General features: G+C 50.8%; 1 protein-coding gene and 1 long non-coding RNA gene across 5 annotated transcripts; both read right to left on the bottom strand.

The window, feature by feature from the left end:
* Positions 1–24,642: 24,642 nt before the first annotated feature.
* On the bottom strand, positions 24,643–124,786 carry PDE9A (phosphodiesterase 9A). 4 transcript variants are annotated; one of them, XM_082459160.1, is made up of 19 exons: positions 124,297–124,786; positions 91,203–91,273; positions 89,833–89,910; positions 83,393–83,436; positions 57,040–57,094; positions 56,072–56,142; positions 48,316–48,400; positions 42,079–42,160; positions 40,462–40,536; positions 37,783–37,869; positions 36,432–36,536; positions 36,158–36,240; positions 34,839–34,995; positions 31,761–31,874; positions 30,686–30,790; positions 30,100–30,228; positions 28,568–28,663; positions 27,033–27,102; positions 24,643–26,298 (listed from the first exon to the last, which is right to left on the bottom strand). In XM_082459160.1, the coding sequence occupies exons 1-19, from the start codon at positions 124,363–124,365 to the stop codon at positions 26,288–26,290; spliced, it is 1,587 nt and encodes a 528-aa protein (XP_082315286.1). In that variant the 5' UTR covers positions 124,366–124,786; the 3' UTR covers positions 24,643–26,287. The 4 variants fall into 4 exon arrangements, with proteins under 4 accessions (XP_082315286.1, XP_082315285.1, XP_082315287.1 ...); XM_082459159.1 differs by having other exon boundaries at positions 24,644–26,298; positions 27,033–27,105; positions 124,297–124,780; XM_082459161.1 differs by lacking the exons at positions 83,393–83,436; positions 89,833–89,910; positions 91,203–91,273; positions 124,297–124,786 and adding an exon at positions 57,209–57,279 and having other exon boundaries at positions 24,644–26,298; positions 27,033–27,105.
* On the bottom strand, positions 97,242–102,346 carry LOC309659436. The gene is made up of 2 exons (XR_014262807.1): positions 102,221–102,346; positions 97,242–97,335 (listed from the first exon to the last, which is right to left on the bottom strand). It is a non-coding gene; the product is annotated as an uncharacterized lncRNA (long non-coding RNA).
* Positions 124,787–135,160: the final 10,374 nt, after the last annotated feature.

Here is a 135,160-nt window from a genome sequence, read left to right as displayed (position 1 = left end):
AGTTTTCAACAAAAAATTACAAGGCATTCAAAGAAACAGGGACACAGGGTCCATTCAAAGGAAAAAAAAAATCAACAGGAACTGTCTCTGAGAGACCTGAGGGCAGATCTACTAAACAAAGACTTTAAAGCAACTGCCTTAAAGACGGCTCAGAGGACTAGAGGAAGATGTGGAGAGAGTCAAGAAAATGATATGCAAACAAAATGGAAATATCAATAAATAGACCTAAATAGAGACCAAGAAAGAAAACCTAAAAAGAAGCCAAAAATAAATTCTGGAGCTTACAACTGAAATGAAAAGTTGGAGCTTACAAAGCTTCAAATGGAGCTTACAGCTCCAAATGAAAAGATGAATTCAAAGGCAGATTTGAGCAGAAGAAAGAATCAGTGTTATTGTAGATAAGACAGTTGAAATTATCAAGTCTGAGGAACAGGAAAAAAAAAAAAAAGATTGAAGAAAAGTGAACAGAGCCTGAGGGCCCCGTGAGACACAATGTATAAAGATGTAATTTTGTGAAATTGACAAGGAAAAGGAGTGGGGATGGAGCTGTAAGGGAGCAGAATTTTTGTATGTTATTGAAGTTAAGCTGCTACAAATTCAAATTAGAGTGTTATAATTTTAGGATGCTAAGTGTAATCCTCATGGTAATCACAAAGAAAATAGCTATAGGATATACACCAAAGGAGATGAGAAAGGAATTTAAACATTTCATGACAAGAAATCAACTAAACACGAAAGACAACAGTAATGCAGGAAAGCAGGGACAAAAAAGCTATAGGGCATATAGAAAACAAATAGCAAAATGACAGAAGTAAGTCCCTCCTTATCAATAATTGCTTTTAATGTAGATGGATTAACTCTGCAGTCAAAAGACAGAGTTTAGCAGAATAGATGAAAATACACAATCCAGCTATATGCTGTCTACAGGAGACTCACTTTAGATCCAAAGATACAAATAGATTGAAAGTAAAAGGGTGGAAGAAGATATTCCATGCAAATAGTAACCAAAAGGCAGCAGGGTGGCTGTACTAATATCAGAAAAAATAAACTTTAAATAAAAAAGATCACAAGAGGTAAAGAAGGACATTATGTATTAGCAAAATGTTCAATACAGCAAGGAGCTATAACTGTTGTAAACATTTGTATACCTAATAACAGACCAGCAGATGAAGCAAAAACTGACAGAGCTGAAGGGCGAAATAGACAGTTCTACAGTAATAGACTTCAAACCCCCACTCTCAATAGTGTATGGAAAAACTAGATAGAAGATAAGTAAGGAAACAGAGGACTTAACACAATAACCAACTAGATCTAACAGACCTATACAGAACCCTCCACCCAACAACAGAATGCACATTTTTCTCAAGTGCACATGGGACATTCTCCAGGACAGACCACATGTTAGGCCACAAATTAAGTCTCAATAGATATGAAAAGATAGGCACTTCCCTGGTGGCACAGTGGTTAAGAATCCGCCTGCCAATGCAGGGGACACGGGTTCGAGCCATGGTCTGGGAAGATCCCACATGCTGCGGAGCAACTAAGCCCATGCGCCACAACTACTGAGCCTGTGCTCTAGAGCCCGTGAACTGCAACTACTGAAGCCCACGTGCCACAACTACTGAAGCCCACGTGCCACAACTACTGAAGCCCATGCGCCTAGAGCCCATGCTCTGCAATGAGAAGCCACCACAATGAGAAGCCCACGCACTGCAACAAAGACCCAATGCAGCCAAAAATAAATAAATAAATAAATTTATTAAAAAATAAATATGAAAAAATAAATATCGTACAAAGACTCTTCTCTGACTACAATGGGATGATGTTAGAAATTAATAACAGAAGAAAAACTGTTAAACAACACAAAATTGTGGAAATTAAACAACACACTCTTAATCAATGGATCAAAGAAGAAGTCACAAGGGAAATTAGTGTATAACTAGAGATGAATGAAAACAAAACCACAACATACTAAAACTTACGGGACACGGCGAAAGCTAAGGGAGAAATTTATAGCTATAAATGCTTACATTAAACAGCAAGAAAGATCTCAAGCCAACAACCTAACTTTCTAACTTAAGGCACTAGAAAAAGAACAAACTAAACCCAAAGCTGCCAGAAGGAAGAAACTAGTAAAGCTTAGAGCAGGGATAAACAAAATAGAGAATAGAAAAACAGTAGAAAATTCATTATACCAAGAGTTGGTTCTTCAAAAAGATCAACAAAATTGACAAACCTTTAGCTTGATAGACCAAGAAAAATAGAGAGACGACTCAAATTACTAAAATCAGAAACGCAAGTGTGGACCTAACTACCAATTCTGCAGAAATAAAAAAGATTGTAAGAGAGTACTGTGAATAACTGTATGCCAACAAATTGGATAACTTAGATGAAATAGACAAATTCCTAGAAACACAAAACCTACCAAGACTAAATCACACCAAAAAGTAGAAAATCTGAATAGAACTGTCACTAGTAAGGAGATTGAATCAGTAATCAAAACTCTCCCAACAGTGGAAAAACCTGGACCTGATGGCTTAACTGGTGAGTTCTACTAAACATTCAAAGAAATAATGTCAGTCCTTCTCAAGCTTTCCCCCAAAAAACTGAAGAGGAAGGAACACTTCCTAACTCATTCTATGAGGCCAGCATTACCCTGATGGCAAAGCCAGAAAAGGAAACTATAAACAAAGAAAACCACAGACCAATATCCTTTTGGAACATTGATGCAAAAATCCTCCACAAACTGCTAGCATACTGAATCCAGCAGGATATTAAAAGAATTATACACCATGACCAAGTGGGATTTATTCCTGGAATGCAAGATTGTTCAACATATGAAAATTGATCAATGTAATACACTACATTAACAGAATGAAGGACACCCTCCCCAATGACCTCAATGCAGAAAAAACATTTGATAAAATTAAACAGCCTTTTATGATAAAACACTCAACAAACTAGGTATGGAGGGAAACTACCTCAACGTAATAAAAGCCATATATGAAAAACCCATGGTGAACATCGTACTCAATGGTGAAAGACTAAAAGCTTTTCCTCTAAGATCAGACACAGGCAAGGGTGCCCGCTTTTGTCACTGTTATTGGACTAGTGCTGGAAGTTCTAAACAGAGCAATTAGACAAGAAAAAGAAATAAAAGGTATTCAAATTGGAAAGGAAGAAGTAAAATTGTCTCTATTTGCAGATATATGGTACTGCATTATATGTAGAAAACCGTAAAGATTCCACAAAAAACCCCCAAACCACACAACAACTGTTGGAACTAATAAATGAATTCAGCAAAGTAGTAGGGTACAAAGTCAACACACAAAAATCAGCTGCATTTCTATACACTAACAATGAACAACCTGAAAAGGAAATTACAAAAACAATTCCATTTACAATAGCATCAGAAAGAATAAAATACTTAGGAATTAACATAACCCAGAAGGTGAGAGCCTTGTACAGTGAAAACTACAACACATTTTTGAAAGAAATTAAAGAAGACATAAATAAATGGAAACACATTCCATGTTCATGGATTGGAACCATGAATATTGTTAAGAGGTCAGTAACTACCTAAAGTGATAGATTCAATAACTATTGAAATCCCAAGGGCATTTTTTTTGCAGAAATAGAAAAACTCATTGTAAAGTTCACATGGAATCTCAGGGGACGCTGATTAGCTGAAACAATCTCAAAGAACAGAGCCAAAGGACTCACACTCTCTTATTACAAAGCTACAGGAATCAAAAGATTATGGTAGAGGCATAAAGACGGACATATGGACTAATGGAACAGAATAACCCAGAAATAAATACTTGCATATATGGTCAATGATTTTGATAAGGGTGCCAAGACCATTTAATGGGGAAAGGACAGTTTTTTCAGCAAGTGGATTCGGGAAAACTAGATATCCGCATGCAAAAGAACGAAGTTGGACCCTCTCCTAAACCGTACATAAAAATTAACCCAAGTTGAATCAAAGATCTAGATGTAAGACCTAAAATAATTAAACTCTTAGAAGGAATAGGGGTAGAGTTTCATGACTTTAGATTTGGCAATGATCTCGTGAATATGACACCAGCAATAAGAGAAAAGGCACAGGCAACAAAAGAAAATAGACAAACTTGACTTCATGAAAATTTTAAAAATTTGTGCATCAAAAGACACAAAGTAAAAAGAGTAAAAAGGCAATTACAGAATGGGAGAAAATATTTGCAAATCATATATCTGATCAGGGATAACTATAAAGCAAACAACGTGATTCAAAAATAGGTGAAGGACCTGAATAGACAGTTCTCTAAAGATACGTAATGGTTAACAGCACATGAAAACATGTTCAACATCGCTAATCGTTAAGGAAATGCACATCAAAACTGCAGTAAGATACCACCACACACCCAGCAGGATGGCTATTAAACAAAACAAAATGAACAAACAGAACAAGTGTTGGTGAAGATGTGGAGAAATTTAAATTGTCCCTGATTTGGCAAAAGAGAGAGGCTTCGACCTGGCTCCTGTGTCTTTTTTTTTTTGGTCACATCCCATCATTCTTTGAGTACTCTCTTCCTTCCTGATACAAAAAGATTTCAGGCTTATCTTGTGCCTTCCCTCCCCAGCCCTAGCATCAGCCATTTCTCCAAGGAGCCCTGGTTTCATTTATTGGAGAATGGCAATTAGAAACCAAGATCTGGGCACTGGGTGTGCTCACTGCTATAGCGGCCTAGGCCCCCTCAGGAGACAGAGAGAGGAAGTAGGTGCATGAATACACACGCTTCTACATGGAGGTATCTCTACATCCATCTGTACATATTGCAGACCACGAGCTCACACGGATTCCTCCAGTCCAGTGCCACAGAGTTCACTCTCCTTTCTTCCCTTTCCACGTTTGCGACTCCCTTTTCCAACAGGAAGAAATCTGGCTCCCATTATGCTACGTATATTAACTATTGGATCAGTCCCCTGTCCCTACCGGATCTCCCATGGATGGCACCACCCCCGGTGTGGACGCCCTGCTCATCCCACTCCGGCCCTGACACCCCGTGGGCCACCACCATTGCTGTCTCCACCACCGTAAGTAAACCCTCCTCACTCCTGTCAGGGTCTGGAACTCTGCACCAGGCTCCTGCAGGGGCTAGACCCCGTGGCTGCCTCCTTATCTTGCTTGGGCTCCCAAACCCTGTGCCATGTTGCTGACACCATGGGCTCACCAGCACAGACCCCTCCTCTCCCTGGCTGGTTCCCGGGCACCCTCCTGCCATCCTGTGCCCCTCCTGCAGACTCCCTTACACACTGGGTTCCACCACTGCCTTGCCCAGTCGAATGGCTTTCAGACTTAATTATTAAGGGAGGGAGGGAAAGTAGCTGAGGATTTTTTTTTTTTTTTGATGTGGACCATTTTTAAAGTCCTTACTGAATTTGTTACAATATTGCTTCTGTTTTACGTTTTGCGGTTTTGGCAGCAAGGCATGTGGGATCTCAGCTCCCTGACCAGGGATTGAACCTGCACCCCTTGCATTGGAAGGTGAAGTCTTAACCACTGCACTGCCAGGGAAGTCCCTGAGGATTTATTAATTTTGTCCTATATTTTGGCTTTTTATACTTTGAAAACATTTACTTAGTGGCTCACAGGATCAAGGCTTGTTTGTCTTTCCTAAGGAATTGTTCTTTTTACTACCAACCAAGGACCTTCATTACGCCTAGTAATGCTCTCTGCCACAAAGGCATTTTTACTTGGTATCAACATTACAGCATCAGCTTTCTTTTGGTGAATCCTTTCTTGGTATATTTCCCTCAACCCTTTCCTTAATCCTTTTGCTTCATTATATTTTAGGTAAATCTCGTAAATAGCAGATGGCTGTATGTTTTTCCTAATCTAAGAAGTCTGTCCTGTAACTGACAAGCCTAATATATTCGTAAGAAATGTAATTACTGGTACCTCTGCACTAAGGTTATCCATCTTGCTTGGTGTTTTCCACTTACTGCATCCTTTTTCATTGCTGCCTCCCTTCACTCTCTTTCCTTTAGGTTGATTGGCTTTTTTACCCATCTCCCCCAACCCTGGACACACACGCTTTTGCCCACTCCACTCTTTTGCAAGTTATACATTCTATTTCTCTTCTTTCAGTGCAACAATGTGATAAAACAAAGGATATTTGTTACAGAAGGAAAACTGTGGTGGAATAACTACCTCTTCCTGGCAATGAGTCATCACTCACTCAAAGATGAGGTAGACAGGTGTGGCAGGGCTCAGCATCGACCAGCCTCTCCCTCCAGGTGTGCCCCCTCCACATGGGCGGGGGCTGGGGAAGTGTTTCTTCTGCTTCCCCTAAAGTCAGCCCTGGAAACTGAGCTGCCGCAGGTGAGATGGGCTTGTCTGGGGAGGCTGAGACAGTGTGTGGGATGTGGACGAACATACAGTACTTGATGATTGTTTCTCTGGCATCATCTCCCTGGGGGAGAAGGAACAAATGGCTCAGGTGGCAAGATCCTGATAAAATGAAGATGGGAATTTGTCATTAAAGAAAAATGGCATTATTTAGTGAGATGAATGCCCAGCAGCATGTAGTAAAATGAATGTTTCTCCTCGGTGATGGAATCCTGATTTAGCTGGGCACGTTGCTGCCTAGTCAGAGGACTGCATTTCCCAAAAGTGAGAGGAAATGTTGTGTCCTATCCTCCCTCCTCCTGGCATGCAGTCATGATGGCTGGTGCTTCAGCAGCTATTCTGGCCCATGAGGCACTGCACCAAGGATGGCAGAGCAGGAAGATGCTTATTTAATAAACACATATAAAAATTATATGTTAGGGACTTCCCTGGTGGTCCAGTGGTTAAGACTCTGCACTCCCAATGCAGGGGGCCCTGGTTCGATCCCCGGTCAGGGAGCTAGATCCCACATGCCGCAACTAAAAAAGATCCTGCATGCCAAACAAAGATCTGGCACAGCCAAATAAATAAATAAATAAATTTAAAAATTTGGTTCTTATAAAAAAATTGTATGTCAAGCCTTGCTCTAATGTTTTACAAATATTAGCTCGTTTTGTCCTCATAGCAACCACACAAGGTCTGCTGTATTCAGGTCCACTTGCCCCAGCCCCAAAGTAGCTCAGCAAGCCACTGACAAGAGGAATGTGAAAGGCAGAAGCAATGAAAAATTCACCCCACACCAGCTCTCCACTCATCATGCTGTCTCTTCCCATACCACCTTGTCTTTTTTTTTCTGCTCCAGCCCATCTTCAGATGTGAAATTTCAGTTCATTTACACTTGTGTTCATCTTAAACGTCTCTTGCCTGATCTCTGCCTCACTCCTCTGTGGCTTTCCCACTTCGCCCATGTACTAATCTTAAAGCACGTCGAGAGAAAAGCTAAATAACCTGGGTGGTGATGATGGACTAACAGCGGACATCGCAACAGCAACGTGTATGGCGAGAACGTAGCAGAACAAAGTGCTGAGAAAAGGAAATAACTGCCAACCTAGGACTGTACACTGGGCTAAATTATCCTTCACAAACTTGCAGGAAATAAGACATTTTCAAACAAGAGAAAACAAAGGGAGTTTACCATGAAAGGAGCTAGACAGCCAGATACAGAAGTGAGCAGAGGATTTGGTAAATATACACAAGTATTGACTTTGAAAAATAACGATAATGGTCAATGTCTACTTTGGGCTGTTAAAATACCCAGGTAGACCCCAAAACACTGGGCAAAAATGACACACAAACGAAAGGGGGCAATCGGAGTGAAAGATCCTGAGATGTTTGCATTTTGCAGCAGGGTAGAGTTAGTCACTTTAGATTTCGTTAATCTGAGTATACAGTTAAAAACATAATGGCGCCACTGAAAGACTAGACATAGAGTAAGTACGTAACTCTCAAAGAGTAGAGAGAAAAAAATGGAATAAAAAAAAATCTTAATCCAGAAAATGAGGAACAACACATATCTGCAAGCAGGTGTTGGGAAGGGGGTGAGTCAGGGTGAGGGGGTTATTGCCTGGGAAGCTCTGTGGGCACCTCAGAATGTTCTGTTCTAGGTTAATCTTAGGACCAAGTGATGGGGGAGGTCGGGTCAAGAGGAGGGACGGAGGTTGCAGCTGAGAATGGGCTGGAATTGGTGTTCTTCTCCCTTGCTTCCTGCAGTGACAAACTGTGATGAATCTATGTTTTTTCTTCTCAACTAGATTGAGTCTTGAGAGCAGAGACCACGACTCATTAAAAATATATCTATTCATTAACCATTTGAAAGGGTAGAATTCGGTGACATTTAGTGCGTTCACAGTGCTGAGCAATCACCACCTCCTCTAGTTCCAAGTATTTCATCACCCAAAAGGGACCCTCACACCCCCTAAGCAGTCACTCTGCGTCCCCAAACCCCCAGCGCCTGGCAACCACCAGGCTGCTTTCAGTCTCTACGTAAAAGGAAACTTCTGTTTTCAACTCACCACTCTTCACTCTGACACCGAATGTGTGGGTTTATTCCCCACTCCAACCGGTTCTCCAACTCTGGCACCAGCTGTCCTGTAATTCAACTCAGTCCCGAAGCTGAGTATGCAGAATTAGTGCAGACCTCACAGGCTGAGGGCTCAGCCCCACGAGACGGCCCCCCCTGTGGATGCCGACCCCGAGGAGTGGGTCCCCAGGTTCCCACACTGTGTCTGGCTTGGCTACAAATCAGGGCGTCCCGCAACCCCCTTCTCGGTTTGATACTTTGCAAGGACAGTTCACAGAACTCAGGGAAACACTTTACTTACATTTGCCAGTTTATCGTAAGGGGTGCAGATGAACAGCCAGATGAAGAGGTAGCCAGGGCAAGGTCCAGAGGGGTCCTGAGCACAGGAGCTTCTGTGCCCATGAGCTTCTGTGCCCATGGAGCTGAGGCACGTCACCTTCTGGTGTGTGGGGATGGGTTCAACCCGGAACTCTTTGAACTCCTTCAGTGGGGTTTTATGAACTCTTATTTAATCCTCACGACCAGATGGATGTCATTCTGACCCCTCCTTTAAAAGCAGGGCAGCTGAGGCCCCAGAGGTTAGCAATAATTGATCCTGAATTTGGACCTGGCTGCCTGGCTTCCGAGGCAAAGCCCATGGTCCCTGCTGGTCTAGCGGAAATTGCCACCCCATGGCCGCCTGGGCATCGGAAAGCCTGTGGCTGGTGCCATGGGAGCCCATCTTCGCCACCTTCCACGCAAGCACCCTCCTTATCACCACCCCCGAGGCCCCTCCTCACGCGAGCCAGCGGTTTCCCAGTGAAGTCCCCGCGGGGCACTCGAAGAAACGTGCTTTCTGGCCCTTTCCAGGTTGCACAATGATGGGATCTCTTCCTCCCAAATCCCCCTCTTGTTGAGTGCAGTCAGGTGTGATCAGAGGACTAATTCCCGCTGAATTGTCGATGATGCATCAACCCATCAACTTTTTTTTTTTTTTTTTTACCCTTAAAAGGCTTCCAATCCATTAATTTCCTATTTTGCCTTCTAAATATTCTTGCTTCCAACCCTTCAATCAAAGCAGGACCAGACAAGACTTTCCTTTTCCCCCTGAGGTTTTCCATTTTCCCTGTTTTCCCAGGATCATAAAGCACTTTAGATTTTTCTCTTTGTAGATTGGAAGTTACCACTCGAAACGTCTTCCTGCTTCCCATTTTGCATTTTAATGATGGACACTTCCTTAATGGAAAAAAATACATTTCTGATGGAGGAATTGAAAAATTTTTTTTCTGTGGGAGACTTGGTGGCAGGAGGACCCTGCGTGTTCCCCGAGTCAGGTGGGAGACTGCACCTCACCTGGGAGGGACAGGCTGTACAGATGGCGCTGCAGCCGAGGAAAGTGCCGGGCAAATCACACTGAGCGGAAATGGGAAGCACCTCCTAATCCACTCCTAGCAGCTGAGAAAATTGAAAACCCCAGGGAAGGACAGGCAAGCGCGGCGTACATGTGCGTGTGTGCGGGCACATGTACACCTGTGGGCGGGTGCACGCGTGTGTGTGTATGTGTACGCGGGTATTTGCAGCATCTGGACCCTTCGCAGGGGAGAGAAAGGCACGTAAGGGTCGCTCTCGTGTCCTGAGAACTTTGGTTGCGTTGGCTGGAAAGCTGCCTTCCCCGGGGAGCCGCAGGGGAGGCTGTGACGCCCCCTGTTTTGGCCCATTTCCTCCTGTGACAGTGTTCTCCCCAGCGAGGCTTGTCCTGCTTCCCTGGCTGTCAAGGGGCCCCGTCTTAAAAGTACACTCGGTCTCAAATGTGCAAAGGACTCATTTCCTTGCATTTCTTCAGAATTTGATCTCTCTCCTGAACTCAGATTTTTCAGCTTGAATTTCATTTCCTTGTTTCCAGAGGACATAAATTACCCACTTCAGAGGGAGTGATCACCGTGCAGTGGAGTCAACTTCCCAGCCCTTGGGACCTCCCCTGAGCATGGGGAAGACCCTCCAAGCTGCAGGAAAGCCCCTGGGAGCCTTTGACAGACAACCCCCCCCCACCCCACCCATCATGATCTGCTCTTCTGCTTGAACTCGCACTTCACTCTCCGGCAATTGCCAAAAGCCAATTCTCTTAAGAGCCAATTTGCCGAATGACCAATTCCCTGAATTTATGGTTTCTTTGAACTAATCCATTGTAGTTGAGCAGTTTTCAATTTGTGTTCATATCAGCATATTCAGACTGTTCTTCTGTCTCTGCCTCAGTGCCCTGGGGATGGAGGGGTGTAGAAAGGGGCCTTTTGAGAAGGCAACGGGGGGTATGTTTTAAGCCTGTGACCTTGACTATGAAGAGTTCTGATCAACCAGCTCTTTAGTAACATGAAATAATTGTCATAAAACAAATATTTCATATTGAAGAATACATTCAAGACTATGCTCAGTGATGTATTTTTCATAAATATGTTTTTTAGATGGATTTATTCTTCCATCTGAAGGTATAAGAGAGGTTGCCGGTCGCCTGTTCTGTATCCGTTCTCCGTTTTTCTTCCTTTAGCACAAGGTCTCCTTTTGGGGGAGCATCCTTATGCCCAGTAAACAATCACATTTCCCTGCCTCCCTGAATGTAGGCAGGACTGGAAAAATCTAAGCAAATGTATTTGGGAGGAACCTCATAACAAAAAGCCTTGCAAAGGGACTCACCTGGGAGGCATACTCTTTGCCCTTCTGCTTACCTTCTTTCTGCCTGGAATGTAGTCACAATGGCTGGATCTACTGTGGCCATATTGGGACTGTGAGGTGACCTTGATGATGAATGCTGAGAGACTAAATGTGTAAGTGGACAATGGCCAGATCATATATAAAAAAAAGAATGCTGACCCACAAACTGTAGGGACCTGTAGAGGAAACCAACCCTTTATCTTACAGCCAGACTGCTGTAAGTCAGACATGTATGAATTCAGACTGCTATCTCTAGTAAATGGTTCAGGAAGCCAAATAATAACCCTTGCAACAATTGGCCCAAAATGTCCAGGACTTGATTAATAACTGACAGCTTCCCTAAATTTTGTTCCTGCTTGCAACCTGGGACCAACCAGAGAAAGCCAAATATGCACCCCTAAAGAATCACATAGGACCCCCACTTCTAGTGAGCCTGCCTACAGCTTCCCACACCAACAGCCTCCATCAGGGCACATCTGGAGCCTTCCTTTTTCTCCACTGTGAAGCTTTCCCCCACCTCTATCTGCCTGGGAGTTCTGACCCCCTTGCTACAGCCAGCTCTGAATAAATAGCCTTTGCTTTCTCATTTGAGCGGGTTTCATTTATTTCCATGATGCCACATATTAAGGATGGTGAAGAAGAAGCACAAAAGGACCTGGAGCTCTGATCAGAGGAGCAGCTGCTCTACTAGCTCAGGACTATGCTGGGGAAATAGAATGAAAGACAAAATCTCCTCCCAATCCAGAAACCATCTCCATAAAGGTAGGACAAAAAGAAAGTGATTTTATTATTGAACAAGCATTTAGCTACAATGTGATGTGCATCCCAGATAATCTGTTACAGAGACTGCAAAGACAGGAATCTTTCTCTTGTATGTAGCTAAGTAACTATAACCCATTATATTCACATTTCTAAGATGAAACTGCTCAATTTCTTCTACCTTTATGACTGGAGGTAGGGTTTGTGTCATGGAGTTGGGTGCCAACTGAAGTGGGGCCATCTCTCCTCCTAGGAAACTGGGAGATGGGGTATTAACCTCCTCGGTGATTGCATTTCAAAGAGACACTCCCGGGTCCTTGAGGAGTTGTGGGGCTGGCAAGAGGCTTATTTCACATTTGACCCACAACTGCTGATCTCCAGACTTCTTAACATGACAGAAAACAGGCCTCTATCGTCTTTAAACCACTCTTATTTATAACTAGCTTGAAATGCAATATCCCACAAAAGCACAGTTTTGTACATTTTTTTCAAGTCTGGAAAATTCTCTTATCTTTGAATATTGCCTCTTCCATGCCTTCTATTCTGTCCTTCTTAGAAAATATCTATTACAGTGTCTCATTCTATCGTCCTTGTCTAAAGATTTCTTTAATATTTTTCAGCCTTTATCTGCTTGTGTTACAGGTCAAGCTTCCAGTTCATTAATTCTCTCTTCAGCTGTATCTGGTCTACTGTATAATCATTGTGTTAATTTTTTATTTCAATGAATCATAACAAATAGATCTAAAATTTTTGTTTGCTTTTTAAAAAATTCTGCTTCTTTAAAAAAATATTGTTTCATGTGTTATGAGTGCTATTCTCTATATGCTGTCTAGAAGAAGCCATTTTAAGTATAAAGACAGATTAAAAGGATGGAAAAAGATATACTGTGCAGACACAGATGGAAAAAAAAAAGCTGGCGTGTTGATATTAATATCGACAAGTCGATTTTCAGTACAAGACAAAGTCGATTTCAGTACAAGAATTGTTACTAGGGATAAAGAAGGACATTACATAAAGATGAAGGGGTCAGACTATCAGGAAAACATCACAGTCCTAACTGTGTATGTCCTAATAACAGAGCTTCAAAATACATGAAGAAAAACCTGAAAGAACTGAAATAAACTAACCACAATTACACCTGGAGATTTCTGCGCTGCTTTCTCAGTAATCAGTAGAACAAGTAGACCGAACTTCCTGGGCCAGGAAATCAGTGTAGCACTGAGATAACCATGGCAACAACAAACCCAAACCAGCCAGGCTCCTGACCAGATGGTCCAATGCCCCACACCAAGGCCTGCAGGAGGTGAGCTACAAAGTAAAGATGTCAGTTCTACCCAAACTGAAAAACATGTGTAATGCAATTCCTATCAAAATCTGAGCAATATTTTATAGATACAGAAAAGATTATTCTAAAATTTATATGGTAAGGTAAAAAATCTCCTAAATATTTTTAAAGAAATATAAAATGAGAGGAATCAGTCTATCTGATTTTAAGACTTACTATATTGAGACTGTGGTATTGGTGGAGGGATAGACACAGAGATCAGTGGAACAGAGCAGAGAACCCAGAAATAGACCCACACAAATATGCCCAACTGATTTTTGACAATAGTGCAAAAGCAATTCCATGGAGGAGGACAGCCTTGTCAACAAAGGGAGCTGGGCATCCACAGGGGAAAAAAGTGAACCTCAACCTAGGCCTCACACTTCATATAAAAGTTAACTCAAAATGGACCATGGATTAAAATGTAAAACTATAAGACTCTTAGAGAAAAAAGAGAAGAAAACCTTCAGGATTTAGGGCTAGGCAGAGAGTTCCTAGAATTGATGTCAAAAGCGAGATTGGCAGAAGGAAATGTTGATAAATTGGACTTCATCAAAATTAAAAATGTTTGCTCTGTGAAAGATGCTGTTAGGACGAAAAGACAAGCAGCAGACTGGGAGAGAATGTTTGTAAACCGCATATCTGCCAGAAGACTAGTATCTAGAATATACAAAGAACTTCCAAAACTCAACACTAAAAACAATCAAACAGGCACAGGGAATGCCACTCAATACTCTGTAATGGCCTATATAGGAAAAGAATCTAAAAAAAAAAAAAAGAGTGGATATATGTATCAATATTTGTATAACTGATTCACTTTGCTGTACACCTGAAACTAACACAACATTGTAAATCAACTAGACTCCAATAAAAAAATAAAACAATGAAACAACAACAATCCCCAAACAGATTTGAAAGTGAGCCAAAGACATGGGCACACATTTTACCAATGAGCATCTATAGAGCACATCTTTTCAGGTGTTCAACACCTTAGCCATCATGGACATGCAAATTAGAGCTACAATGGGCTCTCACTAAAGTAAAATAAAACAGTGACAATACCAAATACTAAAGAAAGAGTGGGGAAACTGGATCACTTGGACATTGCTAGTGGGAAAGTATAGGTATAGCCATTCTGGAAAACGGTTTGACTGTTTCTCATAAAAGCAAGCAAACCCTGGCATGTGACCTAATAAATAACACTCCTGGGCGTTCATCCCAGAGAGGTGAAACATCATACTCATGCAAAACCTGTTGAATGTATGCAGCAGCTTTATTCGTAATAGCCAAAAAGTGGAATCAGCCCAGATGCCCTACAAGAGGTGAACAGGTAAACAAACTGTGATCCACCCAACCGTGGAGCATTACTCAGCCATAAAAAGGAACAAATTCCTGATGTGCACGAGGACCTGGATGACCCCCCTGGAGAACGGTGCTGAATTAAATAAGTCGACCCCAAAGGTCACATACTGTGTGATTCCATTTATAGAACATTCCTGAAATGGCACACTTTTAGAGATGGGGGACAGACTAGTGATTGTCAGGGGTTAAGGAGGGGGTGGGGTGGAAGGAAAGAGGGGGAGGCTATGAAAGGGCAGCAGAGGGCTCCTTGTGGGAATGGAATATTCTGTGTCCGGACTGCATTAGTCAACAGCTCAGTGGTGATTCGGTACAGAGTTCTGTAAGGTGTTACCATGGTGGGGGGGAATCTGGGTAAGTCCACATGGGATCCCTCTGTGTTCTTTCTTACAACAGCAGGGGAACCTACAATTATCTCAAAATAAAAAGTTTAATTTAAAAAATGATCATTTTGGGAATTCCCTGGTGGTCCAGAGATTAGGACTCGGCGCTTTCACTGCCGAGGGCCCGGGTTCTGTCTCTGGTTGGGGAACTAAGGTTCCACAAGCTGTGTGGCATGGCCAAAAAAAAAGATCATTTTTCTTGGTTATAACATCAAAGGGAAGGTAATTTCACGGAGTCCACGTGGTTCCTGAACATCCCAGTGCTGGGAGAAGTCTCTCTGTGAGGCAGACCTCTTCTGGATCCCTTTGGCCTCTCCAGACACCTGCTGACCCAGTCGGGCCCTCAGCAAATCAGGCCGGATCAGCCTGAAGCCAGACAAGTCTCCCCGCAGAGAAAACAGTTCACTTGTTGGCTTCGAATGATGCCTCCCGAGATGTGGGAATGAGGGGGGCAGGCTGTGGGCTTGGAGGGTGTCCCAGGGTGGGTGCAGGCCCTGAGCTGGAAAGTGTCCTGGGGGTTTGGATGCAGCCTGTGGATTGGTTGGTCGCTGAGTGGCCCACACCCTGCCCCGCCCCGGCTGTGACGACGAGGGTCTCCTTGTGGGGAATTTAAAGGAACCACAGAAGATCCTGCTGGAGGGGCTGGGAGGGGCCCACGCCGTGGAGGCCCCGAGAGCTACGGTGCTGTGTGCACAGCCTCACCTGGACCCAGGAAGGATCAGACCCAGGTGCCTCGCCTTGAGTTGGGAGCTCCCTTCTGCTCCCCAGGAAGCAGCGCTTGTTGGACGTGACCAACTGCACTGGCAGCACGGAGTATTGCCCACCCGCCTTGTGGGCACGGCAGGTGATAAACGGCGACTCACAGGCCAGGCTGCGGTCAGCGAGGACGACACGGCTCATAAATGAAGAATCGCAGACCTCGTGGGTTAGCGTTCTCTCGCCCCTCTCCCCGGGGGCTGCTTGACCTCGCGGCCCCTCACTCATCAGCAGGCGGGTAACGGCTGTACAAGGGTGGTGGCCTAACTGCCTACAGTGGCCAAGCTGCTTTTGCAGCTTTATAACAGGAGAAAAATACCCTTTACAACAGGAGAAAAAAATACCCTTCATAACAGGAGAAAAATCTCCCTTTATAAACAGGAGAAAAATACCCTTTTTGGTCTTTCTGCAATCCCATGTGCCTTCTTTATGCCCCTTCATTTCTGAACAAAAGCAGATGTATTTTTCCTAAAGACAAACACTTGGAGAATCTATTTAGCTGAAGTGGTGGAGCGGCTCGTCACAGAGGATGGAGAAAATACCGCCAAGCTTTTTCCCAGGGGCTTTTGTGAGATCCTGTCAGAAATGAGTGGTCTGACCTGTGGGGAGACCCGTGCATTTCCCTTCTCGTTCACTCTTCCAAGCTTCCTTGAAGTCAGTTTGAATGCAATGTTAGTAACCCTTTCAGCTGAAAACTTGAGCAGTAGACCCAATGATTCCACTAGGTTAGCGGCATAAACCACATTCCAAGTACTTGCCTTTTAACTGTTCTTCCTTCACTCACTCACTCATATGTTCACCAAGCATCCTTGAGCACCTTGCTCGCCTAGGCTGGGTACCATCAAGAAGGCAGAGAACTTGCCTCCCTTGCATTGCTGGGCGCCCATCCTCACCCCCCACAGTGTGCTCAGGTGTTTTCTTCAGATACCAGTGAGGGCAGCTCACTTGTCAGAGATTAGCTTAGCTTATTCATGTGGTGAATGAGAGAGAATGAGAACGAGATTTTAAAAAAAGGTTCCTAATGCTTATGGGAATTTTTTGCAATTCTAATGAATGTGCTGACGTGACCTGACCTAGAGGTCCTTGGTGGAATGCGGGGTCTGACACATTTGCTCGTATCAGGCAGGTGCCCTGGAGGCTCACAAGGTTATGGGCAAGGTTAGATTTCCAATGTGCCCATGAGAATGAAAACATAAGGCAGTTAGTTCATAAACAAACTCAACCACCATGCTTATTTCCACAAACTCCACACTTACCTCACTCAGTTCAAGTTGCATGATTGACTCTGGGTAATTAAACACCTAATTATGCACCAGCAATTCCCAATTGAATTTAGCCCTGAACACCCACTCCCTAATCATCGTCTCATTCAGGGAGCCCTGAGGGAGCCCCCATGTCTGCAGTCCCAGTGGGGAGCATTAGGACTCCAGAGCCCCCGGGGTCTCCATGGCGGGGCTACCGATGACCCAAGAGTATGGCTGCTTTTACCTTTATGGGGGTAGGGTTTCTCTGACAGTAAATATAAAGAAAACCATTATCACCTGTTTGGAGGCTTAGAGATGTGTTTGTCAGACCAGCTAGGGCTCTGTGTACAGGGGCTGTGGTCCAATATTCCCAACTTCTCATCTGCCACCCCTCCAGCCTCTGAGCCTCGGTTATTGGTGTCGCTTTTTTGGCCAAGCTACCTCGTCAAAATATAATACCGTTCATGGCTATCTGCTGATGAAAAAGTGATACCCATTCATTATAGGAATTGAGGAAAATGTGCTGGAAAAACATCACTTGTAATTTCACCCAGGAATAACCTGTGAAATACCTGTTAACATTTTTCTTCAACAAAATCAGGATCGTAAAGAACAAACCATTTGTATCCGCCTCACCCAATCTAACATTATTTAAGGAACACTTTCCAATAAAGTTAAATGCCCCGGAAACACACGGTTGTTGTGGCTGCAGCGTGTCAAATGCTATGGATGTTTCCTGGTTTACGTGAAGTTTCTCCCACTCGTAAGACACTGTTATCCTCCTGCCTTACAGTTGCCTGAAAACACCAAATCTTTGAACTTCTCAGAAAATGGAATGACCCTGCCCTCCAGCCATCTGAAAGGCCAAATATGACAGTTTCTGTGAGCACTTAGGGGCTCAGAATAAAACCTTGCACTCATTTTTAAGAATCCCTTAATTACATGCTTCTGCTGCAAGGATAATGTCTAAAATTCTTTACACTTTAATTAGATGCCTCCGATGGCTAGGTACGGTAAATAACCATGTATAAAATCTGGTGAGGCGAAATAATACCAGATGTAGGAAAGTCTTCTTTTGCCTGCTCGCAAGGCTTGGCCAGCTGGGTGTGATTCTTACCTGATTCCCGTGGTTGAGACAAGCAGACCCATCAGTACTGGGGGTGCGGGTGCTGATAACAGAGCCCACAGTGGGCCTGCGGCAGTTGCTCCAAGGACCTCGGGGAAGCTTTCAAGAGCTTTATAGGTTGAAGCCCTTCAATGGGCGTTCTAGGATCACAGCACCGGGACGTGAAGATAACTTCTCAGCTGCTCTTCGTAGGGTTGGCCTTGTGCCTTCACATCTGAAATCAAGTAACTCTTGGGCGGGTTAGAAAAACTAATGGGGTGGGGGGCTTGGAGGTCAGGGAGGAAACGGGCATTGAGAGGAGACTGGAGAACGATGCCAGCTGTGTTTTACACCACGGTCATACCCACTCTAGTAGACGGCAAATGGCCGTACATTCTTTGCAGCTCTGTCTGACATGATGCAGGACCTATTTTCCACCCCTTAAATCTAGGCTTGGCCAAGGGACTTGCTGTGGCCGATGGGACACAGTGACTGTGGTACTAGATCAGACTTGAAAAGTGCCTGGGCCCCGGGGGCTTATGCTTTCTTGCTGCTGGGACCGTTTATTCACCACAATAAAATGTGAATAAACCACATTTTATTAACCTGCCACATGGTGACAGACACACGTGTGGCTGCAACTCCAGCTGACACCAGACACTGCCAGATGTGTGGGCGAGGCCATGCAGACCAACCAGCTCCAGCTGAACTGGGCCAGACCAACCATCCTGCCCAGTCAGCCCACGAAGCCCTGAGAAATAATACACGTTGTTGTTTCAAGTCACTGAGTTTTAGGGTGTTTGTTACACAGCAAGAGCTGACTGACACACTCCCCATTCGTACCCAGATGGTTGAAGGCGACATTTCAGGTTTGAGTTTGGCCAAGCAGAGGGTCCATCATTTGTTTTCCTGGATTCTTACATCCAGACCATCCTTTTCCCTCTGTCCCATTTCTACCAGTTCTCCCTTTTGAGTCACTCTGTGCTCAGTGCCCAGTCCTCTCAAAGAGACCCTGCTGGCCCATTTCTGCCTCTGCATCTGACCTGAGCCTGCTATTCTCCTTTCCTCCAGGTACCTGCCTTTTGCTTTCTTCAGAACCTGGCTCCTTTGAGGAAGACTGACCAAGAGAAGACGTCCCCAAACAACAGAGCTACCTCCCTGCCTAGGGGATGTACATCACTGATGGCCTCCTGCAATGATGCCTTAGCTCACAGAGAGATGCAGGCAGGCTCCTGAGGGTACCTGATGTTGATGGAGAGCTGGGTGCCAGACACTGTGCTGAATACTCGGCACACACTAGCAAGTTAATCCTCACAACAAGCTAGGGAGGTGGAAATTGACAGATGGGGAAGCTAAGACTGCGAGGGTGTAGGGGGTGGAATTGTGTCCCACCCCCCCAAAGATTGTAACCACTTGCGCCTGTGAGTGTGACCTTATTTGGAAATGGGCTCTTTGCAGATGTCATAAGTCAAGGTGAGGTCACTGGATTGGGCTGGGCTGTTGTCCAGTGGCTGGTGTGCTCATAAGAAGAAGGAAATTTAGGCACAGAGACGAGGGGAGAAGGCCACGTGATGTCCCCAAGAGCCAGGGACCACCAGGGATGGCTAGCAGCCGCCAGAGCTGGGAGGAGGTGAGGAAGGATTCTCCCCTAGAGTCTACAGAGGGAGCTCGGCCCTGACAACACCTTGATTTTGGACTTCTGGCCTCCTGAACCGTGAGAGAATAAATTTCTCTTGTTTTAAGCCACCAAGCTTGGGGTACTTTGTCACAGCAGCCCCAGGACACGAGTACAGGAGGTGGGCAGTCCACACCATCAGTGAGAAGAGGATTCCAGAAGGGCTGAAACCCAAGCCTGCCAGATTCTTTGCAGAACAGGCAGCCTCTAGACAATGCCCTGTCTTGATGGCAGAAGCTGGACCAGCTCAGGAGGGAAGGAACAGCCCGGCCTGGATGTCAGAGGCGAGGCTGCTGCTGGAGGAGCCGGCTTGGGCTTCTGGAAGTCTCCCAGAGTTTCCATTCAGGATGGATGGGCTTGTCCGAGGGGAGAGGGTGATACATAAGCAGATGAACATTTCTGCCAAGTTCCTTCCCAACCAGTACACTGTGGTCGGCACGGTGCATATACCAGACTGGCAGGTATCCTCGGCCCATGCAGTCAGCAGGCATTTCCATGGAGGTGGGAGCTGCGTGCCACGCTGCCCGCTGCAGCCCTGGGGTCGATTAGCATCTGTGGGACACACATGGGCTATGTAAGGGCAGGTGCCTCTGGACATCACAGCAGCAGTGAGAACAGGCAGATCGGTCAGTGGCCGCAGTCAGCGAATATCTCCTGTTGCATTCTAATTGGCACGTCCAACACATTCTGAATTTCTTGTAGAGTTAATTTTAAGGAAAACGGCAGAAATTAGTCCAGAGTTCTCATGGCCGCGAGTCATCGTGGGATGCTGCAGGTTCAACACGCGTCTCGCTGCCCCGTGAGGGACCGTGTCCGCCTCTGCCGCCTCTCCTCACGCCTGTCCCTTTGTTCCTTAACGAAGCCCAAATGTTCTTATTTTTACCCCGTTCACTGCCAAGTCTGAAAACCGTGCCAAGGGTGGATGCCTGCTGTCTTTTGAGCGTCCTCCTGTCAGCTGGGAGTGAGGTGCACATACGCTCACAGATGCGCACACACACACACACACAGATGCACACACACACACACACACATTGTGCAGGATGATTTTTCCCTTAGTGATTCTCTAGGTTAGTGACCACAAACGCAAATTCATTCCTTCGATGGGTAAATGTCGGAGCCCCTAGTGGGTGGTGGTCACCAGCGTCACCCCCAGGGTGTATGGGGTCCAGGGAACTCATTTTTCGCAGGGCTCCTATCCTTTATAAACAATGCGAGTCACCCCAGATCACCAGGAGCAGCAGGGGCCATGGGGCAGGCTTGCAGCCGGGAGGGTTGATGCTTAGCCGGGCCCAGTGAGCCTCAAGTCCACTCGGTGGTGTTCGCAGCTGGACACCCGACCCCTTCTTACAACGGACCGCCGGTCCAGCTGGACTTAGGCCTAAATGGTCCCTCAGACCCCAGCTCCATCTCTCCCTGGACGATGCGGCCCTAGCTTGCACCCCTGGCAGAGCCCGGTCCTTCCCCACAAGCCCCAGGGCACCTGCGGCCCAGGCCCCTGCCTCACCCGGACACGTGGCGGTCCTCTCCCCGCACACCCTGGGCTTCCAAGCCCATGGGCTCCTCCCTGCCTTGGGGCCTCTGTCGTGCTGTCCCCTCGTGTGGAAGCTGCTTCCTCGGATCTTTGCCTGGTTCACTGCGTTTATCAGTCAGCAGGACTCAGGGCTCTTTGCTCCAGAAAGCACACAGCAAAGGCTGCAACTCCCAGCCCACCGGGCCGTCCTCTTGGAAGGCTCTCCCTCCTCCCTCTCCCGCCCACTGGCCTTTCAGGAGGTGACCCTTGCCTCCTTCTGAAGGTTCTGGGCACCCTGCACGCACCACAAGCAGTGCCCAGGACCCGTGGCTTCCCGACGATCCTCTTTGGTTTTCCCGCTGGCCCGGAGCTCTGAGGGGGTGGACACCCAGAGAGGCACCAACGCACATGCTTCGGGAAAGGGACTAGCTCGGCCAGGAGGGCATCATGTTTTTTCAAAAGAAAGCCGGCACGTCATCCGGGAAAGGGTATTTTCCTCCTTATGAATGTGAAAGTTGAGGAACTGCGGTTTGGGTCCCCAGACCCTGGGCACGTCTGTGACCGCGATGATGGGCCCGTATTTGGAATCAGGCTCATTGAGAGTCACGGGGCCGCGAGGCCCTGGGCGTGTGTGCGGGGATTTGGGGCTGGTAAAACCCGTCTGCCCCCGACACCTTTCACCTCGGGCGCCAACATTTCCCCCCCAAGAGGGTCATGCCTTTTCCGTGTCCCATTTTAAAAATAAAATAACATTTATTTATTTATTCTACTTAGAAAAGTAAAACCAGTCACTGCAGAAAATTTGGAAACTACAGGAAAAATCGGAAGGTTCCCCCACCCCACTGCCTGCCTGTTTCAGCCGGAAGGCTGACTCCGCCTCTGCAGCCGAGGAACTGAGGCGGGGCTTTGGTTTGGGTCCTTTGGCTTCGGCCGACTCAGCATCCTTGGGTGAGAAGGCCCGGCCCGTGGACGTGGCCTTGACGTCTGGGCGCCTCCGAAGGGCCTCCTCCTCTCAGCACGCCCACTCGCGTCTCAGGCGATGGGCCCGACGCTCCTCAGGCCTCTCTCCCAGCTCACAGGGCCCCTGAGCACCGGGGGAACCCGGTGGGGTGTTCCCGTCGGGTGTGTGCTCGGGGCCATGCCTGTGAGGAGGCCCTGGGTGCTGGAAAGGCCTCTCCGCCGGGGCAAGCAGTGTCCCAGAGGGAGGAGGGGCAGCTGCGGGGCTGCAGGTCGTGGTGTCGCGCGGGGCACCTGGCTTCACTCCGGAGCACCCCGTGGCGCTGGCCCCGTGCTGGCCATCCCTGGACACAGGGATGAAGCTGTGTGAGGTCCTGGGGCGGCCGTAGCAAAGCACCGCCGACATGTATTCTCGGGCAGTCTGAAGGCTGGAAGTCCGAGAGCAAGGGGTCGCAGTGCTGGTCCCTCCCGAGGCCTCTCTCCTGGGCGTGAGGACGGCCGTCCCCTCCTGTGTCCTCACGTGTGTCCCTCTGTGTGCATCTGTGTCCTGATCTCCTCTTCTTATATGGACACAGCCCTCTGGATTAGGACCCACCCCAATGACCTTATTTTAACGTAATCACCTCTTTAGAGATCCGACCTCCAAACACAGTCACATCCTGAGGTGCTGGGGGTGAGGACTTCCGCGTACACATTTTGGGGGACATAATTCAGTCCATGACAAGGGAACTCACCCCCCAGGACCTGGCTCCTACCTGAGGCACCCACCCCCAAGCTCCCGAGACTGCGGTACCCGCTGCCCCTCCGTCTCCGCTGGTACGGGCTGGAAGCCCAGCCTGAAGCTGGGAAAAGCTGCCTGAAGACACTTCGAATCCCCAACACCCTCACCGGGTCCTCTCGGCTACCAGCGGACAACAGTCCCCTCCAAATCCGCAGCGACAATTTTATCTGTCCTTCAGACAGATCACAGTTAAATTCTTTGGACTTAAATTTTAAAAACTCCCCTCACGGTAACCCTGGGGGAACGGTAGGAGCGAAAGAAGCCTCTTGTCTGGGGCCCATTCCTGTGTGGGAGGGAACCCGCGTCAGCGCTGCCCTTGGGGTCGGGATGGAGGTGGCATTTCCTGCGGCCACCCCGACCCGGTGGGGCAGCTCTGTGGCGCCTGGCTCTTCGCTGCCGGAAGTGACCTGCAAGCTGACTGTTCCCACCGATGCCTGCTTATCCAGGGTTAAGTACTTAGTGTGTGTGGTGTTTGTTCAACCCTCACACTGAACTGACTTTCCCGCGTGATTTGGTTAAAGATGTCACGCTGGCCTCAGAAATCATGGATGGAGGAGTCCATGGGAGGTGCCCGCGGTCTGAGACACGGCAGGCAGCATGAGACAGTGGGGTAGGGGCATTTGGCCATGGGGACACCATCTAGACAGATGAAGCTCTCCTTTCTTCCTTCTTAGCTGTGAGGTCAGAGCTGAAATGACAAGCGGCTGCACGGCCTTTCTGACGGCGGTGGAGAAGCGGGCGGCCGCAGCTGTGTTCCCAGGGCAGCGCGCCCTCAGAGCTGAGCTCCCAGGATGACGTTAGGAGGGGGATTTGTCGGGGTTTATGAGATCCAGTCTTTGTCTGACACGTGCGTCATTCCTTGACGGCTCAGAGAAGTTCCTGGGGGAGAAAAGCCACAGAAAAGAGCGCTGTCTTTTCCCCTTGTATGAACACAAGGTGATGGAGGCGAGGCCGGGTTGCAGGATGGGGCCAATGTCCCACTGTAAAACGCCACGCGCAGGTCTCGGCCCTGAGCCTTTATCCTTCACTCTGACTTTACACTGAGTGGCCGCCTCCTCCTCCCCACCCTCCGTTTCCTACGCGGTCACTCAGCCAGCCTGTGTGGTGCCCCAGGCAGGAGGCCTTCCAGGTGCTGGTGTGCAGGCTGACCCGGGTGGATGGGCCCCTGTCCACGGGCTCTGGGGCTGGTCTGTGCAGCAGGGAGGCGGCTGGTGGTTTTTCTGCCGCTCACGGGGAGGGACGTCCCGTGTGAGAGGCGACTCGGGATGGGGCCTCATGATCCCCGGGCCCAGCTGATGCAGGAGGAACTACCTGCAGTGTGGAAACGCTTTTGAAGCAGAAGGTTCAGGGCAGCTTTCAGTGGGACCCTGATGCTCTATGGGATCCCGTTAAAGGGACCAGGCTGGCTTCACAGGGACCCGGACTGTCACAGGTGCTGCCAGGATGGTCTCTTCTCTTGTTTGTTGATCCCATTGTCCCAGGACTTGGTATAACCTAACCCAGTAATGCAGATGAAGTGTGTGTGTGTGTGTGTGTGTGTGTGTATGTGTACACACACGTGTACATGCGATTGCCTATATAAGTGTATATGTGCATGCATGTGTATACATGCATGTACACGTGATTGTGTATGCGGACACACATGCATGTGATTGTGTGAGTACACATGTGCCTATGTATCATCACATGCTCATGTATGTGTATGCATGTGTATTATGATCATGTATACAGTGCACAGAAGCATTGTGTGGACACCTGTGCACATGTGTGATTGCACATGTGTAAGTATGTGTGCGTGTGTCAACATGTGTATTACATATGGGTGGTTGTGTGTATATGTAAGCATGTGTGTACGCATGTGTGGATACATGTGTATGTGTATGCCTGTGTGGACATGTGTGTGGACTGTGACTGTGTATATGTGCATGTGTGTTTGTGCATGTGTGTGCATGAGTGTTAAATTCAGTAATCATTGTATGAAGTTTGATCAGGGGCAGAGTTTGGTGAGGTAGGCATTCAGCATAACCCAGCAGACAGAAGGCACCATTCAGCGTGTTCCCTCACTGATTAGGAGGGCGGGTGATAAAGTGTCTGTATAGGATGACGTGCAGGTTGAAGGCATCAATATCTAAACACCTACTAAGTTTGGGCTGTATTTTAGCCAAAGCTGCGGTATGTACTGGCTTTAGCAGGATGAAAATGAAAAACAAAATTAAGAAGAGAGGCGGAACCCAAGCCCCCTCTCCATATTGAACTGAATTCAAGAAGAGATGGAACGTTTCACAGCTCAGAAATGAATTATTCAAAGATGGGAAGTAATATTCTGGAATTCACCAAGAGGGAATAGATGCTCCGAGGACACTGAACCAACATGCAGATGAAATGTCCCCAGAGCTCAGATTACGCTGACAGCCTGTAAAGTCAGTTTTTAGAGCAGATGCTTTTCGGGGGACAGAGATGGCGCTCACAGCCCCGGGAAGCACACGGGGAGGGGGTGCTGGGCGAGAGCTCAGGCGTGCGCAACCTGCGAAGCCCGACTGTGAACTAGCCTGGGGCTGGGTCTCCCCTTGTGGGCGCAGGGCCACCCACGACGTCCCCAGTGCTTGTCCCTAAAACAAAGGCAGGAAGAGAAGGACAGCTTCATCCCCTGAAACGGGGGCCCTGAAATGTGCTGAGTAAATGCGGCTCCTTTGCCTATCTGCCCACTGAAACGTGGAATTCCCATGCTGAAAACGGGCTCCAGCGTGTGGTAGTTGGTACCCCGCGTGGATTTCTTGGGCTCACGCCGCCTGCAGCCTGACCGAGCTGCCTCCGGCCTCACGTCCCTGGACACAGCCCCCAACATCCCCCTCGCAGCTCACAAACAGGACACGCACAGCCCCGCGCTCCGGGCACCGGTGTGACATTTAATGCTGAATTACACGGAGGCACGCAGCTCATCACTCAGGCCATCACTCTGAGACACACGGGTGAGGAAAGCACAGTGTCCTTTGTCTCCCCGTGGGAAGCGGGGGAGATTCCTGTGGTTTATCAGAAGCAGCCCGGGATACACAACACTACCAAAGAAAAAGGACAGTACCCATTTCTGTATAAGAATATATTATTTAAAAGACAGTTTAAAAATAAAAATTCTGTACAGCATCGTGAAGTCCTTTTTTGTTGTATCAGTGAACAAAATGGTTCTTAGAAAACATGATCTCATGGTGGCAGACGCTCAGGACTACTTCTCCCTGCAGGGACGATCCCGCAAAGCCCAGCCGGCCGGGTCCAGAACAGCAGCCCACAGCACTCTGCTTTCTTCAGGCATGATCTGCTTGGAAAAGGAAAAAGACGGCTGGTTTGTGATTGTGGGATCGGAAACGTGCGGGCAATGCCACAAATGTCACAGGCTCACACACGAACAATGGGCACTTCTTCTGCCCCAGCACTCTGCTCGTTTAATCACTAAAACAAGAGGAATGGGATTATTGCCTCTAGTTTAGAGACTGGGGCTCTGCGGCTCAGAGAGGTTGAGATGCTTGTGCGAGTCACTCAGCTTGTAATTAGCAAAGCCCGGACTCAGAACAAGGACTGCTGGATGCCAGGGCCTGGCACCGCTCCTCTATGAAACCAGCGCAGTTCTCATGCCCTGCACCCTGACTGCTCTATAAGCGAGGATCTCCCAAGTGACCCTCATACACGTGTGTGGTGTGACCTTACCACGCGGAGGCCGAACGGGCTGGTTTGCCTTCTACCTGGACTAAATGCAAGCGCGCAGGAAGTGCTTGCAGCGACATAAGCAAAGACTTTATTTTTGAAAAGCGCTTTTCCTTGTAAGTAGTACCTATGCTAATCATTGATCATTTTCTAAGGCATGGCCCCTTCTTTCAGAGCCTAATTGTAAAGATTATATGCAAGGAAGAAACGTTTCATTTAAAAACATTCATACATTCAGATTCTCTCCCTTCCTTCCCTCCGTCCCTCCTTCCTTCCCAGATTTCCACGCCGTCCCCATTTCAGTCTGAACTACCGTATACACTGAGACATCATGCAGAACGGCATTACCTTCGCTTTTTCCCCCATCTCTGCTTTCCTCTCGTGACACGATGCTCTCAGGTGTCAGACTCTCAGCCTTCTGCTGTAACCAGGACAGAGTGTACGGAAGGCAAAAATCAGGCTCCAGGAAGCAGTGAGTGAGTGACTGCTTGTCTGCTCAAGACCTTCCCGGGGCTGCAGACGCTAAGACGTGGGAGGAGACTGGGGTCTACAGCCTGGGGGAGCTTCCCGGACAACAGCTCTGCACGGGCCACCTTCCCTGCGGTCAGAGGCCTCACTACACGCGGCCACTGTCCTCCCACTCGTGCTGGCCGCAGATGCAGCACCAGCGCACTGGTGGATGCGGGTGCGGAGTCCGAGGCCCTTTCACCTCTTTTGTGGGTCTGTTCTTTCTGGGAACAGGAAGGGGCCCTGGAGGGTCCTAGCGGCCCTTCTGGGCAGCTGGCCTGGGACCTGGAGACTGAGGCCTTCGCAGCGATGGCTCTCAGTTGGCCCTGGGGAGTCAGGCCCCTTTAGCCCTCCTGTCAGGGGGCTTGGCAGGGGGACACCGCCTCTTCCATCTGTTCTCTGCATCATTCGCTCTTAGGCTCTTGGAGCTTCAGGACCCGCCTGTGACTTCTTGGGAGAAGAATCCAGCTAGAGGAATCGGCTGCCGGCCTGGATTGCCCATCGACCCATAAGCATTTACCGAGAACCACAACGCGTGCGGCATTGTAGACGAAGGAGGTCGAGAGCTGCACCGAGGCTCCGTGGGGCACAGTGGGAGTTCCTGGCTGCAGAGACGGGGTGGGGCCCTGCCCGCAGTGAGGACAAATGGCACAGAAGGGGGCCCTTGGGTGGGTGCGGGGGGACACCGGCCAAGGCCAGAGGGGGACCGAGCCCGGGGCAGCAGGGACGGGCCCTGGAGAGAGGGGGTGGGAGGGTGGACGGAAGGGAGGCCACACCCAAGTGGCTGGACGTCACGGGGGGAGGTCCCAGGGGTCCCAAGCGGCAGGGGGACCTGAAGCAGATCTGCACACACTGGGGTCCTGCCTTGGCCAGACCAGCATCTGGGGCTTTTCTGAAAACCTCTACCCCAGCTCTGAGCCTATGAACTGGACCTCCCTGAAACACGGGATCAACCCCAACAGCAGCCTAGAGCCAGACCCAGACCCTCCTCAAGGTGCCACGCTGCCACGTGGTAGCCCTGTGGCCGGGTCGTGGTGGTGGCTTTTCCCGTGCCAGGGGGAGCGTCTCTTCCGCCGCCCTCCCTCCGCACAAGGTCAGCCCCGGGAGGAGGTGAGGGGCCTGCATGAGGCCAGGGCGCCGCTCTGAGGGGACGCAGGCAGCCGAGGCGCTGTGATGCTCTGCATTTCCCGTGGGCAATCACGACCACGGGGCACCGACTCCGCCCGAGGCTCTGTGTGCTCCACGCCGTGCGTTCCCCGAGGACTGGCCCCTCTCCTCCGCGGGACGCATGAGCTCGCGTCTGGAGGGCCCCCCGGGTTGTGTGGCCGGGCCGTGCGGGCCCCGTGGACCCCCGCGCCTGCAGCAGGCCGGCTCACCTCCTTCGCGGCATCGTCCATTTGCTTCAGCTCCTCGTAGCGGTCTCTGGATTCCCACAGGGGCTGCAGCATGAGCCCCTCCACCGCAGGGAAGAGCTGCGAGGGAACAAACGGGCCCTCTCAACAGCTGGTCATCCTCGCGGAAAACGTTCCAGCAAAACCGTGCCAGGTCCCGTGCGTCCCGGGACAAAAGCCGCACAGGAAATGTGCTTCTGTCCAAGGGGCGCTTTTGGACCTCTTGGGTCTCGGCTGTGGCGGAATCCAAGGTGCCCGAGGTGTGGGGCCGTCTGGTCAATGACTCCCGGGAGCCCCTGGGGAGGGGGAGCCCCCGCTCGCTGCCCACCCACCCCTTCCAGGTCCCTGCTTCCCGCTCTCACACTGTCCTCGCGGACCTGGCAGAAGCCACCCCCTGCCCTCTGCTTGAAGGAACCCCCGACCGTCCACCCTGCAGACTCTCATCTTCCGAACGCCAACCTCGCCCACTACAGCCCTGGCAGCCCCGGGGCGGGAGGGGTGAGGCTATTTCCCCCCCGCCCCGCCACCGCGTGGCCCAGGACCCCTCCGCTCACTCCGCGCGCAGGCCTGGCCCTGCGGCTCCCGCCGCCCCGGGTCCACCTGCTGAGCATCTTTACCTTCGAGACTCAGCTCCGAGGGGCTCGCCTCCCACTCCGAGACCCTGGCAAGCCCCAGGAGCCCTGTGCACACAGCCCTCAGCCCCTCGTGCTTCCTGTGCTTCCCCAGCCCTGCTCCTGCCACCCGGGGGAGCCACCATCGCCCTGCTGTGCCCTGGCACTCAGTGCCCACGGGGAAGACCCCGCAGCCTGAGGAAGGAAGCTGCAGGCAGGGAGACACATTCTAGGAGGAACGGAGCCACGGGGCTTGAGGAAGGGTGTGCTGAGGCAGTTCTGGAAGGCTGCTGAGCAGGGCGTGGGGCGCCCAGGCCAAGGAGGGTGGGCTCAGATGTGGAGGCTTGAAGAAAGGCAGGAACAGGAGCTGAGGGCCGTCCTGCAAGACAGGAGTGCCTGGGAGGGCGGGGGGCTGTGTGCCCTGTGCTGGGGGCAGCGGGGAGCCATGGAAGGTTCGGGAGAGAGGCAGAGGCCGTCTCCTTGCTGAGGATTAACCTGGTGTCAGCTGTGTGCTGGGCGGGGTGGGGGGCAGGTTAGAGGGGCTTCTGTAGGCGGAGTTGAAAGGCTGACAGGGCCTTGGCGGGTGCCCTGCGAAGCGGGGGCCTGGGGGGGCCCCAGAGACACCATGGAGGAGGGTGGCTGAAGAAGGGGCGGCCGAGAGGCTCTGCGGCTTTGCTGCTGGGTCACTGCCCGGGGGGCAGGGCAGGAGGCCAGGAGGCGGGGGGGTCTGTTTCGAACACGCGGGTGTTAAGATGGATGGGGGGCTTCGGGTGGGCGTCGGGCAGGCGGCCACTGCACACGTGTGTGTCCGCGTGAGCGTGTGAGAGTGTGCGTGCACATGTGCATGTGTGTGCACACATGTATTTATCACTGCTGGGTCACCAGCTCGTGGTGATGGTCACTCACCTTGGTCACCGTTTCGAACATCGGGATCAGGACGAACTTGATGAACCCAATTTGGGCCGTGGCCTTGGTCACTTTGTCCCGGTCCATGAAAGGGGCCACGGGAAGGCCCTCCGACTTCTCGCGGTCGCTCTACGGGGAAGGCAGAGGACACAACGTTAAAGAAAGAAACACCCGTGGAATCTGGGAGCTTCCAGGATCATCGTCTGAGAGGAAGAGAGAAACAGCTAATACGCCAATGGAACCGCCCGCATCATGCACATTAGTGACCACGTGGGAAGATGGGGACGCCGCAAGTGCGAACTAGGTGCCCGCTGGGCCTGCAGGGTCATGTGGAGGGGGGGCCCGGGGAGGGGGTTTAACTAGTGGTAACAGGGGCACTAATGTGGTAACAGTTTGACATTAGCTTTTCCTATTGGTCCCTGTCTTTCACGTCTCAAATTACACGTGCACCTGCTGGGAAGGCTTCCGGAGGCGGTGACGCGGGCGGCCACCTTGGTCCGTCCATCACGCTTCTAATAGGAACCCAGTTAAGGGGCTAACGAGCCCAGGAGGCGTGACGCTGCGTGACGCTGCGTGATGCTCCTACCTGCATGAAATACTCCTCTAATAAACAGTCCACCCAGGGTTCCGCCACCTCCACCGGACGGACCTCGTTAGAGATGTCACAGCATTTTATCAGGATCATCTTCAGCTGAAAGAAGAGATCTGGAATCAGCTGTGCAACACGGGACATATCCCACAGCGCTGTGCGTCTGGACTCACCGTCACCGGCCGGCGGGGAAGGAGGGCGGGGGGTGAGGCTGGCGGAGGGGAACCCGGCATTGTTGCCCCCTGCCCCCCGCAAGGGCATACTTCCCGCTGCAGGGGGAGAACGGGGCTTCCCCGCACCCCCGAGGATCAGAATCTTTCCTGGAGGGGCCTGAGTAGTAGGAAAGCCCCTTTAACACGTGGATGTTTTGTCATACAAACTATACACTGCAAAGCTCCGAAGTATTTTCTTGATGTTGAGAATATGTAAAAAATGTAGACAGACGGCATTGTCTGGAGGCAGAGGTTTAAAAGATAACGAAAAAAAACCCCACCGAGTGGAGAGTGCTGGGACCCCGGAGTACTGAAGAGGTGTGTTAGAGACACAGGGTGAAGGGGACCCTCATGTAACAGCAGGGAGGGAGCCCACCGGCCTCAGCCCCCCACCGCCTGAACACCGGGGAGGGATGCAGGGGTGGGAACCACAGTCCTGCCGGCTGGTCCGAGGGGCATCCAGGGCAGAACTCCACCTCTGCCACCCCCAGCCCGGGGGGAGCAGTCACACAAATGTCAAGGCGGCCCTGGCTTCTGCCCTCTGCGCTCTGCTCCCAAGCCTGGCACTCCCCTGCGTTGGCCGGGCCTCTGTATGCAGGCTTACCTTCACCTACTTATAACCTTCAAATCCGAATGAGATGGGGGAATGGGAAAGGGATGGCTTTAACTAGGAGAGGGGGTCCCGCTGGGGTGATAGGGGCGCTTTCCCTGTCAAGTGCTGTGACTTTGAAAACCGGCTTTACCGACGCCTCGCTCCAAGGCGCGGTTACACATTTTCCTTCGGTGTTTTGGTTTGCAGTCTGAGCTGGAGGGTGGCGCTCACTCACCAGCCCCCAGAGAGGGAAGACAAGCCCACTCACCAGGGTCATGTGCTCCTCATTGCTGTAGTCAAAATTCTCCATTTTTTCTTTGAAAGAATCCATGATTTCCGCGTGCCTTGCCATGTCAGTGGCCAAGATTAACGTGATCATCCCCTGAGAAGCGAAAGCAAAGTGTTAACGCGGGGCACGATCCCAACAGTTACTCAGTGGGCGCCCGCTGTATGCGGACCCCTCTGTTCACATCACTTCATCTAGGCCTCATGCCAGCGCCATGGGCGTGTCTAAGTACCATTGTCCTCGTTTTTATAAAGAAACCGAGAGCCAGAGAGGCCGGGGAGCCTGCCCAGGCCTCAGCTGGCGAGTGGAAGGCCGGGGGCTGAGCCCAGGGGTGCCGGACACAGGCTGTGTCCCTGGAGAAGGCAGCGCATCGGGCCCGCCAAGACCATTCACCTGCAGAGGGCAGGCTCAGCATGTGTCTCCTTGCGAAGTCCAGCCGCTTTCAGCCAAGGACAAATGCTTCCCGCTGATTTAGTAATTTAGATATATGGTTTGTTCCTTCCAGAGCTTGTTGTTGGAGGTCAGTGACCTATTTTCCAAGAGTATTTTTTTTTCCTGTTATCTAATCTGTATGTGATTATATGTGCTTATCTTGCTTGGGAGTGATCAAAGTCTGATCATATAATAGCATTCTTCTATTAACGAATTGTAGAGAAGGATGAAATAAAAGTTGTTTTGTTTTGTTTTTTTTGGCCGCACCATGTAGCATGCGAGACCTTAGTTCCCCGACCAGGGATCGAAGCCGCACCCCCTGCATTGGAAGTGCAGAGTCTTAACCACTGGACCGCTAGGGAAGTCCCCAAATAAGTTTTTTAATACAAATATTTTGACCTTGTTAACCCAGTATTGGTTTAGTAGAAATAACATAATTTGAAACCATGATCATCCATCAACCCACTCATCCACCCATCAATTTATCTGTCTACCCATCCATCCACTTGTCCACTCACCCATCCATCCATCCATCCATCCATCCATCCATCCATCATCCAACCATCCATCCATCCATCCATCCATCCATCCATCCATCCATCCATCCATTCACTTGTTCACTCATCCATCCATCCATTCACTTGTTCACTTCTCCATCCATCCATCCACCCACCCACTTGTCATCCATCCATCCTACAAACATTTACAGAACACACCTCTGTGCTGAGTATGGTGTTCTACTTTTCCAAGAAAACACCACCACAAACATCAAATACAGAACTCAAATCAGTCAAGACAGATAAAAAATGGGGGGGCATCACTGGCCTTTTGAATTGTGTAATTTCTCAGTAAAGATTTAATTGTATTATTAGTGAAGGATCTATTCCTATGATGAGTTACCCCTCAAAATGTTCAAGGACGAAATATTATTAACAATTGGGACAACGGATTTTGCCCTTAGAAAGTGTTAATGTCAGTAAGGGGTCTGGGGCAAGATCACCCTGCGTCCCCGCGGCGGGCAGCACGACGAAGGCCCCGTCCGCTGGGGTGCGGCTCCCCCAGCAGGAGCGGGGGGCTGCTCTGACGACTCCACCCACAAAGGGGCTCAGCTGCGTGAATTCTCTGGGCCGAGTCCCCGGCAGGTCCCTCACCCGGCAGCCATCAGGGGTGGCACAAAGGCAGGGTCCTTTCTTCAGGATTTGCCCCTTTACCTGCTTCACAGAGAGACTCACTACAGCTAATGGAACAACACGTAGCACGTGCCTGCTGGGTGGTTCCATAAACGTGGAAGGGAGGCCAGAAAGCCAGCAGATAAAGGGGAGATAACTGTATCAGGAATCGGTGATTCAACAAGGGCGGTAATTCAGCCCTGATTGAGCTCTGACTTCCTGGAAGCTGGAAGGATGGGGAACGAGGCTGCTGTTGTCTGATAAGGTGAAGCTTTCAGGTCTCCTGGAGGGAGGGGAGTGTGTCCCGGGCCTGGGCTCTAGTGCATCTCGGAGCAAGGCCACCGAGACGCCGCCGAATAGAGGCAGCGTGGGGCTCCTCCTACGTGGTGGGCACGGCTCCCGTCTGGGTCCCAGGGCTGCCGTGCTAAGTGCCACATGCTGGGGGACACAACAGCAGGAAGGTATCCTCTCGCAGTTCTGAGGCCGCAAGTCTTGAGACCAAGGTGTCCCCTCTGAAGGCTCCGGGATGGCCCATTCCCTACGTCTTCCTGTTTCTGGTGGCCCCAGCGCTCCTTGGCTGGTGTCCACATCACTCCTGCCTCTGCCCCTGCTGTCACATGGCCTCTCTGTATCTCTCCTCTGTGTGTCTCTTATGAGGACACTTGTCATTGGATTTCACATCCGCATGGATAATCCGAGCTAACCTTGTCTAAAGCTCCTAATTTAATTATGTCTGTAAAGACTCGTTCACAGGTCCTGGGGAGTCAGGAAGAGAACATACCTTTTTTTTTTTTTTTTGGTTGGGGCGTGGCTATCATTCAACCCACCTCACTCCTCCAAGATCTCTCTGACACCGCCCCTCCCCTGAACACGCCAGAGGATGGGGCACAGGGCTGTGCTCAGTGGGACCTCCTGTGTGTGTAGGGGGTGTCACTTTTGGTGAGTTGGAAGCATCTGACTCCAGACAGCTGGCCTCCCTCATCCTCTTCCCAATGTGCCCCGAGCAGCAGAAAGGTCTCTTCTGAAATGGGCGGTGGGGCTGCAGGGGACAAGAGCAGGGCCTAGGGGACAGTGGTCGGGGTTCTGCTGGGCTGGATGCCGCAGACATGTCTGTCCAGGGCCTGCTCCCTTGAGCGAGTGACCTCGCCTGTGTCAGCCTCACTTTCCTGGGCTGTGAGATGAGAACGGACCGATCTCAAAGGGTTCAGTTAAATGGTGGCCGTGATCTGCAGGTCCATGGAACACTGTGCGTGTGTGCCAAACACACGCCTCTTCCCGGGGCGCCACTTGGCCTTGGAGGAGGTGGGGGAGGAGGGCCGGTCGCCCAGGATCCCTGGCGGGGGACTGGGAGGTCTTGGGAGCCTCAGGCACGGGGAGAGAGGGCGTCTGCTCTCTGGTCGGGCTCACTCTCCCCCCGGTAGCTCCCGCTCTGCGGTGCGCGTGCCCTCACCCTGCCCACCTGTCTGATCTGCTTGAAGCCCTCGGCCGGCACGCTGGAGAAGATGTTGCACTCGGGCTGGCTGAGGATCTGGAAGGCCACGGCACAGTGGTGGTTCTCCAGGGGCGAGATGTCATTGTAGCGGATGGCCAGCTCCGTGCGGGCGTTGATCTGGTACCTGGGGTTGGAGGAGAGAGCAAGAGGGCCCTCGGGCACCCGCACTCAGAGGCACCTTCGAGTCAGGGCAGCAGCGCTGGCGGGGGGTGGGGGGTGTATGGAGGCCGGAAGGGGTGGAGGGGACCGCACTCTGCTCGTGCCGGGGACCCGCTTCTCCCGGCTCTCCCGGCTCTCCGCTGCCCCTCCATCTTGATACCTCCAAGCTGTTCCAGCCCTAACAGTGGACATCCCCAAGAGGCCTCAGCTCCCCCCGTCACGGGCCCTCAGAATGGTCAGGCACCCCGCAAACGTTTTCAGTATGTGGAGGAGGACCAGCTGCCGTGGGCACGGCCCTCGGCTGGCCTGTGCTCGGGCACGTCATCCGAGTGTGAATTGAGGGGATGGGTGCCCACGGGGACGCCTCCTCTGAGGGGCACAAATGTCCACACCTCGGAATCCGCTCTGGTCCTGACAAACGATGGCACGCTTCTCGGGCAGACCTGGCGTCATCACCCACCCAGTAATATTCGATACGCAAATACACGAATCCGATAGAGCCACCAATGTGTCACTAGGAACACAAACCAGCGCCACCCGGCCTGGACCCTGGCAGGTGCGTGGGGTGGCACTCTGGAGCCTTCGCCCCGGAGGCGGGAGTGGGCCAACGTTCCAGCAAAGCCCGGCCCGTCCTCCTGGCTCCACGGCCTGCCCTGGACCCTCCCACCTCCCGCTCGCCCACACCCCTGCTCTTGCTGTCACAGCCCCTGCCTCTGCCTTGTTCCTGTTGGAAACGGGCTGGGGAGGCTGCCCACGGGGGAGTGAGATCCAGAGACCGGGTGGGAGGGCTGCCCCGCCCCGTCCACGTGTGCGGGCGTCCCTGCCTGCTTCGGGGGAGGGAGGTCCTGCTGCCGTCGGGGCTCTGCCGGTGCAGACGCAGAGGGCTACGGCAGCCCCTCTGGGTTTGGTAACCTCCAAGGGTCCTGCCCCGGGAGGCCCAGGCCCCGGACAAAGTCCCAAGCGGCGAGCCACGTCCTAACAGGTGGGGTGGAGCTGGGGGCTTAGGAGGCCTTGGCCAACAGCTCCAGCTTGGAACTGGCAGAGGGTTGAGCTGAAAAGTTCACCTCTGATACCCAGAGGGCCCTTTACAAGGGAAAAAGAGACAGAGAAAAAGACCGCGTACGCACGTGTTGTTGTAGCCTGGATGATCCAGATCGTGGCAGACGGCCGCTGTCATTAAGATCAAGATGTCCATTTGGGAAAATTTCTCCTGGACCAGAGAGAGAGTGGGACGCGGTGAGGAGGGGGCTGGAGTGGGGTGGGAAGCAGGTGATACAGGTGGATGAAGCCCCTCCGGCCGCTGGCCTGGTGGGGGAGGACCTGCCTCTCCCTGGGGCGGGGAGGGGGTGGGCACCCATTTGCTCACTGACATAGCTGGGCAGGGGGCTCCCCCAGACCCACCTGCAGCCCGCAGAGCCAGATCATGCTGTACATCATCTGGGTGACGCAGAAGCAGTGACGGAAGTTGTGGAAAGGGTTGTTACGGTAGTTGTCGTGCACGCAGAGCTGCGGAGACGAGAGGGTCCGCACTGTGTCCAGCTGCCCACCCCTCCCCCCAGCTCCTGGCACCTTCTTCCCGGTGCCAACTGCCTGCTGCCCGCCTGGTCCTCATCCAACTGCCCTCTCGTTTCCTGAGGGTGAGCACCAGGGGGCCCAGGGGCCTGAGGATGTCCGGGGACCATGCCATGGTCCCCACGATCCCACCCTGGGGAAGATGTCCCCAGGGGAGCCATGATGGGCCATGAAGCTTGGGGGGAGAGCTGGGGGGCTACATGCGGGGCGCTGGGTCCCCAGCCACCATCAAACCTTCCACAGGCTTTTAACATCTGTTTGTGAACAGTATTTTATTAAAAAGAAAGATCTGGGGCTTCCCTGGTGGCACAGTGGTTAAGAATCCGCCTGCCAATGCAGGGGACACGGGTTCAAGCCCTGGTCCAGGAAGATCCCACATGCCGTGAAGCAACTAAGCCCGTGCGCCACAACTACTGAGCCTGCGCTCTAGAGCCTGCGAGCCACAACTACTGAGCCCACGTGCCTAGAGCCCGTGCTCTGCAACAAGAGAAGCCGCCACAATGAGAAGCCCGTGCACCGCAACGAAGAGTAGCCCCCACTCGCTGCAACTAGAGAAAGCCCGCACGCAGCAATGAAGACCCAATGCAGCCAAAAATAAAATAAATAAAATAAAATAAATTAATTAAAAAAAAAGAAAGATCTGCTGCTAAATACACACTCTCACACACACACCCTGGGAATCACACAAATGCAGTCACATGCATACACTTACACATGTTCACATGCACACATACATGCACACGCCCCAGAAGCATGCAGGCACCGGCACTCACACACAATCACATGCACACATACATGCACACTCCCCAGAAGCATGCAGGCACCGGCACTCACACACAATCACATGCACACACACACAAATACAAATGTACACTCACCTGCACACCCCCCACACATGTACACACCTGCACAACACGCTCACTCACATACATGTGCTACTTAGAACACACTGCTTCACTTGACCCTCCCCGGTTCTTACTATTTTCTCGCTCACCAGAGCCGGGGCCTAAGAGCAGAGAGTGTCTTGGGGGAGGGGGACGGGCAGAGACTGGCTGGCCGTCCCCGCAGGACTCTCATGGAAGCGTGGCTTCCGTCTGAAGGAAGCCCGGGGCCATCAGGAAGGCGCCCACAGTCCATTCCCATGAAACTGTGTCGGGGGGATGGGAGGCCTGACACTCACCAGCCACCTCTTGAGGGTGATGGGGTTGATGCCAAAATCTCTGACCAGGCCGAGGTCGTGGTACATGTGCTCTAAGCAGCTCAGCATCTGCGGGCACAGGAGGAGGATGGTCAACAGCAAGAGCGGCCAGGAGGTGCACTCAGGGCAGCCCGGGTGGCTTCTCCAGCCTCACAAAGAATCCACTGGGGAAACCGGAAACCACCCCACCCCGTCCCAGAACTGGGATGATGTCCCAGATGGAAAGCCCTTGATGGCCACCACACACGGCTCTTCCTCCTGGGCACAGCACAGGTGCAGACCGGGTGCCAGAGTTTGGAAACGGGGGCCTTGAAGGAGCCCCCGGTAGAGCGCTGGGGCTGCAGGGTCCCGGGTGAGAGCGGGAAGGCTGGAGCCCAGGCTGCTGGCCGGCTGCTGCCCGGACCCCCCAGCTTTGCCAGCAGCGCGAGCGCCCAGCCAGGGTTTTGCCGTGTGGAGGGGCTGTGGCTCCGACAGCCCCGCCCCCCGCCCCACCAGCCTGTTCGCAGCTGCGGGCAACCCCAAGGAGCTGAAATATTTGCTGTGAAATCAGAGTCAAGAGGCGGAGGTGATCGGCAGACAAAACCATCTGGTGCCACTTATGTGGCAGCTTCGGAGCAGGAGTGACGTGTCTGTGCATCTGCTAGCGCGCTGACACTGCGGCGGGCCCTGGGCTGGGCAGCTGGGTGATGCGGAGTGTGGAGGACGCGTGAGGTGACCGAGCGGCCCCGCAGCCTTCAAGCCCGCGCTCGGCAGACGCAGCGTCGGGGGGGCACTCAGAGGTCAGCCCGTGAGAGCGGAGCAGTGGGAAGTCACCTCCCCGCCTGGTTTGCGATCGGAGAACGCTGGGCCCCTGGGTGACGCTGGGTACGTCACCCCCCCTTGAAGGGAGAGAGGTGAACCACCACCACCCGGGAGCCCTGACGTTCTCGGGGTGCGAGCTGCTTCTTGGGTGGCCAGATGCAGTTTGGGGGCCCAGGCGGGCTGCTGAAGCTTTCAGGTGTGTCCCTGCAGCTGTTCATCTTTGCTGTCCGTGCTCCAAAGTTCACGGCATCCCCAGAGGCCAGGGCTCCCGTCTTTGAGCACCTCTGGTTTGCCACTGTGGGCAGCTAGGTGCTTTTTGGAAGCACCGGGACCCCTCCCAGGCTGCCCGGGGTCACGGAGGTGGGCTGGCGAGGGCCTGGGCCGGCAGACGGCCACACAGGCCGAGCCCACTGGCAGGGGGCTGGTCCCTCCTTTCATCCCCGCCCTGACGGCGGCTGCACATACACCCCGAGTGTGGGGGGACCGCCTTCGCATCCCGGACGCGTGGATCCTTCCGCCTCGCGACGTGAGGGTGGCGTTCCCTCTCTGGCCACAAGCAGCCTGTGCTCCAAGGAGGCAGGAACGGCGGGGGTTCCGCCATCAGGGCCCCAGCTTTGCTCTTCCTCCCTGTGGGCTGCTGAGGTCAGAATGACTTTGGGGAGCGTGAGACGTGCTCGGTAGTGGTGCTCGCCCGCCTGCTGGAAGCAGGGATGCGTGTTCTGAGCTCCTGTGCGTCCATGTGCCCGTGGACAGGCCAGCGGGGTCCCCTGTTCAGCGGAAGCCTTTGGGACAAGAGGTCCTAATGCTTCTCCTGGAAGACCTGACTCTTCTCCTCCTGCCACGGTCCCCTCCACCACGCCCATTTCTGATCACGCATCGATCTGGCAGGTGACAGCTGCACACTTAGAATGCCTCCCCCACCCCTGAACTTGCAGCTCCGGCCCTGCATGCTGACTGGTTGGACGGTTTGGAGCACACGTGTCATCTAGTTCCTTTTCTCAGGCGCCGGCCAGCACGCGGCTCTTCTCAGGGTGGACCAGGCGGGGTGCAGGTGGGATCTGAACTTTCCTGGCCCCTCTTGCTGGGGCTTTTCTCATCCTGGGAGACCAGCCAGGGAAGGCGGTTCACACAGGAGAGTCCAGGCCCAGGCAGGGACGACCTAGATGGTGAACGCTCAGCGTGCACCGTTCCTCTCCTGGAGCGCAGGGAAGTCTCTCTGCTTATCTCGTCCAAGTGGGTGAGCCCCTCTGGGCAGCCTTTCTGGGTTTCCGTGTTACCAAAAAGCTGGCAAGAGTCTGTCGGTTCTGGTGGCCTCATGTGCACGTGGAGGGACTTTTTGTTTTCTCCGGGTTCAGAGAGAGGAAGGTATAACTGATATTATAGACTAAACAACAAAACGATCTCCGTGTTTGTGTTTTCTCAGCACAAGGGGAATTTTAAAGAAGTGTGTTGCTGTAAAAAGTCACTCTGGGTCCCCGAGTCCTCACAGCTGCCCGGGTCGCCTACTCTCAGCAGCACCTCCAGTGGAAGCTCCTCCCTGAAATACTCCCCACGCCCGGGAGGCCTGCACCCTGCAGGCTCGGCAGCGGCCCCCGGGGATCAGGACGCAGCCCGGGGGGGACTGCTGGGCGGAGGGGGTGCGCTGAGCAGCCAGAGCCCGGGTTCGAGGCCCCGCTGCTCACCCGCTCCTCGGCTCTGACGCCCCTTCCCGAGCCCACCAAGGGGCAGTTTGGTTGCAAACCTGGAGAATCAAGTTGAAAGACAAAGAAGACAGAGGAGAAGCCGAGGAGAAGAGTGAAGGGGCCGCTCCCGTCTGGTCCCCGAAGGCCGGTCCCGGTCCCAGGCGGCTCCTGCACTCACCTCGTTGGGCTCCCAGAGCCAGACGTCGAAGGTGGGCTTCCGCAGGGCGTCTACGGTCTCGGGGGACAGCAGGTACTGGAGGGGACAGGAAAGCACTGTGAGCGGCCACGGGGGCCTCTGGGTTGAGACAAAGGCCGGCCGTGCCTTCTCTCCTCGCCTCTTGCCCCCCTCTCAGGGCACCTGGGTACCTTCTCAAAGGCTACACCCACGAGAATTCTGGAGGGCTCAAAACTACGGGGACAGACATCCCACCAGCAGTGCTCAGGGGCAGAGCGCCAGGAACGACCGCACAGGGGACGAGGGGGCGCTTGGGGGAGACAGAACGTTCACCCCGTGACCGTGGCGGAGGGTACGTGACCACGTAAGCCTGTCACACTTGATAGCGCTCCGCACTGCAGAAGCTGAACTTGACTGCATGCTAATGACATCCCGAGAAACCTGACTTTAAAAAATACAATGAAGTGAAATCAAGGGAAAAAATTTGTACTTGGCATAAATTCAAATAGTGGCTAAGAAGCTATTTTGAGGTTTGCTTTTGGACGCTGTCACTGGTTTAGTCGTGGGCTATAACAGCCCGGCTTGCTGGGGGGCAGGCGCTGGTTCTACGGAACACTGGAGTTTAGGTTACGTTGTCAGAGGAAACGGAAGATTTTAGACCCAAGACAGTCACGGTGTTTTGGAATTAGATATAGTCGTCTCCTAGGTCTTTCTGTCTGTTTTTTTTAAAAGGAACCACTGTGGAGGACTGGCACCTTTTGTTCCGGACCTAAGCTGGGCCTCGTGGCTCCCTGGGGCAGGATCCTGAGGTGTGGGTCACGTATTCCTATGGAGCAGGGCACTCGTGTCCACGTGAAAACCTTGGACAGTATTTAGCTTGTCTTTTGTATCTGAGTTGGGGAACCCCCTGGCAGGGAGGCTCTGGGAGGTTCTTTGCTGCTGTGGGAACAGTGGGGGGTGGCCTTGGGCACGGCCAGGCGCCCTGTGTGCAGGATTCCGGCCACTGCGAAGCCCAAATCTTAGTGGGAGAGAATGCAAAGAACAGTGGAGCCAGGGTCCTGCTCAGTCACCAGCTGCAGGCGTTGTGAGATGGGGGACCACCATCACCGGACCCCTCTTCTGCAGCTGTCTGAAGAACCCTACCCCCGCTCCCAGGGCACTGCTGCTCTAACAAGGGCCGAGGTTCTCTCGTAACTGAGAAATCCTTTGTGACCGAAAAGCGAAACTTCTCACAACAACTACATGTTGTTCAGGGACAGGAGATGCAGCGAAGCAGATTTTAAATAATTTAGTTAAAAATGAAAGTTCTTTCAAGTAACATTTGCACGTAAGAACCGTTTGTTCACTGAGTCGGCGATGGGGGCTGGCTGGACACCGGGGAGGAGCTCCGATCTCTCGGCACAGTAAGCTTGGTCTGGGACCACTGTGGCTAAACAAACGTCAAAGAGAAAATATATCCTGCCTAAGAAAAACGGGAGCGTTCCACAGCCCAGGGCCTGGGCGGAAGCTGGTTTTGCAGATGTGCAGACGGCAGGGGCCGGGTTGGGAGGCCAGGGGGGCCGAGGGTGGGAGGCTGTGGACATTGGCTGTGGTTTCTTCAGAGGCAGGATGTCACCTTACCTTGGGATAAGCGGGGACATCGCGTCGAGATGTCAACTTCTTGCTGTTATCCAAAAAACTGTACTTACAGGGGCAGCTGGTCCTGAAGGGAAAAGCAAAGATTGTTTCTGGCACTGCCGCCTTGGTCTTGGTGTCACTTGGGCGGTGGATTGCGGGGACCTCATCAGAGCAAAACCGAGAAACGCAAAACCCAACCCAATCCGCATCCCACAAACCCCTTTGGTCTTATTTGTTACAGAAGAATAAGTCATAAAGCCAGTGACGCCTCGTTGCTAAACCCCGAAGACCCTGCCTGGACCTCCTGAGATAATACTGAGCTCTCAGCAAACATGGCGTCTTCATTTTAGAGACGCTCCTGAAAATTTCTCTTAAATGATGAGAGTAAAATACGTTTATTCTAAAAAATTCAAAAAACACAGAAGCAAAGTAAAAAAAATAAGTCCCCTTTCACCCACTTCTTTCCTCTAAATCTCACACCTGGCAATGCCTTCTGTTAAGTTTGGGGTACCTTTCCAGAACGTTCCTAGGTATGGACATACACGGACAGCCCCTGGTCCTTTTAAATAAGGATGGAATTGTACCAAGCTTGCTCTCTGGTAACTTGCTTTTTCCACTACCATGCCACAAACGCACTGCTGCTGCTTCAAAGAGCTCGACCTCATCAAAAAGCAAGTCCTCCTTGGGACCTCGGGCGTGGTGGACCTCGTAAGGTCATCAATCCCGCCTCCTGTGATAGACTTTCAGGATGTCCCCAACTGTTCCCCTTACACACACGTTGAGAGGCGAGTTTGATCTCTGACTCTGGTTTTCTTTCCTTAACATCAATGCATCAAGAACAGAACAGGCACTTCCCTGGCGGTCCAGTGGTTAAGACTTGTGCTTCCGATGCAGGGGGCCCAGGTTCTATCCCTGGTTGGGGAACTAAGATCCCACATGCCTCGCGTTGCAGCAACAAAAACAAAACAAAGCAAAAGAACAGAACAAAAGGAGCCTGGTGGTTTTGGAGGGAAGTCCCCTTCCGACATCAGGGGCGAGTGTGCTGGCCTGAGGGGGTCACAGCCAGTGACTGCAGGTCGGGGCTGCTCCAGGAGAGCTGGCAGTGCCTGGGCCCCCAGCCCACATGGGCACCTTAACTCCTCTGGAAGGAACTTGAAGTCCTCCCACCTCAAATAGGGAGCACAGCGGGGGTGGGGCGTGGGTCTAACACCCTGCTCCCCGCCCTGCCCCTGCCTTGTGTGAGATTCCTAGGCTGGGGATGGGGCCAGCACAGAAGCTCATGCAGTTTGTAAATAAAGTTCCATCTTCCAGGCGAGCAATTTATACTGTATTGTAAGAGCCGTAAAGAAATTCACATCCTTTAAGCTGCAAGTCTCCTCTGGAGAATTTATCATAAGGAAAGAATTAGACGTAAGCAAACAGCTTGAAGGTATTCATCACAGTGTTATCTGTTGCTGCAAAAACACAAAACCAAACTAGAAGCTACCGGAACGTCCCCCAATGGGAAATAATTTAAACCATTGTGGTACTTCAACAGGGAAGACTATTACGTCACCTTTAATTATGAGTATTATGTGAAGTGAGGGAATGTTGGGTGAAAAGGGAAAAAGAAACGTTGCCTACAGTATGTCCTGAAAGGTACTGCAAAACAATTGACCACAGAATGAGGAGAAAAGAACTCATTGGGTGGGTGAAAATGAGTGCTGGACCGCGGCCTTCTGGAAAAATGTCTGAGGCTGCATTTTCATCTACTGATTGTTTACAATGGTGTAAATGAAAAAAAATTACAACAGTATTTCGTAGCTCTTTTTCGAAACTGGCTGTCTGTGCGTAGAAGAACATCTGGGAAGCTCAGGGCTGGGTTTCGACTAGGAGCGTCGTGGTCCTGTTATTATTACTGACTTGCCCCCTCATCAGTATAGTCTGGAGGTTTGACAAGGTGGCTATGCCACTTGCAAACTCAGAATAATACACCCGCTTCCTTTTTGGAAAAAGAGCCTCAGTATTACTTTCTTGGCGTGCTGCTATTCCTTCCCTCCACCCGATGCTTGCGAAAATCATCCGAGCTGCTGAAGACAGCTTCGTGTATGGAGCGGGATTTTAAGACAGATTGAGCAAAAGGGTAACAAAATGAACCAAGAAAGCGCGCCAACCAAATGCTTTCCGTGGTCGCCCTTGTAAGCGAGAACTCCCATTTACACACACACGTCTGAGCAGTGAGAACTTGGTCTGTGACTTCAGAGCGTAGGTAGCCATCGTCATGATTTCTTTCCTGCTTTTAACCTCTTTTGTACAAACATCCACACACGTGCCGGGCAGGTCAGTCCCGTGCCTTTCCCAGGAGGGCTGTGTAAGCTTCCACCACCGAAGATGATTTGACTGCTGGAATCCACTGCTTCCTTGAAAACCCCAGCGTTGGGAGGTCCTGCCGCGGCCTGCCCACCTCGGCCAGGCAGCCCTGCCTGCCCCCTCTGCGCCCCGTCGCCACGGGAACCAGCATCCTCCAGCTGACAGAGCAGCTGGCATGGTGCCTTTTCTTTTCTTTCTCTTTGGGGCTGGTTTTTGCTTTCATTTTCTGTGCTCCCAGCCTCCCCCCTCCTGGGGCTCAGTCCAGTGGTCAAGGTCATTTGTTTGGGATGAAAGCGGAGATGACAGACCCCAGAGCCCTCAGATGCCGCCCCGTGTTCCTGCAGCCCCCCTACTGGGGTGAGCCAGCAAGTTCCACTCTGCGGACACGTGCTCGGCGAGGCCGGGCCCTTCCCTGAATGTGGGCCGCCAATTCTCCCTCTTTCCTCTTGGGGAACAAGCCAAGAGAAACCCAAGGCCTGTGTCTCAGGGGAGTGCAGCCTGTTCCGAGGGTGTCTGTGGGCCTGCGCCTCATCTGACCCAACTGCCATCCCTATTCCCTAGGGAAGGGCGGTTCTGGCCCATGCAGACCCCCGGCTCCGAGGCCACGCTGGGGTGTGCTTGCGGGTGGGTGAAGGTGGCCATCACTTCAGGCTCACTGGCCACCCGAGCAGGTACAGACCTGAGCTCAGCCGGGCTGGTGCCTTTGTTCCCCTCTCCGCCCCCCAGAGGCAGGATCACCGCCCGGCTGGGTTGACATCCTCAGAAAGAGCTGCTCAGCTGTGCGACCTCCCCCCCAGGTAACGAGCCTGGTCCCAGGACGCTGAATGACTGCACGGCCCCCTTGCGTGATTAAGATGGAACCCAGCCGTCAACAGAGACGAGGGGTAGCGCAAGCGGCTCACCCTCCATCTGAGTTAATTTCTCCATAAAGAAAAGGGCAGGGCTGTTTGTGTGGGGCACAAAGGGGTGCTAGGCTCCCGGGCCAGGGTCCCAGGGGGGTGATGGTGTGGATTAGCCCTGAGCCCAGGAGTCTGCATTTCTTTTTTCGCAGTGTGTCAGCACTGTTTGAGACTTTACCCCATTCTGTTTTCGACTGAAGAGTCACAATCACCCGTCTCTCACCTACGTGGGCTGCTGTGAAAACTGCCTGCTGAGAAGACATGGCTCTGGAAGCGGCTGGGGCACAGGGAAGGCTCCTCTTTGGATCACAGCACTGTGAGTTCCAAAAATGTACTGATACTTCTTGTGGGGGCGCGGGGGGCAGGCGTGGAAGAGGCTTCATTACTTGGATGAGCCCCGGCTCTGCCCACTTTGCCCCCGACGGGTGCCTGCAGGTGACATCTTGCTTCCCTTGTGCTCTGAAATCGGGCAGGTCTTCTCCACATGGTCTATTGTGTCCCCCAAGAATCATATGTTGATGTTCTAACCCCCAGTACCTGTGACTGTGACCTCATTTGGAAATAGGGCTGTAACAGATGTAATGAGTTAAGACTGGTCACACCAAGTAGGGTGGCCCCTCATCCAATATGCCTGGTGTCTTTTTAAAAATGGGCCATTTGGACACAGAGACAGACACATACAAAAAAAAAGCCACGTGGAGACAGAGGCAGAGACTGGAGTGGTGCTCTACAAGCCAAGGAGCCCCAAGAATTGCTGACAACCCCTAGAAGCTGGGAGAGAGGCCTGGAACAGATTCTCCCCGAGAGCCTTCAGAGGGAGCCTGGCCTTCCTGACACCTTCATTTCAGACTTCTAGCCCTCAGAACTGTGGGAAAATAAATTCCTATTGTTTTCAGCCCTGCAGTTTGTGGTGCTTTGTTACAGCAGCCACAGGAAACTAATACCACTTGAACGAAATTCTGTTTTTCCTCTTGCAACCTGACCCGCAGGGCAGTGCACGCCAGAAAGCACAGCAGGGGCATCACGTTGCCCCCGCCCCAGCCTGGCTCTTCCAGAAGGGGCGGCGGAGGGCGCCTGCCACACGGCCGGTGGGGCAGGACCAGCAGGCGGGGGCTCCTGACTCAGCCTGGCTGCTCTGGGCAGGTGGCAGGATTGAATCATCTGAGAAGGGATGAGAGGCCTCATTGTAACACACCTTCTGCTTTTGAATCACTATGTCATGCCCCTGAAATTAACCTAACACTGTAAATCAACTACACCTCAAAACAAAACCAAAACCAAAACCCCGCCTCCTGCAAGGGCTCTGTGGGCTGTGTGCCTGCAGCGTGTTTATGGGTGAGGGGACCCTACAGAGGGAACGTGGGGGACGGGGCCCAGGGGCACCACCCGCTCGCCACAGCAGACACGGCACTCGGCCATGGGCCGCCAGTCTGAGGCTGGTCGCAGAGCGGCCGAGACAGGGCCTGGCTAATTAGCTTTTCTCCCCTGGGCGTTAGGACTGGCCACAGGACGGAGGTCCAGCACGTGGCAGCCAGAGGGCAAGCTGAGCCGTCCATATCCGGAGCCCGAGGACGACCCCGTGACCAGGGGCCTCCTTCCAGCTGCTGAGCCGGGGCCCAGCCGCGCGTCTGCATGGGCAGCTCCAGGGCTCTCACTGGGTCACGTGAGGGCTCTGTCTCCTGACCCCATAGAGCCTTCCGCTTCAGGGACGGTGAGGACGAATTATTCACTCACAATTTCCTGTCGTCACGAACTCCTTTGCCCGACTTCCCCCAAATCCAATGGGATGAGACATCCCGAAGTCCAAAATACTTGACAAGTGAGCGGGCCACGAACGTGGCGTGGTCCCCGGAAGACACGCACCAACAGGCTCGGAGCCCGTCAGGCTAGTCCCCGAGCCCGCCCTGAGGCCGCCAGCCCCGCCCCTCCCCTGCGACCACCAGTTTCCCCTTCCCCTGCTGCACCGAAGGCCCTTGCATGCAGCCCCACTCTGCAGGAAGCAGGTTGCCCTCAATTTTGAAAAGTTAGGAAATGATCTTCAAGATGTTGGGTGGCCTCGTAAGACAATTTGGTGCGCTTACACAGGGCCGTTTCCTAGGTTCATCAGTCCCGTTAAATCCCGCTGAGCCCCAGCTGTCACCTCAGCCTCCTTAGTGGCGTGGCGTTCCGGGGGTGACGGGCCACACCGTCACCATGCGGTCTCTGGACGGGTGACCACGGGCGTGAAGCAACGCAGGAGAGCAGACAGGTGCAAGCTGGTCCCGCCAGCAGAGCACTCGGTACAGCCCCGCACACAGCAAGCGCTCCATGCGTGCAACATCCAGCATCGTCGTGGCTGACGTGGTGCATCTCTGCCCTTGACCTGAGCATCTGCTTTAACCACGGTTTCGGCAAAGGGTCTGGCTGTAGCCCAAGCCCCACTTTCCAAAAAATGCCTGGGGCATGTTTTTCATGGATTTCGGCAGCCTGGGCCACCTCACCCTGGCTCTCCAGGGGCATCTGTGGAGGGACCCTTATTCCGTGGGACAAGTGATTTCTGTGTCCAGAACGTGGCATCGCTCCCCTGACGGACCGCTCTGTGCTATGGGGACGTCCGCACGGGATTGGGGCCTCCGGGACATCAGGACACTCGTCCCCTGGAAGCCAAAGGCCTTACTCCTTTTATCGTTCCCCTTTTCAAAAAATCGATGCCAACTTTGCTCAAGTTGGGGCCGTGAATCCTAACACTTTGATCTGCAAGAAGATCACTCTCCTTTTCTGTGAAGTCATCCTCCCAGCCTCCCTCTGCCATAAACTCTCTTTTAGGATAAGAAAGCTGTGTAATTGAAAAGCAAATCCCAGACGGTGCCCACCCCAGCCAGAGCTGAACCCCAGATTCTCCAGCTTTGCTTCTGGGGAAAAAAAAACCCCAGGGCCCCCCCCTCCGGCTCCACATGGCCGCGCAGAGCTCTCCCCTGGCTGCCCGCCGCGGCTTGCCCAGCGCAGACCTTACCTGTTGCTTCTGGCTGCCAGCTCCTCCCTCATCTTTTTAATGTCACTCTTGCATTTCTCAACCTCCACCACTTTCAGTCCTTCCACTGGAGACCAAGAGAAACAAGGGGGTTACCATGGATACACGTGGAGGATGGGAAGCTGGTAACTAGAGGCTCACCCATGGCTCCCATGTCCCCGGGGGTCGGGGGGAAGCTGGCTCAGATGCTGGTTCCCACTCCTGCCTGCGCCGCTGATTCTCAGGCCTCCCCCCTCACTCAGCTCAACCACAGCCTGTTCCTCACGTTCACCCACATGGGCCCTCGAGGACAGAAGCCCCTCCCCCTCCCCACTTCCTGAATCTCCACTCTTCCCGCACCTACTTCTTGCTTTTTCTCCGTACCCCTAAGCGCCAGCCGAGGACACGGGACAGAGGATCTTTTATCCCCAAAAGAAAACGGGGGTACGTGTTCCCAGGGTAGGAAAATGCAATGAAGGGCTTGGGGAGCAAAACCACCGCCTTCCCAGCAAGGAGGAAAATTTCGTTAAGGTGAAAGTTTTGCATTTTAAGGTCCTGGGTAGAGCCGTTAACCAGGAGACGTGTTGACTTGAAACGGATGAGAAATGATCAGGCCAGGTGAAGGACGAGCAGAACCTGGGCTTGGTCGAATTCCCAGGGTCCTGCAGTACGGGGTCCCCTAAGTCAGAACACTATTTTTTTTTCATCAAAGGATGAACTGGCGCTCACGCCTGCCAGCTAGCATTCAACTTCAAGATGTTCACTCTGGCAGGTGCATATTTAGCTCAGAAACGCTGCCAGTTTTGGAACGGCTTTCAGATTAGGGTCAGTTCATAAGAAAGAAAAAAGATTAGCTTTGTTACTTGGTAATCACACCTCGATTTTTATGCAAAAAGATACTACCCACGATGCCACTCATTCCCCTTTTCATCAAGTGGCTCGGAAAATGGCTAAAAATAAAATGCAGATGATTTCTAAAAGAAAAACAAAGCAACTCAGCGACTTCCGCGGGCTTCCATCCATCTCCCACCCGCAGGAATTGTCAACAGCTCTGGAGCTCGCGGCTGGGGGAATCCGCCCAGCGCCGAGCCCCCGGGCGGCCCGCCAGGAACCACAACCTCCCTGGGCGGGTTTTCTAAACATTTCACTGTCGGGGCCAAGCGGGGGCAAGACTGTGTGAAACCATCGCTTCTTTCCGTCCAGTGGCAGGAATTTGGAGGATCTGATACTCGGATCTGGTCCCGCTGACCTGCTGCTTCTGTGCCGTGCGGGACGCCAAGGGAGACGCTCAAAGACCATCTCCGCCCTCCTGTACCAGGACGCGGGACCAGCGAGGTGGGGGAGCCAGGGAACTTGACATCGGTACTTCGTGCTTCCACCAAGAGCCCACACCCTCGTTTGGGGTGGGGTGCGCTCAGCACTTTCTTGCATCGCGGACCCCGTTAGCAGGTGGATGAAACCGTGGGTCCTCTTCCAAGAAAAAGCACATCAGCACACACCCTTTACGGTTTGCATTTGGACCAGGGGTGCGCGGCCTCCCAGGCATTTCTCGGCCTCCGTCCCATTGCAGGACGCTTACCCCGAGGAGGAGAGGACCACCGCGGAGCTGTGTCTGCGGGTCTGCTGCTGGGACAGATGGTAGATTCATCATCAGTGGCAGGAAGGGGCCCAGGAACGGGTTGTTAACACGGGAAGGGCAGAAAATTTCGGAAAGTTGAATAGATCTGGAGAAGAGACCCGGCATGTGGCATAGACTTGGATCCAAAAAGTGGATCCATCTGGGGAAGAGATGGAGCACACAGTATAGAGTCCAAACAGGGTAGCGGTGCCCTGCCTGTCAGGGTCCACGGTTACCATTCTTTACGCTTCCAGCATCACTTTTCTGAATACAAAAGAACCTATAATCATTGTAGAAAATGGAGGAAATACAGAGTGTCTCAAAGAAGGGTATTTAAAAATTTATCCATGGGACTTCCCTGGTGGTGCAGTGGTTAAGAATCCGCCTGCCAATGCAGGTGACATGGGTTCGAGCCCTGGTCTGGGAAGATCCCACATGCCGCGGAGCAACTAAGCCTGTGCGCCGTAACTACTGAGACTGCACTCTAGAGCCCGTGAGCCACAACTACTGAGCCTGCATGCCACAACTACTGAAGCCGTGCGCCTAGAGCCCGCAGCAAGAGAAGCCACCGCAATGAGAAGCCCATGCACTGCAACGAAGAGTAGCCCCCGCTCGCCGCAACTAGAGAAAGCCCACGCGCAGCAACAAAGACCCAATGCAGCCAAAAAAAAAAAAAAAAATTTATCCATGATCCTATTGGCCCAGAGAACTCATTTAATATTGTATATATTGGTGTGTATCCTTCCAGGCATTTTTCTCCCGCCCCCATGCAATCTAAGTATCTATTTATCTTTCTTAATTTAAAAAAGGCAGAATTGGGATCATGTTTTCTCATTTGCTTTTCTCCATCATCAACAAGTCAAGGATGCTCCTGTTAGCAGCTGCCTCCTAGCTCATGGTTTTTGGTGGTTGCCTGGTGTTTGATTGTGTGGATATTGAAATTGATGTAGATCAGGTTCCTTGGCCATTTATTGGGGGTGATGTTAAGAATAAGCCTTTTGGGCAACACGGAATGATTGAATTTACCGCAATGATGTTTATGAAATAAAGCCTGGTTGCCAAGGAAATTGATAGTGCGTAATGAGATGGCAAAAGTGCATTAATCAATGGAAGAGAAAAACAATGCGTCACGGGATTAAAGAGCCAGACCGCCGGGAGGAAGCCAGGAGGCAGTGAGAGCGCGCGGCGGATTCAGGCACCAGCAGACGCAGGGCTGCCGCTCCCAGGCCTTGCTGGACACCAGGCTGCCTTGCGGAAGATCCTGGGGGAGGGAGAAGGCCGTCCGAGCTGGGCCTCCCCCAGGTCCTGCACTGACAGCAGGGAGGACTCAGGGTTCAGACGGATGTCAGCTTCCCACTCGTCAGTCTCAAACTTTAAGCACAGGCGGGCACGGACCAGAACCCCAAACTAAAGCAGAGGCTCCGCAGCCCCAGGCTGACCGGCAGTGTGAGCGCCACCTGGGCACTGCTGTTCCCTCAGACTTTAGAAGGGGTTCTGTGGGCCTCTGTAGGTCACGGCCACCCTGGAGGACCTTTAAGAATGATTTTCTAAGAGGGACACTGGCTTCGGGGATGGGGCCTCCGCAGGCACGAGTAACAGCACGGTCACGGTCAGGTCACGAAGGCAGCTCTGTCCTACTCCCTTCTCCCCCTGCCCCGTTGGGCTCTCCTAAGAGGCCGGCTGTGGGCAGGCGAGGCCCTAGTTAGGCTGCAGAGCTTTGCAAGTTGTTTACAGCCACGTAGGAATAGAGCCTCGGGTTTCAGCACTTCCTCCAAGGACTTTGGTAAAGAATTTGCGTAAAGCACATTTCCCCAGTGACAAAAAGAAAAGCAAGCTTTGGTTTCAGTCTTCTGGGCTGTTGGCACGACCCGGCTGTAAACTTTGCCCCATGGGGCCAGCTCTCTAGTCTGTAGGTTCTGGGCCAGGCCCCGGCAGGGACAAAGGCCGAACAGGGGCAGGACTGCCCTGTGCCCACCGCAGGGTGCCTGGGCCCTTTCCGCGAACAAGGAAGGAAGGGAGGGAGGGGCGCCCCTGGACGGTCCATCTCCAGCCGGGAAGTGAGGGGAGGCCCTGGACGCCCTGTGTTTAGGAAGTGGCTTCTCACTGAAGCGAGTCCCCAGCCTCCCGGAGAAGGAAAACATTTCGTAGAAAAGGAAGGAAAGCTTTTAAGGTGAATTAAGAGCTATGGCAAAATCTACATTTGATTCCAAAGAATTATACACTTGAGAAGGTAAAAAAAAAAAGAGCAGGAAATTCCATTGAAAACAAGTCAAATCGATGTAATGTGGTTTACAGATGGGCAGTTCTAGCTGGTGCCTCTGAATTCAAGAAGCAGAGAACGACTCCTAACAGCTCGCACATACCAGACAAAGTGTGTGTGTGCGTGAGCGTGGCGTGTGTGTGTGTTTCTATGTGTATGTACATGGGGGTTCGTGTATGTGTGCGAGTGTATGTGCCTACATTTCTGTGTGTGTTTACGTGTGTGTGTGTCTGTCTGTGTGTGTCTGTGTGTGTGTGTCTCTGTGTGTGTGTGTCTCTGTGTGTGTGTGTGTGTCTGTGTGTGTGTGTGTCTGTGTGTGTGTCTGTGTGTGTGTGTGTCTGTGTGTGTCTGTGTGTGTGTGTGTGTCTGTGTGTGTCTGTGTGTCTGTGTATGTGTGTCCACATCTGGCCGGGCTCAGCGGAGCAGCCTGGCAGCCATATTCCCGGCAGCCTTCCCAGGCCAGCAGCACAGGCCGGCTTGCTTCTGGCAGCTCTGCAGGGTCAGGGCTGACCTTCTGAGTGGCTGGGATGACCAGTTCCCCAAATGATCTGCGGGAGAGGTCCAGCTGCAGAACCCCTGTCCTCAAAAGGCCTCCCCTGTCCATTTCCAAGGTCCCTGCGATGTCTTTGGGGGAGGCCCTGATTGCTGTGTCTGGGCGGCTCTCAGGAATTCATACCCCCCGGGGCTCAGCACAGGTGAGGTGACCACGCCCACCTTCGCGCTAACGCAGAGGCTGGTGGAGCCCGGGGAGCGGTCAGCCGCAAGCGCCAGGAAAGGATGCGCCCAAAGCCAGATGGAGTTCAAGGAGGATGAGGGCCACCTCCGGGGGTGCGTGGGCCCCCATAGCCACGTTCCTGTGGGCAGCGGGCAGCCAGGAGGAGGTGGGGAGGCCGGGGGCTGATGCAGGGAGAGGTACCAAAGTGGGCCATGGGGGGAGGCCGCTGCCCACACCTGGCCACCTGACCGCAGCTCCTGGAACCCTAACCCTAACCTCCAAGCTCTCTCCATCCCACTCCTTCAGTGCCCAGGTCTCTGGTGCTAGAAATTAATACCACTAGTAAAAACACTAGTAATTTTGATCTGTGCAGTGAGCCTGAGCTGGGGGATGAAGGGGTGATGCCATCCTCCAGGTAATTTATGCGCATGTGCATGAATTATCTGATTTACACAAGAGCCCCAGGAGGAGATGCGAGCTAGTTCTGGAGGATTCCGGGCAAGGACATGCTGGGGAGAAGGTCATCGGGGATCCATCCTTTAATGGTCCTCAATCCACAAGCCACTTGAAGGCAAAATAAAAACACTTCTCGGCCTGATTGCTGTCCCCTCGGCCAGATACTGGAAGCCTCTCAAGTTGAAGTCGACACAGCTCTCTGTAGGAGTTCTGAGAATTAATTAATGGCCTCTTCAACTTGCCTGTTTCCAAGGAATGGCGGCACTGGAGCCGGCTTCCGTGTGGGGCGGGGGGAAGTGGTCAGTGGAGCCGGAGAAGAGGAGGACGAAGCAGGAGGCACCTGTCGCCCCCCACCCTTCCCCACCCCCCCGGGCATCTGCTCTCCAGGTGGGGACTGTATGACTGTTCATCTCTGTGATTGTAGGTGGTGAGCCGGCAGTGAATGTTTTTTGTGTTCTTTGGCTGAACCCCTTCCCACGTCCAGAGAGCTCCCTACTCTATGGGGCTTGGTGGGAAGCTGAGCTTGCCGCCCATGGCAGAAGATGGAAACCCCAAACGCTCATGGCAGTGGGTTGAACTGTGCCCCTGTAAAGGACAGGCTCACATCCTGACCCCCAGAATGAGAGTGTGACCTTGTTTAGAAAAAGGATCTCGAGATGAGATCATTCTGGGTGAGGGTGGGCCCTAAATCCACAGACAGGTGTCCTGATAGAAGGACGACCTGAATGCAGATGCAAGGGGAGAAGGCCATGTGCAGGCGGCGGCAGCCTGGAGTGATGAGGCCACACGCCAAGGCCCATGGGCGTCCTGGAAGCTGGAGCAGGCCTGGGACAGATTCCCCTCCAGAAGGAACTGACCCTGCCAACACCTTGATCTCGGACTTCTGGCCTCGAGACAGTGGGAGAATTCATTTCTGTTGTTTTAAGCGCCCCAGTTTGTGGTGCTTTGTCATGAGAGCCACAGGACACTAACACTTGCTTTCTTTGGCCATCCTTGCAGCGAGGGTGTGGGCACATGATCCAGCTCTGTCCAGACTCTGGATCTGTAGCTCGTGTACAGAGAAGCAGCCTGATGTATGCAGCAGTGGCCACAGGGGCTATGGGGGTCCAAGCACAGATCTAGGGGTGCCGGGGGGTTACTGTACATCTGGGGCTCAGATCCACCAGATCGGCATCCTCACAGCATCAGCTCTATGTGGGGTTTGGGGCATCGCTCCTGCTGCAGAGCTACTGAGCCCTGGTCCTGAGCCCTCCTGACACCCAGGGGAGCTCCCCCAATCCCTTAGGGCAAAACCTCTTTTCTGCTCAGGGCAGCCATGACCAGTGTTTGCGGCTGTAGCCGCGAGGCCAGCTGTCACAGCTGCCTTCTAACCTGCATCCTCAGGCCTTCCCCGCCCCGCTGTGGCACTGGCCCCCCATGGAGAAAGGTGATGGTGAGAGCAGCCCCGCCAGGACCCCGGGGCTGGTCCCAGTTTTATTTACTTTTCCAATTTGCTGAATGAACTTGAGCAGGTCACTTAATCTCTTGGTGGCTCCTTCATCACCAACAGGGAAAACAAAACTGTTCTAAAGCTCTAATGACCAAATGGATTTTATTTTTTTACCCAAACCAAAGTTTCTTTATTATGAAGCTCTCTCTTTTGAAAAAACATCCAGCAGAAACAATGTGCTATATTCCAACCCCTTTATTTTTAAAGTATCAGCACCACTCCCAGAAAACTAAGTTCACAGCAGTTTCTGGGTACCATGATTTTTGGGGGAGAAAAACAAAGCTCCCAGGGTGATACGACCAAATGGATTTTAAAAATGTTGCCATACTTTGAAAAGGGTAACTATATAAATCATGATTCAAGTTATTTAGGTGAATTGGTTTTGGACATGATCCTGAATTTTTTTTCTTGGAAAAAATCCAAGCAATTCATTACAAGATATGAAAAGTGACATTCAGTGAGTCAGCCAGGTAGAGTCTGTGATGCCATGACCCTGATGGCCTCAGGTTTGGAGTTTGTTTACTCATTCCGGAAGTCAGTAAATGTGGTGACCATGAGCCATTAACCTTGGCCTTGACACTGACAAAGAGCCTTCCCGTTGTGCATTGAATGGGGAATTGCGGGTCACGTGGAATTCAAGCTTTGTTCCTTATTTGATGGATGGGAACACAAAGGGTGAGTGGCTGGAAGCTGTTTTCCTCCCAGAGTTTCAGCTATTTGGTCACTGAATCAAGACTCGGTAATGATTTAGTAGACATCCTCCCCCAAAATTGTGACACCACAGAGTATGGGTCGATGCATTCTCATTTATGTAAGAAGACACACACACAAGTTATTCTGCAGAAGTTCTTCTCTGGAGGGGGCTACGTCTAGGGGGCTCACGGTTTCGTTCTGTGCTCTCCTGCACTGAAGAGACCCTGTCCCAGGGGCTGTGCTACGATCATAAGTACCATGTTGTAAATTACTGCATACTTATAAGATGGCACTTATAACACGCCACATGTTACTGAGTTACTTTTAAAATAGAAATAAAACACTTAAGATTCATCACTGTTCTAGCCCTTGTTAACTTCAGAGGTAAGTTTCGCGCATTTCCCAAAGAAAAGACATTTGCTGTCAGCCTCACCTCCGTTGCCATCACCAAGTGCCACGGTTTTAAGTGGTTACGTTAAACAGAGGTTAAAAGACAAATCAGCGAAAGGGAATCAACATGCCACTCACATTCAACGCGCTTCTCTAGCACTGCCAAGTGATGTGCTACTTCAGCTTTCAGTTCGTTGATTTTAAATGCTCTAGGAAGGAAAAAACAAAACAAAACAACATAACTCATCAAATTCTCCAAGTTAAAATGGGTTCAGCCAACATCTGCTGACTCCCTGCCGTGGTGAGGCCTACAGGTGGGCTGGTGAGGAGCTCGAACAGAGGAGTTGCTTTCAAGGAACTCATGGGAGTTGGGGGGGGGCGGTGAGGGGGAGGAGGAAAAAGACACACCCTTGAATTATCTCAAAGGTGTATTTTCCAAGATGGGAATGTAGAGCAGGTATGCTTACTTCCCCATACGTGGGCAGTGAGCAGATGCTCTCCAGGGAGGACCGGGTCCTCTGCTCACAGCAGGCATGGTCCAGCCCCACACCCTGCCCTGCTGGGCACAGACCACCTCAGGGGACCTGATGCGCCCTTCTCCGGGCTCCAACCCATTCAGTTCAACAACTCTTGGGCTTTAAGAAAATACCCAACGGCCTTTCCCCATTTTAACTACCCTCGGGCAGTAAGGTGCCGCAGCGAGGTAACTGGGAAATGGAAAGCACTGACCCAGAACCGGCAGGATAACTTAGAACGGAGAGGAAGCCGCATAGCTGCACAGGATCTCTGTGAAAGCTGTCAGTTCTTGTAGGTTGAAGTCCTAGCCCCAGAAGAGCCAGCTGGGAAAATTACCAGCAACACGGGCCCTCGTTCTGAAAACACCCGCTTGACATGGTCTGTGGCACCTGGCGAGCGTTTCCTGGACCCCATCCAAGCTGGCTGAGGTACGTAAGTCCCCAAAGGATTCCACTGGGGAGGCAGCTTCTGGGGGCGAGTGATGTATCAGAGCCTGCCGGCCAAGACAGCCTCAGAGCAAGTGGCCCACCCCAGCCATGAAGAGAAAAAGCACCCAGGTCTGGAGATGACGTATCTAGAAGGTTCTGTACCTTGAGAACTGCTCTGCCACCTGGGTCAGCACGCTCTGGATCAATTCTTCTTTCTCTGCAGACGAAGAAAGAAAGACTGATGGAAAAGGGCACGCTGTGCGGACCATGGGCTGAAACCGCACGTTGCGGGCAGCGGCGCCAACGCCGCGCCAGGGCGCCACCCGGGTACCTGGAGGGATGCTCTTTCCCTCCTGTACTGCCCTCAGCGGTGCCTGGGCAGAGTGAGCGGGGCTGAGGTCCTCCCGCGCTCAGCACCAGCCACAAAGAACAGGCAGGACTGGGTCTCGAAATACGGGACACTTTCATGTGGTGCCCTGGCCCATCTTACGGGGGCGATTACCATGACAAAGCGAGTTCAAGGCACATGTTGAGTGCAGACAGTGCTCTCACGGCAGGGCCCAGGGAGAGGAAGCAGGCGGGGTGAGCAAGTTCGTCCCTTTGTTGCCTGGCACATAAAACCGGGCTGGGTGGCTGGTTTTACAAGGTTCAGGTCCCAGGCTGAATATAACCTGCCTGTTTTCCTGTTTCCTGACCGGGCCCAAGGCGGGATGCCTCATAGGAAGGTGTAGACCGCACGGCACTGTTCCAGCAACTCCACCCTCTGAGGAAGGGAGGGTTCTCCTCCTGGATCCAGATGGCCATTTAGTTCACGCCCTGAAATGCTGGGGACCTAAACAAGGCCTCCTCCTGAACTCATGTCATCTTCTATATTGACTCTAAAACCAACGCACGTCAAAACCAAACCAAGCCTGTCCAGACAAACAAGAAACCTTGATAATCCAATTTGACAACAGGGCTGAAAAGCTAAAAATGATCTAGTGTCTTCGTTTCTAGGAGAAAGATGTTCATCACAATGTTATTTAACACAGTGAAAACTGTAACGGCCTATATGCCCATCAAATGCACATCACTTAGAGCATATAAATGATGGTATATCTGTACTGTGGAAACAAATTCTGCTATTAGGAATAACACCTTGGAAAATGTTCATGTCTATTGTTAAAGAAAAAAAAAATGGTAGTACAGTGTGATCCCATTTCTGAAAACTTGGGAGGATACATTCCAAAATAATAATTGTGGTTGCTTTTTGGTTGTAAGATTATATATACACTTTTTCCCTTATTTTTGTTTCTCTATATCTAATACATTTCTATAACAAACATGTTAATTTCATAAAAATATTTTAAAAATTAATCTAAATTAACCTCTTGGACCTTATTCCTTCACTTGCCAACAGAAAGGGTGGACCAGATGACCCAAGGTTTCCTCTGGCTTTAGCATTCTATGACTTGATGAGAAGAAGGGAAACAATGTCTTGCTGTATCTCTTGGAAATATAAGAGTAAAAATGTCAGCCAGGAAACTTCATTGAGCCATATGTTGAGCTGATCCAAGTTCTATCCTTCAGAGAGGCCCACACCTATCAGGGAAGAAAGATGGTGACTCCACTGACAAGAATCACCAGAGAGAAGGTTTTACAGCCCTCCTCGGTGAACTCAGCAGGATTTTAGATCACTTATTCTGAAATCTTTTGCACAGCAAAGAAACCATAAACAAGATGAAAAGATAACCCTCAGAATGGGAGAAAACATTTGCAAATGAAGCAACTGACAAAGGATTAATCTCCAAAATATACAAACAGCTCATGCAGCTCAAAATCAAAAAACAAACAACCCAATCAAAAAACGGGCGGAAGACCTAAATAGACATTTCAGCAAAGAAGACATACAGATGGCCGAGAGGCATGGGAAAAGATGTTCAACATCACTAATTATTAGAGAAATGCAAATCAAAACTACAATGAGGTATCACCTCACACTGGTCAGAATGGCCATCATCAAAAAATCTAGAAACAAATGCTGGAGGGTGTGGAGAAAAGGGAACCCTCTTGCACTGTTGGTGGGAATGTAAATTGATACAGCCACTATGGAGAACAGTATGGAGGTTCCTCAAAACACTAAAAATAGAACTACCATATGACCCAGCAAGCCCACTACTGGGCATATACCCTGAGAAAACCATAATTCAAAAAGACACATGCACCCCAATGTTCACTGCAGCACTATTTACAATAGCCAGGACATGGAAGTAACCTAAGTGTCCATCAACAGATGAATGGATACAGAAGATGTATATATATTCCATATATATAACGGAATATTACTTGGCCATAAAAAGGAATGGAATTGGGTCATTTGTAGAGATGTGGATGGGCCTAGAGTCTGTCATACAGAATGAAATAAGTCAGAAGAGAAAAACAAACATCGTATATTAACACATATATGTGGAATCTAGAAAAATGGTACAGATGAACCTATTTACGGGGCAAGAATAGAGACGCAGATGTAGAGAACGGACATGTGGACACGGGTGGGGGAAGTGGAGGGTGGGATGAATTGGGAGATTAGGATTGACATAAATACACTACCATGTGTTAAATAGATAGCCAGTGGGAACCTGCTGTATAGCACAGCGAGTTCAGCTTGGTGCTCTGTGATGACCTAGATGGGTGGGATGGGGGGAGGAGGGGAGGGAGGTCCAAGAGGGTGCAGATATAGGTATACATATAGCTGATTCACTTTGTTGTACAGCAGAAACTAACAGCATTGTAGAGCAACTATACTCCAATAAAAAATATATAAATAAATTTTTAAAAGTTTAAAAAAGTAATGTATCACATAACCTTCAAGAGTTAGTGATCTGTCTCAAAGTCTTGAGATATATTTAAAAGTCTATCAACAGGGGCTTCCCTGGTGGTGCACTGGTTGAGAATCCGCCTGCCAATGCAGGAGACACAGGTTCGAGCCCTGGTCCGGGAAGATCCCACATGCCACGGAGCAACTAAGCCCGTGCGCCACAACTACTGAGCCTGCGCTCTAGAGCCTGCAAGCCACAACTACTGAGCCCACGTGCTACAACTACTGAAGCCCGCGCACCTAGAGCCCGTGCTCCACAACAAGAGAAGCCACTGTAATGAGAAGCCTGCGCACTGCAACGAAGAGCAGCCCCTGCTCGCCGCAACTAGAGAAAAGCCCGCACGCAGCAATGAAGACCCAATGCAGCCAAATATAAGTAAATTAATAAATAAATAAATTTAAATAAAAATATGTTAAAAAAAAAAAGTCTGTCAACGACTGCAGAACACACATTCTTTTCAGGTGCCTACGAAGCGTATACCAAAATAGACCATATGCTGTCCACACACACACACAAAAACCCGCAACAAATTTAAAGGAACTGCAACCATATAGAGTATGGTCTCTGACTTTTAAGAGAATCAAACTAGAAATCAGTAACAGAAAGATAGCAGGAAAATCTCCAAACACTGTGAAGCTAAACAACACACTTCTAAGTAATACCTGGGTCAAAGAGGAAGTCTCAAGGGATATAAAAACAGACATGGAACTGAATGAAAATGAAAATACAACACATCAAAATTTAGCTGTGGGACACAACTAAAGCAGTGCTGAGAGGAATATTTATAGCACTACATGCTTGCATTAGCAGAGAGGAAAACCCTCAACACAATAATCTAAGAACCTAGAAAAAGAAGAGCAAAATAAACCTAAAACAATAGCAGAAGGAAGGAGATAATAAAAAGCAGAAATCTATGAAATAGAAAACAGAAAAACAAGCAGAAAATCAATGAAACAAAGGGCTGGTTATTTAAAAATATCAATAAAGTGACAAATCCCTGGCAAGACTAAGAAACACAGAGAGAAGACACAGATCACCAATATTTGGAATGAAAGGGGGGATAGCACTAGAGACCCTGCAGACATCAATAGGACAAGGGAACACTAAAAACAACTCTAAACACATAACTTTGACATCCTAGATGAAAATGGACCAATTCCTAGAAAAGTATGAACTATTACACTCATCCAATATGAAATAGGTAATTTGAACAGTCTGTATCTATTAAGGAAACTGAATTTCTAATTTAAAAACTCCCCCCACGGAAATTCCAGGTGCAAATGGTTTCACTGGAGAATTCTACCAAACATTTAAAGAAGAAGTAATACAATTCTGAACAATTTCTTCTAGGAAACAGAAGAGGAGGGTACACTTCCCGATTCGTTTTATGAAGCTAGTATTAACCTGATACCAAATCCAACAAAGACAACAAAAAAAGAAAACTACAAATCAATATCCCTCGTTAATGTGGATGCAAAAATCCTTAACAAAATATTAGCAATTAGAATTCAGCAAAATATAAAAGTAAAACTGATAAGTGAGTTCAGCAAGGTCACAGGATACAAGATAAATATACAAAATTGATTATATACTAGCAATGACCATGGAGACACTGAAATTAAAATCACAACACCATTTACAAACACTTAGAAAAGCTCAAACAACTTAAGTGTAAATATAACAAAGCATATGGGGAAGCTGTGTGCTGAAAGAAATAAAAAAGATGTATAAATGGTGAGACCTACCATTTTCATGGTTTGAAAGACTCAACATAGTAAAGATGTCACTTCTACCCAGATTAATATATAGATTTAGCACAATTCCTATCAAAATCCCATCAAGATTTTTTGTAGAAATAGACAAGATTATTCTAACATTCCCATGAAAATGCAAAGGAACCAGAATAGCTAAAACAATCTTGAAAAAGAAGATAAAATGGGACAAATCAGTCTATCTGATTTTAAGACCTATTACATAGCTAATAATCAAGACTGTGACATTTGTGGAATGTTAGACACAGATAACAGAACAGAGGACCCAGAATGATACCCACACAAATACGCCCAACTGATGCTTGACCAATGGGCAAAAGCAATTCAATGGTGGAAAGATTGTTTTTCCAGTGAATGGGGCTGGAGCAATTGAACTTTCACAGGCAGAAAAATAAGCCTCGAATTAAACCTCACTGTTTATATAAAAATTAATGCAAAGTGGACCCTGGATGTAAAATAGAAAACTATAAAACTTTTAGGAAAAAAAATAGGGGAATATGTTCAGGTTCTTGGGCTAGGCAGAGAGTTCTCAGACTTCACACCAAAAACACAATCCATAAAAGGGAAAACTGATAAACTGGGCTTCATCAAAAGTAAAACTTTTCCTCTGAGAAAAATCCTGTTAAGAGGATGAAAAGCTACAGACTGGGAAAAAGATATTTGCAAGCCACGTATCTGACAAAGACTTGAATATAGACGATGAAAAGAACTGTCACAACTCAACAGTGAAAAACAGAACAACCCAATTTGAAAATGGGCAGGACACACGAGCAGACATTTTACTGAAGAGAATATATAGATGGTTGACAAGCACATGACAAGATGCTGAGCTACATGAGTCACTGGGAAATGCAAATTAGAACCACACGGAAATATCACTGCACACTTATCAAAAAAGCTAAAATAAAAAAAAAGTGACAACCCCAAATACTGGAAAAGATGTGGAGAAACTAGATTACTCACACATTGCTGGTGGGAATGTAAAACGGTACAGCTATTCTGGAAAATGGTTTGGCAATTCCTTAAAAAATCTAAATATGTAACTACTGTATGTATGACCTAGCAATTGCCCTCTGGGGCAGAGAATGAAGCTGGTACACGATGTTCAGAGCAGCTTTTATTTTTAATTGCCCCAAACCAGAAATAACCCAGATGCCCTTCAATAGATGAATGGATAAACAGACTGTATTCCGGCCACACCATGAAATATTACCCAGTAATAAAAAGGATTGAACTTGGGATACACGTAACGACCTGGATGCATTTCCAGAGAATTATGCTGAGCGAAGAAAGTCAATCCCCAAACTCACCCACTGGATGAATGCATTTATAGAACATTCCTGAAATGACAAAAGTATATAGAGATGGAGAACAGATTAGCGAGTGCCAGGGGTTAAGGAGGGGCGGGGAATAGAAGGGAGGGATCTGGGGGAGGCTATAAAAGGAGGGCTCGTGCGTTGGGGGGATGGAATGCTCTGTATCTGGACTGCATCAGTGTCAACAGCCCGGGGGTGATATCTTACTACAGTTTGAAAGATGTTACCACTGGGGGAAAAAGGGTAAAGGGTGCCTGGGTCTCTCTGCCTTTTTTCTTACAACTGTATGTGACTCTATAATCATTTTAAACGGTTTAATAAAAAATTTAATAGATAGAATGGAAAGAAAAAGTTAAGGGGGAATTTTCCCTTGGACTTTTGAGGTGGGCTCCTTTGAGCATTATAGGATTTTTGATGCTGAAATTTAATTTCCAGCCCAAGCAGTAATAACGCTTCTTGCTACTTCATCCCATACCTTCCTGCTCCCAGCTCAGTCCAAGGCGTGGACACTGGTATTCCGGTCCACGTAATAGCTACACCTCAGCCCATGTGCCACCCGTGACAACAAATCTGATGTCCTCCGAAAGGGCACAGGCACAGAGGTGAGCTGGCAGCGAGAAAGCCTCGGGGCGCCACTGCTGTGTATGTGATTTCGCCCTGAGCCACCTCTTCAGATGCTGCGCAATCTGCATTCTTTTGCAAGGCGAAAAGAGCGAAAAAATGCCTCTATGCGAAAGGCCAACCACACCCACACAACCATAAACAGAGCCTGATCAGGAAGTGGGTGCCTCCCGCCACCCCCCACCCCCTGCACCCCAGAGCACTGGCATTCCTGCCTCCGGCCACTGTTTCCTCCCAGGGGAGTTCCGAATTTAAAATTAATTGACTTAATGTGTGTAAAGTACTCAGGACAGTGCCTAGCCCGTGGTGAGTGCTCCTATGTTGGCTGTTGGCTGTTGCTGCTGCTATTACGTTGCAAGTGTTATTACATCACTAAGGGTCCCTGACACCCACAGGTGTTGTTATTACATCACTACGGGTCCCTGACACCCACAGGTGTTGTTATTACATCACTAAGCGTCCCTGACACCCACAGGTGTTGTTATTACATCGTTAAGGGTCCCTGACACCCACAGGTGTTGTTATTACATCACTATGGGTCCCTGACACCCACAGGTGTTGTTATTACATCACTATGGGTCCCTGACACCCACAGGTGTTGTTATTACATCACTAAGGGTTGCCAACAACCATAGCTGTTGTTATTACATCACTAAGGGTTGCCAACAGCCATAGCTGCTATTACATCACAGATGTCATTACATCACTAAGGGTCCCTGACACCCACAGGTGTTGTTATTACATCACTATGGGTCACCAACAGACACAGGTGTTGTTATTACATCATTAAGGGTCCCTGACACCCACAGGTGTTGTTATTACATCACTAAGGGTCACCGGCAGCCGCAGGTGTTGTTATTACATCACTAAGGGTCGCTGGCAGCCGCAGGCTCTCTGACACCTTCTCTTGCTTTGAGTGCCTTCCCTGGTATGTGCACTGTCCCTGGGGTGACAGGCAGAGCTCTGGGGGGACCAGGTCCAGGCTGAGAAGCAGCTGCATCCTTCCTGCGCTGTCCCGAAGGTGCTCTTCATTCCCCTAGAAGCCTCAGATAGCCCTAAAGCCCTGGATCTGGGGGCAACAAGCAGTTTTCAGTCACAAGTATTAGTCATGCCCAAGCTTGGTGGCCAAACCACACCCTATCAGAAAAGTCTGACAGCATGTGGGAAACCCATCTATCTCCTAGATGCTACGTGGCATATATCGAATTTTAAAAATCGAAGCATATTCAAATGTTTTTGCTTTGCAAATTTTAAAATAGCTTTAAGAGTAACCAGCCGCAGCCAGGGATGCTGGCAATTCAGGGTTGGACATGACTGGGTCTTTGAGGTCTCTCTGGATCTCAAAGTTTTTGAGAAAATTGGGAAAGAGGAAGTACGATTGAAAGAATGGGAGTCAGCAGAATGATTGCTGGTCCACAGGATGGAGGCTGAGGGGGAGCCAGCCCAGAGTTATGGGTGACTCACGTGCTCTCCAGAGAAAACTCCGCTCCATGAGAACAGCTGACGTACCATCAGAAGTGTCCCTGAACCTAGGACACGCTAGCGAACTTCCAGGACACTGCTCCAAGCTCACCGTGATTTACTCCTAGGCACCCACAGCTTTCATAAAAGCAGAAGATTTAATAAAGGCCAAATGGTCAGTCGTAAGCACAGAGGTCTCTGCAGGCTTATCATCAGCCTCTTCAGGTCTGGGCTGCTTTTTCCCTGCTTCCACCTGGATGGGCCTAGCCTAGATATTCTGGCAGCCTTATCTGGCTGGCCTCTCAGGTGACGGGCCCCGACGGGTAAATGCTGGGGCTGGCAGGGTCTCCCACACATTACACAAGAGTTTAATTTAGTTCCAGGACAATCTTGGAGGCTGGCAGAATCTGAGTCCTGTTTTAAGGATGCTGCCAGATCAGTCCAGCTTCTGGCCGCGGATCTGCACCAGGGTGGCCCCAGGACCTTCCCCTGGAACAGAACCGAGGGGTCTGGAGCAGCCCACCCTGTGGAGATGGGTGCAGAGCTGCCTACTGGGGTTTGTGGGCAGGATTCCGCCCGTGGGCTGGCAGGACAGGCACGCTCCCCCGCGGTGTTTCGCCAGCTGTCCCCATGAGTGGCCAGGACAGCATCTACCCCCTCACCCCCGTCCTGCCCTTCCCCGATGCCAGAGGCTGTTGCCCGACTCCACGTTGGCCTGCTGCAGACGCTTCGAGGAACCCGCCTCCACCTCTCCCAGCCCTTCCAGGAATTGTTTACTTGTTTCAGATAAATCCCGAGTCTCTGCAGCACAGAATGACATAAAAATCTGGTTTAACTGATCGACAGGACAGCCCAACCCTCTCATTCCTAAAGGTCAGCTTGAAGGTGATGCCCTGATTGGCTAGGCCAGCCAGCTGATGGGCATATCTCTTCCCACCCCGTGCTGGACAAAACAATGACAGCCATGGCCATTCCTCCATCCTCTGTACACCTGAGCTGGCTGGCACGCGTACCTTCCTCCCCTGGTGCAAATGGAAGCAAACACAGCCCTAGTAATATGCTGGCTCCACACCTGTGCATGCAGGGAGGGGACACCGGCACGGGCACCTGAACCCCAACCCCCAGTGGTGCGATGAGCGGACTGCCTGGGGTCCACGGCGGGTCCCAATCTCTCCTGATACGTCTGCAACTGTTGCACAACATTGCTATTGTGTCTCCATGCTGTTAATATGATGTGTGAGCTGTCCGACCTTATCTACCTCACCTGAAGCCCTGAGCATCCTTCAAAAAATACATACTTAACAGACACCCTCCCAAAGCTTTTTTTTTTTTTTTTTAAAAAACATGGATATCCCTTCAGAAAGGGGTGTTTTGCTTTGCATTAGGGAAAATCACCCCCATTACTTGGCCCAAAGAGACACCCCAAGGCCCTGAAGATTGGGGGTGCGTTTATTTCCAGGGCTGTGTGTAGGAAGGGCCTAGAGGGGACTCCCTCTCTGTCCCCTCCTGCCCCTCCTTCTGGGAGGTGGCACTGCCCCTCTCCAGGAAAGACGCGGGGGAACTCACCTCTGCCCCACTTTTGCTCTCCTGGCCCCTCCAGCCAGAAAGGATGTTCCAGCCCTGGGCACAGTCATCGGCAATTCACTGTTTATGGATGTCATAAAGTAGACGTGCAGAAGGGGGACGTTTCCTTTACAACCCAGGAGCACAATAAAATGATATGATTAACAGTGACCTGGCCTCGCTCCTTAAAGGAACAGGTGCTCTTTCCACGGTCTGTCCTGTCGAGAAATCACCCTTGTTTATCAGCGGCCAAAGGGACGTCCCAGGTGACCCACGGTGTGACTTTGACTAGATGCTTTCGCCTCCTGTTAGCCATTCAGATGTGACAAAGAAAGCAAAGTGGACCAAAGGGTCCTGGCGACCACATCTGACATTTGGAGAATGTCTCGTAACTGTCATTTGGAGAATGTCTCGTAACTGTCATTTGGAGAATGTCTCGTAACTGTCTCGGCCGAGTCCTCACAGGATCACTGCAGACTCGCCGGACCTCTGCGGCAGGGATTGGATTGTTTTCTTTTCCCCGTTCGCTTTTGGAGCTGGGATTTGTACTCTGCATAGTTGAGTTTGATCTCAGATGTTGGATACAATTCCTCCCTATGCTCTCCTCTCCGCTTAGGCTTAGTTTTGAGAAAAATGCCTCGGAGGGAGAAGCTTCTGGGACAGCTAGCAATGCAATTTTTCTTTATTGATCTGTGGATTGCAACAACCAAAACAATCTTTATGGAGCACTTTCTAGGTTCCAGGCACTGTTCTGAGTGGTTTGCCCATGTTGATCATGTAAGCCTCCTACGAGCTCGAAGTGGCTGCAGAGAGAAAGCCAAGGCACGACCCGGCCAAACCCACCGTGGCCCCCCAGGCATGTTCCCACGTAGGACTGCAAAGATGGGCAGTGTCGCACTGAGCCCAGGGGGCAAAGATATTCTGCACTCTGGCCTCCTCACTGAGAGCCACCCCTCCTCCATGGTGTGGTCGGGGGGGTGGATTTTTCAGGGAAGAGGCCACGGGCGTGACATTCTCTTGAGGATGCCCTCAGAGGAATCTGAATTCGAGAACTAGCAGCTGATTGACTGTACAAGCTGGAGGGACTTTGCCCATTATGCGATAACCTTGAATGCCTCAGTGAGGGGACACTCTGTGGTAACGTTTAATTACGGTGAAACCGAAGGGACTCAAATTCATTGTCAAGTTCATTGCGTCTGGGCTTTGCGGGTGTGTCACATGACCCCAGAAGACTGGTGTCAGGGAGAATTCTGTCAGGATCAACTCCGATCCAATAAGATGATCGAAGGTGGTTCACACGACAGGAGGGCTCCTGTAAAGCTCTATTAAGAGACTGAACCCTTTCTGAGAACCATCTGTGGATGTTAATGTTGCACGATTGCAGAGGCTGCACAAGATAAACTAAAAACAAAAAAACCCAGATGACACAGAAGTTGAAATGAGCATGTCCTTATAATTGCCTTTTATGTGGCAAATATAAGTACATCCAAAAACTAAAGAAAAAAGATGTTAGTAAGTAGTAAACAGACAGGGGATCTTAAAAGAGGAATCCACGAATAAGAACGGAATGAAATTGTTGAATTAAAAAATGTATCTGAAACAAAAAATTCACAGATGGGTTTATAGCAGTTTGGAGTGAGCAGCAGAGTCGGGGAATTGAGGACAGATCATTAGGAATTCTCCAATCTGAAGAGCAAAAAGAAAAAAAGGTTAAAAAAATAACAGAGCCAGTCACACGAGGGATAAGAGCAAACTTTCTAACATGCATGTAATTAGTCTCAGAAGGAAAGGGGTGAGAATGGTGCATAAAATAAACTTAGTGAAATAATAGTGGAAAGTTTTACAAATTTGATGAAAACACATTTATATACCATGGAAGCTCAACAAAGGACACCAAGCAGGATAAACAAAAAGAAAACCAGGGCACGACATGGTCAAAGTGCTGAAGCCCAGAGATAAAGGAAAAACACCTTGAAAGCATCCAGAGGGAAAAAAGGGAATGATATGATTCATAATGAAATGATTCATTTGCAGGGGAATGAGACCATAAAAGCTGACTTCTCAGCAGAAACAATGGAAGCCAGGAAAAAAAAAAAAAAAAAAAAAGGACATCTTTAGACCTCTTTTAAAAAACAAAAACAAAACAAAGTTCTGAATGCAGCATTCTACACCCTGAAATATGTTTCCAAACGAGGGCAAACAGAGACATGTTCAGAGAAGCAACAGCTGAGGGAATTAGTCATGAGCTGTTCTGCGCTTTAAGAGATGCTGAGAAAAAAGAAAATTTTCAGGCTGAAGGGCTGTAACACCACTCAGGAGTTGGAATCTACGGGAAAAAAATAAAAGCACCAGAGATGGCAAATAGGTCGGTAACTACAAAAAATTTATCTTTAAGTTTCTTTTAATTATTTCTTCAAAAGACAGCTGGCTGTTTAAAAATTTTAATACTGTATTATGGAGTTTATACTGGGTGTAGATGATCTTAGTTGCTCTGCCTGCTCTAAGAGACTACCAGAGACTCGGTGGCTTGTAAATAACAGAAATTTACTTCTCACAATTCTGGAGGCCGGACGTCCAAGATCAAAGCGCCAGCAGATTCGGGGTCTGGTGAGAGCCCACTGTCTGGTACACAGATGGCCATCTTTTCAGTGTCTTCACAGGGCAGAAGGAGCGAGGGAGCTCTCGGGGGTCTCTTTTATTAGGGCACTAATCCCATTCATGAAGGATCTGCTCTCATGACCTACTCACCATTCAAAGGCCCCACCTCCAAATGCCATCACATTGGCGGTTAGGATCTCAGCATGAGAATTTTGGTGGGGGGGGGGGACACAAACATTCAGTGTGAAGCATAGGTGTAAAGTGTATTGCAGCAATAGCTCAAAGGTTGTGGGGAGGAATTTTACTGTTGCAAAGTGCTTACTTTTTATGTGAAGTGGTACAATATTAATTTTCACTAAGCTAAAAAGTTAAGGATGATTTAAAAATGGGCAAAGATCTGAAAAGACACTTTGAGAAAAAAAAAGATACAGATGTCAAATAAACATGAAAAGATGCTGAATATTGTTAGCGAATTGCAAATTGAAACCATAATGAGATACCACTCCACACCTATTAGTATGGCAAAAATCCAAAACACTGACACCACCAAATGCTGTTGAGGATGTGGAGCAACAGGAACTCTCATCACTGCTGGTGGGAATGCAGAATGGTGCAGCCACTTTGGAAGGTATTTTGGTGGTTTCTTTTTTTCTTTGTAAAACATTTTAAAAATATTTATTTATTTATTTAGGTTGCATTGGGTCTTGGTTGCGGCACAAACGGTCTTTTGTTGCGGCACATGGGCTTCTCTCTAGTTGTGGCGTGTGGGTTTTCTCTTCTCTAGTTGTGGCCCGCAGGCTCCAGAGCACGTGGGCTCTGTAGTTTGCAGCACACAGGCTCTCTAGTTGAGGTGCGTGAGCTCAGTAGTTGTGGCACGTGGGCTTAGTTGCCCCGCGGCATGTGGGATCTTAGTTCCCCGACCAGGGATCGAACCCGTGTCCCCTGCATTGGAAGGCGCCTTCTTTACCACTGGACCACCAGGGAAGTCCCAGTTTGGTGGTTTCTTACAAAATTAAATGTATGATTCAGCAATTGCACTCCTGGGTAGTTACCCAAAGGAGCTGAAAAGTTATGTCCACACAAAACCTTCCCACAAATGTTTATAGCAGCTCTGTTCATAACTGCCAAAACTTTGAAGCACCCAAGACATCCTTCAATAGGGGAAGGAATAAATCAGCACTAAGAAGAAATGAGCTATGAAGCTATGAAAAGGCATAGAGGAACCTGAAATGTATAGTACCTAGTGAAGGGAGCCAATCTGAAAAGGCTGTAGACTCTATGATTCCAACTACGGACATTCTGGAAAAGGCACCACTCTGGAGACAGTAAAAAGATCCGCGGTTGCCAGGGGTCTGGGGGAGGGATGGATGAACAGATGGAGCACAGAGGATTTTTAGGGCAGAGAAACTACTCTGTATGACCCTGTAGTGGTGGATGCAGGTCATTATGCATCCGAAAACCCACAGACTGTATAACACAAAGAGTGAACCCTGATGTAAACTATGGACTTTGGTTGACAATGACGTGTCAGTGTTGGCTGACTGACTGGGACAAATGTAAAGCTCTGAGGCAGGATGCAGATGGTGGGAGAGACTGAGTGAGTGTATAAGGAGGGAATATGTGGGAACTCTGTACTTTTCACTCAGTTTTGTGTTTTTATTGATCTCCAACAAATAAAGTCTGCAATTTAAAAAAAAAGGTTAAGGATGCACGGTGAAATATAACAACCAACTAAAAATAATGCAAAAAGCAGAGGTAAAGTGTCAACAGAAGAGGGACTTCCCTGGCAGTCCAGTGGTTGAGACTCCGCCTTCCAGTGCACCAGGTACGGGTTTGGTCCCTGGTCGGGAAACTAAGATTCCACATGCCTCGTGGCCAAAAAACCAAAACATAAAACAGGAGCAATATTATAACAAATTCAGTAAAGACTTTTAAAAAAGAACTAATTTCTTCCGTTAAAAAAAAAAAGAGTCAACAGAAGAAATAAAATAGAATACAAAAGTTTATCCAATGAACCCAAGAGAAGGCAGAAGAGGAGGAACCAGGAAACCGAACCCAAGATCAATAAAAAAACAAATGGCAACATGGTAGATCTAACCTCAAGCATATCAAGAAATACCTTACATGTAAATGAACATAGGAAGAAATAACACCAAAATTACATAAAATCTTTCAGAAAACAGAGAAGAAAGTAAATCCCCCAATATGTTTTATAAGGCCACCATAACCCCACAATCAAAGCATGACAAAGACATTACAAGAAAAAAGTTATAAGCCAACATCCCACATGAGCATGGACACAAAACTCCTTAACATATTATTAAAAAATAAAATCTGGCAATATATAAAGAGGGACTACATCTTACATCAGGGTAGAGGTCCTGTATACCCTTTGTTAAATTTATTCCTAAGTATTTTCCTAGGGACACTCCTGGGAATACAAGTGGGGTTATCCCAGAAATGCAAAGTTGTTTTAACATTCGAAAATCAGTCGGTATAATTCACTGTCTTAACAGAATAAAGGAGAAAAATCATATGTTATCCCAGTAGAGGCAGAAAGAACACGTGACAAAAATCTAACACTTATTTATGATGGAAAAAACCATTAGAAAACTAAGAATAAAAGGAAACTTCCTCAACCCATTTCAGTCGATGCACAAAGAACATCTGATAAAATTTAACACAGAATTTTGTCAAAGAAGATTTGACCAAAAAAAACCTCTTTGTAAACTGGGAGAAGAGGGCATCCTCAATCTGATAGAGGGCATCTACAAAAAAACCTGCAGCTCACGTCACACCCAATGGTGAAAGAGTGAATGCATTTCCCCTGAGGTTGGAATGAGGTAAGGTTGTCTGCTCTCAGTCTTATTTAATTGTATTGCAGTTTCAACCAATGCAACAAGACAGGTAAAAGAAATAAAATCCAAAAAGACTGGAATGTAGAAAGTAAAACTGTCTTTACTTTTAGAAGATATGATTGTCTCTATGGAAAATCCTAAGATTCTATGAAACAACTATCAGAACTAACACATGAATTAATAAGCAATATGTCACAAGATACTATGTCAATACACAAATATCTGCTGTATTTTTATAAATGAGGAGCAAACAAATGGAAAATTACATGAAGATCCCATTTAAATAACACCAGAAAACAGAGAATGCTGAGGAACATATTTAACAAAAGATATGCAGGACCTCTATTCTGAAAGCTATAAGCGTTGCTGAGTGGAGGGATGTATCATGCTCATGGTTGGAAGACTCAATATTGTTTAGATGTTATTATTCCCAAATTAATCTATATATTGAATGCGATCCCAGTTCAAGTAGAGAAGCCTTTTTGAAAGAAATTAACAAGTTGATTCTTTATTCTAACATTTGTAGGGAAAAGAAAAGGACCCATAGAACCAAAACAACCGAAAAAGAAGTACAAATGTGGAAGATTACCGGATTCCAAGCTCTAGCAATTAAGCCAGTGTGGTCTTGGTGTCAGGACAGACAAACAGACCCATGAAACAGAACAGGGAGTCCAGAAAGGGACTCACACATACAGAGTCAATTAATTTTCAATAAACATGCCAAAGTGGTTCAATGGAAAAGGAAACTCTTTTTTAACAAGGGATACTGTGACAACTGGGTGCATGTATGGAAAAAAAAAAACCCAAAAAACCATCAACTCCTACTTCACACCATACACAAGATTAATTTGAAATGGATCACAGATTGAAATATGACAGCTATAACCCTAAATTTCCTGAAAATGTACCTTCATGACCTTGGGGTAGAGAAAGGATTCTTAAAGAAGACACAGAAAGTACTACACATAAAAGAAAACTTGTTCAATTAACTTCACCAAGTTAAAAACTTCTGCTCATCAAATGACCTCTTTAAGAAAATGAAAAAGCTAAGTCACAAGCTGGGAAAAGATACTTGCTATATATACATCTCACAAATGAATTATATCTAGAATATATGGTTTCCCATAAACCAGTGATAAACACTAATACAACAGTCTAAAAACTGCGCAAAAATACTTGGAACAGACACTTCACGAAGATATTCAAGTACCCAATAAGCACAGGAAACCACGCTCAACAATTATTAAGTCATCCGAGAAATGTAAATTTAAACCATAGTGAAATATGATTCTACGCCTACTTGAGTGCCTAAAATTAAAAACATTGAGAATGCCTAGTGTTGGGTTGGATGTGACAATGGGATCACTCATACGTTACTGGTGGGAACAGAAATGGTACAGCCACCTGGGAAGACAGTTTGGCATACGAACCAGCAACATCACTCCTAAGTATTACCCAAGATAACTGACAAATATGTCCATGATAAGACGTGTACAATGTTTACCGTAGCTTAACCCCAAACTGGAAATGTCCATCCACAGGAGAATTAACGACCAGTGGTGAAGTGCTCATGAAATAGAATACTACTCAGCGATACAAAGTAAATAAACGACATGCATGAATCTTAAAAACATGATCCTGAGCGAGAGAACGCAGACACAAAAGAGCTCACTCTGCGTGATTCCATTCTCATGAAATTTAAGAACAGGAAAAAGCAATCTGTCTGCGGCGAAAGAAGCAGTGGTTTCTCATGATGCGTGGGAACAGATTAGAAGACAAGCACAAGGGAATTTTTCTGGGGCGATGGAAACGTTCTTTGTCTTGATTGGTGTGGTGGCTACACGCGTGTGCTCTTTTATGGAAGTTCATCAGAAGGTACCCTTTATGTCTGTGCATCTCACTGCACAGTTAGAGGGGACACGGATACGTGTGTGCCTGGTTTTTGCAGATGTCTAGCGGCGGAGAGCGTTTGCTTCCTGTTTGAACTTTTGCTTCCTAGAGGTTCAGTCAGTCCTCGGTATTTGCAGGGGATTGGTTCCAAGACCCATGCCCCCAAGGACAGCAAAGTCTGCTGATGATTTTGGTACCCTTAGTCGGCCCTCCGCATCTGTGGATGTGGGACCTGCGGACATCAAGGGCCGACTGGACCAGATTCTATAGTCATCACATGCCGATTCTGTGTCCGGTATTACCAGAAAACAGAACAGAAAACAGGCCACCCGCCTCGCTGACAGTGATGTGCTCAGTGTTCCCGCTGTCGCCTAGACCACCCCAAGGAGCAGGTGAACACGCAATTCCATAAAGCTAAAGAAGACAGAAGTGCGCTAAGCCCCTAAGAGACATCACGGGAGAATAGGAGCTTTCATTTTATACACTGAACCCTTTTTGTTTTCAAAAGAACAAGTAAAGATGACTAAGGCTACGCTGACCAAGCTGTGGGCAATGAAACTGCACTAAAAATAGAAAATATTATTAAGAAGCATTGTTATTTCTCCTAAGCACCATGCTTGTGCTCAAATGTCAAGCACGAAAGTGACTGGCAAGTGAAAAGGGAGCCAGCCCTCCATGTGTAGTTTCAGACCTTAGGAAGCAGTCCTGGCTCCATGAAAATTCAGCAATTCCAGAGAGACGCAGCTTCAGCCATGCAAACATGTCCTCTAGGTCATTTTAAATGATAGCACCATTTAGCAAGCACTCCCCAAGTAGCACGCACCGTGCTAAGCATTTTGTATGAATTACTTCATTTATCCTCGTAAGAACCATGCGGGTGTGTATCCTAATTCCTACTTTGCAGGGTAACTGTGGTGTAGCGTGGTCAGTCGCTTTCCTGAGACCACTTCACCCAACTGACACCTGAACGAAGGCAGCTGGACGGTCCCTGCTTCTTAGGTTTGGATCTTCCAAAGCCGACCTGGAGACAAGGAATCAGGTGCCAGCAAGGAACGTGCAGGTGGCCCCAGGAAAGCCGGGGGGGTGGCGTGGGGAGCGGAGGAAAAGCAGAGAAGTGTGAGCCGATGAGCAGGGGCATCTGGGCTGATCGTTCTGAGGTCCCTTTGGGCAACTGCATATTCGATGCGTGAACTGTCCCCACCGCTCCACCCAGGGACAAGGAAGCCAAACACTTGCCCGCGGCTCCCTCTCTGGCAGGAGGACCGTTCTCGGGGCGTCAGCCCTCAGAGCTTCCCGTGCAGAGGGAGTCCACAGGCAGGGGACTCAGAGGAGGAAGCCCTTAGTCTGCATGTGCTCTTTTCTTAGACCCTTCCTCCCAGGTGGCTGGGCTCTTGTTTTTTTAATTGAAATATTTTATCTAACCCAACTTATCTCAAAAATATCTCATTTCAACATGTACCATTCCTAGGAAAATTTGCCCACACCTGTTCACAACTGCACCATTTACATTAGCCGAAAAGTGGAAACACCCAAACTGTCCATGAGCTGAGTGGAAAAACACCACGTGGCTCTTCCACACAACGGGACGAGCGCTGACCTTCGCTGCAACACAGAGGAACCCTGCCTACATCAGGCCAAGCGAACGAAGCCAGGCACAAAGGGCCACGTACTCTGTTACACGACACGTCCACGACAGGCCTATCCACGGGGAAGGAAGGCAGACAAGTGGTTGCCAGGGAACAGAGTGAGGGGATGGGAGGAGGTGCTGGCAGCTATGGGGCTTCTTTTGAGGGTATGGAAACCTTCTGGCATTGGAGAATGGTGATGGTTGCACGACGAGGTGCATACACTACAAACTACAGAATTTGTGCACTTTAAAATGGTGGATTTTATGCTGTGTGAATTACATCTCAATAAGAAAACATGAAATATAAGCATTATTCATGAGGTATCTTACATTCCTTTTCTCCATACTGAGTCTTCAAAATTCAGTGTGTATTTTGCATTTACATCTGCAGCTGGACGGTGGCTGGCCTTCTTATACGCGTGGTGGCTGGGTCAGGACTGGCCCGTCCTTCTCTTCTATGAAAAGTCATGTTTTTCACAATACTCTTCTCTTCACTGTTTCCTAATATTTAAATAGCAAAGCAGGAAGACTGGGGCATTTCTGCACTGCCTGGCCCCACCAGGACCGCTAGGAGCGTTTATTGAAACGTGTGACTCAGAGGGTCAGCAAAGCCGGCGGGTCCCCCAGGAAAGGCCAGGCCCACGGGCCCCGGCAGCTGCATGTAAGTCTGGACACAAGGTTCCTGAGTCCTCTCCTGAGGTTCTTTTTCCCGCCATCGTGAATGCGGCCTGGCGACCGCAGTGCCGGTGGGGCTCCTTACAGGCCCTGACTCAGGGCTGCATGGCCAGGACTGGTTACTGAGCGGGGGCGAAGGCCGAGAGGCTCCGGGAAGCCAGGCCAGGTGTTGATGGACGGGAGATGGAAGGCTATTTCCAGAGAGAGAAGCTCAAAGAGTTAAAGACTCCTATGAGCAATTCCCAAAGGGCAGAGAGTCACACAAAACCCTCTTTCTTCTTCCTCTAGCAAGGACTGTGCAAACATCTGATCACGCTGCCACGCCCCACAGTCTTCCTCTCCGGAAGCTCATCCCTGTCCCGTCCACCTGCTCGGCTTGTGTTTTTCCCCTTTGTTCTTCAAAGGGACCCTCTTCCGGATGGTGTCAAGTCGTCAGCGTCCGTCGCAGGGAATTCTGTCCCCCAGTGTGGTGTCTTAGGGCTCAGTCCTCGGTCCCTCCCTTGCTGGGGAGCTCATCAGGCCCATGGCTGCGAACACCACCCACACCGACAGTCCAGTGTCACGTTGTCACATCCCCAGCTCAGGTGTGACGGCTCCCCTAGACACGTCTACCCGACATTGATGTCCAACAGGCAAACCACGCACCACCCCCCCCCACTCCCACCCTGAGCCCTCGTCACCCTCAGCTCACACCCTCACGGGGCTGCTGTTCCATCCTTTCTGTGGCTCAGGCCGGACCCCCGAGGCTTCTCCGACTGCTCTTTCTTCTACATCCCACTTCCACTCAGTCAGGAAATAAGCCTGGTTCTTCCTTCAGAACACGCCAGGATCTGATCACTCCTCACCACCTCCCCTGCCCTTCCCACATGGGAATCACAGCATCAGCTCCTCATGGACCTTCAAGTTCCCACATGACCTGCCCCCAGCATCCTCAAAGCTCATTTCCGAATGTCTGAGGTCTGAAGTGCTGGAGTCAGGAATGCTTGGTGGTCACCAGGACATCAGTGGAGACCCCACAGGGATGGCACCTCAGCTGCAGGATGGAACTCTCCCTGGAGTAGGGGTTCTCTAGAACCATCCTAGCAAAGCTAGAAGACAGGTCTCAAAGGCATCAAACTGATTTGTAAGTAGCTTAGCTGTCTGCCAGGACAGAGCCTATGCTCTTTAATGGAAGAAAACAAAACCCAGATGCTCCACAACAGAACAAAGAGGCAAACATGAATACACAAAGACATGAAGAAAAAAATATAATTGTTGAAAGCAAAAAATGATAACAGTGTATCAGGGGGTTTAAAACATATGTAGGAGTAAAATGTATGACATAAAGCACAAAGAATGAGGAAGGAGAAATGGAATCACGCTATTCTGAGAGTCTTGCATTATTGTGAAGTGGGGTAATGGAACTGAAAGGCAGACTGTGATGAGTCGATGATATATATTGGAACACCAAGAGCAGCCAGCCATAAAGACATAAGACAAAGAAGTACAGTTCATAAATCAAGAGTGGAGGAAAAAAAACATTGAATTAAAAAATGCTCGGTATCCAAAAGATGTAGAAAGAGTGGAAAATATCAAAAAGAATAATGAGACAAATAGAAAATGAGTAACAAGGTAGTAGATTTAAACCCAACCATATCAATAATTACATTTAATGTAAATGGCTTAAAAACTTAATTAAAAAGCTGAATTTGCCAGAATTGATAATGCCACCTATAAAAAATCTACTTCAAATATAAAGACATTAAAAGTAAAAAGACGGAAAGGGATATAGCATAGGAGCACTAAGCTTAAGCAAGTTGGAGTGGTTATAGTAACATGAGATAAAGAAGACTTGAAAACAAGGAATAGTACCAAGGATAAAGGGCAAATTTTCATAGGAATAAAGGGGTTGATCCATCAAGAAGACACAACAATCCTAAATAAGTATGTGTCCAATAACAGATATTGAAAAGCATGAAGCAAAACCTGAGAGAACTGAGAAATGAAACAACACATCCACAACAGAGTTACATATTTTAATACTCATCCTTCAGTAATCAATAGAACGAGCAGACAAAAAATATGTAAAGATACAGAAAACTTGAGCTACACTATTTACTAACTTGACCTAATTGACATTTATAGAATCTTTCATCCAGTAACGACAGTACACGTTCTTTTTTATGTGTACATGGACCAGTCACCAAGATACACCATGTATCTCAATAAATCAAAAAAGACTTAAGTTACATAGTCACAATGGAATGAACAGAAATCAGTAACAGAAAGATAACTGGAAAATACCCAAATATTTGAAAATTAGATAATATACTTCTAAATAACAAATGGATCAGAAAAGGAACCACAAGGTAAATTAGACAATATTTGAAGGTGAATAAAAATGAAAACACAACACATCAAAACTTATGAGATACAGCTAAAGTATGCTTCGAGGGAAATCTCTAGCTTTATATAATTATATAAAAAAAGAAAGATCTAAAATCAATGATCCAAGCTTCCGCCTTCAGAAGCTAGAAAAAGAAGAACACATTAGATCTGGATGAGTAGAAGGACAGAAATAATAAACATAAGAGAAGAAATCAATGAAATAGGAAGCAGACAAACAATAGAGAGAACCAACGAAACCTATTTCTTTGGAAAAAGAAATCAATACAATTTATAAATCTCTAGTTAGACTGATCAACTTAAAAAGGGAGAAGATATAAATTATTAATATCTTGAATGAAAGGGGGAATTTCACTACAATCCCCTAAAGAGGGTAACAAAGACATATTTCAAACTACATCTACCAGTATATTCTTAGATAAAACTTAGGTGAAATGGACACAACTTCCTAAAATTAATACCCAAATAAATAGAAAACTTGAATGTACCTATTAAATTGAATTCATAATCTGAAACCTTCTCAAAAGAAACTCCAAACACAGATGGATTCATTGGTGAATTCTATTAGACATTTAAGGTAGACATAATGCCAACTCTATACAAACTCTTCCACAAAATAAGGAGGGTGGAACACTTCCCGACTCATTTTATGAGGCTAGATGTATATATTATAAGAAAAGAAAACTATGGACCAGAGTCCCTCATTAATATAGATGCAAAAATCCTTAACAAAATATTTGTAAATTTAATCCAGAACAAAAAGAAAATATGCCATGGCCAAATGGAGTCTATACTAGGAATGCAAGCTTAGTTTAATGTTTTAAAATCAATCAGTAAAATTCACTACTAACTGGAGAGAGGAGAAAAAAACATGATGATCTCAGTATAGGCAGAAAATGCATTTGACAAAATTCCAAAATTCCAACACCAATTTATGATTAAAAATCTCAACACATTAGGATGAGAAATTAAAAAAAAACAACAAATAAACCCTCAACTTGATAAAGGGTATTCACCAAAAAACCCTATAGCTAACATCATAATTGATGTTGAAAAACTTCATACCTTCCCTCTGAGATTGAGAACAAAGCAAGAATCTCCACTCACACCTTCTATTCTTCTATTGTACTAGGTATCCTAGTTAGTATAATAAAGCAAGAAAAAGAATCTGATAAATGGCATCAGATTTGAAAGGAAGAAGCAATTCTATCTTTGCACATGTAGAAAATCATAGGAAATCTACAAAAAGATACTAGACTTAATAAGTGAGTTTAGCCAGGTCAATACACAAAAGCCAACTGTACTTCTATAAACTAAAAACTACTGGAAATTGAAATTTAAAAAAATCCATTGACAGTGGCATTAAAAATATGAAATACTTCATGATAAATTTATCAACATACATTCAAGAACTTTACACTGACAACTATAACACATTAGTGAGAGACATTAAAGGAAATCCACATAAATTGAGAGAGACCATATTCACGAATCAGAAGACTCAACATTACTAAGACAGTAATTCTTTCCAAGTCATCAATAAATTTAACATCATTTCAATCAAAATCCCAGCAGACTTTTTTGGGTAGCAACTGACAGACTGATTCTAAAATTGATTTGAAAATAAAATGAACCTGGAGTAAACAAAACATTTTTGAAAGATAAGAATGAAACCCAAGGACTTGCACTCCCAGATTTCAAGACTTACTATGAACCTAGGAAACCAAGACAGTGAGGCATCGGGTGAGGATGGACATGGATATTAATGGAGTATGACAGTAAGACTCACACATTTATGGTCCATTGATTTTTTTAAAAAATTAATTAATTAATTAATTAATTAATTTATGGCTGTGTTGGGTCTTCGTTTCTGTGCGAGGGCTTTCTCTAGTTGCGGCAAGCGGGGGCCACTCTTCATCGCGGTGCGCGGGCCTCTCACTGTCGCGGCCTCTCTTGTTGCGGAGCACAGGCTCCAGATGCGCAGGCTCAGTAGTTGTGGCTCACGGGCCCAGTTGCTCCGCGGCATGTGGGATCTTCCCAGGCCAGGGCTTGAACCCGTGTCCCCTGCATTGGCAGGCAGACTCTCAACAACTGCGCCACCAGGGAAGCCCCTGGTCCATTGATTTTTGACAAAGGTGCCATGATAATTCAATGGGGGGAAGGATCGTTTTTTTCAACAAATGGTGCTGGAACAAATGGATATCTGAGAAAGTGAACCTCAATTCTTTTCTCCCTCCCTTGAAGGTGGGCTATACTTAGGGACTTGCTTCCAAAGAATCGAGCAAGGAAAGGGGAAAATAGTGACTTTACAGAGAAGAAGCCAGTGATTCATGTGGGTACTATGGCCTCCTTGTATTCTTTCCAAAAACCCACATCCCCAGGCTGATCATGAGAAAAGCATCAGACAAGCCCAGATTGAAGGGCATTCTACAGACTCTTAAAGACTGCCAAGGTCATGACAAACAAGGAACGTCCGAGACACTGTCAGACCAGAGAAGACGGGAAGGCATAACGACTAAGTGTGGATTGGATTCTGGATCAGGAAAGGGACATCAGGAAAAAAACTAGTGAAGCCTCAATAAAGTCGAGGATCTAGTTAATAACAACAACAAAAAACAATAATAAAAAGTTTATTATTAAGTCAAGGGCTTGATAAGCGCTTTTTATGTTAATAAAAAGTTATTGGGCTTCCCTGGTGGCGCAGGGGTTAAGTATCTGCCTGGCAGTGCAGGGGACACAGGTTCGAGCCCTGGCCTGGGAAGATCCCACATGCCGCGGAGCAACTAAGCCCGTGCGCCACAACTACTGAGCCCATGCTCTAGAGCCTGCGAGCCACAACTACTGAGCCTGTGTGCCTAGAGCCTGTGCTCTGCAACAAGAGAAGCCACCTCAATGAGAAGCCCACGCACCGCAATGAAGAGTAGCCCCTGCTCACTGCAACTAGAGAAAGCCTGTGCGCATCAACAAAGACCCAACATAGCCAAAAATAAATAAATAAATTTATTTTAAAAAAAGAAAGTTATTTTCATACGAAAAAAAGTCAGAACTCAGATTTTATTCTAACATCTACTATCAAAAGAACTGAATTAAGAGTTTTCATAAAGAGCTACTCAGGCATAAAAATATTTAAAGCAACCAGTGCTCCTATGTAAACGCTGTCACTTGAAAGATGAGACCCTGAGACACAGAAACATCAGGGCCTCACTCACACACCATCCAGCACAGTATGGGTGGCATCAAAATTCTATTCTGTAGACATCAATTTTGCAAAGATTAAAATTAAATTAATATTAAATTTTAAAAAGAAAAATAAACCTCAACTTTTGCCTCAGGCCATACACAAAAATTAGCTCAAAATGGATCACTGACCTAAATGCAAAAACTAAAACTATAAAACTTGTAGAAGAAAACAGAGGAGAAAACTTCACAACTATGGGATAAAATAAGATTTCTTTGGACACAAAAAGTACAAACTATAAAAGAACAATTGATACATTGGGCCTAATCAAAACTTAATTCTGGTTATTGAAAGACACTCATAAGAAAATGAAGAAGCAAGTTGCAGATGAGGAGAAAATATTTATAATATCTACCTGACAAAAGGTGTGTATCCCAAATATACCAGGAACGCTTTCAATTCAAGAGTAAGAAGGAAAACTACCCACCACCACCACAACCAACAAATCAGAAAAGATTTGAACAAATACTTCATAAAAGAAGATTTAAGAATGGCCAGTAAATACTTTAAAGATACTCACCATCATTAATCACTAGGGAAACACAAATTAAAATCAAATGCAGTACCACTCCACACCCAATAGAACTGATTAACACAAAAAGGACTGACAATGTCAAGTGCTGCTGAGACTGTGAAGCAACGGGAACTCTCGGACATCATGGGTGGGGATGCAAGATGTGCAGGGAAATTGTCTGGCAGTACTTTTTATAAAGGGAAATATACACTTAGCCATGTGATCCACCAATCCCATTCAATCCCATTGACTCCAAGGGAAATGAAAATATATGTCCCTATAAATGCTTGTACTTGGATGCTCACAGCTGCTTTATTCATAAAAGTCCCCAACCTGAAATAACCCAGATGTCCTTCAACAGGTGAATGGATAAACAAACTGTGGTCCAGCCATACCTGGAATGTTACTCACCAATAAAAAGGAAAAGAATCGCTGATACACATAACACATGGACGAGTCTCAGAAACATTAGATCGAGTCAACAAAAGAGTACACATGTTACATAATTTCATTTTCTATGAAACTCTCAAAAAGACAAATCTAATCTATGGTGTCAGAGAGCGGTTGGCTGGTGGCTGACAGAGACCAGGAGCGGAGGGACAGGGGCTAAGCGGGAAGAGGCACAAGAGAACTTTTTTAGGTGATGTAAATGTTCCCAGTCTTGGTTTTGGTGGTAGTTAACAAGGATGTATAGAACTTTCAAAGCTTATCAAAATATACACTTAAATGGGAGCATTTTATTATGCATAAATCATACAGAAATAAGAGTGATCAAAGATCCAAAAGGAAATGGGATTTTAAGAAAACAACACCACTGACTGTATGAGGCCTCCTGGGGGCTGGCCTTTTTGCCTCACAGTCTGAATGGTCAGGACAGGTACTGGGCCCAGGGAGACAAGAGTGGGGTGTCACCCAGTGTCTGCTAAGTCGTCAGGACCGGGTGGGAGGGGGTGGGGCTGGGCATCCTGGGGGTTTGTGGCGGGCAGAGCATGGCTGTCTCTGCAGCAGTATGCGGCTTTAGATTCTGTAACAGTACCGGGCTTCAGATTCAACGCCTAACTCATACATATTCAATCATAGGCGCAGCCTGGAGCTTTTGTTTCTTTCTTTTAATTTAAAAAATGATAGCAAGGCCTTACCAGAGAGTTGCTTGATGGCCACAGGTCTCACTTTGTAGGGAGTCCTGCAAGAGAGAAGGCAGTTGCACTGTAAGATGCTGTCAAAGATGTTCATGTACATCTGGTTCGAGAGAGAAGCACTTGGGCTGAATTAGAGTTCAGTGAATTAGGTCTTTTTAAAATGAATTTCTTTGGCAGGTCTGAGCTTTCTCATTCAGAAGAATTCTAAATACTTTAAACATATCATTTAAACAACAGACCTCCTCTATAATGTTCATATTTGGTTAATAAAATAAACATGTTGAATGCAGCTGGGATGGCACAGAATTGTCCTGGTCTGTCCTGACACTTGACTGTTGCAGGAGGCTCTCCCTGTTTTGCTTTGAGCTCCTGGAGACTGCGTCCCCCAAGTGCACAAGAGAGGATGGTGTCAACAACTCAGGCGAAAATGCACTGGCACCTCGGTGATGTCACCACCGGTAATCATGAGACCCACAGGGGGTGGGGAGAGGATACTGGTGATAGGAAAGACAGAGTAAAGGTCACTGTCCCTGACATGCAAGGACCTCTGGCAAAGGTGGGGGGGAGACAAGTCAATGGAAAATAGGCAAAGAATAGGAACAGGCAATCATTGATAACAGTTAATAAAAATAAAAAGAGGGACCTCAAGAAAGAGGCTATTTTTTTTCCCCAAATTTTAGAACCTGGTAACATGAATGCTGTGAGGGCACAGGGACTCAGGTTCTCACAGGTATTGCTGGTGGGAGTACGGATTGCCACCACCTAGGGGAAAGCAACCTAGCAGCACTGATTCAAATGTAAAATCCTTTGTCTCAGCATGTGAACCTAGGAACGAAAGTATTAATTCTTTTGGTTATCTTACACAGGGATACCTTCATGTGTCACTAGCTCATTCATTCAACACATTTTACACTGAGTGCTTGGTGTGGTCGGGTTCTGGTGATATAAGAGTGAATCAGGGCTTCCCTGGTGGCGCAGTAGTTAAGAATCCGCCTGCCAATGCACGGGTTTGAGCCCCGGCCCGGGAAGATCCCACATGCTGTGGAGCAACTAAGCCCGAGCACCACAACTACTGAGCCTGCGCTCTAGAGCCTGTGAGCCACAACTACTGAGCCCTCATGCCACAACTACTGAAGCCTGTGCGCCTACAGCCTGTGCTCCGCAGCAAGAGAAGCCACTGCAGTGAGAAGCCTGCGCACTGCAATGAAGACCCAACGCAGCCAAAAATAAATAAATAAAATTTAAAAAAAAAAAAGAGTGAATCAGACAAGAACACTCTGCCCTCACAGATCCCACGTTCCACGGTCAAGTACACGTTGAAAGGACGTGAATGCTGCTGTTTGAATGGCTAAGAAATGTCATCCGCCGGGGCCGGATGACACATTAGCTGAACTGTGGAGTGTCATTCAGTTGTCAAAAAGATGGAGATGAGTGAGCAAGTACTGACGTGGAGGGATGCCCACGACATCTCGTTAGGGAGACACGGCAAGTTACAGGGTCACAGACGGAGAGTCAGCTCAGCGATGGAGAAAGAAAGTACAGAGACTCTGGAAGGAGTTACACCAAACACCAGGCTCTGAACAGTGGCTAACTGGCATCCTGTGGTTTAGCAGTTACAGCGCACACGGAAGATTGTTTGCATTTAAAATGCCAATAAAGTATAAAAATAACAACTGCGTGGCACTAATAGGTGATGGACGGACAAGCCCACGGTGGTCTCGAGTCCCGCCTCCCCACGAGGGGTTCCTCCTGGTGGAGCCCGTGAGGGGCAAGTCAACCCCACCCATCCCCCCCGCAGGAGCATGCACCTTGTTTGGGGAAAGGCCCTCTTCCAAAGGTCCCCGGAAGTTGGTTATTTGGGACTTGGGGCACTTTCCCTACCCAGGTTTCATCGTAATGGTGTTTGGGTCCTGGGAGATCACAGAACATCCTGCTCAGAATCCACGCGGTTTGAAGTGTGGCTCCACCTGTAGAGCAGGTGAGACACCCGGCTGGGGCGGGGCTTGGCCAAGGTGGTACTAGCTGCCTCCGTCCTCACACTGATGGCGAGCAGGGCGAGTCCACCCTCCCCGGGCCCTCCCAGCAGCCGTCAGCCTCGCCAGCTTGCAGGTTTCCAGGAGCCACCGCTCAGGGAAGGGGGGAACCTCCCTGAAGCCCACCGTGTGTGTGGGGCTGACTTTGAACCAGGGGCGTGTCCAGACCACGTGTCGGTGCTGCCTGGGGGGGCCAGGGCTGCGGCGATGGGGTGAGGGGCGCTGAGAGCCACGGCGAGGTGGGCGTCACCTCTCCTCTCTCCTCCTCCCTCAGCCCCATGAGCAGCACTGATGCTGGGGCAGTGGGTGGAGAGACGGGATCCCAGGCCCGACGGGCGCAGGAAGGGGCCTTCCCTTCCCCCCTTTCTCTTCTCTCTCCCTCCCCTGCAGCCACAAGGACTGTCTTCCCCTGCTCCCCACAGGCCGACGCTGGCCGGGAGGTGACAGTGACGGCACAGAGGAGGTGCCGGAGGTGTGGATGGGGAGAGACAGAGCCGCGTGTCCCGAAACGCCTGCCCCCCTTACACCGTGTCAGAGGCGCTGACCACAGCTGGCTCCCCAAGATTACTCTTGGCCCTTGGTTCCTTAATCCTGTTGACTCAACAGCAGGAATGTTCTCAGAACCAGTTATGTTGCTTCCACGATTGAATAAACTCCTGCCTCGGCCTAAATTGAGTTGCAGCTTCATCATTTCTTCCTCAGCAACAGAATTGAGATAAACCACTTTCCATTTGCCTTGAACTTGTATTTGTCTTTTTCCAAAATGCCTCTTTTCAAACACGTTTAGTGGGAGCCGCGCCGGAATGCAGGAAGCATTTCTCCCCAGCTGAGGGGATGGGCACACACACCATCCTTGTAAGCGCTCAGCCATTTCATCCGGTGGACAGCTTCATGTATCACAACTTGGCTAAAATTGGAAATAAAGGAGCGTTTGTATCACACGTGTGCCATGCCGTCCCGGCTCTCCCCTCTCTCCACACGCCCCATTTTTTCCTCATACTACTTAAGGGTCTGTTTCTCTCCTTCAACAAGGATCTTGAAGCGGCGGAGGCAGAAACGGAAGGGTGGTCAAGAAGCAACACGCTGCTCAGTGGGACACCATGGGATCCAGAATGTCCCCTTGTCCAGAAAGGAGCACTGAGACCAGACGCTGTCCCGCCGAGCGTGATCTGAACGAAGCTGGGACGTGTCTACCTGTGTTTGTTAGTCTTTAGGAATGAGGGCGATTAGCAATCAATCACCTTTCTTATCAGCTCCAAAAGAGACAGGAAGCTACTCAGCCCATTGCTAGATTAGAGCCTCTCTGACTTAGGTAAATATGTTCCAGCTTATTTAAAATGCTGGTCTGAACGTTCTCTGATCGTTAAGGGAAGAAGCATTTTGAAGGAAGAGTCAGAAGGTCATGAGATTTGGTTTGACATGAGCCGAAAAGTTCAGTATAAGAGATGGGAAAACTGGGACCCCCGACTTCTCTTCAGTAACCAGGTGGTCACAGTCAAGAGCCCTTGTAATTTGGAGAGGAGGCTGTGAAAAGCGCCCCCTGCGAGTGTGAACCGGGCAGAAAGCAGGCAAGGCGGACGAGTTGGCACCTGCAGGAGAGCCTCTCCTGGGAGGCGGTTCCTGAATCCGAGGCTGGGGGCAGGGTACAGGCGTTGACGAGGCTGGACCGAGGGGCTGCAGCGTCTTCAGCGGTGGAGGAAGCTGGAGGGACACGACCTGACTTGACCGTCTTCTGGGAAGAAACAAAATTTATCCAGCACTTTCCGAGAAGGGGAAACCCTGTGTCTGGTAGAGGCGACCTTCTGGTCACTGGCAGGCTCAGCACCCACCTGGGGGTCAAGAGTAGTTTCTTAGGTTTTGCCCACTTTACACCGGTGACTCTCACCCTCGCTGCGTACTGGAATCACCCGGTGAGCTTTAAAAAAAAATCCCTCAAAAATCCACATTTCCTGGGTCCCAGTGGGGCTCTGGTGACCAGAGCCTTTTTGATGATCGCTGGTGGTTTGAACCTGCAGGCAGGGCTGACGGTCACTGGTTTGGTCGGACTAGGTTCTACCGCGCATGTTTAGAGGGGGCGGGACCCCCGACGGCAGCTGGAAGCGTGGGACCGGAGAATTAGAGGCAAACGGAGCAGATCGGAGGCCTCGCTGGGGCTCATGCACGACCCGGGAGGGGGAGGTGAGCAGGCGGGAAGGGAACCTTGGGGAACGCCGCCTTTCGGGAGCTGAGAGTGGGAAGCAGACACAGCCGGGGGGGAAGATGATGGAGGCAGCTCGAGAAAAGGAGAAGTCCATGACCTCAAATGCAGGGAGCAGACAGAGGCAGGGGAGGGGATGCCCAGTGCTGAGAACAGTGATTAAGGAGGTCCCGGCCAACAGCATCACCACCTGGGAACCTGCAGAAATGCCAGGGGAGAGGGAGGGAGGGGGCTCTGCTTCAGCCAGCCCCGCCGGGGTGTGCGTGAGGCTGGTGGTCTGGGGGACAACGGGCAGCTCTGCGACGAGAAAGCAGCGGGGACCACATGCACCGGTTCTCAGCCTCGCCAACACTGACATTTGGGCAGGTGAGTCTGGGGTGGGACCAGCCCTGGGCACTGCGGGAGGTAGAGCAGCAGCCCTGGTCTCTGCCCGCTGGGTGCCAGAGACCCCATCCCTTGGTGTGGCAGCCAAAATGCTCCAGACTTCGCCAAGTGTCTCCTGGGGGACAAAACTGCCCCCCGTTGAGAAGGGCTGGCACAGAATACAGAGCCAAAGGAGATATGATGAAGTGACAGAACAGAATGGACAAACTACAAACTGCTTTAAATTAATTCGGGAAAAATGCACTTTTGCCCCATCAGACACCGGCTTGCACGGACAGGGCACTTCCCTCTGACGACGTCGTTGTATCCTGTGGACGTCAGGGGTGACAGGTCACTCGTGACTTTCCTTATGAATACAGATCTGGGTCAGGCTGGAGCTTATGCCACAATTTACGACAATCTTCCTGGAGCCTCCGGGAATGCAATTAGCATCGCTCCTTCTGGGGAGCCCGGAGCCGATAATCAGAGCGTAATCAGAGCCAGAACGCGTGGGGACAGAGGCTCCTGATGACGAAATTAAAAGTTCAGGAGACTGATGGATGCAGTGGAGGGGGAGGGGAAACCGGGTGGAAGACGCTCGGGGAAGGACGGTGCCGGCCGCTCACCACGGCGCTCGGAGGACATCGGAGGCTGTTCAGATGTTCTAGGACTTTGTACATCCCAAGGGTTTGTCACTTGCCGGGCTTTCTGCACCAAAGCCTGGCAGTCTTTGCGAGGTCTTGAGCCCTTGCCTGGGGCCAGGCATCCTGCACTCAGGCCGGCGTGGGTGGCTGACAGGTGGCTTCGGGGGACAGAGGAAGAAGAGCTGGTGCCCATCCCTGGGCGCTCAGGTGTGCACACACCTTTGGTCGGGGGAACCTTTTGGGCACCTACAGCGGAGGTCCCAGGGACCCCATCATGGGAGCCCAAATACTCCCACGCTGCCATCAGGGGGCCAGGGCCCTCCAGTGGCCAGGAACTTCGAGGGTCTGCCCGGGCACGCTCTCTCCTGTGGCTGGAGTAGCTGGCCTGGTTCAGTCGGGGGGGGGCTCACCCCGATGGCTGGATTGACACGTGTCCCTCGGAGGGGGATGCAGTGAGGGGCAGGAGAAACAGGGGTCCCGAGGGGCACCCCACTCCCTATCACGCTGCTGCTTCCGGCCTCGCAGGGCACGCGGGCTGGATTCTGCCTGGCCCTGCTGCAAATACAAAGTGGGGGCCACCGGGGGCCTCGCCAGCCGCGGGGCAGAGGGCCGGGCGCGGATGGGAGAGGCTCTGCTTGGACTCCTTGTACTCCCTCCGGCCGCATGCAGCTGGGCTGTTTTGCAGATGTTCACAGGTGTGCTTACTGCCCAAGCCTTCTCCTCTCTAGGTCTCTCCTGGTTTCGCTCCTCTGGCCCCCAGGCTTCCCAGCCCCCAACCTCCGCCGTCTTGGGCAGAGTAGCCGGTGGAGAGTGCTTGACAACTCCAGGACTTGCCCCAGGGGGTCAACGCCCAGCGCTGCCCAGGGAATCCGGTCAGGGAATCTCCTGCCCCGATGGACTGGGGGCAGCTCTGCTACTGCCACTCAGTGCCTCGGTTTCCCCATCTGTAAATGCCCCCTCGGAGGGCTCTTGTGGAGCCTCGGAAAGGTCCCTGGCCACACTTAGAGCTGCTACTTTCTTGGAAAGTGACAAGTTCTGCAAAGGAACCAGCAGCCTCCTTCCCAGACCCTCCCATCTTTGGTTTAAATTCAGATTTTCCTGCAGCAGTAAATTTAAAAAACAACCATGGAGGCCCTGCCGTGCATGCAGAGAGCTGTCAGACACACCACGAGAAGGAGCTGACGTAGCCCACCAGCCGCTTACCGTTCCGAATTGGCGGGCATGGTGGGGTCAATGGAGACCATGGCGTCATCCGTGGTCAGGAGGGAGATGGTCGTGTTCCTGGAAGACAGGAGAAGCCAGTGTCTTCACCCCGATGTTGTCCCCTGGGTGCACACTTGAATCTGGGCCTCCCATGAGGTAGAAGCCAGGGTAGCAGGCCCGTCCTGCCCAAGGGGCCATGAGGAGTCGGCCTCAGGACACTGGCCCTCAGCTTGTAAACAAAGTTACAGGCTGTATGTGTACTTCTAAATGCTCAGTAGATGTGTAAGTAATGTAAAACGGGAATTGGAGAAAGTGTAATTTGTTGAGTTGGGAGATTAAATTGTGGTAAAGTAGAAATGAACATTTGTATCAGCCAGTGATGAATTCAGGGTTTGCCTTTCTACTTCATTTCCCATGGGAGTCTATCTAAACAGGCAAAAAGCTCTCCTACCAAACAGTTTTAAGTGGATCAATTGAATCTTCCTCCAACTTCTCATCTGTGGGGTCTTTCACGCGAGGTGTTGCCTTAACCACGTGACTTAACTCTCTGGTCTTCAGTTGTGTATCAAAATCTGTGCAATGCGGGTGACACCTGAAACCCAGGTTGTTCTAAAGAATAACATTTATTTATTTCTTAGCACATTGCTTAATAAAAGATGCTCCGAACTGTGGGCTATTTCTGGCTGCTACAAACCGCTACTTGCTGTAACTTCAGGTGTGTAATCTCATCCCTGACTCTCCTTTTTCTCACCTGACTCTGAAAGGCTCCTACTGTCCTTCTCTCTCACCCTCCTTGACCTGGGTCATAACCTTAGTTAACTGCAGGCCAAAGCTGCTCCTTATCACTCTCTATAGTTGGGAAGTTAGGACAGAAAATCCACTTGCTGGAACAAACTGTTGATTTTGGGAAAAGAATTCTTCTGGAATTCTTATGGTTCTATAAGGTAGATTTCTGGTCTTTTCAACTTATTTCTGACATCAGTCTTTTCCTAAACCTTGATCTGTGATGAGCCCCTCTCTCCCCCTTGCTGGATCATTTGGGGTTGGGGGACCAAAGTCTAAACACTACTACCGTCCTTCACCCTTTCTCCCAAAGCAAAAGAATAAACGAAAGAAAAAAAGAAACTCTTAAGACAGTGGTTTCTGCCTAATTCCGCCCAAAGTTTCCTTCCGTGTAGCACAGTCGTGGCCGAAACCTCCAGGGACTCATCCACTGATTCGAAAGGTCCCGAGTGCAAGGTACAAGGTAAGCCCATGGGCCCTACCACACCTCTTGTCCCCTAGACTAGGCCACTCGCCCTCCCAGGTACCTGTCCCTCCAGGTGAATTTAAAGGCGTCCCCCTGGCGGAGGCAATTCCGGGTCACTCACCGAGGCAGGCCGGTGGCGATGCAGAACAGGTCCATAATGTCGCTGGAGTTGCAATACTTGCTAAAGACCACCTGCAAAACAGAAGCAGAAGGCCGTGAGGGTCAGGCAGGAGCAGGGCAGCTGGTTTCCATGGTGACGTCAGATTCCAGAGCTTTCTCTCTGGTCCCGACCTGCAGGTTAATTTTACAAAGAAAAAACAAAATAACCATGGGCACTGGAATGTTACATGCACGTCTCTTCACTGAGTCGATTTATACAGGTTGAGAAAAACTTCACTTTTTTGTTCGCTGAAAAGAGTTGTGAAAAACAACGCTATCACCCACGTAAGGACACCTGCCGGTGACATGCTGCCTCGTGCCCATCAGGGTGATGTCTGACGCACCATCAACAACCTCGGCTTAATGATATCACATTGCAGGGGGTCTCCAACGACCTCCGGAGCCATTATGCAAAAGAAATTTAAGATCGTTAGCTTAAAAATAAAAGATTGCCTTTTAGGATTTGGGGGCTGAGGTGCAGGACCAAATCCAAGAGGGAATCACCCTGAGAAAGGGTCCGATTGGAACCGTCAGTCTGCATAGTGAACAAATTTCACCGGAGGCAATTTTACACACGGCCTGGGTGTCCAGTCCCTACTGGACAGTAGAGAAACACGTCACATCAGCATCTTTTGTCCGAGGGGTCCCGATTGTGAATCTGGGCTCCGGAACCCCTCCCTGGGAGAGGGGGCTTCACGTACAGAGAGGGGGGTTGCTCTCTAAGGCTGGACAGCGCATGGGACAGTCCACGCCAAGGCTCCCATTTTCACCGTAACAGAGGTTTTCCTTCAACATTTTCCCTGGCTAATTGCTGTAAGGCCCCTCTTGCTCACCAGCAGGAGTCCGTGGGCGTGGGGAGAGCCAAGCTGAGGAGAGTGGGCATCTTTCAGTGCCCAGAGCGCTATTTTTTCAGCCAGATCAGTTTGCATCTTTTTTTTATTGGAAACAGTAAAACAGAGTAAGCAGATATTTTTCCCCGCAAACGTAGCTGTTCCCTGACTACCACGGCCTCCTGTGTGCTGCCCGGTCTGGCTACGCTGAGACTCAGCCAGCGCCACTGTCCGGGCTGCCCACTTGCCCCCCGAGGTGGTATTCGCACCCTTGGTGACAGGGTCTTTGGTCGGCACTGTCCACCTGGCGGCCACCGGCCTGGCTCAGAGCTGGTCCCGCCTGGACCCCGGCAGCAGCCCCTGCACTGGCCCTGCTGGGTCTCAGCCCAGCACCCACCCTTGGTTTCTAGAACTCAAATGTGGTTGTACCCCTTTCCTGTGCAGATGCCTCTGCTGCCCCGCACGCCCACCGGAGAAGGTCCACCTCCTCGCTGGGCACCTGAGGTTCTGGGGTGTGTCCCTTGACACTGTGCCCTCGCCAAGCTCCCGCCCCTGCCTTCACTCCGGTCCACGGGTGCCCCTCCCTCGCCCTCTGCTCTGGGTCCCCCCTTCCCAGAGACCCTCCTCTGCTCTCCCTCCTCCCAGCCCTCGGGACTCAGGGCCAGATTCTCCACACGGCGCCCCGACCCCACCGCCAGAGGAGTCTTGCGCCTTTGTCCCCCCCCGGCGTTTTCACGACAGTGCGTCCCAGCGCCCCCAGCACAGGCCTTAGCTCACGCCTCGGCCTTTGCAGCTGTGCCCAAGACGGGTGAGGTGCGAGGTCCTGGCCATTCGCCCACTGACACGGGGCCATTTCTGACTTTCCCATTCAAGCCTCTGTGAAGTTCATGTCCACCTGGTGCAGGCTGACCGCGTGGGTTTATTCCAGACCCCAGTCAAAGGCGAGGGTGGTGGGCCGAGGCAGAGGACAAGACAGCTCTGTCTGTGAACATTCGATTTGCCCGGAGATTCCGGAACAGGGCGAGGTGGCTTGCAGGTCATGACCAGATGCTGGTCAGGAGCTGAGCGTGACTCCAGGAAGTTAGTGCTGACAAGGCCCTCCCCAGGGAGGGAGGTGGGAAGAAAGACCAGGAGCTTGGAATATCCTGGGGGCCTTGACAAGAGTTGAGTTTGCCCAACTTTATAAGCACTGCAGATGAAATCTGGAGGAGTGAGTCTTTTGTGATGGCTTCCTAGCCTCGGGATAGCAAATAATAGAAGCTTTAAAAAATCCAATTAATTATGAAGCAGCAAAACAAACCCAGAAGGGCCCACAGGGCACACTGACACTCTTGCTGCCCCTTTGTAACCGATCCAGCCCAACCTAGTGAGGGAGGTCGGCCTTCTTCTGGGTCCAGAACAGTCTTTGAGATTATTTTTGACTGGGGGGGTGGAAGGAAATCAGAAATAAGCAGAAAAGATTGCATCGGGTGTATTCCATTGCAATGGAAAGCCATGCTGTGTCCATCTGTAAATCCATTTCAACATTCCTCTACTGTAGAGAAATGCAGGGTTCTTTGATTGCACTTCTGAACTGGTTGTAACATCTTGTCGTTTCCCCTGTTCAGCTAACAAGTTAGTTTGACGTGTGGCCATTTGACATCTGTGCGAGAGTCAGGCTTTTGCCTTATTTAGTTAGTTAGTTAATGAGCCTTTAGCAGGGCCAATGCAGGTGAGAGGCTGGGGTGAAGCATCACGTGAACCCTAACATCGGAAGTGCTTGGACAGCCTAGTTCTTGGCCGGGTGTCAGGAGAAGCTCCCGGCCTAGATGGGTTGTTCCTGGTGTGGGAAACCAGTCCCTGTAGCACAAAGGCTTGGTTGGCCTGGGAAGAACCCCTCCCCTGCCCCCGTCACCAGGCAGCCTGGTCAGGAGGGCACAAGGCTTTCTGTTCCCATGCTGAATCATTCTGCAAATCCTTTATCCTCTATCCAGAAATAAACAGTGGGGGAAAAAAGCGTTGGTGAAATGAAATTTAAACGTGAAAAGTGGAGGCAGCATGATTAACAGAGAAATAAGGGTCTGACGTTGCCCCGGGGCTGCGGCTCATCAGTCAGCACGGCAGGTCACCCCAGACCCTTTCATGTGGCTTGGCCGGCAGCACCGCGATGTTAAAACAGGACAAGAGAAAAAAAGGGAGAGCCCAGAGGCCTCTCTTCTGCTGGGTGTTGGTGCTCCCTCATATTCAGCTGGGGCCTGTGAACGTCAGAGGGAACTTCGGCACCTGGAACCTTCCTGCTGCCTGCAGAGCTGGGTAACAAGTACTCATGGAAACCAGCCACCCGCCAAGCTGTGTTCTGAGGGGTCCCCGGAGGAAGCAGCACACAGAGCTGGACGAAGCTCCCCTGGGCCCAGCCGGCGAGGGGTCAGGGGGTCAGGATCACAGCCCAGGCCTCCCTCTGTCCAGCACACACACGTGACCCAAACAGCTCTGACTCGCAGGCTCTGCATGGCGTGTAATATCTGTATTCACCCCCCGCCCACCCAGTGACGGTGTCCTGGCGAGAGCAGGGGGTCCTGCGCTCCCTGTCGGTTATTCTTCTATCCATCGGTTCCCTCCCGGTGCCCCGCCCACCCCTCCGCCGTCGCGGGCAAGGCCGCCACCACCCCGTAGCCTCAGTTTGCCTTTCTGCGAATGAGGTCCATCACGCCAGCGGCACCTGCCTCTCAGGGCTGAGATGGGCAACGCGCGAGGGAACGTGCTCGAGCACAGCCCTCAGGACGCTGCCGCTCTAACACCAAATTCAGCTGCGCGCCAGCTCTGCTCCTGTGAACCTCCCGGCCCCCGCTGGCTCTAAAATCCTGACTGTGGGCGGAAGTCTCCAGGGTTCTTCAAGTTGCCAAACGCACCCAAAGTGATTTTTGGCCCTCCTTTGTCGGGCACCCAATTTTATTTCAGTAGGACCTCAAATGTACGACTGCAGGATTTCCAGAGCATGAAGAAAGGACGTGTAACCCAGCTCCTCCGTTTCCACTGTTTCTTGGTAGGCGGGGGACCCTTGGCTCCAGAAAGGAAGGGATGGAGCCCGGGGTGGGAGGCCCAGGCCGCGAGCTCTCAGCAGGACGGTGCTGGGGCTTTGTGGGGAGTGACCAACAGTCAGTGCAGACGAGGAAGAGAGATGAGTGTCCCGGGGCACACGCGGGTTGACTGGGCTTTCTGGCTCAGTGCACAGTTGGGACTGGCCTTGACCCATCCCAGTCGGGCAGCCCAGGAAACGGGCCCAGGGCTCTGGTCAGGGCTGTGCCCTCCCAGCCGGGTTGCTGGGTGGGGACCTTTCTGAAGACATCCTGTAGGTCTGTCCTTACAGGTGGGGACTTGGGAGCGAGACCCAGGGGACTCCCGCGGCCCAGCCACAGCCCTCAAAAGCACAGGGCGCCTCCCGAGAGCCCGGGCCGGGCAGCCCTGGCCCCTGGGGACCCTGCCCCTGCCCGCAGCCTGACCTACAACTGTCGGGCCAGCACACAATCTCCTTTCCTCGTGAGAACTTCACTAAGCGATCCGGAGCTGCTGGCAATTGGGGTGAGTCACAGGGTCACGGGGAGTCTGACCTGGGCTGACCACACCGGGCCACCCACGAGATCACTAAGGAGGCGCAGCCCCCGGAGAAGGGAGGGGAGGGCCACCCTGGGGGCGGTGCTCAGGCACGAGAAAGATTTCAAGTAGAGCGCCCTTTCATTTGGGTTCCACAGGTGGAAGCGACTTGTCCCTGCCCCTGCCCCATTTACGCTGGTCATTTAGGCATCTGTTCGGCGCAAATGTGGTCGGCAGTGGCTGCTGAGAACACTATTTCCTCTGCTGAGTAATGGGGAGCCCGCCCAGGAGGGGCAGTGATAAGAGAGCAGAGACACCCAGAAAGCAGAGAGACAGCACCGCCCCCCGGTCCCCGGACCCCGCACCTCTAAGCACCCTCGGGGCCTGCACTCGGAGAGGGGAACCTGAGTTTGGTTTCCTATTTCTATCCGAGGCACTTCCTTGCAGCTGCTGAGAACATTTCTTGCTGGGTTTGTCAAGTTTCGGTTTGGACTGGCATGGAGTCAGCGACCACTGGAAGCTGTGGGTTTCTCACTCAGACATTTGTGGCTCTACGTTGGGAAATGCTCCCAGTCCTGGACAAATATGACAACCAAACGGCAATTTACGTTTGGGTTGAGAAAGACAAAACCCACCACTATCACAAAAGAAAAGTTCAGTTTGTGGATGTTGGAAGGGGACCAGGGACCAGGCAGGGAGGGGGACGGTCGGAGGCCTACTGAGACTGCAGTGTGTCCCCGGGAATTTTCTCTGCCAGGCCGGCTACAATCTTTTTCACCAGGGAGACAGCTCACGAAGCTCGTAAACCAGGATGGTATTAGTTCCCTTTCAAAATCAGTAAAAACTATGCATGTCAGGTAAGTTGTGCTTTTGGGGTTGGCTACTGTAAGACATGCAATTATGTTCGTCTTGCTGTTAACGCTCGCACCGAATGTGAAATTTTTTATTCGACCGCATTAGCAACAATTTTCACGGAGCGTCTTTGAACTTGGAGTAATGAATCTCGAGCAAAATTTTCCTCATTGTAATTCTTCTGCAGTTTTTCCCCCGAAGTGATTTTAAACGGCTGCAGCTGAAGATGAGAGCCGGGGTACGTAGACACCAGGATGCCGAGGTCCTGAAGCAGGCAGGGAAGAAAGGCACTTCTCCTTTCCCAGCAAGCTGTCCTTCCCGAGGGCACGCGGCGAGCTCTGTTCCTCCACGCGGTACCCGGCTCCGGTTCCTTCCTCTGTTGATGAGAACTCGACGCCTCTTCCAGCGACGTTCACTCTGGCCCCTCCTCGCTCCATCCACGTCGGCTATTGATCTCAGCCCCCCAGCATCTTAAATCTCAGCACTGACGCTTCATCATACTTGTATTTACTTGATGATGATGAATTTTACGCGTCACACGGCATCAGAAATCTCCACCCAACCAAACTAGGGTACTGACTTCTAAAAATAGCCACATTGGCCTCCAAGAAACGGAAGGCAAACCACCACATTGGCAAGAACGAAAAAGTGATGGAGAGCCCAAATCTGGAAGTAACCCAGATGCCCTTTAATAGGTGAATGTTAAACAAACTCTGGTCCGTCCACACTGTGGATGAATTACTGATCTACACAACTGAGATGGATTCCAAGGGATTTATGCTGCGTGAATAAAAGCCAACCCCAAGAGGTTACATGCTGTATGATTCCACTTATACGACATTCCTGAAACGACAAAATTATAGAGATGGAGAACAGTGTTAGGGATGGAGGTGGGGGCTAGGAGGGTGGGGCTCCGGGTGGAGGACGGAGGTGGGCGTGGTCACAAAACGGCTGGGACTGTCCTCTACCGTGACTGTGGCGGTGGATAAGAGACCCTACACATGTGATTGAATTGTACAGAACTCAACACACACACTCAGATGAGCTCAACAAAACGGGGAAAGTCCACATAAGGCGGGGGACTGTCTCACGGTTACATCCTGGCAGTGACCCTGTACCGTGATTTTGCAAGACGTTACACTGGGGGAAACGGGGTGAAGGGTACACAGATCATTCTGCAGTATTGCTCACAACTGCATGCTAATCTCCCATTGTCCCCAAGAGCTTATCTGAATAAAGTGAAGGCACCAACCTTGGCTGGGAGTGGGGAGAGGCATGCCCTTCCAGGAATGTGTGTCCAGATAGCCCTGCTGGGAAACAGCCTGGCCATATGTGTGCCCTTTGACCTGGAATCCCATTTCCAGGAACTGCTCTTAAGAAAATAACAGCAAACGTAATAAAGAGAGCATTTATTAAGTGCCAGGCAGTGTTCTAGTCACCTCCCAGGCTTAGGCCCAAACCACTGCCCTGCACGGCCCCTTCGCAAGCAAAGAGCTAGTGGGGTTGTTCCTTGTGTGTTAGTTATTGCAGAGAAATGGAATTAAGATGAATATCTCAAAGCAATGAAATGATTACATCTTAGTAAGTCTCAACGATGGAACATTATATAGGCATTAAAATCACGTTTTTGAATACCGCTAATGTAATGCTAAGTGACAATGATCAAAATAAAAAAATTATGTAAAAGAAAGCGATTCTCTCTCCCTCTCTCTCTCTGAAAAGAAAACACCAGCAGGAGAGGTCCTGAAATGTTCGCACTGTCTGGTGGAATAATGGGTTCTTTTCTTTTCTTTTTTATGCTGCTCTGTATTTTTCAAATATTCTACGATGAATACGCAGGGCTCTTATAACCAAGAGAAAAGTTACCTAGATCTAGAAGCTGAGGTTAATAACTGATAACAGAACTGGCTTGTGAATATCTCTTCCTAACAGTGGGCTGCGCTGCATTTACATAAGATTCTTAGGAGAGGAAAAAAAGGTCTTTACCATTTTTATTTGGAACGAATACTCTTTGGCTTTAAGCCAAGCGGATGAGAAAATTAAATGACAAGTTAACCAGAGGACAAAAATCAGAATTTAAATAGCATTTGGCTAGGAGTAGAGGGAGCTGGTGCGTGAGCTGAAGGCACCGGGAGAAAATCAGAGGCGACGGAGAGGCGGGGACCCTGTGGATGGGAAGGGAAGGGCAAGCTGGGTGCCTCCCGGGACAGACAAGAAAGCAGGTCTCACGGGTCTGTGCCAGCTGCAGGGACACGGCTGACTCGGGGCTGGAGGGATTGGCCGTGGCCCCCAGGGGACCCGAGGCCGTGCAGACAGAAGGGGCCACAGAGAAGCCGCATCCCCCATCCTCCTCCCCCCTCCCGCCGCCCCACCCACCTGAGACTCATGGCGCATGCGCCGGAACTTCCCGTTAAAGAATTTCTACAGCTTCAGACCCTAACCTGATGCGCCTCACATCATGCATCTTCCAGACGCACCCAAGTGAGGTTTTCAGGGATCAGGATGGGTGTGGGGTCCTCCTAGGGGGCTGCAGTGAGCCTGGGCAGAAAGCCCAAGGGGTCCGGACCAGCAGGTGGGGTGAGACCGGCCTGGGCGGGGGAGCCACGCCCCAGACACAGGAAGGGGGGGGGTCTGGTTGACCAGCACTGCCCTGGGGCAGGGGCAGGGGCAGGTGGTGCAGACCTGCCAGCATTGGGCTCAGCTTTCCTCACGTAAGCTCCTGTAGACACTAAGTATAAAGCAAGTACTCAGCTGTAATAACATAAATATCAACGCATCTGAGGAGGGACACGTCATCTTTGGGGTCGGTACCCAGGAGGCTGCCCCCGACTGCTTTCCTGAGACCTGAGTGTCTTGTACATGCCTCCTGGCCGGCGAGTTGCAGGGCCGCACTGCCCGGGCCTTTGGGCCTCTCCACGGCCTCAGGACCGTGCAGGTCAGGGCCCTCCTCAGGCAGCGTTCTGGGGGCCGGTAAAACGAGCTGAGGGTAACTGATGCTGAGGCCGCCTGCGGCTGCCATTCTGAACCCCAATTCCAAACGCGGTGCTCACACAGGGACCCGCTCTGTTCCCAGTAACTCTCTGGTGGGTGCCGTAGATTTGAACTTACAGAATAAGTGGGTACTAATATGTGGCACTTAACTGTTTATCCAAGCTTTATATAGTAGGACTGTATGTAAAATTTGTTGACAAAGAAACAGTTCAGTTGCTAAAGTTATGCAATCACTGCACTAATTCTTTGGCCATCCGGGCAGAAGGGGTGCCTGGCAGCGAGGACAACCAGTGAGTGACGGCCCTTAGTGGGCTACGTCTGACCGGGTGGGCCCTGGGCTGGCTGGAGCCCACACGTTTCCTGCTGTCTCACATCCCAGGATTGCCCTCGGCTGGTGCCAGGGTCGCGCACTGCTCCAGGCACGTGCGGGGCAGAGGGGTGGGAAGGGAGGGGTCAGGGAAGTGAGCTCACTTCCGGTCCCTCTTCCTACCAGCTTGACCAGGGGCAAGTTTCTTCACCTTGTTGAGACTGATTCTTCACCTGCAGAGTGAGGATTATCATTACCCCAGAGAAGGTTTCATCATGACACACAGAGGGCCTGGTACATAGTACGTGCTCAGTTAAGTGGCAGTTGTGATTACAGGGAGGGCCCCTTGAAACGTATGGGTGTCTTCCCTAGAGACAGAGAGTCTCCTCCTTGACCCCTCCAAGGCCATTTCACAAGCAAGAGGCGCTGAGGACACACAGCCTTAACTTCAACATGTTGGCATCTCTGGGTGGTTCATAGGTCGGGACGTGAGGATACCTTAACTTGGGAAGGCCACCACAAAGCAGACTCTGATGCGCTAACCGACATCCCTGTGTTACCAACCACACCCAACCACAACCAAAATGCAGTGAAGACCAGGATCGTGTCAATACAAATGTGTATTAGTCAACAGGATCACCACGTAGGATTTAAAAGACTTTGACAGGTTAAATGATCAATTCGACCTCAGTCTGGTTAGTGTCAGTTTTCTTCTGGTAAACACGGAGGACAGTCTTTGGAAGGTGAGGTCCTTGTGGGCAGGACCCTGCTCAGTTCCTCTGTGTTCCATCTGTGAGCACAGGGCCTGTCCATCTGATCACGGGACACTGGTGCCCAAGTATCCTCCTGTGTGAACAGGCTGAGGCTGAATTTTGCATCTGCTGGTTTTAGGTTATACCACTAAGGATGCCAATTTCACCACCACCTCCACCATCGCCTCTAGTGTCACCACCATGACTACCAGCACCACCACCACCTCCACTGTCACCACCACCATCACCTCCACCATCACCATCACCACCAAGACTGCCAGCACTACCACCATCACCATCACCACTGTCACCACCACCTCCACTGTCACCACCACCATCACCTCTACGATCACCATCACCACGACCACCACTGTCACCACCACCATCACCTCTATGATCACCATCACCACCACCAACAACTAGTGAGGTTGAACTCATGCTTGGGCCAGAACCTGAGCCAAGCATCTTACACCCTATGACCCTGGGTCCTTGGAAGGACCTCATAAGCTTGGGGTATCCTCCTCCTCCTCCTCCTCACAGAGAAGGACTTTGAGCCACAGAGAGAGAACCTGGCCTGGCTGAGTCCCTGCGGTCCTGGATACAAACTCGACCCGCCTGGCTCCAAGCCCAGAGATGCGTGCAGTGCCTGAAATCAGGCTTTTAATGGTGGTCCAGGTGGGAAGTAGAGGTGGTCTCTTGGCCTCTTTGCCACTGTCACTCTCCTATAACACTGTATGCATTCTCTGTTTGCCTTGTTCTCAAATGACTGATATTTCTGATTGCATACTTGGAATGAATATTGATTTGGATCCCACACTTGGAAGAAAATAAACCAATCCAAATCCTTTTTCCTTTGTCTATCAGACCATGATTCATTTTTTAATAGCTTTTATAAACTGTTAATCTTGTATAGGCCTTTGTCTACCCTCAAAGAGTATTTCAGTCTGGCGCCCGGTTCTCGCGCTCCAGGTCCACGAGTTAGAATTCACCAGACCAGCTGTCAGGACAGCCAAACGCCAGCTCAGTGGTGACTCTGCAACTCCACTATCTTTGGGGGAGTTAAAATCTGAATCTCTATTGCCTTTTCAGCACCTGAGAATTACAAGTGTTTAATATATAAAACAAACAAGCTAAAAAGAGACCAAGACCCAAATCCCACATTTGATTGTTTTTTACTATCACTCAAGAAATAAATACATTTTCACCAAAGGAAAGATTGTAGGCTATCTCCCCATCCATCCATCCATCCATGTATACCGGCAATTCATCTGCAATTCATCTCTAATTATAAATTATATACATAAATGGGAACATACTGTTCATTCTGTCCTGCCCCTTGTTTCTAGAACATGTAGCAATAATGTCACATGCAGAATGGATCACTGTTAACCACCAGGCAGGCAATCATGGCTTCTTTGTCTGCTAAGATAAAATTTGAATTAGGCCTTATGTCTCTTTCCAATTTAAGAGGTATTTTGCTGGTCGTGTCGTGTGAAAAGACTATAAAATAATAACGGGAGAGACCTTCAAGATGGCGGAAGAGTAAGACGCGGAGATCACCTTCCTCCCCACAAATACATCAGAAATACATCTACACGTGGAACAACTCCTATAGAACACCCACTGAATGCTGGCAGAAGACCTCAGACCTCCCAAAAGGCAAGAACTCCCCACGTACCTGGGTAGGGCAAAAGAAGAAAGAAAAAACAGAGACAAAAGAATAGGGATGGGACCTGCACCAGTGGGAGGGAGCCGTGAAGGAGGAAAGGTGTCCACACACTAGGAGCCCCTTCGCGGGCGGAGACTGCGGGTGGCCGAGGGGGGGGAAGCTTCAGAGCCACGGAGGAGAGCGCAGCCACAGGGGTGCGGCAGGCAAAGCGGAGAGATTCCCGCACAGAGGCTCGGCGCCGAGCAGCACTCACCAGCCCGAGAGGCTTGTCTGCTCACCCGCCGGGGCGGGCGGGGCTGGGAGCTGAGGCTCGGGCTTCGGTCGGATCCCAGGGAGAGGACTGGGGTTGGCGGCGTGAACACAGCCTGAAGGGAGCTAGTGCGCCACGGTGAGCCGGGAGGGAGTCCGGGAAAAGGTCTGCAGCTGCCGAAGAGGCAAGAGACTTTTTCTTACCTCTTTGTTTCCTGGTGCGCGAGGAGAAGGGATTCAGAGCGCCGCCTAAACGAGCTCCAGAGGTGGGCGCGAGCCGCGGTTATCAGCGCGGACCCCAGAGACGGGCGTGAGACGCTCAGGCTGCTGCTGCCGCCACCAAGAAGCCTGTGTGCGAGCACAGGTCACTGTCCACACCGCCCCTCCTGGGAGCTGGTGCAGCCCGCCACTGCCAGGCTCCCGTGATCCGGGGACAACTTCCCCGGGAGAACGCACGGCGCGCCTCACGCTGCTGCAACGTCATGACGCCTCTGCCGCCGCAGGCTCGCCCCGCCTCCTCCGTACCGCTCCCTCCCCCCGCCTGAGTGAGCCAGAGCCCCCGAAGCAGCTGCTCCTTTAACCCCGTCGTGTCTGAGCGAAGAACAGACGCCCTCAGGCGACCTACATGCAGAGGCGGGGCCACATCCAAAGCTGAACCCCGGGAGCTGTGCGAACAAAGAAGAGAAATGGAAATCTCTCCCAGCAGCCTCAGAAGCAGCAGGTTAAAGCTCCTCAAACAACTTGATGTACCTGCATCTCTGGAATACATGAATAGACAACAAATCATCCCAAAATTCAGGCGGTGACTTTGGGAGCAATGATATATATATATTTTTCCTTTTTCTCTTTTTGTGTGTATGTGTATTCTTCTTTGTGTGATTTTGTCTGTATAGCTTTGCTTTTACCATTTGTCCTAGGGTTCTGTCTGTCTGTTTTTTTTTTCTTTCTTTAGTATAGTTTTTAGCACTTGTTATAATTGGTGGATTTGTTTTTTGGTTTCGTTGCTCTCTTCCTTCTTTCTTTCTTTTTTTTATTACTTTTAAATTTTTAAAATTTTTACTAATTATTTTTTTATTTTAATAACTTTATTTTGTTTTATTTATTTTTTCTTTCTTTCTTTCTTTTTTTCTCCCTTTTCTTCTGAGGCATGGGGCTGACAGGTTCTTGGTGCTCCAGCCGGGTATCAGGCCTGTGCTCTGAGGTGGGATAGCTGAGTTCAGGACATTGGTCCACTAGAGACCTCCCAGCTCCACATAATATCAAATGGCAAAAGCTCTCCCAGAGATCTCCATCTCAACGCTAAGACCCAGCTCCACTCAACGACCAGCAAGCTACAGTGCTAGACACCCTATGCCAAACAACTAGCAAGACAGGAACACAACCCCACCTATTAACAGAGAGGCTGCCTAAAATCATAATAAGGTCACAGACGCCCCAAAACACACCACCAGCTGCAGCTCTGCCCACCAGAAGGACAAGATCCAGCCTCATCCACCAGAACACAGGCACTAGTCCCCTCCAACCACAAGCCACTCATGTACACAAGCCACTGAACCAACCTGACTGGGGGCAGACACCAAACACAACAGGAACTACAAACCTGCCGCCTGCCAAAGGAGACCCCAAACACAGTAAGTTAAGCAAAATGAGAAGACAGAGAAACTCACAGCAGATGAAGGAGCAAGGTAAAAACCCACCAGAACAAACAAATGAAGAGGAAATAGGCAGTCTACCTGAAAAAGAATTCAGAGTAATGATAGTAAAAATGATCCAAAATCTTGGAAATAGAATGGAGAAAATACAAGAAATGTTTAACAGGGAACTAGAAGAACTAAAGAGCAAACAAACAATGATGAACAACACAATAAATGAAATTTAAAATTCTCTAGAAGGGATCAATAGCAGAATAACTGAGGCAGAAGAACGGATAAGTGACCTGGAAGATTAAATAGTGGAAATAACTACTGCAGAGCAGAATAAAGAAAAAAGAATGAAAAGAATCGAGGACAGTCTCAGAGACCTCTGGGACAACATTAAACAGACCAACATTCGAATTATAGGGGTCCCAGAAGAAGAAGAGAAAAAGAAAGGGACTGAGAAAATATTTGAAGAGATTATAGTTGAAAAATTCCCTCATATGGGAAAGGAAATAGTTAATCAAGTCCAGATAGCACAGAGAGTCCCATACAGGATAAATCCAAGGAGAAACACGCCAAGACACATATTAATCAAACTATCAAAAATTAAATACAAAGAAAATATGTTAAAAGCAGCACGGGAAAAACAACAAATATCATACAAAGGAATCCCCATAAGGTTAACAGCTGATCTTTCAGCAGAAACTCTGCAAGACAGAAGGGAGTGGCAAGACATATTTAAGGTGATGAAAGGGAAAAACCTACAACCAAGATTACTCTACCCAGCAAGGATCTCATTCAGATTTGACGGAGACATTAAAACCTTTACAGACAAGCAAAAGCTAAGAGAATTCAGCACCACCAAACCAGCTTTACAACAAATGCTAAAGGAACTTCTCTAGGCAGGAAACACAAGAGGAGGAAAAGACCTACAATAACAAACCCAAAACAACTAAGAAATTGGGAATAGGAACATACATATCGATAATTACCTTAAATGTGAATGGATTAAATGCTCCAACCAAAAGACACAGACTAGCTGAATGGATACAAAAACAAGACCCATATATATGCTGTCTACAAGAGACCCACTTCAGACCTAGACAAACATACAGACTGAAAGTGAGGGGATGGAAAAAGATATTCCATACAAATGGAAATCAAAAGAAAGCTGGAATAGCAATTCTCATATCAGACAAAATAGACTTTAAATAAAGACTATTACAAGAGACAAAGAAGGACACTACATAATGATCAAGGGATCAATCCAACAAGAAGATATAACAATTGTAAATATTTATGCACCCAACATAGGAGCACCTCAATACATAAGGCAACTGCTAACAGCCATAAAAAGGGAAATCGACAGTAGCACAATCACAGTAGGGGACTTTAACACCCCACTTTCACCAATGGACAGATCATCCAAAATGAAAATAAATAAGGAAACACAAGCTTTAAATGATACATTAAACAAGATGGACTTAATTGATATTTATAGGACATTCCATCCCAAAACAAAATACACTTTCTTCTCAAGTGCTCATGGAACATTCTCCAGGACAGATCATATCTTGGGCCACAAATCAAGCCTCAGTAAATTTAAGAAAACTGAAATTGTATCAAGTATCTTTTCTGACCACAACGCTATGAGACTAGATAGCAATTATAGGAAAAAAATCTGTAAAAAATACAAACACATGGAGGCTAAACAATACATTACTAAATAACCAAGAGATCACTGAAGAAATCAAAGAGAAAATCAAAACATACCTAGAAACAAATGACAATGAAAACACGACGACCCAAAACGTATGGGATGTAGGAAAAGTAGTTGTAAGAGGGAAGTTTATAGCAATACAATCCTACCTCAAGAAACAAGAAACATCTGAAATAAACAACCTAACCTTACAGCTAAAGCAATTAGAGAAAGAAGAACAAAAAAACCCCAAAGTTAGCAGAAGGAAAGAAATCATAAAGATGAGATCAGAAATAAATGAAAAAGAAAGGAAGGAAACAATAGCAAAGATCAACAAAACTAAAAGCTGGTTCTTTGAGAAGATGAACAAAATTGATAAACCATTAGCCAGACTCATTAAGAAAAAAAAGGGAGAAGACTCAAGTCAATAGAGTTAGAAATGAAAAAGGAGAAGTAACAACTGACACTGCAGAAATACAAAGGATCATGAGAGATTACTACAAGCAACTATATGCCAATAAAATGGGCAACCTGGAAGAAATGGACAAATTCTTAGAAATGCACAACCTTCTGAGACTGAACCAGGAAGAAATAGAAAATATAAACAGACCAATCACAAGCACTGAAATTGAAACTGTGATTAAAAATCTTCTAACAAACAAAAGCCCAGGACCAGATGGCTTCACAGGTGAATTCTATCAAACATTTAGAGAAGAGCTAACACCTATCCTTCTCAAACTCTTCCAAAATATAGCAGAGGGAGGAACACTCCCAAACTCATTCTACCAGACCACCATCACCCTGATACCAAAACCAGAAAAAGATGTCACAAAGAAAGAAAACTACAGGCCAATATCACTGATGAACATAGTTGCAAAAATCCTCAACAAAATACTAGCAAACAGAATCCAACAGCACATTAAAAGGATCATACACCATGATCAAGTGGGGTTTATCCCAGGAATGCAAGGAATCTTCAATATACACAAATCAATCAATGTGATAAACCATATTAACAAATTGAAGGATAAAAACCATATGATCATCTCAATAGATGCAGAAAAAGCTTTCAACAAAACTCAACACCCATTTATGATAAAAACCCTCCAGAAAGTAGGCATAGAGGGAACTTACCTCAACACAATAAAAGCCATATATGACAAACCCACAGCCAACATCGTTCTCAATGGTGAAAAACTGAAACCATTTCCACTAAGATCAGGAACAAGACACGGTTGCCCATTCTCACCACTATTATTCAACATAGTTTTGGAAGTTTTAGCCACAGCAATCAGAGAAAAAAAAAGAAATAAAAGGAATCCTAATCAGAAAAGAAGAAGTAAAGCTGTCACTGTTTGCAGATGGCATGATACTCTACATACAGAATCCTAAAGATGCTACTAGAAAACTACTAGAGCTAATCAATGAATTTGGTAAAGTAGCAGGATACAAAAGTAATGCACAGAAATCTCTTGCATTCCTCTACACTAATGATGAAAAATCTGAAAGAGAAATTAAGGAAACACTCCCATTTACCATTGCAACAAAAAGAATAAAATACCTAGGAATAAACCTACCTAAGGAGACAAAAGACCTGTATGCAGAAAACTATAAGACATGCTAGTACACACATGGTACTAGCCCAAAAACAGAAATATAGATCAATGGAACAGGATAGAAAGCCCAGAGATAAACCCACGCACATATGGTCACCTTATTTTTGATAAATGAGGCAAGAATACACAATGGAGAAAAGACAGCCTCTTCAATAAGTGGTGCTGGGAAAACTGGACAGCTACATGTAAAAGAATGAAATTAGAACACTCCCTTACATCATACACAAAAATAAACTCAAAATGGATTAAAGACTTAAATGTAAGGCCAGACACTATCAAACTCTTAGAGGAAAACACAGGGAGAACACTCTATGACATAAATCACAGCAAGATCCTTTCGGACCCACCTCCTAGAGAAATGGAAATAAAAACAAAAACAAACAAATCGGACCTAATGAAACTTAAAAGCTTTTGCTCAGCAAAGGAAACCATAAACAAGATGAAAAGACAACCCTCAGAATGGGAGAAAATTTTTGCAAATGAAGCAACTGACAAAGGATTAATCTCCAAAATTTACAAGCAGCTCATGCAGCCAATATCAAAAAATCAAACAACGCAAACCAAAAAGGGGCAGAAGACCTAAATAGACATTTCTCCAAAGAAGATTTACAGATTGCCAACAAACACATGAAAGAATGCTCAACCTCACTAATCATTAGAGAAATACAAATCAAAACTGCAATGAGGTATCACCTCACACTGGTCAGAATGGCCATCATCAAAAATTCTACAAACAATAAATGCTGGAGAGGGTGTGGAGAAAAGGGAACCCTCCTGCACTGCTGGTGAGGATGTAAATTGATAGAGCCACTATGGAGAACAGTATGGAGGTCCCTTAAAAAACTAAAAATAGAACTACCATATGACCCAGCAATCCCAATACTGGGCATATACCCTGAGAAAACCATAATTCAAAAAGAGTCATGTACCACAATGTTCATTGCAGCACTATTTACAATGGCCAGGACATGGAAGCAACCTAAGTGTCCATCAACAGATGAATGGAGAAAGAAGATGTGGCACATATATACAATGGAATATTACTCAGCCATAAAAAGAAACGAAATTGAGTTATTTGTAGTTAGGTGGATGGACCTAGAGTCTGTCATACAGAGTGAAGTAAGTCAGAAAGAGAAAAACAAATACCGTATGCTACCACATATATATGGAATCTAAAAAAAAAAAGGTTCTGAAGAACCTAGGGGCAGGACAGGAATAAAGATGCAGACGTAGAGAATGCACTTGAGGGCACGGGGAGGGGGAAGGGTAAGCTGTGATGAAGTGAGAGAGTGGCATGGACATATATACACTACCAAATGTAAAATAGATCGCTAATGGGAAGCAGCCGCATAGCAGAGGGAGATCAGCTCGGTGCTTTGTGACCACCTAGAGCGGTGGGATAGGGAGGGTGGGAGAGAGACGCAAGAGGGAGGAGATATGGGGATATACGTATATGTATAGCTGATTCACTTTGTTATACAGCAGAAACTAACACACCATTGTAAAGCAATTATACTCCAATAAAGGTGTTAAAAAAATAAAAATAATAACGAAAACTACCATTTATTACTATGAGCCAGACGCATTACACACATTCTCTGAAAAAAAAAAGGAACTTTTGTAAAATGGAAATGCTCCAACATCTGCAAAAGCAGAAGGCCTGGCATAACGGGGCCTCACTCCCCACCTCGCGGCTTCCACAACTCTCAACGCGAGACCCATCCTGCTTTGTCTGTTCCCCGACTTCTCCCTCCACTGGGGTTATTGTAAAGCTCATTTTCGACATCATATTATTTCACGCGTGTATTTCAGTGTGGATCTCTAAAATATAAGATCTCTTTCTTACGGTTTAAGATAGCCACAGTGCGATTATCACATGGAAATAAAATTGACAACAATCTCCCTTATCACTTCTCAGGTTGCCAGATATCTATCCTTAGGGCATGTTTTGAGAACAAGAAGTAATATGTCTTCTTTGACCAATAAAATGGCAAGCAACGTAAAGGGATGAAACAAATGGATAGAGAAAGACCAAGAGGGACGGCAAACAAATGTACCATGTGAGTCTTGTGTGGATCCTGACTTGAAAATGAGTGTGTGTGTGGGTGTGTGTGTGTGTGACATGGTCCCCTTTTCTTGCCATTTGTTTGTTGAAGAACATGCATTATCTTTGATCCTTAAAGCAAGCTTTAAAGGTGGGCACTGTTATTCCTATTTTGCAGGTATTAAGGTTCAGAGAGTGGAGGAACTCATCCAGGTTCACACAACCAGTGAGTGGGAATGAAAAGGAAGGGCGACTGCGAGTCCAGCAGCTGGTGAAGGTCAGGCCGAGGGAAGAGAGAGGAGCTGGTGGCTCAGTGCGATAAACCGTCTTAGATGATGGAGACCAGGTGTGGGTGAAGCTGGGAATTATGGACACACTCGGGGGGCAGCACACATGCAAAGCCTCCTGGAATTGTGCGAGGGTGAGTTTGGGACAAATGCAGAGAGAGGTCCCTAAAGACCAACTTCACTGCCCTTGCAGAGCTTGTAAGGCCATGACGAACCGGCTGAGGAAAAGCCTCTGAACTGGGCTTCCAGGACCTGACTCTGTTCCTTCTCTAATACACCGTGTGCCCCAGGCAAGTCTCCCAACATCTCTGGTCTTAGACATCTCAACCTCAGAGTGGACAGGCCAGCTTCACGGTGCTGCGGCGCTCCCCTGGGCAGCTTCTGCCCTGAGCCCCAGATACTGGAATGATCACCTGACCCCATGGGTGGCTCTTCCTTCTCCCCGAGAGGCACATTCACCGCACAGAGCCTGAAGCCTGCCCTCCTGTTCAACGCCCAGCTTTGCTTCTCAAGGACTCTGGGATGGTGGGCAAATTCCTTACCTTCTTCACTGCATACTTTCCTCACCTGCAATCTAGGGAAGATGCACAGCCTCTATAAAATACGTCCCAAGATACCTGGGATGTGGTGAGCATGACCCAAATGTCTGCCGGGCAGGTACGAGCCCCATTTACAGATGTGGAAACTGAGGCCCAAGATCATACAACCAGCATGTGGCACTGCTGGAAGCAAAGCCCAGTCTGCTGATTCCAGGGCCGCTGGATAAGCAGCCAAGGGGGTGGTGGGGTGCGGGGTGATTTGAGGCTGAGGTTCTGAAGCAAACCACCGCTTCCTGAGATTCATCTCTCCCTCACGCACCTTTTCTGGGGTCCAACACACAAGAGGCAGTCGAGGCAGCCTGTTAGGTGACAGGGTTTGAGAGGCACATTTGCTTAGCGCAGCACGCGTTAATGCAATCAAAATGAAGAGCCAAATTTGGTGGGGGGGGGCAGAGAGATGTCTAAGACCCTGCCTGTGACATGTACCTGGCGGCAGAGGAAGCTATGGTGTCCACAACACACACGAAAACAAAGGCAGACGGGACACATCTGTGAAAGAGGGCCGACCTCGAGGGACGGGGAGGCCGCAAGGAGCAGGCTGAATCAGCCTGGAGGTGAAGGGAAAGTGTGATCACCTCGCTCCACCCTACACACAACTCTGGACCGACGATCCCGCTGGGCTTAGGGCACAGTGACCTTGTGTGGAGAGCCTGCGAGGCTGAGGAAACGTGCTGTGAGCTGAGGCTAGAATGTGTTTACTTACAGCCAAGTGGCTGAGAGCCCCGTAGGCCCTGAGTAGTGCCCCACCCCCCAAAGATACCCACACCCTAACCCCGGGAAGCTGTGGATATCATCTTACGGGGCAAAGTCTCTGCAGGTGTGATTAGATTAAGGCTCTTGAGATTATCCCAGATTATTCAGGTGGGCCTAGATGAAATCACAGAATCACAAGGGAGGCAGAGGGAGAGGCGGCAACACGTGGAGGAGAAAGTGATGTGAAGCCGGGGCGGACAGAGATTGGAAGACGCTGGCCTTGAGGACTCGAGGGATGAGGCCGCAAGCCAAGGCATGCTGGCAGCCGCAGAAGGCCGAAGAGGCAGGCACGGATTCTCCCCAGGGCCTCTGCCGACACCTTGATTCCGACCCCCGCCACACTGATTTAGAACTTCTGGCCTCCGGGACGGTGAAAGAACACATTTCTGTTGTTTTCAGTCATGCTGTTCATGGCGATTTGTTACAGCAGTCCCAGGGAGCTAACAAACCCTTGGCCTCCATTCTGAGAAGGCTGGAATCTTTTCTTGCAGGTGATGGGAGTCCTTGAAGCTGCAGAGGCATGGGGTGTCTGTAGGATTGGGACCGAACTGCAGGACGGGGCCAGGGAAGCACGGGTTAGAGGGCGGAGACACTGGAAACTCGGGAGCGGGTCAAAGGCTGTGGTTCAGCCCCTAAGAGCTGCTGTGGGTCTGGGGGACGGTGAGGCGGGGAGGCTGGAGGGAAACAGCCCGGGAACCGTCCAGTCGTGGGAACTGTCCTGGATGTGTGCATGTTCACCGGCGGGACGCGGCCACCCGGACTCTGTAAAGCCCCGCTTGCTCAGGCTCTGGGCCGCCCTGAGGCTCAGCGGGATTTCAGGGCCCGTTTTCCCGCTCGGGTCTGCGGCAGCCTCCACCCTGAACCCATCTGTCACGGCTGACCCACTCACCGCTCGTGTCATCTTTCGGGGTTGCTTTGTTTCTGTTTTTTCTCGCTTCTGGTGTCTGAGGCCAAGCTCCATTGTTGTAAATAATGGATCACAGGGGACTGAAAATGCACAAAGCGAGGAGCCGGAAGAACAAGAAATGTGCTGAGGCGGAGCTCGACTCGGAGGGCTGTTTGACGCTAGGACGTTGCTGAGGGCGCCTCTCTGCTTCAAATTTGCGCTACTTCTTGAGATCTAACCCCAGTAAGAGGCAGCTCGTGGTCCAAGACCCTTCTGTTTCCCCTTGGTGGGCCCTCGTCCTGCTCCCCTGCCCGCGTCTCCCGGGCCTGTCTCGGCTCTGCTGCATCAGGACTCCGAGTGTGGTCCCGGGAGACCCATCCTGGGGTCAGGGCTCCTGGGTGCCCCGGGTGGGAGGGGGCAGGAGGGGAGGACCTGGGGCCGAAGCCCCTTGGGGACCACCCATGGGGAGCCTTCCCCCAACATGCAGTCCCTCTGGCCCTGTTTCAAGGCAGAATGTGAGTGCGGCGGGGATCGGGGAAGGGCGAAAAGACAAGATGTAGAAGAAACCGCGTGAAAGCGAGACCTGTGACCAGGAGGCGGGAAGGGTCCCTCTCGCCAGTTCAGGCCAGAGAGCTCGGCTGTCCTGGGACGCAAGCGTCCACGCCCCACTGTCATTCCCAGTGGGAATGAACCAGGAATCCGAGGGTTCTAGGGGAGCTGCGCCTTTCAGCCCTTTCCAGAGAACGATCCAGGCTTTCGGGGGAGGGCTGTATTTGGAGAATCTTTCAAGAGGTAATGAAGTTAAAATGAGGCAATTGTATGAGTTTTCTGGGGCTACCGTAACAAAGTGCCACGAACGTGCAGCTTAAGACCACAGAAGTTTACACAGGCCGGGAGTCTGCAGTCAAGGTGATGGCGGGTTTGGGTCCTTCTGAAGGCTCTCAGGGAGCGTCCGTCCTCGTCTCTCTCAAGCTCTGGTGGCGGCCAGCAACCCCTGGGGCTCCCTGGCTTGTGGACACATCACCCCAGTCCCCACCTCCACCTTCTGTTCTCTGTATGTGCACATTTATCTCCCTCTTGTTAAAGGACACAGTCACGCGGGATAAAGGCCCCTCCTCAACCAGCATGACCTCATCTCACCTTGGTTACATCTGCAAAGACCCTACTTCCAAACACAGTCCCATCCACAGGTACTGGGGGTTAGGATGTGGACATATCTTTTGTGGGGGACACAATTCACCCCAAACAGTGGGGACCCACGGGAACAAAGACAGGACAACGCAGGCAGGTGGGAACCTGCCAGAGGCACCTGGGGCCGTCACGCGGGCGCCCTGGCGAACAGTGGCATGTGCACTGAGATGGGAGCTGGGGGAGAAAGTCCAGTGAGCTGAGCTGGCTGTAGGGTGCAGGGGAGCCGAGAGGCTTCCATCTTCAGTGGGGGGCAGCCTTCCTTCCTCCCTCCATCGCCTCCTGTATTTCCTTTTCTTTTTATTGCTTGAGATTTCATTAGAAAAATTGAGCACAGTTTTCCTGCCACAAGAGAAATGTCTCTGGGCCTGGGTGACGCAGGGGGCCCTGAGCGGGTCCAGGCCCCAGCATCCTGCATCTCATCCAGGCGGAGGCCGGCGTCCACCACCGGGAGAAAAACCCGGCGGGCATCCTCTCCGGCTGCTACAAGCGCCTCCGAAGATCGGGGTTTCTGCTCAGTGCGGCTGTGCTTTCCGGGTGCTCGTCCCCGATGTAACATCAGCCGGGCACAGTGTCTCCTGGGCCACGCCGAGACCCTCACTGTCCCACATCGCGCGGCACCCGTGCCACCCAGCGTGTGGAGGCCGTGTCACCCGTGCGGCCTCTGCACCGAACCAAACAATCCCTCTGGGGCTCACTAGTTTCAGTTTGATGCCTGGGGCTCACAGCGGTTGGCCGAAAGCCACTAAACCCTGGCTTTTTCTTCCAGAAGCCAAGCCTGGCACTTCCAAGGGGGGGTGGGAGCTGGAGGCTTCGAGGGGGCCCTGTGGTGTCTGGACCCAACCTGCGTCCTCTGGGGGCTGCCTGAGCTGTCCCTCTGGAGCATGTGGGCAGGGGTCACCACAGGGCCACAGACCGAGTCAGAAACCCCAGACGCAGAGGGGTCCCCGCTGCTCCAGCACCAATGCCCAAGAAGCCCAGAGTCCCCCACCCATGGAGAGGCCCTGGGCTTCAGGGAAAGGCCTGGGAGGGGAGATGCCGTGCACAGGACGAGTTGGAAAAAATAGGGTGCAGGGCTTGGAATGCTGTCACGTTCCGGGGGGGAAACGTAGGGGTGCAGGGAGAGGGGAGCAGGTGGAACGAGGTCTGGATACGTCTATGGTTCAGAATATCAGCCACGTCCGCCGGTGCACGCAGCCCACACCCTCCAGGCTCACTCACGGGAGCCCTGAGAATCGGGCCCTGGTGATCCGGCTTAACATCTTAGGTGCCAAGGACAGGCAGCCGAGTCTGACTCTGAGAAGGGCCGCCCTCACCCTCTGCCCACCCACCTCGTCACCCGCAGGCCTGCTGCTCCTCCATCACCCGGGCGTTGCCTGCACGGGCGTGTCCTCTCCGTCCCTGAGGCTGTGACGCATCTCATCCACCTTTTCTGCCTGGTGCCAGCAGCCCTGCTTCAAGAAATACTCCCGGAGAAAACTCACTGCTCCTACACATGCCCCTTTATAACTCTGCCACAGGAAGTGCCTCTCCGACCCTCACCCCTTGGAATATTCTGGGCCGTCTTTGCCAGGAGGGCACAGGTGCCATCTCCCATCTCTGCTCTTTGGGGCTCAGCCTTCAAAACACCCCCCGCAAAATGGGTCTCAAATACATGTTGGACCACGGCTGCACATCCTGTTGGCTCCAGGGGGACGTCTTAAGTCATCTCTGAGTCACGTGTTCCACTGCTTCTTGTGTTTGCTCTTTTTCTGTTATTAATAGTGACAGTAAGACATCTGAGGCTTACATAAGAAGCTTCATTGAGAGATCTCAGAGTATGTGTGACCATGAATTTTGAGCCTTTAAGCACTGCCCACATCTTGACTTTTCCCCCTGTGATGCTTATATAACACAACTCTGAGCGCAAACGTTTTGGGGGCTGCTCCCCGAAGCGCTCTGGAACTGGCGCGCATGGCAGACGGGCTCCAGACGAGCCGCCAGCCACGCCCGGCCGCTTCTGCCGGCAGTCAGCCTTTACGTAACAAGGAACGACGCTCTGGGTTAGCTGTTCTTGCAAATGGGAATTGCAGGTGGAGAGATTATTGGAGATCTCTAGATGATCATGTCAAATGCACTGCCTTTTTTTCTGTTATTTGTAAGGCTATAAATGTAAAAACAAAAAAATCCCCAAGGCAGAAGCTGTGAGGATAAAGCCAGCCTGATTCACTGGGTCTGCTGAGCGTTCTGCTTACAGAATGAATCAATGCACCTTGCAGCTGGCCTCGGGGATGCCTGACCCCACCTGGATAGCACCCTGGTTCCCGGAGCCTGCAGCTGGGCGGTGGTGACTGCAGGGCGGTGGCTGATTTTCCTCGTGGCCGTGTTCCCTCTCGGCTAAACCGAGGAGGGTCTGCCTGTGACAGATCGCCCAGGGCCGAGCAGCTCTCCCAGGCTGCACATGGGGGCTGGGGGAGCGCAGTCAGCATCCAAGGGACAGAGACAGCAGAGTGTCCCTGGGGCCACAGGGGATGGCGACCAGCCGAGCACTGTCCGAACACCGCTAATTTCCACGGCAAGGCTTATTTCGCCTGTAAAATTGTTGTTACGTGCTTGCGGGTACCGCTACCATCCCCTCCAGCAAAACAAACGAACCGGAAGCCTGGAAACCCGAATGCAGCTGGAGAGCGTGCGGGCAGGCGGGCTGCCCCACGTCACTATCGGGACTGGTGGTCCTAGTGCGTCCAAGACGAGAGCACTGGGAGGTCACGTCCTCCGCCCCCACCCCCGCCCTCCCTCCTCACCGCCGTCCTGATGGAGCGCCACCTCCAAAACAGTCGGAGGAGAAATGAAAGGCATCTGCCGTCTTTTCTTTGCTGGGAAGAATGGGGGAAGGAGGGAGGTTTGGGGGCCAACCTGGGGAACACAGTCACCGGGTATCACAGAGCTGGACACACCTGAGGGGCTGGGCCGGCCCCCTCATTCCACAGAGCACTCCTGGACACACGGCCCTGTGCCTGGAACGATGGCAGGACACACGGGGCCACAGGTCTCGGGAAAGTTCCCCCAGCCAGACACGGAGATCCGGCGGCTTGAATCCATGACATGCATAAATAATAAACAAACAAGTAAAAATAACACGACCTTCCTAAGCATACACCACACGCCACCCTGTTTCAGCACACATGCTTGAATTTAATCACAGCGGCCCTGTGAGGTGGACGCTGGCTTCCTCCCACTTCACAGACGGAGACACCGAGGCACGTAACTTGCCCACACACTCCCGGATGCAAATGCAGACAACCCCGCCCCAGAATCCGTGCTCTCGACCGTGATGTCATGTTGCTGGTAAACGGACTGAGTGTAATTGAATCTGAAAAGCATCTGTCTTCCCTGAACAGTTGACTCCTGTCCCCGCCTGTAACATTTCACTTCAGAGACCACACCGCACACAACCGCCCTAGATGAACACGACCAGGACCAGGAAATGGGGGAGGGCTTTGGGAACACAAAGTTTTCCAGAAGACACAATAATTCACTATTGCAACAGACCTACGCTTTGCAAAATGAGGTGATAAGAGTGGAAATGATTCAGGTTTAAAAGATAGCAGGCAAATTCATTGACGAATAAATGGAATGTGGTCCATCCACACAATGCAATCTTATTCAGCCTTAAAGAGGAAGGACATTCTGACACCTGCTACAACAAGGATGAACCTTGAGGACATTAGGCTCAGTGAATAAGCCAGTCGCAAAAAGACGAGTCCTGTATGACCCCACCTACAGGAGGTCCCTAGAGGACTCAGATTCAGAGAGACAGAAAGTAGAGTGGTGGTTGCCGGGCGGCTGGGGAGGGGGGACGGGGAGTCAGTGTTTAGTGGGGACAGAGTTTCAGTTGGGAAAATGAGAAAGTTCTGGAGATGGACGGTGGTGATGGCTGCACAACAAGGTGAATGCATTAATGCCACTAACTGTACACTGAAAATGGCGAAGACGATAAAATTATATGTTATGTGTATTTTACTACGATTTTTAAAAATTAAAAAAAATGTTAGGCAGGGCATCTAAAGCCAACTGAACAGAACGTTCTGGCTCTTCTTTAACTGTGTCAAGACCGAGTTTTCAGAGGCACTGTGAGTTTCTGTTCAGGCAGAAGTCCCCATTGGGTGATCTGCTCTGGGAATTGAGAAGGAGATGTGGTACCTGGTGGGGGTGATGGGGTGGGGGCAGGTAGGCAGGGCTGCGGCCAAGGCAAATAACCACACCATCGACTGCAGAGGTTATGTTTTTGAGATTGAAAATGTTTGGTGCCATTTCCAAGGCACCTGAATGCACTGTACAGTGACCCACAGCACGGCTGTAAACCTGGTGCCCAGGGACAGACGGGTGCACTTTTTATACTCCCACAGCTGGATCTTTAAGCGTGCACTACCTTAGAATACTTTTTTCTCAAAAAGATTCAGAACCCTGGAAATGCAAACACTTAACCACAAAAGTGGGAGCAATTAGCCCAAGGAGCTGAGCAAGAGGCTATGGCTCCCTCTCAATGTCTTTCGAGCTGGGCGGCTCACATGCCTCCTGCACTGGCCGCGAGCCGTCCTCCAGGCTGGAGCCCATCCTCTGCCACACCTGGGCGGGGGCTGCCGGGGCCCCCCTCCCATCTCATGGCCTGTCCGGCCGAAGGGGAGGGGATGGGAGCATGGAGGAATCCTTCACTGGGGCAGGGCTGGGCTGCAGCTGCCTTGACACGGACACCTGAGGTCCCTCTGTGTCCTCTGGGGACGCTCTCAGCCCTTCTTGCCAAAGACCTCCCCCAGTCCCCAGGAGTGCAGCCTGCCACCTGCAAACCGCAAACCCAGGACAGGGGAGTGGGGCCCCAGCCTGCAGTGACCCAAGGCTACCTGCCCCCTCCCCCAGCCCCTGCTGCCCACTGCCGGGCTTGTGTCGGGGTCCCCATGGCTGGCACGGTGTTCAGCATCCTGGCTGAGCGTGCAAATGAGGGTTCCCAGAAGCTGTCTGACGGGGCGCCCTGCCCTTGCTTTTCTTCCCTGACACTCAGAGCCGTACTCTGCACGTTTCTGAGGCCAAGCAGCCGCTCAGCCCACAAGGGCTCTGGTGAGGCCACTGGCCCTCTCGCTCAGGGCAAGATATTCGCCTCTGCCGGGTCGGAGAGGGAGGTGCCCTGGGCAGTGGCCCGGGGTCTTGGGGCCTTGGCACTGCCCCCCTCTTTGTGGTTGTCTGTCACAGTGGGCTGGCTCACAGATACGAAACCGGGGACGCCAAGGCACTGCCAAGCCTTCTTCCATAGTCTCCGAGTGGACAGGGCAGAGGGAGGGGGCCGGGGGGCAGGACGTGCTTACTGAGCCTCCCCGGGTGGCCAGCTCCGCCCCGGGCTCTGTACGTGTGCCACTCAACGCCATCCGCATCACGCCGTGTGGGGCGCCGGCACTGCACACACCTCACCGAGGAGAAGGTGACCTTTCCATGGCCGAGCCGGGCGCTGAGAGGCTGTCTGTCCAGCACCACGGCCTGCGCCCCTCCACGTGACCGCCGAGAGCAGCTCCGGCCGCCCTGCACTTAGCCGGCAAGGTCTCCGTGTCGTTATCCGTCAACTCTTATGACATTAGAGAGGTTCGGGCCTCCAGCCAACCCCGTGCTGGGGCGTCCGGATGTCAGAAAGTGTCTGGTTTAAGAGGTTTTCCGACCGTAGCTAGTGGGAAGGAGGGAGTCTAGCAGCCTCCTGAGTTCTCCGCGACCTCGGGCTAGAATTTGAGAGACTGAGTTTCCAAGAGATCTTATTGGGAAGCACCTGATACGGCATCTCAGGAATCAGGCTGACTTGCTTTAGTGGCTGATCTACTTGTTGAAAAAGAGACTGAAAATGGAGACATCAATGTTCACAGCCCAGCTCTGGCGCAGCTGCAGACAGAGGGTCATCACAGGCGAGGGGCTGGGTCTTCTCCCCAGCACGACCAGCCCTATACCTCCATTTGCACCGGGATCCCTGAAAGGGTATGGAATGACCCCCTTTCTCCAACTTCCCTTGGTTGCAATTAGCTTGTTACCATTTCAATATCTTTTTAAAGCTCTTACATTATGAACATTAAAAGGAGGGTAAACGACTTCGCTGGGACTGCGGACGGTGACCAAGGGGAGGCGCTGTCCACCTGGCAGTGATGTGGGGAGAGGGCAGCAGCGCAGAAGCCCAGAGAACTCGCTGGGTCTGCCTGGCCAGGGCGTGCATCCCTGTACAAACGGGCATAGACCCTTCCGGTCGGCAGGGCAGGGATGTTCTGAGCGTGGGGCAAAGCAGGGGCACACGTCTGAGGGCAAAAGGGAATCTCCACTAGGCTTCACCAGGCAGCCAGCCAGACATTCCAGGAGGGGAAAGACATTCCATGAGCCAGGGAGGGACTCCAGGCCCCGCCATGCGGACCGCGCTGGACCAGACGGGGGCAGGTGCACCCTGCAACAAACAGGCTGAAGATGAGCAGCCAGCTCGAAGCGCTGGCTCGTGTCTGTGCCAGAGGCAGTGGAGGCTGCCGTCCTCGGAGGGAGCAGAGCCAGAGCAGGGCAGGGGGGCACAGGGAGACTGCGGCAGAGCGGGCAGAGCCGGGGCTCCCAGCGCAGGGAGGAGGGAGGGCCTGAGCCCCGGGGGAACCTCTGGGGAGGGGATGGCAGGCCCGGCCCCGCAGCTCCACGGGGGCTGAATGCCGGCTTCACGGCCTGGGGTCCCAAGTGTCAACAGGGCCAGGCTGGGGGGAGGGCAGCAGGGCGGAGAGAAGGCCCGGCAGACGGGGGCTTAGCCCCAGCGGGGAAGGGGGCACAGTCACGGGGCGGGGAGAACCAACCACAACCAGGCGTTAGGAACTGGGAACAGCCTTCTGTTGACATTTTAACAACTTTCCAATGCTCTAACTGCTCTTCCTTCTGGATTTTTCTCATTTGTTCCATTGTTTTAGAGCAGAAACAACTTAGTAGAACTCAAGTGGCTGATCGCCCATTAAGACCCGAGTTCCAGCTGCAGAGCGAGGCGGGAACAAGGACGTGGCAACTCAGAGAGGCCGAGGGTGGGCCCAGCAGAGCGCCTGACGAGGGGCTGTCCCCCAGGGGGCCGCTAGGCCAGGGTGATGCACCAACAGGCGGCCCCTTTCAACGGCACTTATCATGGTCTCCAGGATTGTCAGTCTTGCCCAGATGAGGCCTCTCATCAAACCCAAGCCCAAGGCCAGGTCCGGGGGGCCCCCAAAGGCCTCACTCTGCCTCATTCAGGAGGTGGGCAAACCCACGCCCGGACGTGCCACCAGGCAGGACCCCTCCAGGTCCCTGATGCCAAGGGCATCGTCCCGTCATGCCCCGGGCAACCCAGCCGAGCTCATCGTTCCTCTGGACACGGGTGGGAGAAAGGAGCAGGTTCTGAGGTCAGGGGAAGCTGCGGAGGGAAACGGCAAGCCCTCTGGGTAGGGAGAGGACGCATCAGCTCCTGAAGCAGAGTCCTCGGAGCTGCGGTTCTGGCTCTCCGGGCTTGGGGGCTCCCACTCCCTCCTCCTTCACCTGCGGCTGGGAGGTACCAGGTCCCACCTGCCCCCCCGGCGGGTAGAGGAGCAGGCGAAGGGGACAGGCGTGCAGAGGCGTTGCTGGCCGCGTGAGGCCGCAGCCCTGGCCACTCGGCAGTTCCCGGCCTGGGTCCTCCTGAGGCCACCCAGTCTGCGAGAAGGGCTCCTTCCCCACAACGCCAGTCTCCTCTGAGGAAGGAAGCCTCTTCATTGGGCCCCACGTACGGCCGGCCTCACAGCCCCTTCCCCCCAGCCGAATCCCGCTGTGTCCTGCCCGTCACCAGGCACCCTGCAACAGTGGCAGTTTACTATCTGTCCCTCCCGGGGGAAGCAGGGGGCAGAGGGGCCATGGCTCGGGGGGACTCACCCAGCATCACGAATGTTCCATTCACACTGGATCCGAGCTCTCAGCACATAGCGGCTGCTCAGTAAACTCGTTTGGATAACTAAGCTATTTGCCCTGTCCGCTTTGATTCCTACAACAAGCAGCACGACCGGCGTCCCCACATGACAGTGGAGAAATCCATGGCAGAGAGAGGTGAGGTCACTAACCCGGGGCCGTGGGGATGGTAGTGGAGGTGCTTAGGACAGGACCGCTGTCTGGCTCCTGGCATGGCTCCCAGCCACCTTGGCTGCTGCTTCTGTGCAGACCCAGGAAGGACCCAGACCCGGAAAGACAAGCCACGTCTGCCCTCCGAGCCTCCTCTGCACAACCGCTGCAGGAGAATCCCGCGGGTGGAACACGGACCCCTCAAGTGGACCCCAGATCCCCGCGGCGGCCTCCCACTGGATACCTGGGCAGGTGAAGTGACCGTGTGTGCTGCAGTCTCCTTCACACCAAGGAAGCAGTGAACCAGCCTCCCGAGGGCCGCCACGGTTTCTCTAAGAACCTGGAACACCTACGGTATGATCACTACGGGTACGTCCTCAGACGGGTAGGCTGGCTGGCTGTCCGAACGGACAACGTTACGTCTGCACCCCAAGCTTTGCTGGAGCAGACACCGTCTGCAGAAGCCACTGTTCTGACTGTTATCTTCTTCTTCCCCATTGGGCCCTCTCTGCGGGGAGCGTGGAAGGACCAGGAGCCGGGGAACCGGACAGACAAGGAGCAGACACAACGTGGGAGCCGCGGGAGGGACGCTGGGGCGGACAGAGCAACACACGTGCCAGAAGTGGTACCTGCCTCATCCCCTGACTCCGCCTCCGCGGGGCTCTCCCCTCAAGAGTGACCTTTCCCGGAAAGGAGATGGGATGGGGATAAAAGGGAGACAGAACACGACTGCATGCTGGGAACTTTAGGATTTAATCCAGTGCCTGGGACTTTAAGAAAAGAAACCGCAGCCGCTGGAAGCATTGCTGTAGGAGCGCTCAACCCAGGATGAAAGTCCCAACAATGCTGTTGGGTGTCGAGTGTGAGGTGAGCGCGGGGTTACGACTTTCTAGCACATGCTTGGAACCCCAAATGATCCGGCTCTCCCCCAGGGCTAAAGGTGCAGCCAGGGGCCCCCAACAGGGCCAGCAACAAAGGCAGAGGGCGCAGAGCAAGGTCAAGAAGCAGTGACAGAGATGACAGAGATCTGAGGACCACGGTCTGCCTCCCCCCTTTTGTATTAGTTAAAGGGCATGGACGGAACAGAGAGAGAGCATCACGCCCGCTGTGTTCCAGAGTGTTCCAGGCACTCTGTCTACATGGCCTCCTTCACTGTGCACAACAGTCTGTGAAGCAGATGTTTTTGTTTCACTTTACTGACCAGGAGGCCAGCTCAGAAGAGCCAAGGGTTAGATGCCCAGGATCACAGAAAGTGGTGGAACCGGCACTCAACATCAGATCTGGCACCCCCTGAGCGCAGGTGCCCGCGGTCTCCCAGGGCCGCCTGCAGGGCTGCTTTCGTGGAGGTCACCCAAACCTCGAGCATCTCAGCTGCAAAATGCCCACAGTGACAGCTGAGCTGAGCCCGTCACTCCACCTTCACCTCCCTCTGGACCCTCTCTTCCACTTTTCACCCACATCCCACTGAATTTCTCCAGGAAACCTTTGGGAAGTTCTTGGGAAGGAACTGTCACTTCTGATGGTGACAGCATCTCATCTCACCTCTTTCCAAAGATAAAAAGGGCCAATCTTTGATAATTCTCCTCTGCTGGGGTAGAAAAAGCGTGCGTGCTTGTGTACATGTGTGCATGTTTGCCTGTGTGTGCATGCGTGTGTGCTTGTGTGTGTTTACATGTGGTGCGTGCACATATTTTAATGTGCATGCTGTGTGTGAATGCATGTGCACACGAGTGTGCCCAGGTGTGCGCATGTTTGTGCATGTGTGTCCATGCTGGAGCAGGGAAGTACTCAGCGGAGGGCCCTTTCTTCCTTTGGGGACGCTGTTAAATTCCTGTGCAGTCACAGGTGCCCAGCCCTGGAAGTCAGGGGACCTGGCGGGAGTCCTGCATCAGGTCACCACCTGCCCTGTGCTGATGAAATAAGAGGGGTGGACCACCTGCCCTTGTTTCAGCTGCTTCCTATTCCCCGTTATATGGTTCCAATGAAGCGGGCTATAGTGGGAGAAGGGGAGCCCATACTTCTCCTTTCCTGGGATCAAGCAGGGGATGGGCTGAGAGTGAGGCGGCTGGCAGAGGCTTGTGTGAGAACCGGAGACACCCGAGCCCCCGAGGCTACTCCGTGCCTGGCTGGGGCATCTCCTCCTGCTTCCCAGCTCTGGGTGCGCCACCTTGAGAAGAGCAAAGTGAGCCGCAGCAGCTGCAGGGCTTCCCTGAAACGTCCAGCTGAGATCTGGGAGCGTTTCCCTCACTGTGGCCTTCCCTGTCCCCCGCGCCCAGGACCTTAGGGGGAGCCTAGAGAAGCCCCCTCCAAGCCAGCTCTCTTATTGTCCCTCTCTGCCAGTGAGAAGCAGGAGATGCTCTGAATGTAAAGCTGGTCCAGAGGGTCACCCAGTCTCTCTGCAGGCCCAGGACGTAGAGCAGCCCCGGGGTCACCCCCTGGCGGTCAGAGCCGACCACCTGCTGGGATGGGTAACTGAAGGAGGTGGGGGATGAGCAGCCCCTGCTGAGCCAGCCTCTACCAACACCCCCCCCCGCCTCAACCTGCTCCCTGTGGCCGGCAAGCAGTGCCCGGTCCCCACAGGGGCTGCGAGCTCCAGGCACCCTCTCTATCGGAGGACGCTGCCCGGCAGGTCTGCCCACCGGCTCCCGGGGTGAGTGTTCCACCGGAAATAAAAGGCTTAGCGGACCAGCCTCTGAACAGAGGAACTCAGCCTAATCAGATCTGTTACAAAGAAAGCTCTGCCCACGAAATGGAAAAAATACCCCCTTGCAGGCGCGCCTTTCCACGGGGCCGCGCGTGGGGACACCTGCCCCGCAGAGCCCCACCAACCCCCGGCCCGAGTTGTCGAGGGCCGCAGCAGGCTCCACGGATGTCGGTTCGCTGGACCGCCGTCCTCTCCCCCGCCGGCTCCCCCTGGCCGGCCCCCACCCGCCTCCGGGACCCCGCGCTGTCACCGGGGAGGGGCCGCCGCCGGGCTGGCACCGCAGGGTGCGCGCCGGGAGGGCGCCCGCGCCGGGCTGGGACGCTTGGGGAGGGGGCTACCTTCTGAATGCGTCCATCGATGTCCAAATAGATGGCCTTGGGCCGGTAGCTGGAGGAGCCCGTTCCCATCTTGACGAGCGCTGCACTTGGACTTTTTACTGTACTTTCTCGACGCCAGCCGCCGCGGGGAGGGCGGGGAGTGGGAGGAGGGGGCGGGCGGCGGGAGGACGCGGGGACCAGCCAACCAGCGCGCCGCCGCGGCCCGTGCCGCCGGCTCAGCTCCTCCTCTCCCCGCCCCCTCCTCCTCTCCCCCACTCCGCCTTCCTCCCTCCTTCCCCTTCCCTCCCCGTTTCTCCTCTCTCCCTTATCTTCACTCCCTTCTCTTCCCCTCCCACATTAAGGCACACCCCCTCATCTTCCCTTTGAGTCCAGCCGCCTTGGGGACAGGGCCAAGCGGGCAGCCTGTCTCCAAGTGCCCTCTGGACAGGTGCTCATAGCGAGTGACACCCTCTGGCTGCAAAGCTGGTCACCTCCCCATGTGACCAGATTCCCATAGCGACCCCCTCTGGCTGCAGGGGGCTGGTCACCTCCCCATGTGACCAGGTTCCCATAGCGACCCCCTCTGGCTGCAGGGCTGGTCACCTTCCCAAGTGACCAGATTCCCATAGCGACCCCCTCTGGCCACAGGGCTGGTCACCTCCCCAAGTGGACAGTGGCCAGTTGGGACTCCTTTGCCGCAGGTGGCTACTCCATCATCAGCAAGCACCTGGCTGGCATGGGGCCGGAAGCTATTTGTGGTCACGACCTAAACCCAAGCACCACTTAACGCTGGGAGAATCCCCCCGGGTTCCAGCTCTCCCTGCTGTGAGTGCCATTCTCATTTAATCTCAATAGGAGATGGGAAAAGTTTCTTCTCCTTCATGTACCTCCTTCCCCTAAGTTTTCTGTACATCCTCGAGAGTGAAAGCTTTTTCCAGCTGCACCCAGAGCTGAAATGGCAATTTTATTTCTGTCCTTGATGTAGCCAGAGTGAGGATTACCCAGCCACCAGCTATTTGCTGGTTTCAGCACTGTTCTGGTCCCCACCCCCCTTGTTAATTGCCGCAGGGAGTGTGGGAAAAAAGGGAGGGATTGCAGGCAGCTCTTGACCTGCAGACCACAGCGGGGGCTGCCTTTGCAGCTCCCCAGCTCTCTCAGGGGGTGGGAACAAGTTTTGGGAGGGCGGTGACGCTGAATGGCTCTCAGTGCCTGTTGCTTTTGGAAGCTGGTGTTGAAACCAGACAGAGAATGCACTTATTGTTTCGTTCTAAGAGAATTCCAAGCCACTGCTTTTCATCTGTTGAATGTCTGGGGTTTGCTTACTGAGAGAGTGTCTGGAGCACACAGGCTCCCTCCTCCCGGCCGGTCCGCCCAGACTCGGCTGACCACGGCCACGGCCAATGGTCTTTGCTTTTCCTTCCCTGGCCATCTGGCCTCCACCTGGTGGATAGTCACTGGCTTTCCAGACTCCTCCCAGCTGCCTGGAGAGTTGGCCAGGCTGGAGCCCTGGGGAGCGTGGGGTCATCATCTTTAGGTGAAGTGGTCTTCCTCAGCCTTTGGACGGTCCAGCATGTGTCGCTTCACGTCCCCTGCCTGCTCTGGGGTGGGGTGGGGGGCCGATTGGCTCTCAAAGAATGGTGATGGCTTTGCTCTTGCGTCCAGCGCAGTGACGGGACCACGTCAGAACCTGGGCACCACGAGATTTGCTTTACACGTGGCTGGAGGCGAGAAGGGGCACCAGGAGGCCTTTGGGTTGGAGGGTCAACCCTGCTGGGTGGTCACACTTGGCCACTTGACTCACAGTTGTGAAAATGTATCCCCAGAAAATTGGACGGAGCACTGTTATTACAGCTCAATTTTGTTGTCGAACGTTCCGATGTTCTTTGGGCTCATCTGGTGACCAATCTGCAGAGCTATTGTGCTGCCTGGTGTGGAAACTTCACTGCCGGGCAGATGGCTCATTAGCTTGGTACTTATTTATCCTCCGTGTCTTGTTGTCATCTGACCTTGCTCTCTCAGACCATCTCCTTCAAGCGCCCAAACACCGAATGCAGCTCTTCAGGGCCGTTTAGCACCGATCAGAGGGTGAGTTTCTGTGACGGTGCATTCCGTACCACTGTGTGTTGGGGGGTGGTCCTTACGCTGTCTGGCTCATTCTGCATTCAGAATAATAATCACCCCATAAGTATTTGGCCAACTAGGCTGCTGTCCAGTTACTCCATCCCTGAGCCAGCAGACCCTGCCTCTACCCCGCCCCCAGGAGCCGAGGTTCCATCCTTCATCAGCGCCGCCCTGGCTGTGTGTCGGTGCTGTTCTAGGCCCCGGGGAATTAAGTGGAGAATAAACAGAAATCCCTCACCTGGAGGAGCCGGCATTTTAGTGGGAAACAGATGAGACGGTGTAAATAAGTGCAACATGTAGCACATTGGATAATAATTAGTGCAAAGGAGGAAAGTCACGTGGGGAGAGGGGTGTGCCATGGAGTGTGCAGAGTTGATGTGGGCAGGGTGGCTGGGCAGGAACGCACAGGGGCAGAGAGGGAGCAGGGGCCCCGTGTCCATGGGAGGAAAGAGCCTTCCAGCAAAGGGAGCAGCCTCAGGCCGAGGCCCCTCCCACAGGAGAGGAGGGCGGGGGCTACTGGGGGCCTGCAGGGGGTGTGGGTCAGAGAGGTGAGGGGTGGCAGGGCCGTACCAGGGACGTGGTTCCACTCTTTCAGATGGAGCCACGCAGAAGGCTGAGCAGAGGAGAGACGCGGCCCCCTCGGGTTCAGCCGCTGCTGGGTGGGGATGCCCTAATGGGAGGGGAGGCGGGAGACCAGGAAGAGCTGCCCCCATAATCTTTGCAAAGAATGACAGTGGTTTGGGCTACTGGGGCGAGGAGAGGTTGGATTCTGCATCCGATTTGGAGATCGTCTGGCTCTTTCATTAAGGCTCAGTGCCTACGGTGACATTATTTCTGCGTTTTGCTCCCCTTTCCTTCCGCAGAGTGGGGTTCTGCCTAAATTCGTGCTCCTCCATCCTGGACGGCCCCTGGGGTTAGGCTCCAGCAGCTACCCCTCCCCTCTGCCTGCACCACATCAGCCCAGAGGCTCCCTGGCGTCCTTGACCTGCATTCCTGATCCTGGCTTGGCCACCAGAATTGCAGCCAATGTAAGTTCCCAGAACCAAGATAAAGCGGAAGGAAACTGCCTGCCTCTGCCAGGTGGGCTGGGGCCGGGGTGACGCGCCCGGGTGGGGCAGGAGGCCTGGGGCTTTGTGGCAACTTGGCCACTGAGTTCAGAGCCCTGAGGGGTTCCAGGGGGCGAAGTTTCCAGCTGTCTGGGGTGTCAGGGTGTGAAACCCTGCCTGAATCTCGCGGGGCCGGGCCGGAGGTGAAGGAGCTCAGGAAAGTGCACAGCCAGTCCCTTGGGGGCTTCACCCTCAGTCTTCGGCCTCCATGTGGGCTGAAACTTCTCCTGCTGCCATCCGGCCTGCACACGCGCTCACCCCTGCGTGCCGAGCTCACCCTTTAATTGCCATAAAGACTTCATCAGGGAAGAATTTCAGATCAAGAAATCAGAGCCAAATTGCAGAACAGAAGGGCCGAGACTGTGGCCTGAGGAGCTGGATGCTGGTCCCCGGGTCCCACACCAGCTCTTCATCCCTGGCAAGAAGGAGCAAAGCCACGACGAGGAGGAAGAGAAGGGACTGCCCTGCGCCCCCAGAGTGGGCGGCCTCCAGCGAGGATGCAGAGATGGGGAAGGAAGTTCAGGGTACTCAGGAAAAGTCCAGAGGCTGTATCTGTCGGTGGGAAGAGGTGTCCATCGGGAGTGGCCGGGCCGGGCCGGGTGGAGTATCTCCCCCCACCCCCCCTCCCGCCTGCAGCGCCCCCGGACGGGGTGGGCCAGTGGGTCTGCAGGCTGATCCAGCCCCGAGGGCGTCCTCTGCCTAGTCTGTCTTGGGTCTAACTGGGGTTTTTAATGACTCTTCTGAAAATAATCCAGTTGCTTCCTGTGCTAATTCTTCTGACCTGTGGGGCGGGGGAGGGGGGTACCACAAAATGAATTTGTCGGACAAGCAAAATGTATTAGCGCCTACTGCATACAAGGCACTGAGCAGGCCTTGTTAGAGGGGATTGGAGTAGGTTAAAGGGGGTCTGGCAACACCATGGGAGAGGATTAACGTTAACGAACTGGTCAGAGGTAAGATGCTTTATGTTCTGAAAGTTTTACCATCGGCCTTCTGGAGGAATCAGCCTGCTTTGTGCATTTATAACAAACCGAACACCCCATAAACTGCTCTAACCTTCTGGGAAAACCATCTGCCAGGAGGCACCAAGAAGGAGAGAAAGGGTGTGCCCTTTGGCCCATCTGCCCCAAGCTTTCGTGCAATGGCAGTGTCAGTTTTAGTGGTACAATATTTGATTTATACACACATCAACTTACTTCTTTTTATGGCTTTGGTAATTACAAAATTATTACTAGTTGTAAATATTTCAAACAACGCAGAAAAAGGCACAGTCCCATCCAGGTCAGAAGGTGGAGACCCACCCCTTCTTAATGGTCATCCAAGGGGGTCGCGGAGATACATGTGTTCTTACCTGATCTTACCTATTTATCAGGTTCCCTATATGCTGGGCATTGAGATTTCCCTCATCACTGATTTCTACCGGCTCCTTTTATATTGTACAAAGGATAGTAACCCTTTGACTGTCGTATATTTTACAAATATATTCTACAAGTCAGTGGCTTATCTTTTAATTTCATTCGCGGCATTACACACTGAAGTAATCAAAACTCTACCTCTTTTCTCGTCAGCTTTCTGGATTTCTTGTTGGCTTAGAAAGGAGATATCATTTATAATAGAAAAATTTAAAAAGAAATAAAGAAAGATGTGACCTGGATTTCCAAAGATTGGGACTGCTAATTAAATTGTGGCACATTTGCCGGAGGGAATATCAAGGACGATGATTATGATGGGTTTATGGAGGACAGGGAAGTTACAACCCCGCCAGTGACAGAGCAGAATCCGCAGAGGCATTTACACCCTGGCCATTCATTCCCGCCCCGACCCGTTTGTCAGCAAGTGCCCCAGGCCAGGCGATGCAGGTCTGGCTGTGGACAGAACCAGGCCCTGCTTGACGGGTTTACATGTTAGGTTCTGTGAAACCTGGCGGAGAGTTGAACCGATTTAGCAAGAGAATACGAAATGGTTGGTTTAGGTTGGTAGGGTTCTAGGCATTTTATAAAAAACATTTTTTCTGACGCTGTGATGTTATTTTTGCCGTAAAACGGGGAAAAGGGGAAGAGTTAAAGTGATAAACAAGTAGCGTGCACGAAGCAGCAGCCTCCTGCTTTCTTGGAAGTGGCTGGATAGGGAAGAACAGATCTGGTTCACAAATGTGGTGCCGTGAGCCTTCCAGACCCAGACAGACACTCGAGTCTGCTGATGGCGGTGGCGTGCAGTCACGCTGCTTGCCAGGGCCCTCAGCTGGCCCCCCTTGTCCCCTTCTCGTGGACGGTGACTCCCTTTCTGGGCGGCTGGCGGGTCAAGACATTCTTCCGTCCTCTCTCGGTCCATTTTTGTGGCCTCCTCCCTGCCTCTCCTCCCTCCCCCATCCTTCGTGAGTGTGCGTCCCTAGATCGTCCTATTGGGCCCATCTGCCCCTGTCATTTCCCTGGCTGGCCTCCTTGGGGACCTCCTGTCACCTCCAGTGTGACACACCTGGCGTCTACTGTCTGTCCTGTCCTTCTCCGTCCCCATCCCCCGAAGACAGCACTCTGCTGTGACGTTCGTGACTTTGCTCCTCGTTTCATCCGAGAATAATGTCCCTCCCTCTTTCCTCCCCTCGATCACCTCTTCCTTAAGATCCATTGAGGTGTCATTTACACGGTGCCATCTTCCTGAACCCCCAGATCTCTGGACCAGGGTGGGGAGCTCCTCCCCGGGTCCCTGAAGCCCGGCATCCTGTGTGATTCCCGCCGTGTAGCCCCGGATGGTTTGCATGTCCTCCCAAGCTCGACTCCTCGTTGATCAAAGGGGGTGACAACAGCTGGCCCGAGGTGTCCTGGAGATTGATGGGAGCGGGTGATAATGCGTGAACATGCGTTAGCCCGGGCCTGGTGCACCGTCGGAGCTCGGGGCTGTCTTGTTGTCCGGTTTGGAAGAGCAGCATGGCTGTAACCCTCACTCACACTGTGCGTGCTCGCTGCCGCCGTGTCCCCACAAAATGATGCCCTTGCGAGGGAAAGACGGAATTGTGGGCGGGCTTCAACAGGGGTGGCCCTCCCCCTGGAGCAGAGTGGACTTCGAACAACCATCAGCAGGTGAATGCCTTTCTGTGACTGGGCAGCCCCCATTCCTCTGTACAAAGCGGATGACCTGTGCTGAATTTTTGACCTTGGCTTAATTAGCATTAAAAGCGGTATGAAGAGCCAACCGTGCATTCCCTGCCCCTTGGCTGAAATGGCTTTTCTGAGTTTCTGAGGAGGAAAGTGCTGCCTCGGGCCGACCCCAGGAGACCTCTGCCCCATCCGGCCCCGTGAGAACCTGTTTCTCCGCTGCCTGCGGCCGGAAGCTGGAGCCCTGCACAGCCCGCGTGGGTCAAGGGCCACGGCCCAGCAGCCAGCTGTGCAGTGCCGGGGACCTGGCTCAGCCCTCCAGGCACAGGGACAGCCTCTGGGGCCAGGGCGCTGAGGCTGGGCCCTCCCGTCCCCCTCATGGTGCCACGCCACTTGCTGTCTCTAATCCATCTCTCCCGCAGGGACTGTGGCTGCTGTCATTTCTGGACCTCTAATTGTTCTCCCACCTGCTGGCCCCTCAGGTCGCTCACCTGGTAGGGGCTCCCAAGAACTGGTATCTGGGAGTGAGTGACACACACCCTGGGGGGCTCAGGCGCTGTAGCTGCACAAGGACCCTGGCTCTCTCTGGACCACGTTCCCTGCGCTCAGATGGGTGTCAGAGCCCGCGAGCTCATCCCGATGCACGGAGCTGCCCTAACTCGGAGCGGAACAGAGTGACATCATCAGAGCTTAGGAGACTCCAATAGGGCGAAGTGGGGGAGGCGGGGGTTGGTGTGCTTTGGGCCCAGTCACCTGGGGGTTGACGCTAAGACCTGCCGCCGGCAGTGGCCGCTCACCAAGTAGCCCTCATTCCTGTAATAATCTCGCTTTCTCCTGTCACCCCAAGTTCTTTGGCGAGGGGGGATGGCCGTCCACCAGACGCCAACTCAACAGGCTGGTGTTTTTTTTGTTTGGGCCTCTGGGTGAGTGTCGGAGTCTGTTCTCAGCCTCCCCTGCATTCAGGAGTCCCAGGGTGACTGCCCCAGCAGGTGCGGGAATCTAAGTCATTGCCTAGCTGACCCCAGCACCCAGATGACCCCCTGGCTCTGGCTCGACTCCGTAGTAAGTGCGCCGTTGTGAGTAGAATCCACTGCAAACTGATGATCTCATTTCCAGAACTAGGACACACAGCCTAATTCGTAGGCAGACCTGTACGATTATCCATAACAGCTTATATCTGTAGATCCTGGCGTTCCGACTTAATTGCAAGCTCTTTAAAGAAGAGGATAGTGTCCTATTTATTTTGAATGGCTTCCGCAGTGCCTAGGAATGCTTTAAAAAATATTCCGAATGTTAGTTTAGGGGCCAGAGCTGGTATATCCTTCAGTGAAAGAAACTCTTCTGTAAACTCAAAGTTGGACCGTGGTCATGCCTCTTGTAAATCTGTGGCTACTTTCCAAAGCACCCACCTGTGCAAATCAGCAGGAAGTTCCCTGTCCTGTATCCCGAGAGTGTCCTTCTGCCTCCCAAGTGTCCCAAACCCCAAGGGTTTACAAAGGTCAAAGGGAGGGGCCGCTGAATCCTTCCCCTGGGGAGAGGGCAAGGCCCCGATCAGCCCATTTCTTCTTCTATTGCTTCCCAAGAAAGCAAGCAAATAAACCAAAAGTGCCCCTCCTCCAACATGGGAGAAAGATTAGATTTTGAAAATTGCAGGATGATGGAAGAGAGAGATCTTAACAGCTGGAGATTCCTGTTTTTCTTTTTTTTTAATTTCTTAGCAGTTGAGCCGTGACTAATATTTGCTCATTTAAATAACTTGGGTCTGATGCTCCAGGCATCCCCCTGATGGCGGCTTTAGGGAGCAGGGTCTCGGGAGACCCCGCTGTCGGCTGCCTCCCCTCAGACGGGTCCCCTCATCCGTGGAGACCGGAGACCGGCTCTCCCCACAGTCCATGGCCTCTGCGACCTCTCCCCTCCTCCTCTCTTCTCTCCTTCTTTTGGTTTAGTTCTTTAAACTCCATCTAACCTGTGGATTTCCCTGTTTTGCTCCTCCCCTTCCTCTGGCCCTGGGGAAAGTCTGTGGAATTCAGTCCCAGACCCTCTGGGCCCCTGGCCTTTGGGGTGAGCCCATTCTGAACACCATGACACCCTTAAATGAGGGAAAGCACTTTTCTTGAACACAGAAAAGGCTGAGTTCTAAAAAAGAAGCTTCTGCTAAGAAAAAAGGATTTGCCAAAGTTTGGAAACATGAACTTGCGATGGCCTGTTTCTGATCAGAACTTCGTAAAGGCCAACCTCAAAGCAAATGGACGGGCAGGACCTGTCAGGCCTCCCAACCTCTGAGCCCGGCCCAAATTCAGACAACTGCAAATAAACACTCACTGAGCTCAGATCAGGGTTGAAGCACTGGGCCTGGAGCGGGGAATTGGGAGCCGGGAGCAGGGATTGGGGCAAAGATATATGTGGCTGGGCCCTGCTCTCTGACAAGCTCATAGACAGACAGTGGAGGAAGATTTTGTAAGCAAGAGATAGTGCCCATCTCCCCTCACCCCCACCCTGCACATACACACAGTGTGATAAGTCCCATCTCCAGTAGACATTTGCAAAAAGCTCTATCAGTTAACAAGACAGGCAGAATTCTACCAACCTGGGGCTTATATTCTAGTGGGGAGACAAACAACAAACACCTACCTGGGACTCATACTCTGGTGGGGAGATAGATAATAAACAAACAATAGATGTATAATTCCAGCACAAAGATAAGACTTATCAAGGAAAAAATAAAGCCAAGAAGGAGGATAGAGGATTCCTCGGGCTGCTGTTTTAGATATTGTGGTCAGGGAAGGCATCATGGAGGGGGTGACATTTGAGCAGAGACACAAATCAAGTGAAGGACTTGTTTGAAGGGAGAGCTGTCGAAGAGGAGGGAACAGAAGCAGGGAAGGCTGGAGGCAGCCGGGGCTGGGGCAGGGAGGTGGTGGGGCAGAGGCAGGACAGCTGCGGATCAGAGCGGGCTGGCGTTGCAGGTGTAACCAAAGCCACAAGAGGATGGAAAGCTGTGAAGTGACCCGAGCTGACCTGGATGCAGGTGACATGCGTGCAAGGAGGCCAGGCAGGGCCAGCAGGCCCTGGGATGTGGTCAGCTGGTGTTTGAGTCCAGCTCTTACTTGTTGGGCAACCCTGGATAGATTGCTTACCCTTCCTGGACCTCAGTTTTCTTCTCTGTGAAATGGGCGCAAGGATTAATGGTATAAAGCGTGCAAAGCACTTAGCCCCACATAGCATGACTTTATCCACGCCTTTTTTCTTCCTCGTACTTCTCTGTTCTGCTTTCTGTATAACAAGCACTAGATCACTGTTGCCATGGCAGTTGTAATTTTTTTCACTTGGGAGTGTAGGTTTAAGAACTGCCGAAGAGGCCCCTTCAGAGCGTTGAACACTCTAAAGAAAACTTCTGCTCCCACATCAGGGCGGTCGGCAATCGTTTTCCTTCCTGAGATGCTCCAGGTGACGGCATCCAGCAGTGGGGAGGGATGCCCAGAGCAGCGAAGACCTTTAGTGGCAATCACCTGTGGCCTCCCCTTCTCCATCTTTCCTCGCTGCCTTCCAGGAATGGATCCGGTCCTGCTGACCATCAACCAAAGCATGTGTGGGATGCTGTGCGCGCCCAGAACCACCTACTTCAAGGCTATCTCCCTGGCGACCAGCTGTCCCCATTCACACCACATTTGTACAGCAGCAGCTCTGTACCTGTGGTGATGAAACACAGCTGGGGAGTCGCTGCCGTTGCTGTTTCACATACATTTGCTGCCCCCTCCTTCTTTTAAGTGCAAAGGTAGGAGTGGCTCTAACAGCCTACCAGCAAAACTTCAAATTGCCATCATCTCAGGAAAAGCTGGTCCTCAGACACGTAATAAACAGGGCGAAAGAACACAGGTGCTCAGGCACTGCGTACAGGAAAGTTTGGTGCTTTGGAGGAAATAGATTTGAGGCTTTTCATCTGTGAGGTGTCCCATAAAAACATTAATTTTTGATGATGTAAGATACGGTTCCCCAAATTTCTTTTCTTTCTAAAACGTAGGGCCAGCGAAACATGGATTACATCCAGGACTCATTAGATGCTTCATTTGCAAGTGACAGAATCTCAACTCAAATAAATGTAAGCAAAGGCTACGCTTTGAGACTCAGAAACGAAAAGTCCAGGGGTCGATCTGGAGTTAGAGGCACGTGGATCCGGGGTCTCCGTCCACATCCGTCTGTCTGTCTGCCCCCAACCCACAGCCGCCACAGTGGGCTTTCCCCACGTGGCCAGTGTCGTGGCTGCCCGACTGCCCGGAGCTCACATCCTACCGGCACCGTCACCCAAGTAGAACGAGAACTTGGTGGGAACTGAGCTGGAGGGAGAACCCCACGGGGCCAAACTGGGTCCAGCGTGAGTCATTTCAGCAGGGAGCCGGGCGCTCTGATTGAGGTGCCTCGTCACATCACAACAACATCCATGACTCACAAGCTTAATATGCTCATTATATTGTTTCAAATAAAATTTTACTTTCGATCTGTTTTAAATTTACAGAGAGATGACAGAGATAGTACGCAGAGTTCTCGTGGACCCTGCACCAGTTTCCC

This window comes from Balaenoptera physalus (assembly GCF_965194825.1).
Source record: "Balaenoptera physalus genome assembly, chromosome: 4".
In the NCBI taxonomy this organism is placed as follows: domain Eukaryota; kingdom Metazoa; phylum Chordata; class Mammalia; order Artiodactyla; family Balaenopteridae; genus Balaenoptera; species Balaenoptera physalus.
Note: the sequence above shows the minus strand (reverse complement) of the source record. Positions and strands in the feature narration are given on the sequence as shown.

What these genes read in the sequence shown, in the direction of transcription:
- PDE9A (XM_082459159.1), bottom strand. Translation starts at nt 124,365, where the DNA reads ATGGGAACGGGCTCCTCCAGCTACCGGCCCAAGGCCATCTATTTGGAC. An exon ending in GGCCATCAAGCAACTCTCTG is followed by an intron (nt 57,095 to 83,392) that starts GTAAGGCCTTGC and finishes CTTCGTCTGCAG; the next exon opens with AGAAAGAAGAATTGATCCAG. An exon ending in ATGAGGAGCACATGACCCTG is followed by an intron (nt 30,791 to 31,760) that starts GTGAGTGGGCTT and finishes CTCTTCTTTCAG; the next exon opens with CTGAAGATGATCCTGATAAA.